The sequence below is a fragment of the Zootoca vivipara genome, chromosome 3, assembly GCF_963506605.1.
Source record: "Zootoca vivipara chromosome 3, rZooViv1.1, whole genome shotgun sequence".
NCBI classification, from domain to species: Eukaryota; Metazoa; Chordata; class Lepidosauria; order Squamata; family Lacertidae; genus Zootoca; species Zootoca vivipara.
In genome coordinates this window covers 12,936,788-13,080,966 of record NC_083278.1, presented here as the reverse complement: position 1 = coordinate 13,080,966, position 144,179 = coordinate 12,936,788, and the positions used below count along the sequence as shown (strand labels likewise).

Below are 144,179 nucleotides of genomic sequence, written 5' to 3'. Positions count from 1 at the left end.
CATATGAAACAGGCATCAGCCAGCCAAGACTGCAAGAGGGTGCCCTGTAGATTTATATATCTAATTCACCCTGCAAGAAAGAGGAGGGTTTTGAATGGTGCAATATTTCATATTTATTGAAAACTTGAAAATATTGCTAGTTTTTAGTTTGAAAACCATGGGGTGTTTAAAAAAAAACCAGAACTTTTTTAGGTTGTGGTGAAAGCATAAATTTAAACTAGAAAAGATACAGCAGGAGGAGAGACCACCAGGGTAGACCATAATTGCAAAGCTACCCATAAAACTGCATTTGAGCTCTGATCTGATACCCGGGAACTCGTTTCAATGATCCAGCAAAATTCTTAACTCACTGGCTCACAAAGAAAGTGTTACCAATTAAGCGAAAGAAACTGTAACAGTCAGTTTTAATTACGCAAGAGATTCGCCAATCTATCCACGGCTCTAGCTGACGATTTGACTGGAGATGTCTGGAACCAATTGACGGGCTTTTAATGTTGCGTCTAGACTTTAATAAGTGGTTAAGCACTAAGCAGTTCTGTGTAAGGATCAAAGTAGCTCTAGTGCATAGGTAGAAATGGACCAGCCACCAGCTTCTATACAAGTGGTTTGCATTGATGCTACAAAGTCTCCTCTCCTCCACTATGCCTTTCGAAAAGTTCTGGCTATATGTTATTCAATGTTCAGGGTTTGTACCCGTGCATATCTTCCAGAGTCTGCTGTAAGGGCCGGCACATTTGCATGAATAGATAGCTATTCCTTTTTGCTCTGAGGTTAGATGGACAGAAATGTATCACAACCACTTATTGGTGATGGAATCTTCTTTTGCCTGTTTTCATAATTTATATTTTGACTGCTGCACTTTTGTACATGTTGTGAACACTTAGTGGGCTTCAGAAAGAACTTAGGGAGCTCTAGGAGCCTGCCAGAGACCAGGGAGCAGAAAAGACTATTTATGTATGTGACCACGGCTGTGCGGGTGTTATTGGTCCAGAGAAGGAAAGAAGATAAAATCGAGACCAGAGAAGAATGGCATATCAAGTTGATGGATTATGCTGAAATGGCAAAAATGACCGGAAGAATCAGATATCAGGAAGACCAAAATTTTAATAAGGAATGGGGGAAATTAATAATTTATCTTAAAAACCATTGTAAACAGTTAAAATTGTTGGTAGGATTGGAATAGCACTAGTAGTTTAATGGTGAATTTTGGACACAATGGAGATGTGAAAGATTTGGATTATCATAAAAGAGGCAGGATGAAATTATTAACAATTGGACCCACAAAGGGGAGGAGGGAAGTCCAGGAGATTCTTTGGAATCTTGTTTTGATGATGTATGTTGGGTATGTGATTGTAAAATTTTAATCTGAAAGAACAAATATATATATATATATATATATATATATATATATATATATATATAACCCTGCCAGAGTCTTGCACCTTCTTCCCAAACCCTGGCTTAAGCCACCACCGTGAAAGCTCAGAGATGGGTGTCAAATGGCCTCACACAGCGCAACATATTACCAAGACTCCAAAAAGAGAATATTGGCACTTAAAAATAAGGAATTCTTTCAGACTTCCAGTTCAATCACCGAGTCACCGAGCCCTTGCAGTGCCGGCTTAAGCCAGGCTTTGGGAAGTAGGCATGGCAGGCTCCTAGAGCTCTATTAACCCTCTTACTTTTGGGTACCTGGAATATACCCTACTGAACAAAGGTACGAGTCAAACCTGTTGCCCCATTCACTTTTGTCTCAGGGCCCACCTGCCACTGACATGCGGCCCCTGGAAGGAGGAAATGTGGCCCCCAGCCTGTAAAAGCTGCCCCACCTCACTTTGCCCCCTCTCTGAAAGCGGAAATGAAATCCACTCATATATTTAAAAAAGAGAAATCTAGAATTTTAGCATAGCCGTGGCCTTGCAGAAGCTTATGCCCCAACTCCATGGTAGCAATCATGACATTTTCACAATGAGTGGAAACCTAGAAGTCACATTCCCCAGACAACAAGGTGTGTTGATCAGGTATATTTTCCTCTTCCTCTTCTTTTTCCTACTCCAGTCTTTCTTTTCCAGCTGACTCTCAACATTCCGTGGTGACAGAGCATGCTGTGTCATCGAAGGGCTTATTTTGCAGGAAAGAGGGAGCCTTCTCACCTTTGATTTTTAAAACATTTTCTTTTTTGTGCTTCTGTTTCTGCAAACCTCCGAGTTCCCTTGAGCACAATGATACCATTGTCTCGTTGCTCATTGGTTTCCCTTTGGCTACAAAGCCATTGGCACTTTGGGAATGAGTTTGGCATTTGAGTGATGATGATGATGATCTATCTGCTCAAAGGTAGTTAGCTGCCTTATCTGAACAGACTTGCAAATGGGCCTCCAATCTTCCATAGATCATTACATAGAAAACGGGCTGCTTTTCGTTGACCAAGATCAAGCAAGTCCTTGGTCAGTTGACCTTGAACACAATGGCTTCAGTTGGAATATTGCAGGTGAAACTGATCTGAACAAATACAAAATGACAAGGCAGAAAGGGAGATCAGCCTTAAAAATAAGATGTCTCTTGTCCACATCAGCAAAACTGGAAGCAATTCCAGACTCACCAAGTGTCCCTATTTCCCAGGGACAGGCCTGGATTTACAGACGCCGTCCTGGGTTCTGATTTGATCCCAGAATGTCCCGCTTACCCTTAGGACGTCCTTATTTTCATCTGAGAAATGTTGGAGGGTATGGAGTTATGCGACCCCCCCCCCAAGCCAAGGCAATAAGTACCTATACAAGACATCTGAAGGCAGTCCTATATAGGAAAGTTTTTAATGTTTGATGTTTTGCTATGCTTTTATATATGTTGGAAGCCACTCAGAGTGGCTGGGGCAACCCAGTCAGATGGATGGGGTAAAAATGTTGTGGTTGTTGTGGTTGTTAAATCGGAAGTCCCTATTTTCATCGGAGAAATGTTGGAGGGTATGCAATTCCCATCTATAAAAGTGTTTTAAATGCACTTTTATTCAGGGCTTTCTGCTTGCCCAATGGAACAATCTCCCCAGGCCTCTCTCTGTGTACAGTTCTGGGGTTTCTCCCCACCCGCAAGAGCAGATTTGAAGATGGTGCGGACATGCCTTTTGAGGCGGACTCTAAACACTGGCCTGGCCTAGGATCCATTTTCAGCTACATCGCTGAAGTTTCCACACATTGCAGCGGCCACTCCTATCTTGCCTCGTTTGCCTTTGTGTGCCCGGAAGACATGGAAAGATGGGTTCTGAAGTGGGATGTGAATGGAAATTACTAAGAATAAACCGGGCTTATTTAGGCACAGCGGAGACAGGGGAAGGCTTTAAAAAGCCACTGGATGACAATGGCTTTCTGTTCCCAAAGACCTCCTTTGACTCCTGTGCTAGGAAGTGTCCCCGGCAGGTTTCCAAATGTTCGGTTTATTCAGCAGAGCACTTTGGATGAGCCTGTTTATTTGCATGTCCCATTGCTCCATATTATATATTTATATCCTAGCACCTCTTTTTCTCGTGCTTCCACTTTTGCTCTTTCTTCATGACTCCTGTTTGCTTTTCCTTGGCATCTTTTGTCAAGCTGCAATTAGCCGCGGCCTCATAAATCACCGCACAATCCTCTTTGCTGGCCCAGACCTGCTGCGTCAGCCGTCGGTGATCTTACCTTATGATTAAACTGAATCGGGCATTAATCTTTGTTTGAAATAAGCTTCTTGATGACTACTCTCTCCAGTAGCCGTTAAGCTGTTTGCAAACAAAAAGTTGAAGGCTCTCAGTGACCCAGGAGGAGATAGTGTGGCAGGTGGATTTAATCTCGCGTTTGCTCAACTTTGAAGAGTAAACATGAAACTCTACCTGATCGCCTTTTAGCTTTCTAAGTGAGCTTTCGGCTGGATTTTGTGTGTGCACAATTGCTTGTTTCATTGCAGGGTTGCAAGCTAGCAATTATGAAGAGCTACCGTAACTGCTCTGCTTCGCCATACTTCAAGTACCAAGTTAATTCTATTTTATTTAAATATTTACAGACTACCATTTTGGCCATAATTCCCTCTGGGCAGTGCGCAAAACAGTTGCCATAACAAATGAAATACTGGATTGAATGAGGCCCATTCGGTTCAGTTTCCATTCATTATGAAACAAATGCCAAGAGTAATGAATGGGTATGGAAGGGGTTTGTTTTCGCTACCCCATTCATGCTCATTCAATGTTCTTTCCGTGATGAGGGGCTTCACCTTCTCTGGCAGCTGTGGAGCTCCTCTTGGCTGTCACATCCTGGCAACTACCATTTTATTTTCCCAGAAGACCCTAGATGTTGTGTCATTCTGGGGGAAACTGCCGGGCATGGCAGCTACTTCTCCTCCCCAAAGGAGACTATTCTCTCTCTATCTATCTATCTATCTATATATATATAGCAATTTTATTTCATCTGCTCAAACAAAACAAAGTTAGCATTTTAAGAAATTTTAAAATGACACAATATGGAAAAAATAGCAGAGAATTAACTGAAAAACTCAAAAGGAGGTAAAACTAAATGCGTGAAAATTCATTCATTCATTAGTGTTTCATCTTCAGTTTTGATTGACACTTGATGCTTGCAAACTTTTTGAACAATGTAAAAAAATTCCTTCAGTAGCACCTTAAAGACCAACTAAGTTTATATTTTGGTTTATATTTTGGTATTTTGGCATTGTTTTTGAACAATGAACGTTGTTTCATGACATCTCTGAAGAGATTTCAGCACCAGCACTTTCTGTCCTATTCATACACAAGTGGCTAACAAGTCAATGACTGTTCTTAACTTTTTCTTACGATAAGAAGAGGATGCACCTATGCTTGGTACTATGAGGACTTTTGACACTGCCAGAGGCAGCAGCAAATCCCCCCCACCCCAAAAAGGAAAGCAAGGAGGGGGCAGACAACATAAATGTAAGTGTTAAAGCAAATGTGGTTCTTATGAATGAATGAAGAAGCAAACTTGACTAACAAAAGGACAATGAAATTGTTCTCATCTTAATAATGAAAATGAATGAAATGCAACAAAACAAAACAAAACCCCTTTTAGATGTGTCAAATTGGCTGTACCCCATAATCTTTTCCTTCGGGGAACCACTATTACCATTAAAAGGGTGTTGCAGTGTAACTGGCTTGCACAATTCCGGCTTCGTGACTTTCCAACAGAAGGAGGCTGCCCACAGTTAGCAGGCCTTAACGCGGATCCGGCCCAAACAGGAAGCTATCTCCATCGAGCTGTGCAAACACGGATGCTTCTGTGAATGTGCCCCATCTGAAACCGGGAAGAACTTTTATTACTCTGGTTGCATAGCAACGGATGCTGATAAAGAGCACCAACATCATAAATCTGCCATCAACGTGCCCCTGCTTCCCAGTGTGGAAAAGAAATATTTTTGTCAACTCAATGAGACTAGACTAGAATGGACGGTTTTTGACTCTGTTATCAGTCTTCAGTGGAGCTCGTGGGTTCATGCACCTAAATTCTTTACTTGGGTATTATCAATAGGCCAGCCAAGTCAGCAATGGATTGGGTCCTTTTGATAATCAAGATGCAACTGGAACAGAGAGAGCTGCTTTTCACTGCTTACTACATACACTGCCTTTTTCAACCCTATCGGGAGAGATCAACGGTTGAACCTGGAACCTTCTGCATGCAAAGCAGCTGTTCCACCACTGAACCAAAGCCTTTCCCCACAAACCCACATGAGGTAGGCAAGCCATCCATGGTAGCTTTGTCCTTGCCACACATTTTGGTCTTGCAATATGTGAAACTATGGTGCAAGAACCCATAGAAACCGAAAGCATGGTGCCTAGAACCATTCTCTCTTGTCCACATTTAACGTGAGTGTGTGAACTCTTCAGTCAACCCGGTTGAATTCTATTCTGCGCTGCCACCATTCTAGGTGGCAAGTGCATTGTTGGGTAGATGCTAGACCATGTCTTGAATCCTTTAGCAGTTTTCAGAAATAAAGGTAAAGGACCCCTGGACGGTTAAGTCCAGTCAAAGGCAACTATGGGGTGTGGTGCTCATCTCGCTTTCAGGCCAGCATTTGTCCACAGACAGCATTCCGGGTCATGTGGCCAGCAGGGCTAAACCACTTCTGGCACAATGTAACACCGTGATGGAAACCAGAGTGCATGGAAACACTGTTTACCTTTCCGCCACAGTGGTACCTATTTATCTACTTGCACTGGCGTGCTTTCGAACTGCTAGGTTGGCAGGAGCTGGGACAGAGCAACGGGAGCTCACCCTGTCATGGGGATTCAAAGCGCCAACCTTCTGATCGGCAAGCCCAAGAGCTCAGTGGTCTAGACCACAGTGGTGCCACCCGCTTATTTTCACAAATAAGACACCTGGCTCTAGTGTGTGCTGTCATATATCTTCATTAATATGCCAATATATCTGATAGCACAAGAAGATTAAAAGAATCCTGCTGGATCATGGCCCATCTAGGCCAGCATCCTGTTCTCACAGTGACCAACCAGATGTTCATGGCAAGCCCACAAGCATGGGATTAGCACGACAGTCAGCAGGATTTGAGCACAACACCACTCTCCCCTGAGGATCATCTAGTCCAACCCCTTGCAATGCAGGAATATGCAGCTGTCCCAAATGCGGATTTAACCTGCAATCTTGACGTTATCGTCACCATGCTCTAGCCAACTTCCATGTGCAAATGATCATAAGTACTGGCTTTCCTACAGAAATCAGTAGCAGGGTCAGTACTATCCTTACAGTGATGTTTGCTCTTAGAAGAGATAGGAGCAGCGCTCATATATTGCAGGATGTCCGCTGGACATCAGAATCTGTTTACTTTTGGATTTCAGATTGTTATTGGGGTTGTTCTACTAGTGAGCTGATACTCCTCGTTCCTAACATCAGATTCCCCTCCAGTGTTAAACATGAGTATATGGTGCACGGCATTGTGTTTCGATGCTGGAAAAAAGGCCCTCTGTGCTCGAGTCCATTGATAAACTAATCTCCCTTTTATTTCTTCCTCTTTTTCTTTTTCGCCTATTTTTTATAATGAGACCCCAAAAGAAGAAAGCGAGCAGCTGGTGCTGGAAGTGAGCAAGAGACCTCACCCCACCCCACCCTCCGGGGCCACTTCCCCCTCCCTCCAGCTCCCCCCTCTCCCTTTTAATAAATCATTGTAGCAACATTGTGACAGGTCCCTGTTATCCAAGGGGCTCTAGCAAACATCTTTTCTCCCAGCCTCTATTCATGCGGCTGCCAGGGCCGCAGGAGCGCAGGCAGGGAACTTGCCTGTAATTCAATTAGAAAAGCAAGCATGAAGTCAATATTCATTGCGGCAAGCCAGGAATCGTGTGGCACAATGAAATGATAATGAGGGTGTCCACAAAGGAGGTAAGCCCGGCGATAAGTTTTTTAAAGAGTTGCTGCGGCATGTGACCAGTGTATAAAACTGGCAGTCGCACGGAGACATATGGGTATTGGGCCCCTGGGGAGTGAATGCCATCCTCTGCCATATGCATCTTAGGCAGACGGTGGGTTTCGGAATCCAAGGGAATCCACCATTCAGCTATCCACCTCGTGAAAGGGGGGCTGGTCCTTGAAACACACGGTGGCACCAAGGGATACTTATGCTCTTCTGGATCAAGGGCCGCAATATGTTCCGTGAACCATCAATTCACTGTGGGTAGGAGAAATTGGGAAAGCCTGAAGTTAACACAGATGTTGCATGTGGGAGCGAGTGCATTGGAGTACGTTCACATGGCACCAAACTGGCCCCCGGACGGGAGATTGCACCGTCTGTGTAGCCCGCAACCCTAGATCAACATGGTGGGGAAGGTGACTGAAGCTATGTGCCCTAACAACAGGCTTGCAGGGACATGAAGGTTGCATGGGCGATCCATAATCAGTTGCATCCCCTAGCTCTGTGGCAAACGACTGAGGTCCAAGTTCGATCCCCAGCATCTCAAGTTAAAAGGATATTGGTGGGATAGGCCTCTGTTCGCTTGAAGGGGGGGCGGGAGGCGCTGTGGTCTAAACCACTGAGCCTCTTGGGCTCGAATCCCTGCAACAGTGGTGGTTCGGATCCCTGCAACAGGTTGAGCTCCCATTGCTCTGTCCCAGCTTCTGCCAACCTAGCAGTTTGAAAGCACACCAGTGCAAGCAGATAAATAGTTATTGCTGCAGCGGGAAACAGTATTTCCGTGCACTCTGGTTCCTGTAATGGTGTTCTGTTGCACCAGAAGCTGGCCACATGACCCAGAAAGCGGTCTGTGGACAAACACTGGCTCCCTTCTCCTGAAAGCACAATGAGTGCTGCAACCCCATAGTCGCCTTTAACTGGACTTAACTGTCCAGAGGTCCTTTACCATTTTTACCTTTCTCTGCTGAAGGCCTTGCAGAGCTGGACAATGTAGAAGGAACTGGGCCCAGTGTGCAAATGATCTGTCCTAAGATAGCTTTGCATGTTCCACAAACACATTCTTCTCTCTTCTCTCTTCCCGCTCCCCACAATAGTCTCTGACCATGCAGAATTTGAAGTGTTTTGTTGTACCTCGTGAATTTCCAAAGCCTGTTTGATTGGAGAACATAACAGGAAGGGTAGCAGAGTAGGCATAGACCTATTGTCTACAATGGTGGCATGTGTGGTAGTTCATTGGTTCATTGCTGAGCCATACTGCATGGGGAAAGGAGGCCCAATGCTCTTACCACAGGGTGCTATAAGTTGGAAGCAGAGATGCTACTACCCAAGTACAGTGCAATCACATAAAGTGTTCTGCCCAGACACTGAGGTTCAGCACCAAGGGCCTTTTGGCAGTTCCCTTGCTGCGAGAAGCCAAGTTACAGGGAACCAGGCAGGGAACCAAGTTGCAGGGAACCAAGTTACAGGGAACCAGGCTTTCTCGGTGGTGGCACCTGTCCTGTGGAACGCCCTCCCACCAGGTGTCAAAGAGGTCAAGGAAATAAACAACTATCACACTTTTAGAAGACATCTGAAGGCAGCCCTGTTTAGGGAAGCTTTTAATGTTTGATGGACTATTGTATTTTAATATTTTGTTAGAAGCCGCCCAGAGTGGCTGGGGAAACCCAGCCAGATGGGCAGGATATTATTATTATTATTATTATTATTATTATTATTATTATTATTATTACATCTCTCCCCACTCCCCACCCACTCTGCCACTCTGGCACCACCCTGGCCTCATGATCCATTAAATACATTGAGCATCTCCCATGCGCAACAGCCCTTAGGGCTTATCTTTCCTCTTCTCTTTCCACACCCTGCCTGCACTTTAAAGTTCTGTGCAGGGGCGTACCCAGGATCAAAACTGGGGTGAGGGGGAAGAGAGGGGAAGAGAGAAGGAAGGAAGGAAGGAAGGAAGGAAGGAAGGAAGGAAGGAAGGAAGGAAGGAAGGAAGGAAGGAAGGAAGGAACGGGGTGCGAGAGAGAGAATGGAGGGAGAGAGAGAGAGAGAAGGGAAGAAAGAAAGAGGGGGGAAGGAAGGATGGAAGGAAGGATGGAAGGAAGGATGGAGCTCCCGTCCGCCACCGCCCCAGCTCAGGCTGCTCCTCCCCCCTCCCACGTTCCTGTCACTGGCTGCAGCCACGGAGGGGGCGAAAACAGCGTGATTTCCATAACCCGCAGCGACTTTTCCCCTTCAGTTTTCAGAGGGAAAAAGTGTGGGTTATGGTCCGTAAAATACAATATTTTTTCCCCTTCCCCTTCCCCCTTACGGTAATTTTTTTTCCTTCCCCTTTCTTCTCCCCCGCCCCTCGCTGGGTACGCCCATGGCTTCTGTGTCCAAGGAATCTTCCCCCCAGCCCCTCCAGAGCTTTTCCCATGAAAAGCCACTCTTTAAAGCTCAATCGGAGCAAACAGCAATCAGCAGAAAACCCAAAGTGACATTTGCTCCAATTAAGCACTAAATAACAGATTGGGAACAGAACTTTTAAGTGAGGACCTGTGCCTGGAAAAAGCAGAGCAATATTTCTGGTGTACTTGGAAAAAGCATTTATTTTTGCAGGTAACATGAGCTAGGTATATGTTCTGTTTGCTGTGTGTGTGTGTGTGTGTGTGTGTGTGTGTGTGTGTGTGTGTGTGTGTCACCAAATAGATATTGTAGGTTCTTTTGACCAAACTTTTAGAGAAGCAAGTTATTTTAAAAAGGGTATTCAATGCAATTGCTTGTTCGGGGACTTTAAAAAATACACTCCAAGCCTAAGATTCTGATTCCTCAGCTGAGTCATGTGTTGATCAGAAAAAAAGGTCAAATGTCCCTAAGTAACTCCTGCCAGTAGCAGCTGGAAATTATGACATTACTTCCCTTTCTTGTCACTTATTTTAGAGGCAGTGCTGCTATGTATCAAAGCTGAAGCCTCTAGCAGTCAGAATGCCCAAAAAGATTTTCTCAGCTCCATCTAGTCTCTCAAAAGGATTTTTGAAAAATGGCATGAATCTTCCTATTCATAGTTTCACACAGACATTATCTCAAACAGATAATTGGGGAGCCATTTGAGAGTCGATTTAAACAATAATCTGTCGGGTCTTATGTTTACCCCTCAGTAACAAAATCAGACATTCTCTAGTTATTACAGAGTGAATGGTTGGGGGAGATTAGCCAAAATCTACTTAATGTTTGTGTGTGTGTGTGTGTGTGTTTGGGTGTGTGTACACACACACACACACACACGGATAATTTCCCAAAGGTTCCATATCTGACATGTTTTTTAAAAAATGAGGTTTTACACATGAGCCAAACAACCAGAAGAGTGACACGAAGGTGACTCAGAATTTCTCCATTCCCATCCCCCTAAAGTTCAGAAAATAGACAATGGATTGATGACCCTTTATAGTGACAATAGTTTGTTTGTTTTTTTCAGTTTGTGAACTGACAAGAAATGTTATAGTAGGAAGAAAATCAAACGATCTTAGGACATTAAATAAATCATGGGCTCAATTAAAAGAAAATCAGATCAGTTTCCAATCTGTTATCTGTTGAAAAGCCGAAAATGCAACAGAATCTTACAGCACTGGATGCTGTTTGGCAGGTACCAAGTTGCACATTCTCACTTTTAACCGCATTCTGGTTTGATAAATGTGACTAACTTCAGAACAGAGGCAAGTGACAGGACCATCTCGGGAGAAGTGATTGTGTAAACAAGTCTCCTGGAAAAAGAACAATTTTCTCTATCTAAGAACTGTCAGCGCCAAGGATGGTCATGAAATACACTGTGTCGTCTTGTTCTTGGCAGTTATCTTTTCTTGAGGTGTACACTATCCAGTGCCTCTCCTTCCTGGGCCTAGGAATATTTTTGAAGTTCTAAGATGGATAATTCTGGAGTTAGTTTTCCTCCTTAGTTTACCTACCTGCAGTTCCTTTTTTGCTCTTTGAAAACACCGAGGCCATTTGTTTGGGAATCTTTGTTACATTTCCCCCCGTTTCCCTTTATAATGTTGCAAACTAATTTCCTCAAAAACCTATACAGTCATACTTTGGAAAGTTGAACTAAATCCCTTCCGGAAATCTGTTCGACTTCCAAAACGTTTGGAAACCAAAGCACAGCTTTTGATTGGCTGCAGGAAGCTCCTGCAGCCAATCGGAAGCTGCAGAAGCCCTGCCGGATATTCAGCTTCCAAAAATAGTTTGCAAACTGGAACAGTCACTCCCAGGTTTGTGGTGTTCGGGAGCCAAAACGTTTGAGAACTAAGCTGTTCGAAAACCATGGTATGACTGTATTGGGTATCTGGCTCAATAGCTGTAAATCACCCACCCTCACTTCAACTGTCTTAATTAAACTTGGAAGCATTATTTAAACTATATTGGCACTAAGTGGTATGTATATAACTTAATTGATTAATCAGTTAATAATAAACCAGAGTTCAGGTTCTCAGCTGGCAAAAGCAGCGTAGAAATGTGGCTGAATCGAAGAGCAATGCATTTGGTTACTGGTGTGTAGCAAATTCTGTTTCAGGTATGTACAAGGAAAATACCTGGCAATCCCTTTGCTGAAATGGTGGCTTTTTAAAATTTACTTTTGGGCCAGCAAGATCCATGCTAAACTTTCACTTATCGGAATCTCGCCGTTAGAATCCTTGAATTACAATCTTACCATAGCAAAAAAAATTATCAATCAAGGATTGGAAGATATAGAGATGCAACGCAATCTTATGCTTAGTGGGGGGTCATGCTCCCCGCGTCATTTGGGCGTTACGCCTCCAAATTATGTGCCATCTTACTTATCATCTCTCCCTATTGCCATTCATCGTTTTGCTTTTATTAATGTGTTCCCTTCAAATTCCCTTTTTCATAGAATTTCTAGGGGCCAAGTTTTGGTTTTATGTTCCTGTGATAATCGTTTGATTGAAACCCTTCAGCACATAGTGTTGATATGTCCTTTATATTGTGCTGTCCGGAAGAATTCATTGCTACCATTAATCCAAAAATTTCCTGGGCACCCGGCAGATTTTTCATATTGCCTTTTTATTGCAAGATATAGATCCGTTTGTAACTATACAAATGGCAAAAAAAAAAAAAAACTTCTGTCTTGTCATACAAGAGACGTAATGGATTGCTGTATGGAAATTGACATTTCCTTATTATATTTATATTTAATTTTGTATACCTATTAAGTCTTTTATTGTTAGTAATTCTTAATCCAATTTGTCTGTGTATTTGTTCTTGTCTTTGTCTGTTTATGAGCTTAAAACTGAAATAAAGTGATTGTATTGTATTGTATTGTATTACTTTTGTCATTCAAAGTATACTGGTGAGACATTCCTATCCTTCCATATACCTAAAAGACCCATGACTCAGTCCGTGTGTTTGCTGGGCAGGAAGCTAGCCCTGACTTTCACACTACAGGTGAGCGCCTGGGGATCAAATTGCAGGTACCAAATAGGCCTAAGGCATTTCCCTTTTGGAGATAGTGGAAATGCTAAGGCTGAAGTCCTTTGCATGCTGCGGTGGGAGAAAGTTCCACCGAGCTAACTTGGATGACTGCAAAGAGTGGCATGCACTGCATTGCAAATGCAACCTGGAAGAGAACGGGCCCCATTCCGTTCTGTTTGTATTTGTGACAAAATGAACATTATGGACATCACATGAATAAATGGGTGCTGCAGTGGGAGCAAGTCGGTATCCATTTGTCAATCATTTGGGGAGGTGAGAGGTTACTTAGCATCGGAAGCATTGCGTGGTGGGGATGGCAGTCACCAGTGGAGGTCACCATTTCTTCCTCAGGTGGTCACCCTCAGTGGCGTAGCATGGTTTGCTGGTGCCCGGGGCTGTGTGGAGGTGTAGATGGGAGGGAGGGTCATGGAGACTACGCATGTGCATTCAACTGCCTAACAGTGTCCACATCACCCAGGAGATCACAGCTGTAGAGATAAGAAGAGTTGTTCCATTGTCTGGAGAGGTCATTTCCTTGGTCGCGGTGAGAAGCCATTTTCTTTCTTTTTTTTAATATGATTTTTATTAAATCTTCTGTTTTACAATTTCAGATAAACATTTTACATCCTTAAGATATCAATAACTTCCCTTCTTCTCTTTCCATGGTTCATTTTACATATCTTATACCCCTGCATATTTTACAAAAACGATAACAATTGGTTTTCCATTATTACAACCATCAAAACTTAGTTACACTGTTGAATTTATCTTAATGCTGCCAGCATTTTCACCTGTACACAATTATTTTCCAGATATTCAATAAACATTTTCCAATCTTCTTTATGTTCTCTTATTCTATATGTTAAGTCTGCAAGTTGTACATATTCTGTCAACTTAGGTTGCCAATCTTCTTTGGTTGGGACCTCGCTCCTTTTCCATTTGGGGGCTAACAAAACATGGGCTGCAGTTGTTGCATACATAAATAACCTTTTCTGACACCTGGGAATTTCAGTCTGAGTTATCCCCAACAGAAAGGACTCTGGTTTTGGGAGGGAAGTAACATTTTTTTCAATTCATTATAAATAATTTCCCAATACTCTTTTACCCTTTTACAAGTCCACCACATATGGAAGAATGTTCCCTCTACCTCTTTACACTTCCAGCACAGGGAGAAGCCATTTTCAACTGGGCCCAGCGACAGAAGTGTGCAGTTGTATTGAGGCAGCACTGGTAATTGAATGTTGTGCTGCTAACAATTTTGTGCCTGGGGCAACCATTCCTGTGACCCCCCTCATGCTACGCCACTGGTCACCCCTCCCCCCACAGAACACTTTTGAACAACAAAGAAAATAAAACAGTGGTCATGAGGAAGTAGCCATTGGAAAAAGCTTTATTGCTGGACAAGCAGCAGCAAAAATATATGTCATAAAACAAAGACAGAAGAACGAGCCAAGAAATCACTTCATCCTCTACATACACTAAGCTTGTTGCAGGCATGCAGAAGTGTCAAGCGCTGATTATAATCTATTGCTAGGAAAGAACCCAAGACCCTTGTGTTTGTGGCAGATGAATTGATCCAGAATAAATCCAATATTTTGAGAAAAAAATCATTTCAAATGCTGAGAGACTGGGCAGGGTTGTAAGGAAAAGCAATTCTAGAAGACAAAACAACTTCAAAACATAAAAATAATTTGGTCTCTTTCTCACAACACATGACATTTGAGATGTGTGGGTTCTTGGGGGTTTTTTTTGTTTGGAATAAGCAGTAACTACGACATAGCCGCAAAGATTATTTCATGAAATTAAAGGCAAAACCTGTGAGTTTTATTAAACACTTGCAGATGTCGGAATAGCAGTCTGCAGTGAAGAAAAGGTTTCAAGTGATATTGCTGGGAAAGTGGCAAGTGGGTTTTTGATTTGCATCATTTCAGCAATATTTCAAAAATCTGGAGCACAGGACTGATGGCATGGCATTGACTAAGCTTCCATTAAATAGTGTGTGTGTACGTGTGTGTGTGTGTGTGTGTGTGTGTGTGTGTGTGTGTACACAGTGTTAAAAAGTTTTCACATACTGGCAAAATGGAGAGATGAGAGGAAAAGAAAGCTCATCCCTCTTCATCCCTATGTGGCAGTCTTTATAAAAATTGATCCCTCGACAATGAAGCTTCATACTATATATTCATACCTTCCAACTCCTGGTAAGAAAAATCCGGGATCAGCAGCGGTGTGGCACCAGAAGTCGCTTCTACGCATGTCTGAACATGCGTAGAAGCAACTTCCGGTGCCGGCGCTGCCCGATTTCCAGTGCCCAGACATGGGCAGAGCGGCACCCGAAATCGGTTCTGTGCATGTCCAGACATGCGCAGAAGGAGCCTCCCTGGAAGGTAGGAGATCCGGGGGATTTACGGGATTTTTCTCTATTCGGGATAACAGCAGGAAACGGGTTTAAATACAGGGGTTTCCCGCGAAAAATGGAAAACTTGGCAGCTATGTATATACTGTATTAGATAAAAGATTAACGTAAAAGACCCCTTGACAGAAGTCCAGTCATAGGCAAATATGGAGTGCAGCGCTCATCTCGCTCCAGGCCAAGGGAGCCAGTGTTTGTCCGCAGACAGCTTTCTGGGTCATGTGGCAACTTACAGCATGTTCATTTAACGTGTGCAAAGTTTTGCATGCTTGGCCAAGAACATTTTTTAAAACTTTAAGGTGAGTGGGCATCTGGCTGTTTTGGCTTTCTGTGCTGTCCCCAGAACACAACCTCAGTGTAAATTGGGAATCAACTGTACTTGAAATCATGCAGTGTGTTCCGTGCCGGATTTATGTATAAGCTAAACAAGGTATAGCTTAGGGCTCCACTCTCTTGGGGGGGCCTAACGATTTCACTATTAATATACTTTTTCTTAATTGTATTTCAGTCCAATGATTACTTTGATAAAATACATACTTTGTTATGTGCAAATGGCTTTAGATACCTATTAGGTCCATAGATTACCATATAGGTAGCATATATTCAACACACAAAAAACAGCGACAATTTGTTGTTGACAAAGGACAGCTGGCCATACGTTTCCAAGCACAATTCAAAGTGTTGGTGTTGACCTTTAAAGCCCTAAACGGCCTCGGTCCAGTATACCTGAAGGAGCGTCTCCACCCCCATCGTTCTGCCCGGACACTGAGGTCCAGCTCCGAGGGCCTTCTGGCAGTTCCCTCACTACGAGAAGCCAAGTTACAGGGAACCAGGCAGAGGGCCTTCTCGGTAGTGGCACCCACCCTGTGGAATGCCCTCCCACTAGAGGTCAAAGAGAACAACAATTACCAGACCTTTAGAAGGCATCTCAAGGCAGCCCTGTTTAGGGAAGCTTTTAATGTCTGATGGATTTCTGTATTTTAGTGTTTTGTTGGAAGCCGCCCAGAGTGGCTGGGGGAACCCGGCCAGATGGGCGGGGTATAAATAATAAATTATTATTATTATTATTATTATTATTATTATTATTATTGCTTCAGTAGCTTAGGGCCTCATCAAACCTGAATCCGGCCCTGAGAGTGCGTCAGCTTTTCAGCTTAGGGTTTGAATTTTGAAACATGAATTGGTGAGGAAACAGAGTGGGTGCCATTGATTCTGTGGCTGCTGCTGTCCCAATAGCCTTTAACCGTCACGGGTCCCATGGGCTCCCCAAACACGGCCTATTTATTCCCTTTCCATTCCTCTCACCTTTCTTTCCTCACCTCTTTTACTCGCACAGGTAAAGCAGTTCAGCGGGAGGAGACCGGCCTACAAACGCACTCGCTTGCAGGCAACTGGAATGCGATTACAGCCGCTGTTTTGGACCCACTGTTTTGTTTGATCCTCTGAGCATTTGTCAAAAGACGCAGGTCAATTTGTGATACCGCTTCAGGTCTACACACTATTAGATTAAGAGTGGAGGGGGGGGATGAGATAAGGCTTCTCTGGAATGCTTTTACGGCGACAGGTGCAGGCTGGCCCTGTGTCCTACTTTATGGAGGACAGTCCTCCTTTTGAAGGAGTCCACTATTTCTAACAATTAAGAAAGGAAAGCTGGGGCCGAGGGACTTTGAAGGTTCCCAACCAGCAGTTACTACCTGGGAATCAAACTGAGCCGGCACATAGGCCAGCTAGTCTCAGTGTGGTCAGGGGCAAAGGAAGGGGGTGCAGCGGGGGTGGTTTGCCCCAGGTGTTACCACTGAGGGTGGTGACAAAATGCTGGGCGGCACTCACCGCGGTGCCTGCAGCGTGCCCGAGCCACGCGTCTCTCCTGGGAGTGACACGGTGGCTCGGGCACCCTCAGGCTCCACACTGCCCCGAACAGTCCGCCCACCGCCTCTCCCTCAGCTGTAGGGCAGCTGAGTGGGAGGAAGCAGGCAGACTCCTCAGAGCCTCCGCGGAGCGTCCTGCCCCGACTGTCAGGAGTATGGGCAGGAGTCAGGCTCTGGGGCCTGTGGTGCTTTGCAGGACTGGGGCCTGCCTCAGCTTGTGCTGGAGGAGCAAGGACTGGTCACTCAGGTGAGGCCTCAGCTTGTGCTGGAGAGGCAAGGAGTGGTCACTCAGGTGAGGCCACTTGATACCTCACTGCACCTGGTGGCAGGAGCTGGGAGGGATAAAAGCTCAGCATTTCCCTTCAGCTCTTTGCCACAGCAACGCTATCCCCGCCTGGTTGCCCCTGGCCTCTTGCTCCTTGGACCCTTGCCTTGCCGACGCCTTGCTCCTTGGACCTTCGCCTTGCCAACGCCTTGATCCTCAACCCTTGCCTTGCCGACACCTTGCTCCTTGACTCCCAGACCTTCGCCTCTGCTTTGCTCCTTGACCCTGCGACTGCCTGCTGCTGGACCCTCAGCCCTGCACCTGTTCCTGCTTCTTGCCTCTGGCCCTGACGTCCTCAGCCAGGACTTCAACTGCCCACCGACCAGACTGTGACACCGACTCGCCCCACCCCATGGGCGGCGGGCCCTGCCCCCCAGGAGCAGGGCATGCGCACTGCCCCAGGTGCCTGATCAGCTTGCTCTGCCGCCAAGTGTGGTCCACTGTGGTGAATTTTAATTACAATAACTGTTTCTAAATATGCATCTGTACGTATTAAATAAGCATATCCACATTTATTCAAATCTCTGCCCCCTTTTGTTGCCTTTCATTTTGGGGTAGGAATGGTGCATTTTCTCTCTCTCTCTCTTTTGTAAAATGTAACTGGCTCTTTTTCTGGAGTGGCTACAGTCGTACCTCTAGTTACGAACTTAATTCGTTCCGGAGGTCCGTTCTTGGCCTGAACCTGTTCTTAGCCAGAGGTGTGCTTTCACTAATGGGGCCTCTTGCTGCCACTGCACTGCCGGCACACAATTTCCGTTCTCATCCTGGGCCAAAGTTCTCAACTCGAGGTAACTCTTCCAGGTTAGCGGAGTTTGTAACCTGAAGCGTTTGTAACCTGAGGCGTTTGTAACTCGAGGTACCACTGTATCGGGAAACTAACAAACACTTCTCATTGGCCCTCAAAGGATGCAGAATTACAACTTGGGGTACCATTTATTGCATGAATTCCTTTACAACACCTAGGCTACAATACAGCACACATGTTCCTGGGATTAAGACCCACCGAACACGGTGAGAATTACTTACATATATGTATGATTGTGCTAGATTTTTGTTTTTAAAAAATCTCTTACCCCTTAGCCATTTTCACCACCAATAGTTTCAGCCCCACATGTTTATCCACATGTAATAACAAGAGCATATATTTATATTATGAATCTCATGAAGGCATTATAGCGGGTGATTTCTGAACTATGCACTTGTAAGGAGACATGGGAGTATACACAACTGGGAATCTGTATCGGATTGTTTGGTCTATATTTCCCATTTAAAAGCAAAGGAATAAACACTGCCTACAGGAAAGCGAATCTTTCAACAAAACTGTCACTCATTGTTAAATAACATGGAGGAGATATCGAGCTAGTTAAGCTACAGTGTGGGGGTGGGGTGGGGAGGGGCCTCAAATATCTTAAATTCTCCCAAAATATTTCTTTAAGACTTTGTAGTGAGCGTCAACACACCACTGAGTTATCCCATCACAATATCTTTCAGAAATGCCCATCAAAACATTATAGAATGTCTGTGCAGCAAAACACGTATTTCCTTTATATTTAACAAACGTTTTAACTAGACCTCTGAAAAAATAAACCCAATGCTAACCAAATCCACTGGTGTTAGTCTACATAAGAGATAAAAGTAATACCATAAGCACCAAACAGGAATCAGCTGGATAAATAGTTTACCAGCCTGAGATAGCAATAGCTAATGAAATAATCTCCCAGGTGATTGCAATTAAAGCAGAACCACAGAGGGGGGAAAGTTGATGAGGATTCAGGTTACAAAAATGGTTAAAAGGCAGAATTCTACCATTAAGAAACAAACAGCACAAACTTCTTTACCGCTAAAGAGGATTTTAAAAAGCATCCATCAGAACCATATATGTAGCCATATGCATCAAACTATTTTTGATCAAGGGCAGAATCATATACCGGTCAAACAAACCCATTAGTCACTTCGACATAAATACATGCATTCATTGGAATATATATGATGAATTTTTTCTGTGCTGGAGGGACTATTGATTTTGATGTTGCAAATACAGTAGCAGGAGAAAGATCTGTGGGTGATTGTTCTTGGGCTACTGTCAAGAGTTATACATGATGGCAGGCCTTGACCTGCAGCATGATATGCACATGAATTTAGCAGGTGATGCGCACTCCGCACCCCATGCCTCTGAATTACTTATCTCCCCTGCCATCAAAAGACGCAACGGCTTGTCAGGCTGCTGTTAAAAGCCACCGGCCTGATGCAGAGCACTATCAATGAATGTTGCATTTTTGTTTGAGGGTTATGCATGGGCGTACCCAGGAAGGGGCAGGGGGGCAGCTGCCCGCCCAGAAACAAAAAAAATTAAATGCTGCGCCTCGCTCTAACTTTCCCCACCAAGCCTCTTCGCAGACGCAAGCAAGCAAGGAGGGAGGGAGAGGGTCTCTAACCATCCCCGCCCGCCCTTCATCTTCGCTCCGAAAAGCACGAAGAAAGGAGGACCCTGCTCCACTCCTACGGCGCACCTTCTTCGCCAAGTGCCACTCGCGGCCACGGCCGGGAAGGAAACAGCACACAAAGGGAAGGCAAGCTGGTGGCCCCCCTCCAGCCAGCACTGTCTTTGCGCACGTTGCGCCCGCCCTGCCCCGCCGAGAGAGATCCAAGGAGGAGCCGTGAATAAGGTGGCAGCGGAGGCTCCCCTAAGGCCGCCCCCCTGAAGGATCGCGGAGCACTGCCATGGCTTCCCCCCCCCCTAGTTTTGATCCTGGGTACGCCCCTGGGGTTATGCAGTGTTCTTCCACGCTGAGAAATGCTTTTTCCTGTCTCGGCACAAGGTCTGTCTTTATATGCGAAAAGAGAGCGGAAATCCAAAGGTGTGTTTCTGTTTGCACACAAGGCGTTGCACAATGTCTCAAGAATGCACAAGGTCTCTCTAGATACGTGCTAGCCCAAGGCCAGGGAAGTTTTTAACGTTTGACGTTTTATTATGTTTTTATATGTGTGGGAAGCCGCCCAGAGTGGCTGGGGCAAATTTTACTATTTACTGTACATCACACCCATCTGACTGGGTTGCCCCAGCCACTCTGGGTGTCTTCCAACATATATAAAAACATAATAAAACATTAGACATTAAAAAAAAAAAACTTCACTATACAGGGCTGCCTTCAGATGGCTTGGGGGGGTCAGATAATTTCATACCCATCAGTCCTAAGCAGTGCCTTTTTTCTCTGGGGGGACGCAGGAGCCTCATTGAGGGGCAGTATTTCAATATGAGTAGGAAAATGAGAGTACACCCTAAACTTTTTTTAAAGAAAAAAAGCACTGGTCCTAAGGAAAAGGGGGTCCATTCTGGGATCAAATCAGAAACCAGGACGGCTTCTGTAAATCTGGGATTGTCCCTAGAAAATAGGAAGACTTGGAGGGTCTGCATGCTGTGACTCAATCTGGTCAACATTTCAGGGAGACACATAACCAAACTTTGCTGCCCCATGGCCAACTTTTCTTTCAAATTAGGGTCAGCCACTCGGTGGTTGAATGGCTGGGATACTTTTCTAGATATCTGAGGTGTGGATAAGCATTCCACAATGCAATATTGTGCTGTTATAAACAGTGAAAGCAAAGAAAGGAGGTTGGTCAAGTACATTTTATGCATAGTGGTCCCATTTAAATGTATGAACGTGACTAAGTCAGGCCCATTCATTTCAATGGGTCTGCTCCGGGTAACATTCAGTTGAATACCACCCAAGCAAAACAAAGAAGCACCAATGTGCTCTTTTTGAAATAAGAGCTGAAGTGACTGAATCACAAGCAGCTTAAACAAACTGGATCTCGGGGACTGCTGTTTACAAGGGCCCATATGTCAGGTGGAAACTCATCACTCGGCGGACTTGCCACCGACCATGTAAACCTCCCTTGTTGACAAGAATGGAGTCTGAGGTGATTTCAGGTGTCATGAAAGGTCTCTCTGTGGTGTTTGGTGAGAGCTTGGTTATATCTGCGTGGATCATTACTTGATATTTCTCTTTCCACCCCAATTATTTTTATTGATATTCCTTAATTTTTAACAAAACGTCGCCAAATTAATACAAATTCAATACAAATTTAAAAGTTGACTTCCCACCCACTCCCTCCCTTGCTGCTCCCAATAAAATAACTTTTCCAACTATTATCTCAAAATACATTCGTCCCTTCTCCCTACACATCATTGCTTGATGTTTCAACGTGCTTTTTTGGGGTGTGTGGCTTAAGACAGGGTGCAAGGGGTTTGTCACCTGAAGAATAAACATGTAGAATAAATAGGAGCTTGGGGAATCTGGGGTACACAATGCTCAACCTGGCTTCCTGAAGATAGGTTCTTCCCCAAAACTAGCACTTCCCCTTCTGTCAGATTAATCCTAATAAATGGGAACAAAGAAGAATGAGAAATGCACACCGTACGTAGGAAACTTCAGAGCAGATAGTTCCAGGCTCCTGAGATATGTGATGGTTAGAGTGTTGGGCTAGGACCTGGGAGGTAAAGGGTAAAGGTAAAGGGGCCCCTGACCATCAGGTCCAGTCGTGTCCGACTCTGGGGTTGTGGTGCTCATCTCGCTCTATAGGCCGAGGGAGCCAGCGTTTGTCCGCAGACAGCTTCCGGGTCATGTGGCCAGCATGACTAAGCTGCTTCTGGCAAACCAGAGCAGCGCACGGAAACGCCGTTTACCTTCCCGCCAGAACGGTCCCTATTCATCTACTTGCACTTTGATGTGCTTTCGAACTGCTAGGTGCGCAGGAGCTGGGACCAAGCAACGGGAGCTCACCCCATTGCAGGGATTTGAACCGCCGACCTTCTGATCAGCAAGCCCTAAGCTCTGTGGTTTAACCCACAGCGCCACCTGGGTTCCAGGACCTGGGAGAGCAGGGTCCAAATCCCCACTCAGTCATGAAGCTCACTGGGTGACCTTGAGCCAGTCACCATCACTAGTCTAACCTGCCTCACAGGGCTGTCGTGAGGATGAAATGGGGATGAGAACTTGAGATCCTCGGAAGATAAAGGCGGTATATTTAAGGCAAACTACATGAAGGCCATATCCCCCACTGGGTTTTGTATCAGGACCTGATTCACCAGCCTTGGGTCTCACTCTGTGTATCTACACCCGTTTCCCTTTCTCTCCCTCTACCCTTGCTCCTCAGACCTCAGCCTTACAGAACGGAACACTTCATTCCTTCGCAGGGACCCTGTTCTGTGTCACTTAAGCCCCCCCAATCTGGAAGGCCACCGAGGTCAAGGAAGTACCGCGAGTTAAGTTTCTTAAGTGCAATGTGTGAGACACTATCTGACACTGTTTATAGAAAGAGGTTTGCCTCTGATTGACCACAGGATAGAAGTTAAAAGCATCAGTCCGGGAGTTCAAACACGTTAACCTCTGAAGTGATGTTTGAATTAGTGCAATAAAAGGCTGAGCCGGCGGTGGGAAGGGGTGTTGATATGATACCCAAAAAAGGAAGGCTGGACGAAAAAGGTTGGAAAATATTTTCGGAGGTGATGAGAGTGTCTAAAGGTGATGGTGCCAAATGCTACATTATCATGGACTCCGGGGTGGAATTTATTTATCAGTTTTGTGAATTATGAGACAAGGCTCCGGCAGTGACGGAATAACACAGCTGACAAAATACAGAGGGCACATTTTCGCAGGCTGTTGTAGGCCCCTAAAGGAGTCGGTAGCAAACATGTTTGGCGATTCCAGAGATCAGTCAGCCCTAAGAAGGGCAGTGTACATTGGATAATCTCCCAAATAATTCACTATTAGTTGCCAACACAAAGCAGAGAGGAAGACGGAGAGGTCTGATTCCAAAGGTTTGTTCACTCCTTGGCAGCCTGCTGCATCCCATAGATTAATGGATTAGCAAGGCAGGCCAATTTAAGAGTGCTGGATCTAGTCGGCAGCATACTTTGAAATGTTTTCAGATGACAGAACCCAAGATGTAGTGCACAGGCCAGCCAAAGGTGCTAGCATGGAGCTTGGAGCTCAAATGTTAACACAGTGAGTCTCTGCTAGGCACCGGGAATCTCCTACCATTGAAAATAATTCACACTTATTTTTCGTTGGTGCTGAGGTCATTTGCTGACCGATTCCATGCGTATTGGGAGGGGGGAGGTCATTTACATATTGCCCGTCATGCACCACAAAAAAGAGGGCACAGATTTGCATTAAAATGTATATATGTGAAAATTATGCAGTGGTGCAAATTTAGAAATAACCACAATAGTTTAAATGGAAATGCAATATAACCCACTTTCATGAGGAGGACTGTGTCCTTGTTCACTTAGCTGTCCAGCTGCTTACTGTTGATGGGCAGGTTCAAGACCCCTGCTTTCCATTCTTGTTTTATCCTTAAAACTAGACAGCCCTTCAAATACAGGATGTCTTCAAACAGAGGACTGTGCTATGTAAAGTTAGGGCACATGGTCACCCTGCTATGGATGCAGAGGCAAAAGCCACAAAGCCTTGAGGCTGATGTCATTTGCTGTCTGATCCCATGCATGTTTACTCAAAAATACTGACATCGACTCCAACGGCACTTGCACCCTAATCTGTGTGCTACTGCTTAGCAAAGCAAGCAGAATCCTATGAATGTTCCCTCCACATCTTTGGCCTCCTTCGCAAGATCTTGGACTAATCCCCACTGAATCATAGAATCATAGAGTTGTAAGAGACCACAAGGGCCATCCAGTCCAACCCCCTGCCAAGCAGGAAACGCCATCAAAGCATTCTTGACATATGCCTGTCAAGCCGTTGATTAAAGAACTCCAAAAAAGGAGACTCCACCACACTCCTTGGCATCAAATTCCACTGCCGAACAGCTCTTACTGTCAGGAAGTTCTTCCTAATGTTTAGGTGGAATCTTCTTTCTTGTAGTTTGAATCCATTGCTCCGTGTCCGCTTCTCTGGAGCAGCAGGAAACAACCTTTCTCCCTCCTCTATATGACATCCTTTTATATATTTGAACATGGCTATCATATCACCCCTTAACCTTCTCTTCTCCAGGCTAAACATACCCAGCTCCCTAAGGCGTTCCTCATAAGGCATCGTTTCCAGGCCTTTGACCATTTTGTTTGCCCTCTTCTGGACACATTCCAGCTTGTCAGTATCCTTCTTGAACTGTGGTGCCCAGAACTGGACACAGTACTCCAGGTGAAGTTTGACTAGAGCAGAATAAAGTGGTACTATTACTTCCCTTGATCTAGATGCTAACAATTGAGAATGCTAACAACACCAGCATCTGTTAACGTAAAAGGAAAAAATTTGCCTCACATGTTACTGATGCCACTATCAGCCTAATGCTGAAATCTCAAGGTGCTACTCCACTTGGGATATAGCTGGAGAGAGGAAACTCCACATTTCCTAGTGTGTCTTTCTTGTGCTGATCTATTGATCTTCCTCCTGATACTCTTAAGGTTCCTGACATAACCCCACTTCCTTCTCCTCCTTCTCCATGCCTCCCTCACGAGAGGAAACGTTTTGATATGCACGGCTTGTTCGTCTTTCGTTTAGCTAAGATAGAACTAGGATCTTTCCTACGAAGCATGCATTTCCTTTAATAAAGATAGTGTTCTTGTTTTGCTAACCCCAATGTGATTATATTAGTGGCAGGCCTTGGGATCTCAAATTTCAGCCTTGTGAGATGCCAAAAATTGGTGTGTGCAAACACCCTTCGCTTTCCATTCTACATCATAGTTGTGACGCCCCCCGAAGTGCCCCCCAGGCTCTGCGCCCAGGGAGACCAAACTGGTTGCTCTTCCCTAAACCCGCCTCTGATGGTCCAGGAGGGGTTCGGTTCATATTCTGCTACGCATTTAACTCCAAATGCCATCACTTAATTCTGTGACATTAGAATAAACAGGAAGAGATTGGTGATGCCATTATCACCAATCAGAATAATCTAGTACTCAAAGTATCAAAGATCTTTCTACCTTGGCCATTTTATACTAAAAGGGTGGCCTGGAAATTATATTTTAAATAAGATCGAATTATATTTTAAATAGGTTTAATGCCCTTTCCATGCCTCTAGAGTGCTTCTCTGTAAAACGGCATCCCATTTACTCCCTTCCTCCTGTTATTTTATTGGCCTTCTCATTATACCTTTCCATCTCGTAACCACTGGATGGAAGGCGAACCGCACCCTTCATCACAACCAAGATGATGCTCTATGACCCCCAAGCAACTGTTACTTGCCAATCCATTTTCTTCCAAAATAGTTTGGAGCTGCGAGTGGCAGCCCTGCACAATCCTGGAAGTGTCCCAAAGAAGGATCCCTCGTAATCTTGTCATGATTCCAGTCAAGCCAGTGTTTTCATTCCCACCTAGCTTACCCAAAGAGCCATGAAGGAAGATTGCACACTCTGTTTTATGAAATCACGGTAATTCCTTATAACAGGAGTGAGCAGGAGGTACAGAGGAATTCACTAGTGGACCTCTGGGTGATTTCCAGTACTTCAAGCAGATATTTCTGACTCACAGTTCTTTAGCAATAACAGCAATGACATGACTCTCCCTCCCTCCCTCCCTACAGACACACACACACACTTGACAGCTGAAAGAAGAACCAAGACTTGAGTTTTTCAGTGGAAGGACTCTGAGCTCTATTTAATTTCTGTTATGCAAAACTAATCCTTAGGTTCTTCATTCTTTAAGTATGTCTTGCACCAAGCTCTGGTGGGTGGATCCTGGAGTCTTATCAACGAAACAAAAGTTGATCCCACAAGCCTGAATTGTGCCTACCTCTGCCTTAGGAAGTAGGATATGGGGACTTTGCATAATGGAACAGCAGCTGCAAGGTCTAGTGTAGGCACATCTGATTTTGGAAGGGCCAAATATCAGCGGTAAAGCATCTGCTCCCAGGTTCATACCCCAGCATCTCCAGGTACGGCCAAGAATTACCTCTGTCTGAAATCCTGGATTGGCATCTGCCAATCAGTGTTCTTTCTTTCTTTGGCAATCACTCGTAGCTGAGTAAGATTGTCTTCCATAAACACGGTTTTAACAATGAGTCCGTAAGTGACTGTGGAGGCCAATTCTGGAACCACAAGTCCAAAGTCCTCCCCCCCCCCGACCGCTAGGTTGTGACCCTACTGGGCGCGGTAATTCAGTCAGGGAAAAAGGGAGAGAGGCTATGTTTAGGGCACCTTCTAACTTTTCGGGGTGAGCAGAGTGGATCCTAAAAAGGGCTGCTCAGTCATGGATACAGCTGCCGAGCTGCTCAACTGCCTCGTTTCTTGAGTCAGAATGACTGAATCTGTACCCACCGCCCATGTGCCGGTTCATGACTAGGGGCTTCCAGATTTCACGATCCTGCCTCCATTACCATTTGCCGATCGCCATGGGACTTTTGGTGTTTGGGTTGGGTTTTTGGAAGACGCCTGTGCGTGATTTTGTTTTATGTGTGTAGATCAGTGCACGCTGACCAATGCACAGTCTTTGCAGTAGGGCTCTGTTCCGATGGCATGAAGTAGTCACGACAAACTGGTAAATTCCTATCTGCTGCAGCCTTCATCCGCCTTCACAGCCGTTGTAACATACCGCTTGTTATCATCCGCCTGTTCTGCCATTGAGGACTTCTTGGACCATTCTTTGTCTAGCTCCTTCCCTTTGACCTTACCGCCTTGGGTGACCCTGCTGGGAGTATGAGATTCCTGATGGCTTTGCTCACAAGGGTCATAGGAACATGCAAGGCCACTCACCACGACAAGGTGATGATCCAGCAAGTGGGCCAATCAGTGTAGAAAATACTGAGTTAGGTGGACCAATGCTCTGATTTGGTTTAGGGCAGCTTCCCACCTTCCTTTGTGTGTCTTGGAGACCAACGTCAATGTGGTTAGGAGCAACATTTGAAAGAGAAAAAGGGAAACTGGTCGATCTGACTGGGTTTTTCAGCAATGTTTTACCTTCCAAGGAAAAATGGCTGAGTAGTTTTATCTCTCCACTCGAGACAATTTATTCCTTACTTGTACTAATACCCTTTTATGGTGATTTTGCTGTTGGACTCTGAGCTCAGTTTTGTTTTGTTTTGGCACTATATTTGCTTATCTCTCTAAGAAGAAACAAACCATTACTCTGTTTTGGATACCAGTGGGATAAGTTCACCGGAGAATCTTTATATCAATTTATATTATAAAAGGGGTACACGAATGTGAGACTTGAATGGGAGCTGGAGGCCTAGTTCCCACTGAGCCGATAGTGTAGCAACAGGGTTTTACCACGTCAGCCTGCAAGAAGGGGTTCACATGACTGAATGCTCCTCCATAAGAAAAAATATATAGACAAACAAAAAAAAATCATTCCTGTGCAAGCATGTCAGGAAGAAAGCTAGCCTAGGACCTTTTTCTCTGAATTACTTGCTTTAAATGTCGAGGGATCGCTGCAGATGGGCTCCATTATCACTGCAGACGCCTGCTTCTTGGGAGAAAAGCAATGACAAACCTAGACAGCATCTTAAAAAGCAGAGACATCACCTTGCCAACAAAGGTCCATATAGTTAAAGCTATGGTTTTCCCAGTAGTGATGTATGGAAGTGAGAGCTGGACCATAAAGAAGGCTGATCGCCGAAGAATTGATGCTTTTGAATTATGGTGCTGGAGGAGACTCTTGAGAGTCCCATGGACTGCAAGAAGATCAAACCTATCCATTCTTAAGGAAATCAGCCCCGAGTGCTCACTGGAAGGACAGATCCTGAAGCTGAGGCTCCAATACTTTGGTCACCTCATGAGAAGAGAAGACTCCCTGGAAAAGACCCTGATGTTGGGAAAGATTGAGGGCACAAGGAGAAGGGGACGACAGAGGATGAGATGGTTGGACAGTGTTCTCGAAGCTACCAACATGAGTTTGACCAAGCTGCGGGAGGCAGTGGAAGACAGGAGTGCCTGGCGTGCTCTGGTCCATGGGGTCATGAAGAGTCGGACACGACTAAACGACTAAACAACAACAACAATGTCGAGGGATGAGGATGCGGATTATTTTGGATAGGGAAGCAGTACATCAGCTGAGCCCCTTGCCACTACCGAGAAGGTCCTCTGCCTGGTTCCCTGTAACCTCACTTCTCGCAGTTCCCATCCAACATTTCTCTGATGGAAATAGGGGTGAGAGCATCCTGGGGCTGTTTAAAAACGACAATAGTAAATACCTCAGAGGGTATGCGAGGCACAGCATTCTTCCAGACATTGGTGAAATACTTTTTTGTAATAGTAGTAATTCCCGGAGCTCAAGGATCTCTAACCATCTTGGCTCAAGGTGCGAGAACTGCAGAAAATTCACAATGTATTGCTTATCCAGGGGTCAGCAAACTTTTTCAGACCTTGTGGGGGGCAGGACTATATTTTATTAAAAATTAAATAAATAAAAATGAACGAATTCCTATGCCCCACAAATAACCCAGAGATGCATTTTAAATAAAAGCACAGATTCTTCTCATGTAAAAACACCAGGCAGCCCCCACAAATAACCCAGATATGCCTTTTAAATAAAAGGGCACATTCTACTCATGTAAAAACACACTGATTCCCAGACCGTCCGCAGGCCGGATTTAGAAGGCTATTGGGCCGGATCCGGCCCCTGGGCCTTAGTTTGCCTACCCATGGCATATACAATGCAGGATCCTTTGGGTTTAAAATGTCATTGCTCTCCCCCCCCCTCTCTCTCTTTCTCCCCCCCCCCTCATATGAAGAAGGATGGGGGAATTAAACATGTTTGATTCTAAATGTGTTTCTCCAAGGCAGAGCCAGGTACCGCCTGTCAAGACCTCAGACAGAGCTTGGCTGCTGGTTCCCATGCAAGCCACTTTAATCCTTCTCCTAACTGCCCGTCTGGGCCTGCGTAATAAAAATATCGAGGCCAAGAGTGGCAAAGGGTAAACTGAGGGGAATGTTGTATGTCAAACAGCATTTTAAAAAACCTGTGTATGAGAATGATAATAAGTTTGTAAGTTATTTTATCAGACGACTTGCATCAAATTCAATGAATTAGGTGGACACCGTCACTACCATAGCTGCCAAGTTTTCCCTTTTCTCATGAGGAAGCCTATTCAGCATGAGGGAATTTCCCTTAAAAAAGGGAGAACTTGGCAGCTATGACCCTACTGAATTTTGGAGATGTGATCCAAACTGTTTTATTTAAGGAGGGCTTTGCACACCTGGATGCTTCTCAGATGATTCGCTTCAAAACAACTATTGGAGGTTTTGAATTTTGTATACCATTTATTTTACTCTTGTCAGCTGCTTTTAGATCTTTTCACATAGTGAAAAGTGGGATCTAAATTTTTCAACAAGTAAATAAAAACATTGCTGCTAGCATTTATTTTTCAGCTGCCTGTGTCTGCAACTCCCCTGTGCGGCATATAACTATTAACCTCATATTAACAGCTGTTGTAAACCATTATCCCTTTCTTTGCAGATGTTAGCAGAAAGATAATGACTTGCTCAAAAGCAAATGCAGCCAAGCACAGAATTAAACCCAGGTGTAATGTTGCTGCTCCTACTTTTACCGTGGCCATTGCTTGCATCAAAGTGATCACCTCTGTTTGGGATCACCCAACACTAAGATTGCTTTAATAATAATAATAATAATAATAATAATAATAATAATAATAATAATAATAATACCCTGCCCATCTGGCTGGGTTTCCCCAGCCACTCTGGACGGCTTCCAACAAAATATTAAAAATACAATAAAACATCAAACATTAAAAACTTCCCTAAACAGGGCTGCCTTCAGATGTCTTCTAAAAGTCGGATAGTTGTTTATTTCCTTGACATCTGAAGGGAGGGCGTTCCACAGGGCAGGTGCCACTACCAAGAAGGCCCTCTACCTGGTTTCCTGTAACTTCGCTTCTCACAGGGAGGGAACCACCAGAAGGCCCTCGGAGCTGGACCTCAGTGTCCGGGCAGAACGATGGGGGTGGAGACGCTCCTTCAGGAATACTGGACCAAGGCCGTTTAGGGCTTTAAAAGTCAGCACCAACACTTTGAATTGTGCTCAGAAACGTACTGGGAGCCAATGTAGGTCTTTCAAGACTGGTGTTATGTGGTCTTAGCGGTCTTCCAAACATTTATCCTGATTCGCTTGCACAACGTTTGTGGGGAGGTTAGACAATGCCGGCCACCCATTGGGTATTCATTCTGATTTGTTTGCGGGTAGGTGAGATGATGTTGCGTCAGTGCCTTTTCCCACCCATTTACTTATCACATAAAAGTGATTAGTAACACAAGAGCTCAAAACCAACTTTAATTGCACAACCTGAATTTGCCAGTGCTGTATGTGATTAAATCCCACCCAAAAACAGAGACAGTCTGGAAGTGCCCTAATGTGCAGTGAGAAGGCTGGTCCTGTTCTAAGGCATTTCCTGAGCTTGTGTTTTCATAATCCTTCTCTTAAGGAACTGGGAATTGGATGGCTGTGCAGAGTTCCCGTGTGAATGCCTCTCTCTCCCACTAGCTTTGTGAAGCCAAAGGAATTCTTCAAAGGCTGGAAATATTCTCAATATAATAAGATAAAAATACAGCTTATTTTTGTTGTTCTATTTTAACTCTGCAGCTGGGTTTTAAATCAAGTGGAATGTTTCTTTCCTTGAACATACTAGCCAAAATACTACCTTAACATTGAATGAGAATGACCAAAGCACTCTCAGTCCCAAAATTGGGACTGAAGAGGGGTTGGAATGAGTCTCTAGATCATCTGTTTCACCCAGGACATCTTGAAGCTGAGCAACCGCTACATCCTCAAGCAACTTGTCCCCAAATGGAAGATTTTAGACAGGTTGGAAATCATCCAGCACAGTGGGGTAGAGAGAGAGAGGTTTATTTTGCCCTCCCCTGCAACAAAGGTCTCACCGTAAGCCATCTTCAGGATGTATAGAAGGAACTATGCCTTCCTTTAAGGAGGCATATACATTGCCCACTTGACCAGACCTTCTCTGACCGCTTTAATGAGCCAGAAATGACAAGAGGAAGTGTGGCTGATCTCCCACTTTCAAGAAACCTATCTACAACTTCAGCCCACACAAAAGGAAAATTATCAATTTCAAAAAGGATCAACAGCTGCCAAAGGTTACTCCCTAGGACCTTTTATAATCATGGTATCCAAGTCAGATCAGTTGTAGGCAACTTTATCCACAAGTGTTTAGCAAAGCTGTCACAGCAGGTCACGGACTCCTTTTCCAGCAACTTTTCCAGGCTCTTGGTGGTGATAGGCCAGGCATCCCCAAACTTCAGCCCTCCAGATGTTTTGGACTACAATTCCCATCATCCCTGACCACTGGTCCTCTTAGCTAGGGATCATGGGAGTTGTAGGCCAAAACATCTGGAGGGCCGCAGTTTGGGGATGCCTGTGATAGGCCTTTAACTTCTCAGAACAGCTCCACTGAATGACTCTGTGTGGATGCAATGATTGTGCAAATATAAGATTTCTTGGCCACTATCATTGTCACAGATTGGACTCACACACCAAAGCTTTCCACCATGGTTGCTCTTGTTTTCATCTTTGCCACTAGTATCACCCCATGTTATGTAGCGAACCTGGGACCTTTGGGAGCAAATGTGATTACATATAATAAAATTTAAGTACATCAGGAGGGCGAACAATAACAGCTTTTGGGCAGCACATGAAATGAAAAGATATTTTGCTGGGGGTGGGCTTACCTTAAAATACAAAGATACTGAAGGTTTTCTTTTCAAACATGAAAAAGCCTTGCCATGGATTCAAGTAGCAACTTGGCAGCCCAGTGGTGCTGCCTTTGAATTTTGAGATGGAATGCCACAAGGGTACAAAGCTACATCATGCTATGCCCAGGAATATTTGGGGGCTGGCAGATGGCTGCCCACCAGGGGAGTAGGAAGATAGGGGTGGTGGGGGCAGGGCGCCCCGGGCGGCGCAATCCCAGGGGCACCATAGTGGCTGCCCACCCCGCCCCAAAACGCGCACTCCACCCCTGGCCCCCCAAATGGCATCCCGCCCCAGCGCACGGCAGCGCACACCACCAGAATGCGTGCCACGTCCTTGGGGGCAGCGTGCCTGCTCTCCGCCCCCGGTGGCGGAGCATGAAGCTCCGCCGCTGCTGCCCGCATTGGCCTTCTTTGTCTAGCAGCCGCCGAGACCATATAACACCAGTCCTGAAAGACCTACATTGGCTCCCAGTATGTTTCTGAGCACAATTCAATGTGTTGGTGCTGATCTTTAAAGCCCTAAACAGCCTTGGCCCAGTAAACCTGAAGGAGCGTCTCCATCCTCATCGTGGACACTGAGGTGGAGGATGGATGGCGGCTAACAGATTGAGATTGAATCCCAACAAGACAGAAGTACTGTTTGTGGGGGACAGGAGGCGGGCGGGTGTGGAGGACTCCCTGGTCCTGAATGGGGTAACTGTGCCCCTGAAGTCATTTTGGACTCACAGCTGTCCATGGAGGCGCAGGTCAATTCTGTGTCCAGGGCAGCTGTTTATCAGCTCCATCTGGTATGCAGGCTGAGACCCTACCTGCCTGCGGACTGTCTCGCCAGAGTGGTGCATGCTCTAGTTATCTCTCGCTTGGACTACTGCAATGCGCTCTATGTGGGGCTACCTTTGAAGGTGACCCAGAAACTACAGCTAACCCAGAATGTGGCAGCTAGACTGGTGACTGGGAGCGGCCGCCGAGACCATATAACACCGGTCCTGAAAGACCTACATTGGCTCCCAGTACGTTTCCAAGCACAATTCAAAGTGTTGGTGCTGACCTTTAAAGCCCTAAACGGCCTCGGTCCAGTATACCTGAAGGAGCGTCTCCTCCCCCATTGTTCTGCCCGGACACTGAGGTCCAGTGCCGAGGGCCTTCTGGCGGTTCCCTCACTACGAGAAGCTATGTTACAGGGAACCAAGCAGAGGTCAAAGAAAACAACAATTACCAGACCTTTAGAAGGCATATTAAGGCAGCCCTGTTTAGGGAAGCTTTTAATGTTTGATGGATTTCTGTATTTTAGTGTTTTGTTGGAAGCCGCCCAGAGTGGCTGGGGGAACCCGGCCAGAATTATTATTATTATTATTATTATTATTATTATTATTATTATTATTATTAGGTCCAGCTCTTAGGGCCTTCTGGTGGTTCCCCCACTGCAAGAAGTAAAGCCACAGGGAACCAGGCAGAGGGTCTTCTCGATAGTGGCACTCACCCTGTGGAATGCCCTCCCATCAGATGTCAAGGAAATAAACAACTCTCTGACTTTTAGAAGACATCTTGTTTAGGAAAGTTTTTAATGCTGTTGTTTGATCGCTTTAGTAGTAGTAGTAATGGTAGTAGTAGTAGTAGTAGTAATAGTAATATTCTTCTGGGAGCTGCCCAGAGTGGCTGGGGGAACCCAGCCAGATGGGCGGAGTATAAATATGTTGTTGTTGTTGTTGTTGTTGTTGTTGTTGTTGTTGTTGTTGTTGTTACTACTACTACTACTACTACTACTACTACTACTACTTTGGAGGTCAGAGAATAGTAACAGGGAGAGTTTCATTGCCAGGATCCCATTGACACAAGAATCCCGAGGAAGAAAATAATTCAGGAAATAATTTGGCTCTTTCATCTGGAATGGAGGAATTTTAGCCAGCTATGACAACTAAGCTACCAACTCCAAAGACTGTCCAAAGGCGTCATGATTGGAGGAGCAACCGGCGATGCCTGAGGCATCGACACGCAGCTGAAACACAGTGAACATTACTGAAGACGTTTGGATGAATATTCATGGCGCACCCTTTGCAGCAACCTACCCTTGCCGAAATATCACGCGCGCGTCGCTTGAACTTTTGCTCGCGGAGAAAGATCTCCAGTTTTGAATGGTTCCTTTGCGGCTCAGTCTGTTTGTTTTAGTATTGCGGACACAAACTTCTAAGCGAGCCGTGAAGAGTGGAAGGCCTCTCGTGTCAATGTATTCGACTTTGGCATTCGTCACTACAGGACAAGAGGCAATTAAAAGACCTGGTGGAAAAGGGAAAGGGGACTTAATGGCCAGCTGTTCTTGTGTTTTGGAGTGTGAGCCTGTAGCAACTAATAATAGATGAAGTTTGACATGTTTTTCTTGTGTTTCGACTGGACCCGCTGTGCCATTTAATTCAGCTTGTGTCAGGATACTTGCAGCAAGTGATCCCTTTGTGGCCAATTCTACATGCGACCACATGTAAATGTGTTTTTTTCTTTTTAATGGCACTGTAATCTAGGGCTTTTAAAATTCTCCATCGCTCGAAGGCATACAGTGAGCCGGAGCCACACAAGCTAGTTAGTTCAGTGTGGAGTGCTTGAATTTTCGAGCGTGGTTCAAATTCTTGCTCCAGGTTTTCGCCTTCTTTTTCAGTGAATGTAATACAGCGATGATAAGATCTTTGCACTCAATTAACCCTGCCGAGCCTGCGAGCAAGCCTCATTAAGAAAACAGTCAAACACATTTATATTTAAGTGCCTTATTTATTTGGAATTTAGATCATATTTCTGAAGAAGAGATTTGTCTTCTTCCCATTTGTTCTTTTACCAATGCAAAACATGGATGTAAATATAAATGTATAGGGTTCTTCCATGTCTCAATCTACTGAATTATTTGGGGTCAACATTCCCCATAGTCCTTCTTTTGCTTAAGAACAGGACACTCTGTAGTTAAATGTAAATATTGTTCTTTCGTTTCAAATCAGCCCTAATAAAATCCACAAGCTCCACCCCTTTGCTCTCCTCAGGCAGGTTCTCTCCTTTCTTATTTATTTTTTTCAAGTGCCTTGAGAATTTTCTGTCAAATATTTTTGACACCTTTAAACATTTATGATGGTAACTAGCAGAGCTGTTTCTCCTGAGCTCAATCTTGCAGGAAGATTCTACATCCCCAGTCAATAAAGCCAGCCTGATACATTCTCACACTTTTATACAGCTTGCCTTCTTTAAAAATAAGAAGTAAACTATAGTAAAATAAAATAAAATGGGCTAACAAATAGGACTATGAGCATACTAAGTGGGAAGATTCTATATCTGACTAAAACAAGGTGAGTTCAGTTTCTCAGTGGCTTGGCCACCATCTCATTGTACACATGTGTACACAAACTCCTAATTCCTCTGGACCTGATAAATCAGAGTTAAGTCTGAAAACAATCTGCCTGCAGCTGATATATATTTTGAGGACTCTGCAGAGTAAATGTGTTTTAATTTTCACCCTCAAAATGTGTTTATCTTCCTTTTAAAATAAGCTTGTTTCTGCATGCAATAACCCACCAGCAGAAACTGCTTTTAAGAAGTGCAATTTTCTTTGGATATCTTTAATTACCTGTTCTGTTACCTCTGAAATCCAGATATTTCCCTTGAATGCCAGGCTGGATCCAACACCTTTTACCTGGCGAACTTTAGGATTGGCTAAAAAGGGACAGATTGCCCCAACCATCGCTGGTGCTAGCCCACCCATTTCCACATATATGCAGATTTTGATCAAATGGTTGCCCTGACCCTTATTTTTCCGCACTTCCAGAGGTATAGAAGTCATTCTATATATTCATAGGGAAGTGACACACATCTAACTTTTTTTTAAAAAAAAGGGACAGACAAACATCTTACTATGAATCTTGAGATCCAAGCCCATAAACAGTGCTTAACTTAGTAAGAGGCAGAACTGTTGCCTTAGCAATGACAGAATCCATTCATAGCTGCCAAGATTTCCCTTTTCTCGCGAGTAAGCCTATTCAGCATAAGGAAATTTCCCTTAAAAAAAAGGGAGAACTTGGCAGCTATGGAATCCATCCCCCCCTTTCTCAGAAATGCAGCAGGGTTATTTGTTTATTCGTTTTTGCTCATCGGCATGAATTGTTTCATGTTTTCCTTCTTCCTCCCCTCCCCTCCCTCCCTGCATTTGCACCCTCCCCATCCAAAGCTATCGCAACGAGGAAATCCGCACAGGACAGAAGCCTCTCTGCGAGATCAAGTCTCAACGTGATACCCAAATATTTCGCTTGCAAGTCTTGGCGGCCGGACAGTATGTAGCAAAGCGGGGCCAATTTCCCTAGCCCAGGATTAGTCAACAGCATGTCTAGCATTTCAGAAAAATATTTTCCCACATTTGTCCGCCTGCAGTTTGAAAGGTGGAGCTGACAACATAAATGTGCCCTAAGGTGCAAATCCTGATCCATTTCTCTCGGGGATTTTTCAGCCCGTCCATTACATATGCAGATGCTTGCAATCAAGAGATCTCTCTGTGGGCCCTGGTAATTATTCCCTATACTTTGCCACTAGCAATAAAAAAATCCCACTTGCCGCAGCTTGTTGGCAGCCCAGCTCTCGTTTCCACTGCGGTGGCATTAATTAGCAGAAACTTGTGAAAATGCTTGCAATTTATGAGCTTGGAACAACAACAACAACACTCCACAGCATAGGAAGGGACTCCCTTGTAGACAGAGTGACACAGTCCCCCAACAATCGAAGCCCCCCCCCCAAACAAAACTCTCCAGGCTCCCAGCAATAAGCAGGAAATAATTGGAGCAGGATGGGAGGCTATCTCAGTTTCCCATTAGGGGAGCTACTTCATTGAAGTTCCTATGCAGATGGATGGGAAGCTTCTCAGATAATAAATCAAATTCTCCTGACAGCCAAGTGGCATCACTTGTTGGGGCCTAGAGAGAGGTCCTGCCTGCCCCCCTATTTGAAGGCAGCAAGCCTCAGCCCCAAAGGATGCTGGCCGAACTAGTCTTCCGTGAAAGACCAGGAGCTATTAGAGCAGCTATAAACTTTCCAGGCACTTCGGATTGCTGTCCTGCTGTGGAGAGAGCACTTTTCATCATCACTGACATCTGCCACCCACATAAAGAATAGAGACAGAGTGGGGGGGAGGGAAGCAACTTCTGTGAGTTTTCTTACATCAGAAGCTAGCTTCGGACTTTGTTTCTAACAGAGCTTTTGGGGGTTCCGTGCTGCAGGCTTCAAAAAAACTCAACACATTTCTATCCTCCTGTTCCTCTGCTGGGGTTTGATGTCTGCTACAGATTTGTTTTTTGGGCATCTAAAGCAAAACAAAACACATGTCCGCTTCCCACTTTGCAACCTTTATTCGTTTTCTTCAGCGACGTTTCCAGCAAGCAGGATCGGCACTTATTTTATTCGAGCAAATATTTATTTTAAGAAGCAAACAGCCCTGCCTTTGCGTACGTGTGTGTGTGTGTGTGTGTGTGTGTGTGTGTGTTGGGTTTTTCTTGCCATGCCCCTGAGAAAGATCCTATTATGAGTGCGGTGAACAGTTTAAAGCTTGCACATTCTGGTGTGTTTTACATCAGTGTGAGCTTGCTTGTTGATCCATTTGTCATTGACCCATGCTTTGTCTTAGTATGGGAAAAGGGTGCGTGGTTAAGGGCACTATGTGAATACTGTATCGCCTCAATCTGAATAGTTTACATAGTACCATATTGGACCGACTATAAGCCGCACCTTTAAAATTCAAGGCTTATTTGCGGGTGCTGCCCACCTCCCAGCACTACCACCCTGAATGGGGGATAGGGGCAGCTGGCGTTCGGTGCCCCCTCTCCCCAAGCCAGCGCCGGTGCTCGGCTCCATTTATAAGCCGCAGTTTAACTTTTCACAGTCGGAATTTGGGGAGGAAAAAAAAGGTGTGGCTTAAACCAGTACTGTTCACAGTCTTTCTTGCTTATTCTTTGGCCAACTCAGCCTCTTAGGCTGCAATCCTGTAACCATTTACCTGGAAGGAATCCCCAGCAGGGGCATAGTGGGAATGGCACAGGGGCCCATAGCCCCGGGCACACAATTTTAATGGGGCATGAACCAGGCATTCCTGCACAGGGATCCCCATCCCACTCTGCCTACCGCCGGGGGTCTCTGCACCCCGGAGCCTGGCCTGGCTTTGCTGCCACATCCCTGGCCCCCCTCACTGAATGGCTGCTTGGACAGTGTCAGGGGGATTTGCCCACCAAGGGCCGGGGCGGCCAGTTGGAAGCAGTCGGCTCCCCCTGCATGGGTGGGCATGTGGCACAGCACAGCAAAGCTGGCGCAACAGGGTCTGTGAACCCACTGTGCCCCGCTCCCACCTAGTGAGCAGGTGTGGCTCAGGTGCTGACAAAGGCCACAACGCAGCTGATCCCCAGTGCAACGCTGGTTCCAGGGTAGGTGGACCCTTGGCATAGTGCCATCAATGGGCAGCGACCCCAACACACACATGCCTTGGGCTTTCAAATTTCAGCAGCCACAGGCCTCTTGCCTTCTGGTCTAAATCATTGTCGATGTGCCCTCTCTGCTTAGTGGCCAGTGTGGGTGAACCAGTTGTGCTCACCTAAATCCACCTCTGCACACACAGACACACAATGTGGCCACACACACACATATATTCTGCCACAATCTATAGCCCAGGGTATATTGAAATGGGCAGCCACCATGGCTCCTGCTCAAAAACAGTATCACCACCCTTCCGCCGTAAAAGTGGCCGGGAGGATGATAATAAGCTTTCTTCAGCACTGGTGATAAGATGGCATCTTCTACCGCACCTGAGGGCAGCAGCCTTGCTAAGAGGGCTTAGACCACAGCGCCACCCTCTTGGGCTTGCCGATCGGAAGGTTGGCGGTTCGAATCCACATGACGGGGTGACCTCTCGTTGCTCTGTCCCAGCTTCTGCCAACCTAGCAGTTCAAAAGCATGCAAGTACAAGTAGTTAAATAGGTACTGCTGTGGCAGGAAGGTAAACGTTGTTTCCATGCGCTCTGGCTTCCGTCACGGTGTCCTGTTGCACCAGAAGCAGTTTAGTCATGCTAGCCACGTGACCCGGAAAGCTGTCTGTGGACAAACGCCGATTCCCTCAGCCTGAAAGCGAGATGAGCGCCGCTGCACCCTGTAGTCGCCTTTGTCTGAACTTAACCATCCAGGGGTCCTTTACCTTTAAGAGGCCACACAGAACTCTGCCCTCCAACATCTTTCCACTGCTCCCTGCCCCCCTGTATTTGCTGCCCGAGGCATCTGCCTTAGGCTTCGTAATGGTAGGGCTGGCCCTGTTCCAGTTAGCATTGGTCTCTGAGACAATGCTAGCACCAAAAGGTTCAGTGGGCTGGGGTCAATATGGCTTGAAGTGAAGTCGGGAAGAATCAGGCCATGTTCACATGTTTCTGCCAATTAAAATTAATGAGAACCACCTTGGAGTTACAGGACAAGGTCTGTGGCTGAAACCTTTGTACACTAATAACCTTGTCAACAGTTCAGGGTGAAATGCAGCTGAACTCAGTTATGCAGAGGCCCTTGTTAGCTGGTTTTTCTATCTTCCTCTAAGCAAATTCTCCTTGGGTGCATTTTAACCTTCTATTACTGGTAGTGTCAAAGCAAGAGTAACCTCTTTAGAAAGAGGGGGCAGGCGGTGTAGATGATCGCAAACATATTGAGCATTGCTTCATATGGAGCCAGGATTGTTTCCTTGGAGCTAAGCGACTACAGTCATACTTCCTCAACGCCTTGTAGTAGTAGCTTCATATATAATTTTTTTAATTAATTTTTCTGTTTTGCAATTTAAAGTACTCATTTTTACATCCTTAAAGTATCAATGACTTCCCTTCTTCTCTTTCCATGGTTCATTTTACATTTAATAAATCCCTGCATATTTTACAGAAACGATACCATTCAGTATTCCATTATCACATCCATCAAAACTTATTTACACTGTTGAATTTATCTTAATGCTGCCAGCATTTTCAGCTGTACACAGTTATTTCACATATATTCAATAAACATTTTCCAATCTTCTCCAAACTTATGTTTTTCTTATTCTATATGTTAAGTTTGCAAGCTGTGCATATTCTGTTAATATGAGTTGCCATTCTTCTATGGTTGGGACCTCACTTGTTTTCCATTTTTAGGCCATGATAGTAGCTTCAAGAGGGACATGGGTGGTGCTGTGGTCTAAACCACAGAGCGTAGGGCTTGCTGATCAGAAGGTCAGCAGTTCGAATCCCCATGACAGAGTGAGCTCCTGTTGCTCGGTCCCTGCTCTACCAACCTAGCAGTTAGAAAGCATGTCAAAGTGCAAGTAGATAAATAGGTACCACTCCAGCGGGAAGATAAACAGTGTTTCTGTGCGCTGCTCTGGTTCGCCAGAAGTGGTTTTGTCATACTGGCCACATGACCCGGAAGCTGTATGCCAGCTCCCTCAGCCAGTAAAGCGAGATGAGCGCCGCAACCCCAGAGTCGTTCATGACTGGACCCAATGGTCAGGGGTCCCTTTACCTTTAGTAGCTTCAAGAGCCCCCGTAGACAAGCATTAGAATGATAGGGCTCTTTATTAGGCAGAGTTCTTCCCAATCCATATTTTCCCCTTACTTTCACTTCTTATGCTACTTCCAGTAATTTCATTATCCATCCATCAATGTCGTTTTATTCTTCTGAAACACATTAGACTGTGATCCTGTAGGAGTTCTAGTTTCTTCACGGGTGAGATGTAGTCTAATTTTCTCCATTTATATCTTTGCAATGTGTCAGTAACTGTTGTGGTCTTGTGGGAATCCCTTGCAGGCAACCACGGAGCCTGGAGAAAAACAGTCCAGTTATGTATCCACAGCAGTGACCAGAGGAGGAATGACTGCCAGCAGAAGCACAGAGAGAAGAAACACCATGGTGCATCTACAGTAGCCCAACCAGACACCTTCATCTGCTGCCAGGCGCATAGGAAGAGGGGGGCGATGGGAGCGCGCCGCCCCAGGCAGCGCGATCCCAGTAGAGTGCCATCGTGGCTGTCCACACCCCAGAATGCACCCCATGCAGGCAGTGTGCTCCGCCCCCGGGATGCGCGCCAGCCCCGCCCCGCCTGCTCTCCGCCCCCGGTGCCGGAGCATGAAGCTCCGCCACTGTCTGCCGCTGCTGCAACAAAACATGTCTTTCCCATGTTGGTGTCTACAGCCACAGGTGCTGCAACCTCCCAACAGTTTGACGTTTGTAGTAAGGTTAAAGCTTATTGTGAAATGATATATAATGAATTGAAAAACATGCTTAAAATAATCAGTGCTTTTTTTTTCTGCGGGTATGCAGGGGTAAGCATAACCCTAAACATTTTGTGAATCTTTATACTTTGGTCCATTTACTGTATTTATTTTCCCTGATATGAACTATAAAATGGTGATTTTCTTGAGTCAAAATGAGAGTACCCCCAAACATTTGTTTAGAAAAAAAGCACTGAAAATAATGTTTGTTTAAAAAGAAAAACACCCAGAAGCTTTCCTTTGGGGAATTATACAGACAGAAATACCTAAACTGTATAGAAATTTATTCATGTATGTTACTATAGTGGCAAGAATGTTACTTGCCCCAAAATAGAAAGAAGCAGAAGTCCCAGAATGGATACAAAAACTTATGGAATACGCAGGCTCGGGAGTCTCTGATTTGACTTGCGACATCTTGTTAATGGTGCCGTTTGACCCCTTCCCCTTCTGTGGCTATAGGTGTCCCAGAAATTTTCATTGTTTGGGGTTGAGGTTCATGAGTTGCCTTATGACTCTGGGTGACTGTCCCAGGGACAAGTACAGGTGAGCATTGCTACTCCTGTCCAATTACCTTCTCTCTTCCTCTCCAAGTGCTGGGTGCTTCCTCCTATCCTTCCTCTCTTCTTCTGGAGTCTCCTCTCAGCTGTTCTACTGCTGCTTTGCCCATCAGTTGCTGCCTAGTCCAATCTCTTCTCTCTACTCTTCACTTGCATCTACCTTCTGCACACACAGCCTGCAGTGCTCTGGTTTTTTCTTACCCTCTCCTGGCCATTGTGACCTCATGAGGATGCTGCCTCCCTGAAGGAAAGAGAGAGACTGGCCTTTGTGACCTCACGTTGATAGTGGCCAATGAAGGAGAGAGACTGGTCATTGTGTCCTCATGCTGAAGTTGTCCGCTTGAAGGAGAGAGATGGGCCATTATGATCTCATTCTGGTGCTGATAATAATGTGAATGATGAATACAGGGCATTATAGGGACATTACAGTGGAACCTCGGTTTATGAACACCTCGGTTTACGAATTTTCGGTTTATGAACGCCGCGGACCCATCTGGAACGGATTAATTCATTTTCCATTACTTTCAATGGGAAAGTTTGCTTCAGTTTATGAACGCTTCAGTTTATGAACAGACTTCCGGAACCAATTACGCCCATGCTTCAGTTTATGAACGCTTCAGTTTAAGTACTCCGCGGACCCGTCTGGAACGGATTAATCCACTTTCCATTACTTTCAATGGGAAAGTTCGCTTCAGTTTATGAACGCTTCAGTTTAAGTACTCCGCGGACTGTCTGGAACGGATTAATCCACTTTCCATTACTTTCAATGGGAAAGTTCGCTTCAGTTTATGAACGCTTCAGTTTATGAACAGACTTCCGGAACCAATTATGTTCATAAACCGAGGTACCACTGTATTTGGGAATTATGGGGACAGAACTACCCAAACTGTATAGAAATTAATTCATGTATGCAGCCACAGTGGCAAGAATGTTGCTTGCCCAAAAATGGCGGAAACATCATTTTGTGAAGAGATATCGTGAACATACAGAGAGAACTCTGGACGTGAATTCCACACAGAATATATTGTTTTGTAACATCTCGCTTGTTTGATAAACTCAGAGGCTGTGAAAAGTAATGAGGATTATCATCGGAGTGATTTATGGGAACTATCGCGAAAATTATGAAAGCAGTAGAAGTATGAGATGATCAGACCCCACAACCTCAGAACATGGGAAGATACCTCCAATTTTTTTTATAGTTTGGCATAATATTTGGACTGTTTGATTATTGAATAATATGTATAATTTGGAATATTTAATATGGTTTGATTGGATTGTTAAAGTGGAAAATTTAATAAATAGTATTTTTAAAAAATGGAAAGAAGAAGGTCCAGCAAAAGAAGAATGGGTACAAAAACTTATGGAATATGCAGAAATGGTGAAATTTACCAGAAAAATAAGAAATCAAGATAACAAACTTTTTAAATAAAATAATGGAAATGGTTTATTGAATATTTACACACTGTAAACAGATAAGAACATTGGCAGGATTATTGTAATAACCTGCAGTTTCATAAGTATATATTTAAAGTAGATGAATAAATGAGCAAATTAAGTTAATGTGTATATGCAGAAAATATTAAAAATAATTTATTTTAAATATTTTTATTGATTTTTCCATGTATACATCTTCTAACAATATACCTTTAAAAAATTCATATTTCCACCCTCCTCCCTTTTCATATTTCCACCCTCCATAAAATTGGAAATCATAAATAAAATTAAAAATTAAAAAAATAACAGCTTGACGTCACCCCAAAGGTGCACTCCTCCATTGTCTCCCAAGACAGAGGGATGCCAATCAGTAGTAGTAAGTGTATAAGTGACCATTGTAAGTAATACTATTTGACCTTATGGATCAGTATTTTATTACTTATAATCTAGTGCAGTGTTTCCCAACCTTGTGCCTCCAGATGTTTTGGGACTACAACTCCCATCATCCCTAGCTAGCAAGACCAGTGGTCAGGAATGATGGGAGTTGTAGTCCCAAAACATCTGGAGGCACAAGGTTGGGAAACATTGATCTAGTGCTGCAAGTTACCAGGGTCATTTTGTATTTTAATCGTGTCCTCTAGAGTAGAGGTAGAAAATCTGAGACCCTCCCAAATGCTTGCTAGACTGAAACCCCCATCAGCCCTGATGATGTTCTATACTGACCGGAGGTTCATAGATCCTTCATCGCTGCTTTATAACCTTCCTAGTTCGTTTTGGCTTTACAGTGGTGCCTCACAAGACGAATTTAATTCGTTCCGCGAGTCAATTTGTTTTGAGAAAAATTCATCTTGCAAATCGCGGTTTCCCATAGGAATGCATTCAAATTTCTTTTTTTGCCCATAGGAATGCATTAATTAAATTTCAATGCATTCCTATGGGAAACCGCGATTCGCAAGATGAATTTTTCGCAAAACGAATACGTCTTGCGAGTCACCATCAGATCGCAAGACGCATTCGTCTTGCGAAAAGTTTGTCTTGCAGGGCATTCGTCTTGCGAGGTACCACTGTATATCATTTCCAAAGTCAGCGAGCATACTTCCTGTATCTTCCCCACATCACCAAGAAGATTATTGGACAGTACATGAACCAGATTATAATAGATCATTATTTCACAATGTTATTCCAGCTTGATCCATTAGTACTGTCTGGATTTGAGGTTCAGCTCACAGTGCGTTGCAACGCATGTTTCTCAACTTACTAATGGAAATGTCATGTGGAACTCATTGAAATCAAAATATATTGCATCTGCTCAATCTTCTTATTTACTAAGACAATCCCATTGTCCAAAAGAAAAAAGCTGTAATCTGCTCATAATTACTTGGGAGGTAAAGTAAACATGTTTTAGTCTGATTCTCTCTCAGCATCCTTAGGGATATAAAAATTCCACTACATCCTTGAGAATGCTTGAACTAGCCCTGAATTTTGTATTTAAACCAACTGGAAGTTCATGCTTAGTTCAGGTTCAGCTGTGTGAGAGAAGAGTCTGCTCACTGGCCGTTCGAAGTGATGATTAACTAAAACATATTTCTGGGTTAAACATTGATTTTTATTCATGTCTCAAATTGCCTTTTAAGTGCCATTGTTGCAACAGAAAAAGAGCACCTATAGCTAGCTTTAGCATTCCCGGAAAAGAATGGCAAGCATGCCAAAGAAATTGGCTCCTATGGTTATTATAAGCTTTTTAAATAAACTGACAATACAAATATATTCATTCTATGGTAGATCTTTGGCTACAAATTTGTGCAACAACAAACAACAGAGCCATTTAAAATGAAAGGAATTATACAGAGGCCTTGACAAAATTCTACTTCTTCTTTACATATCAGAGGTGTTATTTTCCATATATTCTGCCTCCCCTGTCCATAATTATGTTTTGGCTATGAAATCATGAATCATGGCTGCCACTCACATATTTTTTCCTCTCTGGGCCATCCTGTTTTAAAATAATAATTTACCAAATGCTTGGGATTCCTCGTCTCAGGCATGCATGAAGGGATACAGTGTGGGAGAAAGCCCAGGGCCTTTGGTTACCTCACCAAACCATGGTTCATGCCAAACCTACTCTACAACCCAAACTATGGCTTCAGCTACCAAACAATTCATTTATTTAGTTATTTATTTGGTTTTTCAGATTAAAGTTTTACAATCACATATCCAATATACGGTACAACATAAAAACAAGATTCCAAAGAATCTCCTGGACTTCCCTCCTCCCTTTTGTGTGTCCTAAAGTTAATCATTTTCTCCTGTATCTTTTACATAGCTGCCAAGTTTTCCCTTTTCTCATGAGGAAGCCTATTCAGCATAAGGGAATTTCCCTTTTTAAAAAAGGGAGAACTTGGCAGCTATGATCTTTTATGATAATCCAAATCTATTACATCTCCATTATGTCCAAAATTCACCATTAAACTACTAACATTATTCCAATCCTACTAACGATTTAAACCGTTTACAATGGTTTTTAAGATAAATTATAAATTTCCCCCAATCCTTATTAAAAATTTGGTCTTCCTGATTTCTGATTCTTCCGGTCGTTTTTGCCATTTTGGCATAATCCATCAACTTAATCTGCCATTCTTCTCTGGTAGGGACTTTATCTTCTTTCCATCTCTGGGCCAATAACATCCGTGTAGCCATGGTCGCATACATAAATAGTCTTTTCTGCTCCCTTGGGATTTCGGCACCTAGAATTCCTAAAAGAAAGGCTTTGGGGTTTTTTTTAGGGAAAAAACATTTGAAACATTTTTTTTCAACTCATTATATATCATTTCCCAAAATTCTTTTACTACCTTACATTTCCACCACATATGATGAAAGGCGCCTTTCGTCTTACTTTCTCACATTCCATTACTTCGGACACTTTCCCTGCTCTCTTCTTATTGCCAGAATTGAAGCCAGGCTGGGAAAATGCTATATGAGAATGCAATGAGTTGTCAGGTGGAGTCCAGTTTCCCTCACCCACACACCCCTTTTTCTGTTAGACACCCTATCACTTTATACACAAATAAACAATACACATACCAGTATTTCCCCTCAATTTGGAAGTTGTATAGCAATAGCACAGTAGGAATTGCCCTCCCAATGCTGTTAGACCCCATCTCCTATGAGCCCTAGACATTCTGGCCAGTGATCAGGGATTACAGGATTTGGAATCCTGCAATATTCAGTTGCATGAATAGTTGCATTTTTATTTACAGCATTCTCATCAATCATAGAGGTTTTTTTTTTTAATGTTATAAGCCTTTCCCTCCCCAAATTCATTCTGTGTACTAGTATGCGGAAATTGTCTTGCAGGCAATTTATGGCAACTGGTGTTCTGTAACTGCTATTATAGTCAAGCACAACTTTTGACCTATAATACAGCGAGCCGACCATTTTAAATACAAATTGAGATAGCCAGCTTACAGCTATCTCAATTTCTCATTCGAGTCGAGGTTCTCAACAGGCCGCAAATGGATGGTAGATTTGCCAGTAGTTCGTTTCTCTCTCTTTCCCTCTAGAAAACCTATAAAGCAACCGTGCAGATTTCGAGATTGATTGGGCTTTACAATGATGACCCTTGCTTTTTTCCTTATGCAATAGAAAAGTCCTCGCCTACAAAAAAAACCCTTCTCATTAGAGTCCTAATCTGCTCCTTTGCGTTCTTGTGAGATGGAATTATCCCACTTTAAGAGCATACCTCGGCCGCGAGCAGCAATAAGACCGATAAAAACAGCTTAAGTAATTGGATTGCTATATGGTATTGAGTTTCTGACAACAAACGATATCAATCTCTATTCCGCCGCCGCATCTTTGTTCCTGCAATGAATTCATTTAGCAATGCACTTGCAGGGAGACAGTCTCTGTAGGGGGAGAGAGAAAGAGGGAGAGGTTGGGGGACACAAAGACAGAGCCATCTGATGAGTACAGAGAAAGCCACTGTGCCCTTCCAAGAAGTTAATTACAGGGAACAAAAGCAGCAGACTATGACTTGTTGATCATTACCATAATCACATTACTACACTCATTGCTCGTTCCCAGCAGCAGTGCGCCTTTTCTTCCTTTTGTTTGACACTTCTGCATGTCATTAATTCCATCGGAGAAGCATGGGGAGTGGGCGAGATTCCTGGTGGGAGAAACCATTGCAAAATATATGTGGGAATCCACTGGGCATTTTAACTAAATCAGTCTCTCTCTCTCCTCTCCCCCCCCCCACCTGCCTCTGCCCACCACATGCCTCCTTCTGAAAAATCGAGAAGAAAATATAGAGGAGGCCCTTCGCTTTCACAGCTGGCCGTCATAGTTTTCGCTCTTTCTGCCAAGAAAAGGGAGAGATTTATATGGAGAAAGGGAAACACCCATAAAATTGTCAGATCCTTTTATGGCGCAGACTTTCTAGGTTACAATAATAATATATGTAACCTTTGCTTTCACGAGAGCAATGTTCTTCTGAGGCAAGTTCTACCTTCGGCAATGGCAATCTCATGCCAGTAGATCTTTGATAGCTGAGGTGATCTCACGTCAAGAATCCGGCGCTGTCTTCTTTTATTGTTTTTACACTGCTGTACTTCAAAGAAAGGAGCTAAATGCATGCTTTCTGCGCCTTTTCAGCTATGTTGACTTGGAGATGGTTGGTGTGTTCTTAGTCATATACTTTCTACTTTCTTGGAGTGCCCGTGTTTCCTTATTCATACGTTTGTCCCACTTGCGGATTAAGCGGGAAGTGGGATGTAACATTTATATGAAAGGGGAAGTTGAAACTCTTTGCTCATTTTTTATTTATTAAAGAAATTTCTTAGCCGCCCTTCCCCACGAGGTCCCAAGGCAAGTTGCAACCATATGACATTAAAATCCAATGAAACAATTTAAAACAAGCCAAATAATGTACATCAAACAACAGGGGGGGTCCCACAAAAAAATGGAAAACATCATAAATGTCAACAGCCAGGGTAAAGAAGTGTGTTTTGGGGAGGGGGAGGGGAAAGGAAGCCATATAATGAGGATCCTTGGTGCAACTTAATGGGAAAGGAGTTCCACATTCTAGGAGCTGCCTTCTCCATACCACAACATCTGAGACACTTTTTGTCTCCATATATGGGCTACTTATAGAATTTGAGGCAAGCTGGGGGTGGGGAGTGTGTCTTAAACAAGGGAATAATGATTAAAATGCTCAACATATATAGGAATCAAGAGGAAGCCTTTGTCTAACTCAGACATCCCCAAACTGCGGCCCTCCAGATGTTTTGGCCTACAACTCCCATGATCCCTAGCTAAGAGGACCAGTGGTCAGGGATGATGGGAACTGTAGTCCAAAACATCTGGAGGGCCGAAGTTTGGGGATGCCTGGTCTAACTACTCTGTAAGTGGCAAGAAAAATGAAGCTGTTAAATGAACTGGGATAAAAGAGTTGCGTGTTTAGACCTTTAAACCTCCCCCTAGAAATAAATTCAGACAAGACTCAGATTTTGGTTTGGTTTTTGGCAGAATTTAGGCCACATCAGGTGAGTGGTTGCATAGACTCTGCTTCGACTAGCTCTCCGCACCCTTGCAGGTAGCGCTGACCTAGGGCACCAGCCTAGGTCAGCCTAGGGTGAACACCTGGAATGGCGGAAAGCAGGGGACATGCTATGTCCACCACCCAGATGTCCCCCTGGACTCAGGCACTAGCACAACCCCTCTCAGGGTTGACCAAACCATTGAGTCCCTGGATTCCTTTAACAGAATACCCTTCACATAGGGATGGCGAAACAGTTCTCCCATCCCTATCACCTGAACCAGTGCCTATCCACAACCTTACAAGTTGTGATGATCTGCTATGCGGCAGGCGAAACCCAAGTGGCACCAGCCAATCAGCCAAGTGGGGGAAATTCCTGCCATGCCCTTGTCCCAACGACAGACAACACACAACGGTATAGCAAGGTCAAGAGAGGGTTTTCTGATGCACTGACCAAAAGAGGAAGCTCTGAGTCACACGCATGGGCATATATAGGTCCTTTGATCAGTTTTGTTGGCATCCCATTGGCCTGATTAACCCAGCATCAAGGGACCTACCAATCGGGTGTTGTGGCTATGCAATCGTACCCACCCACAACACTGGGTTGGGTTGCCAGGTCGCACTGCAACATGTGCCCTCTTTGAGAGAGGACACGATTTGGATAAAAAATAGTAAGAAACACATGTACATAAAGAGGCAGTAAGAATGGAGGAGAAAGTTGATTCAGTTTCCATTTAAAAGCAAACTCACTTCACACTTAAAGAAACCAAAGGCGAACTGAAACACAACCATCCTTGAAAATTTCCACTTCTCTGAATATTGCAGCGCAGTTCTCCAGTTAAATAGCATGTAGAAAATTGCAGATACTAGGGTAAGGTGTGAATAAAAATGTATAGACACCAAAATATATTCTATTAGGAGAAATTGCTTTGCCCCCCCCCCCAAAAATGTGTACATTTTGCAAAATTGCAACTGCATATAAGCATATTATGTTAGCAGAATTTTTGTACTAAAATGCTGAGAACGTTTTTTAAGATTGCGAACTCGTGGGGAAACATGATGAACTAAATTTAAGGTTGGGGAAAAATAAGAGAAATTGACAGATCCACCCTTCCCGGTCTCTTGTACCGTCTGGGTCCCATTGAAAGTTTTCACCAGCTGCGGCCAGAAATGTGTGGCACTGTCCTGGGGGATGCCCCTGATTCAGAAGATCAATGTGGCATAGGGTCTCTGTGTTACTGCCCCGCTTCCCATCCCACCACTTAAAGCTACAGCCACCAGAATGGCTTCCTGGCAGCATCCATGTGGCTTCTGCAATGTGTAAGCCAGTCCACGGTCAGAAGGTTTTAATCACTTGAGCAAGCTTTTGGGTTTGGGCAAGCCATGCTTAACATCCAGTGTTAGCCTGGGTGTCCACAAATAATTCCAAATGAATGGATACCATATGGGAAGCCAGCACAGAACAATTTATACAGCTCGCTTGGAGAGAAGATGTTGTTCTTGTGTACAGAGCCATTATTCAGTATTTGTGTCCCTTGTCTTTCCCCCACTCCACTTATTTCTATTCTTCTCATTTTCAACTTTTGCTCTCACGTCCCATTCAATTTTACAGCTCTGAGTCTACAAACAAAAAGATGGTTGTTCTGGACATGCTGGAGACATTGCTGTTCTCTTCAGTATATAAAAAAAGGACTCCCTTGAAGCGATTCATTCACTATCCCTGTCAGAGGATGTCTGGCTGCTGGCACAGATTAATAAGGACACAGCAAAATATATGAAGGGCAGAAAAATGGGTTGTGGGATTTAAAAGACCAAAAACCACATACCCTTTCCTTAATGAGACACATTAGAGCTGTTGTCATGCCTTTTTCTACAGATGCGGGTGCCTGGGAGAGACCCACAAAATGCCGTTTGTTATAATTATTATTATTATTATTATTATTATTATTATTATTATTTATTTATTTATACCCCGCCCATCTGGCTGGGTCTCCCCAGCCACTCTGGGCGGCTTCCAACAGAAAAATAAAACACAGTAATCTATTAAACATTAAAAAGCCTCCTTGAACAGTATTGATATTAGTTTTATTGTTGTTGTCGGAATCCTACCAAAGTCAAACGCACTTAAGTTCCTTTGATCTCAGCTGGGGGATGTTAAAATCCCATCTTAACTCTAGTTTCCTCGAGGTGAGATCTAGGCCTCAAATAATTTATTAGCTCCTATGAGGTCACTGGTCACATAATCAAGGTTTTGAGAATGACTAAGTATTTGTCTACCATATTATTATTTCTGTAGATCAATGGAGACAATTTCCTTCATTCAATGACTGCAGCACTATAAACTTGCAATTGAGAAACATCTTAAAATGGCGGAGTGGGCATTTCCAGTTGGAAATCAGTGATCAGGAGAAGGGTTATGTAGAACCTCTTCCTGCTCATCGGTTGGTTAGCCCCTACTCATGTGTAGTCCCACCTGAAGCCTACTATTTGACTTTTAGAAGACATCTGAAGGCAGCCCTGTTTAGGGAAGCTTTTAATGTTTGATGTTTTGTCGTGTTTTTAATATTCTGTTGGGAGCTGCCCACAGTGGCAGGGGAGGCCTGACCAGATGGGCAGGGTATAAGTAATAAGTTGTTGTTGTTGTTGTTGTTGTTGTTGTTGTTGTTGTTACACCAAAGCCCAAAAGCTACCTAAGCATGTAAGCCTGCGTGACGCCCAGCCAAGACACATCTGGTTTTGTTTGTTATTATGGTATGTATTTTTGTGTTTTTAGGTTGTAAACCTGCCTGTGATCTTCAAATGAAAGGCAGTATAAAAATGTTAATCATCATCATCATCCCCAAGAAGAAAATAGGCACAGAGCCATTATTTCAAAGGAATATAATGCATATCTACCTACCTACCTACCTCTCCAGATTCCAGCAAAAGCATTAAACTCTGCTACGGCTTTGCAGAGATCACCTCCTGAATCTTCGGCGAGCTGACCTTCAGTGTAATATGAAGACATGCCCGCTTATAGCATCTCTCCCTTTCCCGCTGGCCTTGTTTGTTGTTTTATGCATTTCTGCATCATTTAGAGTGTCCGCTTTGATGTACATTCCTCCTGGATATTCTGTTTCCTCTTCGACTAATCAAAAGAGAAACCGGTGGGGTTTGGAAAGAAGAAAGAAGGTTTCGAAGGTTCATAGGGCAGAAGCATCTATTTTTAACCAGCGTAAGAATGGCTTGTGACAAGCAATGCTGTCTCTCGTAGAAAAGAGGAAATTGGAGGGGCCTTTTAACATTCTGGTGCATTGCTTGGCGGATTCAGCCAATTTTTCAGCTGTCGTAAATTGTGCATGAATCTTTGGTTTAAAGCGACTATTGTGTTTTCGTTGAAAAGGAAATTGTTGCTTTTAAGGCAACGTTGTTCATACCTTCGGAGCAAGCTTCCCTGATCTGGGGGGCTCCAGATATTTTGAACCACTGTCCATTGCCCATGCTGCCTGGAGCTGATGGCAGTTGTAGTTTTTTGGGCGGGCACCAGTTTGGGGGAGGAAATTAGCTCTAGGGTTACTTACGGGCGGGGTGGAAATTGCACTACATTCCTAGAAAGCATTTAAATTTCATAAGGGACGATTTGCATGCAATTCCAGGGGCAAATTGGCCATTAGAGTGTACATCCAGAATCCCATACATGTGGGAGGCAGGGGGACATCAAGCAAAACAATAAAAATACTTAACTAACTGACCAATTGTGTCTCAGATACTCAGTTCTGCCACCCCGAACAAAAGTCCAACATAAATTCTCTCTATGCCCATGTGACTGCGCAAAGCCTTCAGTTCTATATACAGTGGTGCCTTGCTAGACGAATTTAATTCGTTCCACGGGTCAATTCTTATAACGAAAAATTCGCCTAGCGAATCCCATAGGAATGCATTGAATTTTTATTTTATTTTATTTTATTTTATTGCCCATAGGAATGCATTAATTGAATTTCAATGCATTCCTATGGGAAACTGTTATTCGCTAGACGAATTTTTCGTAAAACGAATTCGTCTAGCAAGGCAACCTCCGCTCGAAAAATCCTTTCGTTAAGCGAAAATTTCGTCTTACAGGGCGTTCGTTAAGCGAGGCACCACTGTATATTATTTTATATTATTTCTAGTTTGTGGTGCCATCCTCTGTGGCAAAAAAACCCTATCCTAACACACACAAAAACCACAGTATCGTGATGGCGTGTGCAAGCTGTACATTTCAAGCACATCTCCTCCCCCCCAAAGAATCCTGTGAACTGTAGTTCACCTCGTACAAAGCTACAATTCCCAGAGCCCTTAAAAAACTGCAGTTCCTAGGATTCTGTGGCAGAAGTCATGTCCTTCAAATGTATGGTGTGTCTCTTTTTTTCTCTAATACAGCCCAGAAATGGAAAGACCCTAATCTATGCTAAGAAGACATTCATCATTTAATCAGGGCCACAGTACAGACACTGACACGTTTTGGGAAAGGGTTTGGTAAGCAAATGGCGTCGTCTTGGCTGTAGTATAAGCACTCTAGCGCAAAGCTGAAACACCTACAGTGGTACCTCGGGTTACAAATGCTTCAGGTTACAAACTCCGCTAACCCAGAAATAGTACCTCAGGTTAAGAACTTTGCTTCAGGATGAGAACAGAAATCGTGCTCTAGCAGCGCGGCGGCAGCAGGAGGCCCCATTAGCTAAAGTGGTGCTTCAGGTTAAGAACAGTTTCAGGTTAAGAATGAACCTCCGGAACGAATCAAGTTCTTAACCAGTGGTACCACTGTACAATGGTTGTCCGGACAATGACTTCAAAACTTTTTCTAGTATTTAATGCCGTTAAGTCCCACAGAACGTAGGACTAGCCCCTGGCTGACTTAGAGAGGGTTTTCTAGAACCAATACCATCACCTTTCACAGCATGAGACGATGAATACAATGCCATACATTCTTGCCCTATGATGCCTTGTGCATGAGCGCCACACTCGAAATAGCCTATAGACACAACTTCACATATTGATAACAAACAATCTTCAAATGGGAAAGGAAGACAGGCTTTCTTTTGCCACATCCTTGAGATGACTCCTTGACTGAGAAACAGGATGCTCTGCATGCGATTCTGGCAGGGAGGGCAATGACTCAGTGATGGCCAAACCTGGCCCCTCCAGCTGTTTTGGGACTACAACTCCCACCATCCCTAGCTAACAGGACCAGTGGTCAGGGATGATGGGAGTTGTAGTCCCAAAACGGCTGGAGGGCCAAATATGGCCATCACTGGGCTATGTTCTCCACTCCCTGCATTTGCCTCCTTCCCAAGTGTCGCTAGGTGAAAAAAGGAAGAAGTAGAGACATCATCTTCATCATTGTTATTAATCTGTGGGATTTCCATGCCTTGAAATAGGCATAGCATGATTCAATTACTTTCAGGAGGTTTACACAAACACTGGAAAAAAAACGTCCTGTACCTCATATAAATATTTCTATCATGGTAAGACACATTCGCATTCTTTTGCTCTCCAAGTGTTGAGAAGCATGAGCAGACAGAGACCATTGTTATGTCAATGAAGGAAGATGGCAGCAGGGTTGTGGTTGTTTTTTAAAAAATTAAACCCAGAATGCCTTTGAATGAATGGTACAGCACTAATTCTAAGAGAGAACTATTCATCTTGAAACTGTGCATTACTATTGGGGGGGGGGACCACCTGAAACTCATGAATAGGCATAATGAAAGCTGAGCCAACTCTTCCTCGTTTCCTCTGTCGAAGAGGATTAAAAAAATGATCATTTTAAACCCAATATTTCAATTTAAGATTTTCATTCAGATTTTAAGAAATGAGATGCAAAGTTTTGTTGCTCCATGCATCTGGGCATCCTCATTCTGTTTTTTCAATCTATCTCACTCTTGCGATTCAGCTCAGTGTGTTTTTCCTTCGTTTCCTCTAATTATCTTTGATTCCTCACGCTTTCTCTGGATCAGTCGCCACCTATTCCATGGCATTAGGTTCGATCTCGCCCTTATATGCACCGCCTAAGATTTTGTTCTGCTTTCAGAATGCCTCATTAGATTATGCCGGTGTGTTACTGAATAGCCATTCCTTCGCTGTGTGAAATTCTTCGCTGAGAAGCTACGGGTGGGATTTTTAACATCCTTGTAATTGCGTGTTCAGACCCAGAGACCTGCCCCCTAAATAAACACACATTGGACTCAAATTTTAGTTTTGGGTTTTGGCAGAATTTAGGCCACAGCTTTATTGATTACAGAAAAGTGAGTGGTTGCATAGGCTCTGGTTCGACTAGCTCCCTGCACTCTTGCAGGTAGCGCTGACCCAGAGCTCCATCTTCGGTCAGCCAAGGGTGAACACCTGAGGTAGGTGAAAAGCCTGGGAACAGACTCTGTTCACTCCCCAGATGCTCCCCTGGATTTAGGCACGGGCACAACCCCCTCTCAGGGGTTGACCAAACCAAGTTGAGTCCCTGGATTCCTTTAACAGAATACCCTTCACATAGGGATGGCGAAACAGTTCTCCCATCCCTATCATCTGAACCAGTGCCTATCCACAACCTTACAAGTTGTGACGATTTGCTACGCATCAGGCAAAACCCAAATGGCAACAGCCAATCAGCCAAGAGGGGAAAATTCCTGCTGTGCCCCTGTCCCAATGACAGACGACACACAACGGCATAGCAAGGTCAATCGCAAAATGCCCTAAAAGTTGGGAGAGGTGGGCAGGTGTTCCGATGCACGAGCTGAAAGAAGAAGCTCTGGGTCATCCCTTGATTCGTTTAGACTGCACCCCATTGGCCATATTACACCCAGCTACGAGGGACCTCCAATCAGGTGTTGTGGCTATCCAATATACCCACCCACAACCAGGTCAGTCTCCAGGTCTCACGGCAACATGTGCCCTCTTTTAGGGAGGACACGATTTAAAAATAGCAGGGGCATAAACAGCTCGAAAGAAAATGAGAACTCATAGGCAAGGCCACCAAAATACGTTTTGGGGAACATTTGAGGGAATGTTCTTTCATATGTGGTGGACTTGTAAAAGGGTAAAAAGGTATTGGGAAATGATCCATTGGAAAAAATGTTTAAAAGTACTTTCCCCAAAAAACCAGAGTCCTTTCTGTTGGGGATAATTCAGACAGAAATTCCCAGGAGTCAAAAAAATATAATTTTTTAATTAAATTATCTATTTTACAATTTAAAGCACTCATTTATACATCCTTAATATATCAGTGACTTCCCTCTGGGACCTCTGGGACCCAGGTGGCGCTGTGGGTTAAACCACAGAGTCTAGGGCTTGCTGATCAGAAGGTCGGCGGTTCGAATCCCTGCAACGGGGTGAGCTCCTGTTGCTCGGTCCCAGCTCCTGCCAACCTAGCAGTTTGAAAGCACATCAAAGTGCAAGTAGATAAATAGGGACTGCTCCAGCGGGAAGGTAAACGGCGTTTCCGTGCACTGCTCTGGTTTGCCAGAAGCAGCTTTGTCATGCTGGCCACATGACCCGGAAGCTGTCTGCGGACGAACCCTGGCTCCCTCGGCCTATAGAGCGAGATGAGCGCCACAACCTCAGAGTCGGACACGACTGGACCTGATGGTCAGGGGGCCCTTTACCATATATATATATATATATATATATATATATATATATATATATATATACATATATATACACACACACACACACACACACACAAATACATTTTGCCACCTGAGGCAAACCACAAAATGTTGCACCTCCCCAGCCAGAAAAGAAGGGATGAGTGAAGATCTGAATATGGGGCGGGGGGGGGGCTGGGAATAAAGATCTACATTGGGAACAAGGAGGGGATGAATCAACCTTCCTCAGTAGTAAACAGTGGGAGTTAGTCCAATGGCGTGATAAACCATGGCTACAAGGACCCTAGAAGCTTTCACTTCTGTTTTTAACTGCTGCTTAGTGTTACATCTGAACCCTAAACTGTGGCTAGTCTCTCTTTCTAAAGCCATACCCCATGGTTTGAAGTCAGGTGGGTTTTGTTTGTTTTTTCCAAACAAGCCACAGTTACAATTAACCACAGTTTGTTGGGTTTGAATGAAACCATTCTGAAGTAAATCTAAAATGGAAGGAGAGGTTTCTGAGTTCCTCTTCATGGCTGCCTCAGGCGACTGGGAGAATAAACAAGCCCAAGACTTGTTGTGGTTCATTCTCATCACAGTAACGTGGTTCATTGTACGTCCAAATTCAACTGATAGGTAAAGCCAAGGGAGGGATGGGAGAAAAAGCCAGAGTTAGAAACGACTGGTGTGGGCAAATACTGTTACAAATACTTTAAACTTGAATGGGATTAAGGCTCAGGCAGGGAACTTTTGCCTTCTATGTGTTGATGTTGGACTAGTATCACCACTGACCATTGGCCATACTGGCTGGGATTGATGGGAGAGAGTCCAACAAGATACACTGGTATCTTGACGTAGTTTGACTGCTCTGGTGCCCACTGAGGACAACATTGTGCTGAGGAGGGAGGTTGGCCTCTCCAGTGCATCGCCACACGTTTTAATACATTGAGATGTTTGTGTGCACCCCATCTAGAAAGGCAGCATGTCAGGAAGAAGGCTAGGCAAGAACCTTTCTCTCTAACATTCTAGTTTTCTGCGTGGAAGGGATTTGTAGTCATCGTCATATGGAGGAACGTTCCGCCGCATAAGCCCCAGCAGAGAATCTGAAGATGGTACTACCCAGAACCGAGTTATCATCACCTCATCCGGTGTCAACGATGCAGGTTACCTTATTGAAAAGCCCGGCAAGCGCTCGGTGTCTTGCCTCTTAATCTGTGTGTGAGAGAGATTCAGAAGCGCTGGTGTTTTCAAAGTGGATTAAGCCCTTCCAAATCTAATAGGTTTCCAATGAGCTGAGCTGGTACTGCAACAGCTGCCCTAATTTGAGAATAAAAGAATGGAGGCTTTTGTGGTGAGGGATCTGCTATTGATCAGCCACAAGGTTAGGAGACGGGGGAGGGCAGTTCTCCCTCTTTTGAAGTGGGGTGTGTGTGTGTGTGTGTGTGTTTTCAGGCTCATTATCTAGCAACAACAACAAAGGCCATTCCCATCGTACAAGCTGCTCTCTGCAGGATTGCACTTGTTGAAGGTTAATAGCTTGCATCCAGCCATCCGAATTCAGAGCCCTCTGTCATTTCTTGCAACGGGCTTCATTGTGGGCTCACAAAACAGAACAGATGGGTCTCCAGAACTTCTGCTGAAGGGATGGACCCCTTGGCCCACCATCTGAGTCCTACCTCGTCCAAAGCCTTGCGCACATTAGCATATCAAATGCACAGATTCCTCAGCACGTGCTTCCAATAAATATCCTGCAAAGAGGTGGGAAGGAAGCGACAGATTTGAATTGCAAACAGAAGGGTCTAAACAAGGTTGATGAACTCTTGCAACCCCCCCAGCTACAATGTAGGCTTAGGCACAATCAAAGAGAGCCAGCTGATCTAGCTACGTATTTACTCCTTCCACCTACCACAGGCCAACTGAATCCTGCAATTTCAAAATATGAAATAAAAAGTTGGTCATAAGAGTTGCTAAACTGGCCAAAAATGGGACAGGGTCAGGGGAGAAGTAATTGGATTAGTTTGTGTGCCGTTATCAGCAATTTGATTTGCAGGAATTAAGCAAGCGTAGCTTTTCCTTCTCACTGATCTCCGTGGCAGGAGCAGCTTCCGATTCGGAATGGATGTGAGGTTCCTGGGGGGAGACAGAGGAATAAGTATATATAAGATAGATGGAATGGAAGGAAGGAAGGAAGGAAGGAAGGAAGGGCAGCGATGAAATTGGCTGCCATTCTAGGATATATGAGGGGGATTCTCCTAATGAACCCTGTCGGCAGAGGTCCTGTGCAAGGAGGGATTGTTCTGTCTGGCAAGTTGATACGCTTGCGCAGAACATTTGTAATGGTGCAGCACTCAATTGCAACCTAAATTTCACACCCAAACTGGTAGAAGATATAAGCTTGGTGTAGCTGCATGTACCACCCCCACAATAAGCTACAAATCTTTGCTTGCCAACATCCTGCAAGCTGAACAAATGTGTAATATTCTGTGTTTTTCTTCTAGGAAAAAAAGGTTCTGGTACTCACCAGGAAGTTGTTATAGTAAGTGCCACACTTTTAACAAGTGCTTTTCTTCTAGAAATTTTTTTAAAAGCTGCCGGTGCTCAGTAGCCCCCAGGAAAAAAAGCACTGGTAAAATTAGAGTTTGGCATCTTATTTGGGGAGGTGAATAAGAAATTGTATGTTTATTTAGTGAAACTCAATACTTTCTAATCTAATGATGTCGCGGTGCTGCTGTGTCTGTTTCAACACCTTCCAGATTTCTTTTCCAGCATTTTATTACATTTAAAGTTTGGTGTATTTTAAATTTCAACGAAAACAAGGGAGGAGAATAAACAAGATAGATCACACAATAGGGATAACAAAATTTAAGCAAAATTTAAGCAACTTTCCTCATCCCACTTCCATCTACGGGACCGCCTCTCCTGGTACGCCCCGCGGAGGACCTTAAGGTCCACAAACAACAATATTCTGGAGATCCCGAGCCATAAGGTGCCTAGATTGGCCTCTACTAGGGCCAGGGCCTTTTTCAGTATTGGCCCCAATTTGGTGGAACGCTCTTTCACAGGAGACCAGGGCCCTGCGGGATTTGTCATCTTTCCGCAGGGCCTGCAAGACAGAGCTGTTCCGCCTGGCCTTTGGGTTGGACTTAGTCTGACCCCTGTGTTTTCCTCCCTCATGGCTTGGATTTATGGCCTACTTAAAATGAGGCTGCATTTTAAATTTTAATATTGTATTTTAATCTGAATTTTAATTAATTGCTTTTTAGGTTTTATTGTAATTTTATGGGTGTTAGCCGCCCTGAGCCCGGTTTTGACTGGGGAGGGCGGGGTACAAATAAAAATTTCTTCACAGGCACTGCCAGGTATTTCATCCATTTATGCACATCTCATAGTATTTCAAGTCAAAGATGGTCTGCATTGGGTCAGAAGCATCATTGAGAGGATCAAGTCGAAGAAATGTCAGCTCAATATAGTGCAGTCATGTGCATGTTTAATCACAAATAATAAGAATATTTTTATTATTATTTATACCCTGCCCATCTTGTTGGGTTTCCCCAGCCACTCTGGGCAGCTTATAAGCAAATCCCATTATTTTCAGTGGAATTATCTTAAATGTAAGTCTGGTTGGAGTTGCATATATTGAATGTTTCGTTCAAATGTAAATATAGCATACAGCATAATGGCAGCAGCTTAAAATATGAAAATACATAAAGTATCTAGCTTTTAATGATACATTATCCTACTTGCAATCTTCTACCTATGTCACAAAATAATTTTATTGCTGTCTTGCAGCAGCCAAGACATGGTTGACCACACACTGAGTAATTTCCATATTAGTCCTAGCGAGCAAATATTCCATTTTTAGTTAACTAGACCCCCTGTTTCTTATCCTCTAATAAGCAGAGGAGAAAAACTATTCCACACATTTTCCAGAAATGGACTAGCAGGACATATAGTGCAGAATATTTTTGGTTACCTCCTCACCACAAATGCAGTGGCTTGAGTTGTAAATCATGTTACCATATCGAAAACAGCAGAAGCCATTTGTCAAAATCTTAACCAAGTTCAAAATTCTCTCCAAGCCGACTCTGGCTGGGGTCACTGGATTGACTTCCACGTCCCACCCACCCACCCCCCACCCCCAAGAAGGCTGTCAGAAATAGCTTCTTAACCACCCATGTTTTCATCAACAGAATCAGGATTCAATATAACCTTAACATATTGGAGAACTGGGCCTAAACTCATGAGAAGTGAGGCGTTGCAAACCATGAGCATAAGAATGGGCATGGAGGGGGTGGGGAATCTGATTCCTCAAAGGAAATCGCCGCATAAAATCTGACCTAGTCCTAGACGAACCCTTTAACATATACTAACATGGCTGTGCCCAGGGCCGGTGCTAGGGTTTTTTGCGCCCTATGCGAGATCACCTTCTGGTGCCCCCCCCATTTCCCTGGGGCCGCCTCCACTGCACCTCTCAGCTGTTGAGCGGCTTCAGGCCGCTCTCCAGAAGCCGCTCAACAGCTGAGAGGCGCAGTGGAGGCAGTCCCAGGCAGCACCGGCGGGTGGCAGGCGGCGGGCAGGCTGGCTAACGCTCCCTCCATTTTGGCGCCCTAGGCAGCTGCCTAGTTCGCCTTAATGGACACGCCGGCCCTGGCTGTGCCTTTGCATTCTGAACCACAAAAAAGTCCCCATAATTGTAAAATACTAGGTGGATATATAGGAAACATTTGTTGCAATAAAGGAGATCTAGGAAATTAAAAACGCAGCATTTGCAATTGCTCGGTGCTTAGGCCAAAAACATAGCTAGCATAGCCACTGGTTGGATGGGACTTGTGGTCCAAAATTTTGGGGGTTCCAAGGCTGGGAACTGCTGTTGTAGGAGAAAAGCGATATATCCTTGAATTTTGGGGTTCCATGGAGAAACCGATGAGGAAGTGCTTTGGGAATAAAATGCTAAATGCTGTTTTGGAGACTCCCAGGGATCACACCTTCAGTTGTATGAAGAACTTGGTCTGAAATGCCTCCAGCAGAAAAGGGAGCCTATTTGTCCTGGTTACTGGCTTAAATTAATGCATATGCCAGAGGTTAGGCTCCCAAGGATATGCTTATATGAGTGATTTCAGTCACACTGCTCCAAACTGATTGCCGGATCCCAGAAATTGGCTTCATTTGAGCCAATTACAGGGTTTCTGCAGAAGTTATTTTATTGGTACTAAGCTGACAGCTGCCAAATTGAAATGAAAATTGTCCGTGAGATATATTTGAAGAGAGGGATTTATCTTTATCGGCAAATACTAAAACAGCAGCCTGGTTCTCAATGATAAAATTTACTCTTAGCTGAAGAATTACTTAGGCTGCAAGGCTTTTCTTTTCTTTGGGACTGTGACTAACAGAAAAAGATGACAACAAACACAGTGTTCCTGTAATTCTCAAATCTGGCCGTTTTTCATATTTGTTACTAGTTATTTTCTGCTTATAGGTGTGGGATTACCATTTTTTGCATTGTTTACCTCTGTATGCTCCTTTGCATTACTTACCTACAATGGATATCAGTGACATACCTGTACACAGCAAATAAAATACATATTTTTTTAAAAAAAGTATTGTACTCTTGATCTGCATAACAGAATAATCCCAAACCCCTGAACTCGGATTGAAGAATTAGCCAGCTGTGAGTCCGAAATGACTCCCAGGCTGCGCACCTGGTCCTTCAGGGGTACAGTTACCCCATTCAGAACCATGGAGTCCTCCACACCTGCCTGCCTCCTGTCCCCCACAAATAGTACTTCTGTCTTGTCAGGATTCAACCTCAATCTGTTAGCCGCCATCCATCCTCCAACCGCCTCCAGGCACTCACACAGGACCTTCACCGCCTTCACTGGTTCTGATTTGAAAGAGAGGTAGAGCTGGGTATTATCCACACCCAGCCCAAACCCCCTGGTGATCTCTCCCATTTGGCACATAACCCTTTCCTTCCTGCGAAAGCTTCAACAACTCATTTGGCTTTCTAATTATGGATCCTGATTCCCCACTTTGTTCAATATGTAGTTAAGGAGAATGGGGACCACCAGTTAAATCCCTTCCAATTAGTTCCTTCCCCGCAAGTGCAAGGTGGCGGCGGCAGTGATGGAGGCAAAATTCCCATCCCGCGCAGGCGATGAAAACTTTTGCCGGAGTTCAATCACACTTGGTAATTACAGAAATTAGCTTTCAAGTTTAGATCACTCGGCTGTGCAAATGGGCTCCTCGGGTGGAATGTGCGGCTCTGAAATGCACGTCAGTCAACCATGAAGCTGGATAAGGCACTATCATTATATTTGACACCGTCACATTCATTCGGTGAAGGGGATCGGTTTCAGCAGAGGAGCAAGATAAAAGTGGCCCCGGGGCACTTAGGGAGGCCTCTTGAACTAAAAAGGAAGCCTTGCTCATCATGTTCCTCATGAAAGCACACCTTGACATACAGTAGCTTTAACTCCTTGTAAAGGGATTAGATGCAAGGCTGGCATTTACTTCTCCGCTAGGATCTGCCCCACAGGCAGAAAATCCTAACTGTTTGCCTCTCATAATAAATGTTTCCCTCTCATAATAAAGGCCCACTGGGCCCTGCCATGGGGAAAAAAACCATGGCAGCCTCACCCAATTCAGAAGATAAGAGTTTTGGTCCAGCATCCTGTTCTCACAGCAGCCAACCAAACTGCTCAAAGTGCCCCTATTTTCCAGGACAGTCCCAGATTGGAATGACCTTTGCCTCTTTCATCTTTAGTTTTTTTTGATAAGCCAGCACGCTCTCACAAGTCAGGAAAAAGAAAAGCCTTCTATCCGACTTGCAGTTGCTAATTAAGATTCCACTTTCCCACTCCCAGGTCATAGGAACTTTTAGCATCTTCAGACAATGAAGAGTTGATGGTGGGGGGGGGGGGAGAGAAGCCATACCATCCCATATTGTCAGTGCTGCATTTACGTATAAGCTAAACAAGCTATAGCTTAGGGCCCCACTCTCTTCCCCCCCCCAAAAAAAAATTAAAGGAAAAAAACCTGGATGTACATTTCCAAAATATAAGATTAAAAAAACAATTAAAATAAAACCTACATACAGCAACAGTGTTTTGTGTTGTGTAGGCTCCTATGATGTATAAGTCATGGGCCCCGCCTGCTAGCCTGCCCCCTAAAATATCACAGGTTTGCTCATTTCTATATATAGGGTGCCTACATTCTGCATGGACTGGTTGCATGGCAACATGTGCAAATGGCTTTAGATACCTATTAGGTCCATAAATTACCATATAGCATATATTCAACACAAAAAACAGCGACAATTTGTTGTTGACAAAGGACAGCTGGGCATATTTTTATATTGTTTTTTGTGGGATGGCATTCAATTTCGTTGTGCTATGTACAATGACAATGAAGTTTCTATTCTATTCTATTCTATTCTATTCTATTCTATTCTATTCTATTCTATTCTATATAAAGGGCCCCATTACCTTCAGTAGCTTAGGACCTCATCAAACCTAAATCTGATCCTGTATATTGTTAGCAATCACATACAGGGCTCAAACTATAGAGTTCAGTAGGGGAAGGATTTAATGAAATCTACAAGCCTCACTTCCTGATTTTTGCCTCCCCCAATTTAGTCAAATTGTGTCTCCTTTGCCCCACAGGGCTAGCCCAAGATACTTTGCTTCCTGAAAAAGTGTCCCTTCACCACAAAGCAAAGAGTATGGTATCCCAACTGCCCCAATTTTCCAGGGACATTCCTGGATTTACAGAAGCCATCCCGGTTTCTGATTTGATCCCAGAATGTCCTGCTTTTCCATGGGATGTCCCTACTTGTAGATTTTTGATTTTAAAATTGAATTTTAACATTGTATTAATCTGCATTTTAACTGAATTGTTTCTTTTATGCTTGCGCTGATATTTTTGTTGTTAGCCACCCTGAGCCCGGTCTTGACTGGGAAGGGTGGGGTATAATTATTATTATTATTATTATTATTATTATTATTATTATTATTACTTTCATCGGAGAAATGTTGGAAGGTGTGGCGTTATGTGACCCCCCGAGCCAAGGAGATAAGTAACTATACAATCTTTAGAAGACATCTGAAGGCAGATCTGTATAGGGAAGCTTTTTAATGTTTAACATTTTACAGTATTATGTTTTTATATATGCTGAAGCTGCCCAGAGTGGCTGGGGCAACCGGTCAAATGGGTGGAGGATTATTATTATTATCATCATCATCATCATCATCATCATCATCATTATTACTGTTATTGAATAGAACATCCCTATTTTCATTGGAGAAATGAAACAGGATCTCAGCAAAAGAGTGCTCTCCCTCCTGAACTGCTATGCATTACTGCCTCCAACCTTGGAGACAGAGCATTGATAGCCTTGTTCCCCATAAATCTGTCTATTGCTGGTTACCTCTGTTCTCTGGAACAGCCCCATACCTGCAGGAAAGCCCCTTCCGCCGTAGAAGGAGGGGGGTGTGGGCACCCCGAGGCATTCACGTGCTGGGGGAATGGTTGCCATTCCTCCCAGCCCAATTGGCCGGCTTCCGGACGTGGCGCTCCCTTGGCGCGTCCAATCCGGACGTTCAAAGGGGGCGTGGCTCACTGATTTAAGCGAGTGTGGCCGGGAGTCTGCCTCTCTTTCCTTGACCCCCCAGCCGCTTCGTTTTCCTGCCCACCCTCCCTTTAGGCAGGGCTCTCCTTTGACATTGCTATGGACCTCGGTTGGTCGCCGTTGAGGGGCCTGGTAGGAATTTTTCCCACTTGGCAAATTGGCCGTGGCCTTGTGGTTTTCACCTACCTCGTAGCAACTCGTCACAACTTTGGTTTTTGGCGGTAGGCACTGGATTATCTCTGAAAGGTTACAGGTGAAGGGGGGAGGTTGCTGTCATCACCTCCCCCAAAATGCTGAAGGGTACTCCCTTAAGGAGTCCGGGGGCGTGGCCATGTCTGAAGCCGTAGTAGGTGAGGGCCTAAGGCACGCCCCCTAGTGGTGGCCCCAGGGTGAATTCCTAGTTGATCTGCATCGCAGGGCTCACCCAATGCTGGTTAACCCTTCACAGGCTGCCAGCAGAGCGGGCTGGAGTCGGATATAGACGGTTAGATCCAATGCCTAAGCCAATACCTCTCTACATCCATAATCAATAAAGTTGTGGCCTTTTTACGCCCATTAACCTTATGCAATGTGTCCTGCGTCTTTATTTATTCCGGGAAGGATCGGGGTATCACCACACAACCTGAGTCAACTTGATACCATATGTAGAAAAAGAAGAACAACAGTCTAATGTGTATATGTGTCTGAAGTTATCATGATATTCACAAAGCCAGGTTACAGCTATAACCCAGATGACTCACAGAACCTGCAAAGGAAATTACACATTTCCTTAGCACACACAAGAATGCCCTGGCTTTTTTTATGGCACCTGATCTTCAGAGTGCAGACTTTCTCTCTCTCTCTCTCTCTCTCTCTCTCTCTCTCTCTCTCTCTCTCTCTCTCTCTCTCTCTCTCTCATAAGTCCAAGCTTTATTCCTTCCACGTCCTGAACCTATACGACATCTGTGATTTGGGAACAAGAAAACCTCGGTTGAACTTTTGCGTTCAAAATACTGCACGATGCCATATTGGCCGATGACCCATGCAACCTGTTTTAAAATCTAAATCATCTTAATATGAGCGTTATCTACCCAAAGAAAATGAAGACATGCAAGACGTGAAGGGGAGAGAGACTGGAAGTTGAGCCCTATTTTGAACATTTAAATTGGATGTACATCATAGCCTGGAATACTGGCTTTGAGGGGTTCAGGCCAACTTCCTGATTGCCAAAGCTCATATTGACCTGGTTTGTAACATTAATTTACAGCTGCGTCATAGGAATAGAGCATCATTTCCATGAGTACGTGACTACAGCAGCAAGAATGTTACTTCCCCAAAAATGGAAAGAAGAAGAAGTCCCAGCAAAAGAAGAATGGATACAAAAACTTACGGAATATGCAGAAATGGCGAAACTTACTGGAAAAATGTGAAATCAAGATAACAAACTTTTTATAAAAGAATGGAAATGGTTTATTGAATATTTACAAATAAACTTCAAACAGATCAGAACACTGGCAGGGTTATTGTAAGAACCTGCAGTTTTAGATATTTAATGTAGATGAATAAATGAGTAAATTAAGTTAATTAGGATATGCAGAAAATATTAAAAATAAATTTAAGGAACCGCAGAAAAAGGGGGAAGGAAGTCAAGTTCCAAAATGTTAAAATGATTGTAAAATTGTTGAAATGTATAAAACGGAAAATCATAAATAAAATATAATAATAATAATAATAGCATCTCTTTAGCCAGTATTATGAAATACGATCCACCGAGGCTCTCAAGTTCACATAAGGATAAATGAAATGTGAGGCACTTCAAATACAGGAAAGGGCTACAGGCATGATGAAATTAAAATGCCCATTACTTACCTGGTCAAGGGTACAATTAAAATCTATGCATTAGCCACCTGCCCTCCAGGTGAAACTGGATGGCAACTCCCATTCTACCAGCCACCCTGTGGCTGATGAAGAGCTAAGTCCAGCAATATCTCCAGGGGACCTTGCTGGCTATCCCATCCTAAACTGGTTTCAGACTGCAGCCCCAAATTTCCTTTCATAACCATACCCGATTTCACTTCTGGACTTGTCTTAGGAATGTGGCCTCATATCTGTGCCCAAAGGGCAACCTATTGTTATTGTTTACTAGTCGAAAACTGGTCAAGTTTGGTGGCAGAGGAGCCAACTCCTAGGGGCTGAGGTCTCTTTGGACCCCCAATGAAGTATTTGAGGGGGATGCCCCCCAATTTGATGGGCATTGCCATTCAAATGGTGTGTGCGCACCATGTCTTGTGACCGATTATATGGGGTAGGACTTACCTGGGATCCCCCAATATTTTACTCAAGTTGGCACCCCTGTTTGGCAAGCAGAGGAGAGAGAAAGGAAGAAACTCCATTTTTCTCTCTCTATTCAACCCATTGTCTTCCTTTGCCACCCCCAATATCGCCATCTGCCATTGCCTCAAGAGGAGCAAGGGACCACTGTTTTGCCCTATATCTCCTTCCTCCCAACCAAGACAGCATCCCTATTCCTCCCAGTCCAAAGGTTGAGCTGAGGAGGCAGGGAATTGAAGCTCACCCATTGGTGATTCCTGTTACTAAAGGAAGAAGCAGGTTTTTGCCCTTGACTGTACCCTACGAGCAACCTTAGCCTTATAAAGCGTGGTGGGCGCCATGCCCAATCTAGACAGCTCCGTATTGAGTTTGATATCTTGGTCACGCCAGAGTGTGACGAGATGTTGGCAAAATGGGGCCAAATGAAGCCGTAACCAAGATTAATACTAATGGCAATTAGAAGCAACACAATTGATATCAGAGCTACTGTAGTGTCATGTTAGTGTGTTCGAATAGGTACCCATTGCCTTACTTCTGTCATTATCTCTCACTCGCATGGATGAGTCAGAAAGTAGAATTCCTGCAATCCCAGCGAGGTTTACTCAGAGGTTTTACTACAGGTAAGTGTGCTTAGAAGAGCTAGTTGTGCATTGACAACCACTGTTTGTTTGCTTATTTATTCACATTCATGTTAAACTCCCCATTTCAATTTTAAGTTGGCAGTTTAAATGGCGCCTGTAGCTGTCATAATTTAACAACCCTGCACTCAATTTTTCATGTCCCTGGAAATGTCAGGTATATGGCAGTATCTCACTTGGCATCTACTCTGTACGGCTTCACTGATTTCACATTAAACCCTGGTTTTAGTGGTTGCAGGGCGAATTGTACCTCTTTTGCTTTTACATCGAATCATAGAATTGTGGAGTTGGAAGGGAGCCAGAGGATTATGCAGCTGTCCCATACAGGGATCGAACCTGCAACCTTGGCATTATCAGCACCACGCTGTAACCAACCGAGCTACCAGTGACTCTCTGCATTTTGGGGGGAAGATAACCAAGCTGTCTGTGGCAGATTTGGCTTGCTATGGGCAGCATCTTCAGGCTGCATCGGAAGTTATACCGTAATTACAATGTTGAGGGAATGTTCTTTCATATGTGCTGGACCTGTAAAAGGGTAAAAGGGTATTGGGAAATAATCCATAATGAATCGGAAAGTACTTTTCCCAAAACAAAACAAAACACCAGAGTCCTTTTCGTTGGAGATAATTCAGACAGAAATTCCCAGGTGTCAAAAAAAGGTTATTTATGTGTGCCACTACTGCGGCCCGTGTTTTGTTAGCCCAAAAAATGGAAAACGAGCGAGGAATGGCAACTTAAACTGATGGACTACGCGCAGCTTGCAGACTTAACATATAGAGTAAGAGAACAAGAAGAGCATACATTTAGAGAAGATTGGGAAATGTTTATTGAGTATATGGGGGAAATTGTGTACACTTGAAAATGTTGGCAGCATTCAGATAAATTCAACAGTGTAAATAAGTTTTGGTGGATGTAATAATGGAATACTGAATGGTTTAGTTTTTGTAAAATATGCAGGGATTTATGATATGCAAAATCAACCACGGAAAGAGAAGAAGGGAAGTCCTTGATATTTCAAGGATGTTTAAATGAGTATTCAAAATTGTAAAACAGAAACGATTTCATAGAAGGCAGAATTTCAAAAGCTGCCACTTCTATTACCATGGTTGCACTACAATCATGGGATGTTAATCCGATGTCGGGTCGGCCAGAGAAGACCTTTAAAAGCCATCTCTTGCAGGCCCTTTTTAGAGACAATCTGGAATTTGAAGCTTCTCCGTTCAGCAGGATGATGAACGAGCCTTTCCTGGACCTTCTTGCCATCAAGCAATTTAAGGTGCAAAAACTGGCAACCACAACAGAATCCACTCGTTTAAAAGGTAATAAGAACAGGAAAGAATTCATAGAAAGTCTAGCAGGTCAAATACCCTTTTCCCTGGAAGTTCAACCCACTTAACCCTGCACAGTATAAACCCGCATGAAATCCGAAGCTGCTGGCAAAATGAGTGATGTTTACAATCTCCCAGGCTCATGCCGTCCACCGGTGCTGAAACGAACCTATTTCCTGGGCGAACTACGGAGCATGCTTACTAATGCCAGCAATGTCCCAGCAGTGCTTAGAACCAGAACAAGAAAGATGAGCAGATAAGTAGAACATTAGTGGTGATCCGAAAGCTGCCGGTTGTAATAAACCTTGGGCCATGGTGGGTTACCTCTGCCCTTTGGCACACAGGCATAATCGCTGGGTGATCTTTATGGAACGGGATCTGATGGGCCAGAGGTCTTATAGACCATGAAAACCTTGCTGAGCAGCAATGAGATCCTCATTTAGTTCACCCGAGCTAAAATCAACTGAAGCCAGGAGGAACATGGTAGAAGTTCACCTGCGACAAAATGCGTGTGGACACAGAGGGTTACTTTTTCGGCTAGGTTATGCCGTTCTGTTTCCACTCCTTGCTGATTTCCCAGCACCACTGCTTCCTGGCTCCCAGTGGTCGGTTGGCATTCTGTGCTTACACAGGGACTGTCACCTGGTGACTGACTTTGCTATGGTTTATACGCCTGGTTTAGGAAACGTGTAGCCGTCTCCATGTCTTGGACTACAACTCCCATCAGCCCCAACCCGCGTTCCTGTAGTAATCTAACATAGAGGTTACCAGAGCATAGACAACCGAAGTTAGGCTATCCCTGTCCAGATAGGAGTTCAGCTGGGCCATAAGTCATAGCGGATGGAAGGCGATCTGCACCACTGAGGCCACCTGAACCTTCAAGAGACAGCAATTGATCTAGAACAGGTATCCCCAGACTTCAGCCCTCCAGATGTTTTGGACTACAGTTCCCATCATCCCTGACCACTGGTCCTGTTAGCTAGGGATCATGGGAGTTGTAGTCCAACAAAAGCCGGAGACCCAAGTTTGAGAAACACTGCACTAAATTGAGATTACAAGACCTATTATCATGCATCACTTTGCTTGGGATGGTGCGGGACTCTCGGTTAAATAGCTGACCCGTTTGCCCTTAGCTTGCCTGAAATTAAAGGGAATGGAAATAATCTTTGGTGCTCCCTGACTTCTAGAGCCACACAATACCCTGGGAACGTAACACGGGCATCACAAACCTTTGTCACAGGCCAGACCTGTCCAGCCTTCCAAGCACGTTTTGTTGCCGTTCTGATCGCAGGTGTACTGCCCAAAAAAGTGGAGGGCCACAGTTTGGGGATGCCTGATCTAGAAGGACCCCCAAGCTAAGTACCCACTCTTTAGAGGAAGCATAGCTACTACATCAAGAGCAAGCAACCTCCCATTCACCTGATCTAGGGAACCACTCACTTACTGTGCGTCCAGGATGTCTTGAGGACTACCTGAACCTGATTTCTGAGGGAATGTCTGTTGCTCAGATGCACAGCTTTCAGAAGCCCCACATTCCAAGCCTGTGGCACTGTCTCCCAATGGAGATTAGACGAGCACTCTCCTTGTGCTGAACTTCAACACCAGGACTATGACTTTCTTCTTTCGGTAGGCATGTTAAGGTGACGTTTGGTTTTATGATGAATTTGTACTGTTTCATTGTTCTGTTTTCTGTTAATTGTTTTTACGTGCACCGCTTGTGAACAATTAAGTGTCATATAAAGGTCTTAAATGAATACATGATTATAATTATTATAACACAAAGAGCGTATTACTTTATAATAATGTCACACATTACAAGAACGTCACACTTTACAGGGTTTAAAAAAATTATAATACTGTACTGCCACTTTTAAATACCATGGCTTCCTCCTCCCCTGAGAATCCTGGGAAGTGTAGTTTGTTAAAGGTGCTGAGGGCTGTTAGGAGACCCCTATCCCCCCCTGCAGAGCTACAATTCTCAGAATGTTTTCACAATCAATCCCTCTTTGAATGGAATTAAACTACACTTCCCAGGATTCTTTTGGAGGATGCATTGACTTGTTAGAGTGGTATAATAGAGGTTTAAAGGTATGGTATGAATCTGGTATGGTATGGTATGAGACCTGGGTCTCAGGTCACCTAGCACAGTCGTCCTCAACCCCCGGGCCACAGACCGGGACCGGTCCATGGATCAATTGGTACCGGGCCACCCAAGGAACATTAAATACAATTAAATTAAATTATTAAATCAAAACAATCTAAATAAAATATAAACAATCAACGCCCCCCCGCAGCGGGCCGCAGTAAAATTATCAAACGTTGACTGGTCCGCAGCGATAAAAAGGTTGGGGAACACTGACCTAGCAGATAGCAAGCTTCACGGGGAATTTGAACCCATGCCTCTCTGGTCTAGTTCTCATAGACCCATCGAACTGCAGAGTTGGAAGGGCCCCAAATCATCATCTAGTCCAACCCCCTGGAATGCAGGAATCTTTGGATTTGAACCAACAACCCTGGGATTAAGAGTCTCATGCCCTACTGACCGGGCTACCCCAGCTGTGTATCCAGGCTGTGTCATTTCAGATTGCAGGTGGGCACTTAAATGACTGCATACCCCGCCCCCCGTCCTTCTTTTAACCCAGCAATGTCTGAGCTACACTTTCATTGACAGCTTTTTTTAAAATGGCTACCGAACCCCTCCCCGCACCAGTATACCACTGGTACAGCCCAGACTACATCTGCACGAACCAGGTCTGCCTTTCCACCACAGCTCCATCTGGAGAATGGGGATGATTCTATTAGCCTGCTTTACAGGGTCATAGTAAGGATTAACTAAGACATGACACAGTTTGAGCACTTAAAAGGAAGCTTAACTGCTATTACTAATGGCTTCAACTCATAGGCCAAAAAAATAAAGCATGGCTGACAGGTGCGAACAGGCTTGGATTTGTTCCGATTTAAAGTGTTCTCCTTGCCCGGAATCCTTGTTCTTAAATCATCCTTTGGATGCAGCAGATGTTCTCTCGGAAGTCCCACGGAAGCCCATCCGACTCACTTCCTAATAAGTGTTATTTAGGGCTACAGATCGAAAGCTGATTGCCACCTACTTAACCAGCCACCACGCTTGGAGCCGCCGCAGAGCAGCGCTCCCCTAGAGGTGCACTTGCGCAGCAGCTGAACTTTTGGAAACAGGAAAGCCAGGCTGCGGAGCAAGCGCAGGGAATACAGCTACTCAGAAGTAAGCCTGCCTCCAGGCGCTTGATTGTTTGCTTCGGTTTCTTTTTTTTTTATGGGTGTGTGTGAGAGAGAGAGAGAGAGCGCGCACCGCGTTGGTTCAGGTGATCAGTTTCTCGGTTTCCTGGAGAAGCCTCTCCCGTTGCCAAAAAGGATTTCCTCTCCATGCTACTGCCTACCCATCAAATCTTGCCAGATCTCAGGAAGCGAAGCTCTCTGCTGCTGCGCGATCGGCTTGATGGCAGAACGTAACCCTTAACGCACGCCCCTTTCTCCCCAGGGTGACGATTTGTCTCGAGACACTGATTTCAAAGCACACGCCTCCTTGGCTTTTCCCAGTGTGATTATCTTCCTCTCTCGCATTCACACACACACACACACACTAACACACGCACAACCTGCCCCGAAGCGATTGCCATCCACTGCGGACTAGGGGTCTTACGCACCCAACCTCCGCCAAGTAAAATAAGGCGCGCAGGAGGTTAACCTTTGAATCATTGCTTTTCAGGTGTGCCACCCCTCCCCCCCGTGTTACCATAGAATCATAGAATCTTAGAGTTAGAAGGGACCCAAGAGTCATCTAGTCTAACCCCCTGCGATGCAGGAATCTTTCCAAACATAGGCTGCATACACGCCACCAAGCACATTCGAAGCGCCCCCCCCCAAATAAAAATAAATTATGGGCACTGTCGTTTGGTAAAGGGAACTGTCACTCTGATATTGCCAAACTACAGTTCCCAGAACACCTATGAAGAGGAAAAGATGCTTTCAAGTGTACAGGATCCTGGCCCAAGGGAGTTTCCGATGGGACTCTAAAGGCCATCCTCTCCTCGGCTCTTGGGGTGGCTGATGCAGGTGGGAAAGGCACTCCTGATGTGCTCAGAGGCTGTTCTTTCAGTAACAGGTTCGGGAGCAGAGCTTCATGACTTCGGTGTTTTGTGTGTGCCTGTTTTTACTTCATACCGTCCCAAACACTCAAGACGAACCTCTTTCCCCTTCCCAAATCCATACAGTTGCAGAAAATGGTATTTGCGCGCATTATTCACTGCGGCAGGCTTTTATCTAAAATGCTGCGCTCGCAGGGACAGGGACAGGGAGGGAGCAAACATGCCCAAAGCCACGTCGCCCCCGCACCATTTTTAAAGTAGTGCCATCCCCTGTAGAACCCACATAGGTATGTGCGACAGCTATTTAGTGGCAAATTAGGAAGGAAGACCTGTGCCTGGTCTGCTTCCCCAAAGAGTTGGGGTGAGGGTGGGGTAGAGCTATTCCACGTGATTTCATAGCTTTCCATATGAAAACCCCCACACTAAAAAAAAAAAACCTAGCACGTCAGGGGAAAGGACTCCAGCCTAGCCGTTTCCCTGACATACTAGCTTTCTGTGTGCAGGGACTCTTACTTTAGTTCGATGTTCAATCAGGCGAGTCCTCACCTGGACCGCCCAGAGGCAGATTGATCGAGAACTATGGAGTAAGTAGCTCCATCCACCAACCTGAGACTTAACAGTGCGAGTCTGCGCGTTTGCTCTGAAGTCACAGAGTCTCCCGTCGAATTCCACAGCCTGCACCGAGGCATTCAGGCTGCGTTTGCCCCTGTGGTTTGGGAGGGAAGCTCCCGAGACGGCTCGATCATGCGACGTTCACGCGTCGTCCAGGTTTTCTCGATACTAAAAGCTGCTGAACTTTGCAATCCTGCGCCAAAGTTCCTTGCGAGCGCGTACTGTAGTTAAAGTTTCTCTTTGCAGCTCTCCCACGTGTGATCTGAGAGCGTGGGGCATTTCTGAAGCCTCCCCCCCTCCAACGTAATCCATATTCCCTTCCCATGCCCTGAGAAAGGGGCTCGTCTTGTGTGGCCCCCCAAGGGGGAGGGAGAGAATGAGAAGAGCGCGCGCTCGCTCGCTTCCTTACGAAGGAAGAACAACAAAGCGCCTTAAAGACTAGCAGATTTATTACAACACGAGCGATCGTACACTGGATCCCACGTTTGGCACAGGCATATGGAATGCTATCCGGGGCTGGCGGATCACCCAGGCACACGATTCCAGCGGCGGGTGGGCCCCGAGTGGGGAGGGAAGAGAAGGAGCGGACGGGCAACGAACTGAAACCCTCCAAAGCCTTGAAACGCTAGTAGGTCCGGGGCGTTTCTGCGCAAAGCCAACCCCCCCCTCCGTGCACGCGTTTGGGTGGCAGCCAGCTTCTTCCGCGAAGGCTTTCCAAAACACGTCCATTTTAGGAGGGGTGTACACCTGACGGTCACCTCCGCCCCCCCTCCCGTTTTAATTTTATTTTTTAAAAAAACTCAATTCTTGTCTTCAGCTCAGCAAACACGATCAGCAATACCAAACGCGATCTCCCATATTTGCAACAGCAATGATCGAAGGCTTGCTATTAGCCGTCATGGAACTAGAATGCAAAGGGACACCCGAGGGCCATCTAGCGCAACCCCCTGCCATGCAGGAATCCCCACCAAACCCTCCTATTGGCATCACCATCACAGAACCTAGACTGGGAGGGGAAGGGGACCCCCCCCCGAAGGCCGTGCAGTCCAACCTCCTCCACCCGCGCGGTTACCCCACTCCGTCTGAAACTACCCCGGCCCCTGCTTAGCTTTGCAAACAGACGCGCGGTTTTCTTGCCGCGCATCAACCATTATTAATTCTCCCGCCTCTCAAGGCTCCTTGCCCACCTGCTGCGCTTTGCTCCTCACCTCCTGCAACCCTCCCCCCCCCCGCGGCCCAGCCCTGCCTTCCCAGGGTTGCTCCACCTCTTGTCACCCTTCCAAGGAAAAAAGGCAAGCCTCTCCAGGGACCCGAGGCGGGGCTGCGGCTTGGCCTTCCACCCTCCCCCTTAATGCATATTAATAGCAACGCATGCGCTGCCTGACGTTTGCACCCCCCCCCGCCTCCTGCTGTAGCCATGGGCTAGCAAGCAGCAGCAGCAGCAAGCAGTCAGTTCAGTGGGGCTTGCAGCACAGGCGATCGGCTCCCTCCTCCTCTGGCTTCCTTTTTTTCTTTTGGAGGGGGCTCGTTGCGCGCGTGCAAATAGCCGTGGGCCCCCTCCTTTCTCTCCGGAGGGGTGTCGTCTATGTGCGTGTGGCGGGGGGTTGGGGAGGGGGGCTCAGCCCGGGTTATTGTGCTGGCCGGGCTGGAGAGAGAGAGAGGGGTTGGCCGGCGAGCTCTGCAAAAGAGAGAAAAGCGAGCGAGCGGGCGAGGGGGGTGGGTGGGGGCGCGCGGAATAACCATCGCTAATAAGAAAGGAAGAAAGGGTGGGGGGTTTAAGAGACAGAGGCCAAGGAGAATAAAAGGAGGCTGGGCTGCTTTGCATTGAAGATCGGGGCGCTATTGAAAAGCTTTTGAGAAGTGGCGTCTTCCACCCGCGCGCGCTTCCACTGGGAGAGCATATATATATCTGGGAGCCGGGCAGCGCCTGCAAAGAGCGGCAGCGAGCCGGGGAGCGTCTCTGCGCGAAGGGCACTCTGCAAGCAAGAGGCATGCTTGGCTCAAAGGGACCGCAGCTCACGGACTTCTCCTTACGGCTTCTCCTTGCCCTGTTATGCTTGCGAGTCAAGGTACGTTTTTTGGCAAGGCGTTGCTTCCCACAGCGCAGCTCCGCGTAGAAGCTCGCTTTTCGCAGGTTTTTGTTTTTTGTTTTGAAAGCTTTCGATTGCAGAGCTCCTGCCCGCCTACCCAACCCCCTGCCCCAAGACATTAGCTTTGACCGATTTCCCCACCGCCCCCCTCCAGCTGCATTTTTTAAGAAAATGTTTCTGCTATACGTATTTGAATTCGGGGTGATGATTTCTAGGGGAAAGCCATGTTTCCCTGAGAACTTTCCCTTTTTTTCCTCCCCTCCATTTCTTTTTTCCAGAGGGTTTTGCTTTCTGAAAGGCTTGTAGCAAGCGGACTTTTCCATGATTGTTTTCAGGAGTGCGTCTGACTTGATTAGAGTTATTCGTTTGGGCTGTGCAATGCTTTTGCTGCGCGGTGTTCCCTTGCTTGAAGCTACGACCCTTTTTAACTCGTTTTGAGCTTTGGGAGGCAAATAGCGACATTTCCCTCTGGGAATTCTTCCTAACATCAGAATTTGGGGGTGGGGGTGGGTGGGTAGCAGATGAGGGTTCCTGTTCACTTTTTACCTGTTGAATCAAGGAGCAATAGAAGCCTCCCCTCTCATTTTTGCTAAACTTGTTAGTGATTTATTTTTATTTTTTTAAAAAATATTTATTTACAAGCAACGTGCTAACGCTTCCTTCTCCTCTCTGCTTTCTTTGGGGGAACTTAAAAAAAACAAAAATTGAAAAAAACAAAACAGGTGACCCTAACATCAGGCCAGTTCGAGTTTGAGATCATATCCATGCAAAATATCAATGGCGAATTGCAGAACGGGAATTGCTGTGACGGGACCCGGAATCCAGCTGATAAGAAATGCACCAGAGATGAATGCGATACTTATTTCAAAGTTTGCCTGAAGGAGTATCAGTCGAGGGTTTCCGCTGGGGGCCCTTGCAGCTTTGGGTCCGGATCTACCCCGGTCGTCGGTGGGAATACCTTCAGTTTGAAATACAATCGGAATAACGAAAGGAACCGGATTGTTCTCCCTTTCAGCTTCGCCTGGCCGGTGAGTGACTTTGACTTTGCTGAGCATCTTCTTCCTTGCCTTCTGTGGTCAGTCGGTTGCAGGCTTAGAACCGCATACTTCTCGCTGTGGCTAAGCTGCAACACAGCTAGATGGAAAAACCTAAGTGGATTTGAGGGTGGGGGGGAGGAACCTGTGTGTTATTTGTGCCCGGCTTTTAAAGTATATGCAAGTCGTCCCTGTGCCCCCCCCCCCCGGAGAATTTAAAAGGTCAGAAGTTCATGCAATTTATTTATTTTATTGCTCCCCCCCATTAGTTCTCATGCCTAGGCGGAGGCACGAGGGTTGGGCCCTTGGTGGAATGCTATGGGGACCCCTCTCGCCCTACCCAATGGCATCTCTGGTGTCCGTGGGAGCTGCTAGCTCTTCCCGGTTGCCAGCTTCCCTGAGAATCCTGTTGGCGTACGGTACTTCCCCAGCCCAGACCCTGGAGAATCTCTGAGAGCTCAATCAAGAGACATAACTCCCTCTGCCTTATGCCCATGCCGCTGCTGCCACCCTTTGCTTGCTCCCCCTTCTCCTGTGAGAGCTTTATGGTTTTGCCTGGCGAGGCAAGAGAGCTCCAGAGAGCTGGAAGCATCTTTCCTTGGCTTGGGTAGCAGTTCCGGACCCTCCACCTGGAAACAAGGGTGTGCACTTAGGAAAGGCGTTGGTCCTTAATCCAGTTGGCTGGCAAATGACCCAGTCTTTGAATGGGTTGCACTTTCACCAAATGCATGCATTAAAAAGCCATTGCTTAAGTCACTATTGAGCTCTTTATCATGCTGAAGGGGCCCTGCTGTTTGTCTATGTCTGCCTGCCTGCCTGCCTGCCTGCCAACACTGTAAAGCAGGAATCTGCTGTCTCCAGGGGCGTAGCTGGACAGCATCCTTTAAAACTCCGGGCCAGACATGTGGAATCCATCTAAGATCCCTCTTTGTGGGTGCTGAGCAGGTCCTAGTTGTGTTAATGGGCAGGGAGAGCTTTTGAAAGAGCAGCGCTGGGAGCCCTGCCTTCCTCCCTCTTCTTGAAATAGAGGTCTCCTCCTTTATTGGTCTTCTGGAAGAGGTGCAACTGTTGTCTCCCAAATGAATATTCACGCACTGGATTGCATTGTTCTGATTGGCTTGCGAAGGGAGATCTCGGGAGGATTTAGTGGGAGGGACAGCCAAGTCCCTCCTCCCTTTTCTCTCTTGTGATCCCAGCAACTCGGAGCACAACACAAAATGCTAAGCATGTGCTCTTGTGCTGCCTCCTATCTGTCTCTGCTGCAATTATCCGCACACACACACACACATCCTTCTGAGTCTTTCTTTCTCTTTTTTCTTCTTTTTAAAAAAGATCATTATGATTTAGGGTGAAACTAAGTGCACATATTTAAGAAGATTGCATTACAAAGTACAATAGCAGAGCTCACAAAAGTATTCTCTGTTCGATACTCTGAGCCTTGCTAGTTCGGTTTTGCCTTGCAGGGAGATAAAACTGTTATCAAATATGCCATCAAAGGGATAAAAAAAGCTTAGTGAAAATGTGTGGTATCTGAAGTGCTGCCAATGGCTGTCAACCTTCTCTTAAGAATTCGGCCTCCTTTCTCTCTTTCTCTTCTCTCTCTATCTCTGTGTGTCTTTGTTGAGGAGCAGGTTCATCTAGGACCCTTTTGGATAGACAAATCTTTCTTGTGTGTGTGTCATGAAACTGATCTCTTCCCCCTCCTCCACCACCACCGCATAATCTTGAAAGTGATCGGTGCTTCTGTGAAAGCAAGCAGCGGATTTGATCCGCAAACACTGAGACGGACTTGAGTACAGATGCAGTCCCTGTGCACAGAGCGATCCTAGGTGTGTTTACTTAGGAGTAAGTCACACTGAGCAATGGCGCTCCTGCCCCATTTGAAGTCCCAGCTCTCTTCTTCCCAAAACATTCCCCCCACCCCGCAGCACCCGTCTGCTTTTTTATGGCATGTCTGCATATCCGGTGAGTCAGGCATGAGTAAATCCTATGGTGATCTTGTCTTGCCAGGTAATTCCACCAGGTGTGCTTCTCAGGCTGCTACCTATTGATTCACACATAATCTCCTGCCATCTACAGCACTGGGATCCTAACGTGTGTGTGTGTGTGTGTGTATGAATGGAATAATACTTTAAGCAGCTGTAAGTTAGCAGAAGACTCCTTCGAGAAATCTGATTCCAATAGAAAGCTGTGTTTTGAGTATGGACAAGCCCTGCACTTTCTGTAGGTGTATATCATGCCTTGAGGGGGTATGGGTTTCTTTCTCACCTTTGTGCACACACAAAAAAAATCCACCTGGCTGGATCCAAGGTGCTTTTATGATGAAATTCCTACTTTCCATTAGCTCAGTTGCCTCCTGCCTTCTCCCTCAAGGTTCTCATGGCATCTTTTGTTTGTTGTTTTGTGGTAGGAATGACACACACACCAGGTCCGATGCAAGGCAAACCTGAGCTCCCTGGCTAAGCAGTCGCTACTGAGACTTGGGTTAATTCTCCATTCTGGTCTCCTTTCAACTGAGGATGAGTTTGGTGCAAACTGAGCAGTCGCATTGAAAGCTGTCAGGAGAAGCTGGTGTTAATTTCAGATTTGCCTCCTACCTTACAGTTGACAATTGGCAATAAAAAATAAAAAATCTGGCTAGCTGTTAACTTTTTAACCTTTGTGATTTTGGAGAAGGCTCTCCTTTTAAAAATAAAAAATGCAGGCCCACATTTAAAAAGGGCCCTGCATCTTCTCTTTGCCAGGAAGTGTTATCGTTATCCGCATGCTTTCTGTCAAGAAATAGTTCTGAAACATTTTTGCTTCGCGAGTGAAAAGCCCTTTGGGTCTCTTTCCTTCTACATACCCTGTAATCCATGCATATACTTCCTCAAGTAAATCAAAATCTGTATATCATCTATCTATCTCAAGTGTAGATTCTAACCTGCATGGTTTCTGTTCCATTTAACATGCACACAGTTAACTTGCGTGCATGTGTAGTTAAATGAAGTAGAGACTAGGATTTAGAGTTGTGTTATTAAAACTTTCCCCTTGCCCAGCCTAGGTTTTTATGTAACCCTTGTGAGTAATGGCTGTGGCAATGGAGGGCTGTAAATTTTCTTCTTTTTTTAAAAAGAGGTTGGAGGTTTGAATAGGTTGCTAGGAAACGGGGCAGCGAACCAGTATGAAGGAAATAAAGGAGGCATCATCCACAAGGCTGCTAAAATGATACAGAAAAATGCAATGGCATATTTTTGAAAGAAGCGTGACCTGCACTTTAGCCAATGAATATTTGAGGAGTAAGCCTTTGTGTGTGTGTTCCCCATAAGGAGGCCTGCTCCACACACCTCAGGAAACCCCTTGTTTTATTGCTGGTTCAAGCATTGGCACGCCTTTGTTTAAAGCCCTCTCCCACACAATGCCAATGGCTTAATCTATTATCTGTTTTGATACCCTGAAATGCTTTCCAGTGCCTGACTTTCTTTGTTTCACTTAAGTCAGCCTCCATTATTCATTACAGGACGGTGAGAATTTCATGTTTTCTCTCTTCCTAAGACATGTGTTTAGGCAAGCCGGGAACATTGTATAGGTCAAAGGTGGCAATTTTCCCCCAATGCATATTCAAAATTCAAACCTCCCCCCCAACCCCCCCCCCCCACATTTACATGGTGACCTTGCAGTTTGCAAATATAAGGCACCTTATTTGTTTATTTACGAGTCACGTTTATTGGCTGTCTACTGAGGTGCTAAAATATCTCAAGTGCTTTGTTGCAAATGGTGGCTTTTGTTTTTTAATACAAGTTTTGAATCTCCTGGTTGTGTGCTTTACACCCTTGGGCTGGAAAAGTGCTAACAGCAGCAGCAGCCAGCTCTTTAACTAAACCATACTCCCCTTCCTAAGATGTTTGCTGGCTCGCTGCTAAGCCCGACTTTTGTTCTAGGATCTGCTGTTGAGGAAAAGCAAAAAAAAATCTTGCTGAGTTATGCCAGGCCTTTCTTTGTAGAGGCAGCCCTTCCCCGAAAGGCCTTTTGTCTGGATCTATCAAAGGGTCTCTGACCCGAGGAGGCGAAAAACTGCTATCAGATTATCCTTGAGCCTGCGAGAGGACTTTAACTTTCCGAAAAGTGAAATCTGGGACAACAAAGAATTAGAGGAAAGTTGCATTCGGTAGAAGGACTGAGTGCATCATGGGAAAAGAACGTGAAATGTGTGGTATTTTTAATGAGAGTGAGAGAGACTACAGTGGAGCAGATAATTGTTTGCATTAAGTGTTTGAAAAGTAACCAATTCTCCCAGCGTTGGGTTGCAGCCCACTGGGTGAGGCCGGTATCCCAAAGTGGAGTGCATATACTTCAAGCGATCGGACTGTGACAATATTTTTACTTCCATTGCCATGAGCTTGCATTGGAATATATGAGTCTTTAAGTTGGCTCCTTTCTCAGATCTGCAGCAAAAGCAGAGGGCCAAATTGTGCCAATCCTAAACGTGCTTATTGGGAGCAAAATCCCACTTTGTTCAATGGGGTTTGCTCCCTTGCAAGTGTGTGTTTAGGATTGCGGCCTAAGTGTACCTAACTCTGCGTAGGATCCGCCTGTTAGCTTGGGAGCAGCTTCCAAGTTAACTTTCTTGAATTGCTGTGTTTTATTCTTGGAGAAACGGGGCAAGGCTCTGATTCTGTTAACTTTGAAAGAGTCGATTCCAGGGGACGATTCTGTTTGATCGGGCAGAAGCCCCATAAATCTTCTCCTTCTTGATTGCTCCAGCGGTGACTCACCGTCTTAGTAAAATAAAGCCATGCATTTTTAGACTTGCTGCTTTGTTCCATGACCAGGATAACACTCGCCAGGCCAGAGGCTTTTCTTTCCCCAAAGAAAGCTTCCTTGCGACTGGATGGATCGAGGAGCTGGGACATGTGTTTGGGGGTAGATCTAGGCGAAGCTGCAGTGCAGGAATCTTAATAGTGTGTGCCCCAGAAGGGCACAACATTCCTGGAAAATGGTTAAAGGGGCTCAAGTGAACTGGGACATTGTCCCTTTCCAGCTCAGCTCTCTTCTCCAGGTAAATGAGTCTGGAGAAGAAGGGGGGGGGGGTTGGAAGTCTTGTTCAGTCTTGCTGGTTGCAAACCTGACTCTCTGCTTGACTGACTGCTAGGTATTCTGTCTATTAACCTTGTCACCTTGTTGTAACTGGTGCATTTAATTATCAAAAGCGATGCTTTAAACAGGTAGAGAGGCTAAATGCTGAGAATAGCGGGTAATCTCCTTGCTGTTGAGGGGTTTAAACTGCCCACTGACATCCCGGCCTGCTTGCAGCATTTTCTCTGAGGGGGATGGGAGCGAAGCTTCGCGTCTGGGAATGGGATAAGGGGAGATGGTATTTCGTGCGTTTTTTTAACAGTGATCAGCTATTGAGCTCCTTTGCAGCTGGGGGGCTTCTTTGCAAGAACTGATTAAAAACTGATTGAAAATGAGGCGCCCCAATTCCTTCTTAAAATTAAAGACCCCCCCCACAGGGGGAAAGACCCCCACCCTCTTCCTTTTTGTTTGAAACATACCAGTTTGGTCATTGGAGTAATTGTAGTCCGACCACCCAGACGGGAGGTAGCGGTGGCTAATATTAACCAATGACAATAATGTGGCCATCCTGACGGCAGGCAGGATTACGGAGCATAATGGGGCCCGTCCAAAAATAATGCTGGTACAGGGCAAGCAACAGGAAGCAGCAGTAGACTCGGCGTAGCTTGGCTCCCGGACAAACCATGGACTTGCTTTGCACAATGGCTGCTTCAGCACATCATAAGCGTTTGCAGGATAGTCATTATTCCAGCAGGCTTGCCAGGACACTCTTCGGCTCGGTTTATGAGAGGCAGTGAGCATGCGCAGTCAAAAATAATTCTTAGGAAAAGTGATGTGCTCTTTCCCCGGTTTCAGCGAGTGCTTGCTCCTAAGGGCAAGGGGTTGGCGAAGGGGAAGCCTCTCTTCTGAAGCGGGGAAGGGAAAGGCACACTTAGGTTGCCTTCTTCCTTGGGTGACACCATAAGGATCCATTCAGTGGTACCTTGGTTCTCAAACGTAATCCGTTCCGGAAGTCCGTTCCAAAACCAAAGCGTTCCAAAACCAAGGCGTGCTTTCCCATAGAAAGTAATGCAAGACAGATTAATCTGTTCCCTAAAACAGCAATTTAACATGGATTTCACTATCTAACAAGACCGTTAATCCATAAAATGAAAGCAATAATCAAAGTACTGTGCTATAAAATAAGACAGTATTGTAGATAATCAAAGTAAAAATACCTTTCCCCCCCCCTTACCTGCATTGATGATAGTCATTGTTTGGATGGGGGCTTTTATCCATTTCCGCAGTCACACGATCAGTCAATCAGTAGCTGAACTGGGTTCCACACAGTCACAAAAACAAATTAACCGGAAGTAGCCTCAAAAACAAAAACACAAAATAAATATCCAATGGCCTTTGTGGGTCTTGCCTGTGTTCCTGCCTTATCCCCAGTTGCTGCCTTGCTGGTGCAATTCCTCAAGTTCTGTGTACTTGCCCCTCTTTGCGGGTGTCATGTGAGCTGGGAATGAACATGCATTGCAGGGGGTTCGGCTCGATGACCCTTGGGGGTCCCTTCCGACTCATAGTTTTGTAATGCCATGGGGCAAAGTGTTCAGCAGTGTGTGTGCTTTCTCTCCCTGTTCTCAAGGCCCGAGGGACCTGGAGGATTGCCATCCGCACTTGTGTTTTCACCTCCCCGCTCCAAAATGTCATCACCTTGGCACTATGGGAAGATGAGCGACAACCGGTCCGAACACAGGCTGCTCTGGGTTGAGGGCAATGGGTTGAGAATCTGAAGCTGTCCTGCAGCCAGATTTCCACTGGGATCTTCTGATCCTTGTAGGGGGTTGTGGGTGCAGGAGAGAAAACCTTCAGCGGCTTCTTTTCCCTCTGCCTTTTCCAGGTTATTATGTTCAAGTGTAGTCCACATGGGGCAGTAGCACAACAGGTTTCAACTCACTGGCTCGCTTTTCTGTCCCCGAACGAGGAAACGGAATACCCTTGTGATTTGGCACACGGCTGCTTATGACACTCTTGGATCGGCTAGGACCGCAGTTAACCCTTGTGGCTTGTCCTTTGCCGGAGATGCTTTCAAGGTCAAAAGAGGCGCTCCGTATTGTCCTTGTCAAGGAATGGGCTTCTTCACACGACTCTATTATTTCCTCCCGCCCTGTGAGAGGAGGTGTGCAAGATGCGCTTGAACGAAAACCTTGTAACGGCAGCCAACCTATGGGGAGCTTGCCTCCACCCAAGGGTTTTGGGCAAATCCATTTTAGGGCCCCTTGGCGCTGTGGGTTAAACCACTGAGCCTAGGGCTTGCTGATCAGAAGGTCGGCAGTTCGAATCCCTGTGACGGGGTGAGCTCCTGTTGCTCGGTCCCAGCTCCTGCCAACCTAGCAGTTTGAAAGCACGTCAAAGTGCAAGTAGATAAATAGGGACCGCTACAGCGGGAAGGTAAACGGCGTTTCCATGTGCTGCTCTGGTTTGCCAGAAGCGGCTTTGTCATGCTGGCCACATGACCTGGAAGCTATACGCTGGCTCCCTCGGCCAATAATGCGAGATGAGCGCGCAACCCCAGAGTCGGTCACGACTGGACCTACTGGTCAGGGGTCCCTTTACCTTTACCTAAGATTCCTTCTGGGTTTTGGGTCTCCCACAATGTTCTCTCTCAGAATAGAGGCCCAAACTGGATATCAATAGCATGGTTTCTAACCACATAGGGTTTTTTTATAATAATAACAAAAAAATTTGGAGCACAGCCCCACCACCACCCCATTTTAATCGGGGCTACACTGAACCAGGAGGTCTTCAGCCCTGATCCCAACATACACACAGAGAGAGCACTTCTATGAAGCTTGGGATGGGGTCGAAGTTCTCATTGCCCCATGGGAGACTCTTTTCTTAGGGGTCGGAAATCTGTGCCCCCCCCCCGACTCTCTCCAGGTTGTTGGACTCCATCTTCCATGGCCAGGGGTCTGTTGTGATGGGAGTTCTTGTACTCCAGCAACACCCAGAAGATTCCCCATCCGTGATCTCAGTCTTATAGGGGAGGATCCTCTTCGAGGTTGGGACTGGGGGAAGCAAGGGTTAAAACTCCCCATGTGGTGTGACCCTCTGGAAATGCCCCCTCCCCATGAACTCCTGGTATGTAATTAAAAAAGAGAGAAATGGGTGTGGCTAGCAGCCAAGCTGTTAAAGTGATACCTGGCTTGGTCCAGAGGTGGGACCAAGAGGGGAAGAAGTGGTCGCATGCCTGACCCTTTCTCCTTTCTCCCAAGGATGGGGGAGAGGGGGCCAGGTGCACAGAGCGGATGTGTGTTTGCATATAACACACACGTGCTCTAAAACAGCAACAACAACAACACCCTCCTGTACTCTTTTTTCGGTTAAGAAGCCCAATTTAAAGAGCGCAAAATGTTGTCTCCTCTGGAAAGGGGCTTTGGGGAGTGCGCTCCTGATTGCGGATTGCTTTAGCGGGTTATTCAGGGTCCCATCTGAACGATGCCTTCGAAACAGGATCGCGCCGTAAACGGTCACGACTTGCCCCAAAGCATCCTGGGAACTGTTGTTTCCTGAGGGGGCTGAGGTCTGTCGGGAGCCCCCTATTTTCCTTGCAGAGCTGCCGGTTCCCAGCACTCCCTGCATAAGAGGGGTCGATCCTTAAATCCCGATGGGAATTCTCACTCCGTGAAGGGAATGGGGGTCTCCTTACAACTCTCGGCATCCGTAGCAAACCACTTCCTAGGAGTCTTTGGGGGAGTCATGACTTTTTTTGGAGGGGGGAGTCAGGACCATGCTACTAGTTGGTGGCTGATGGGAGTTGGAATTTGGAAAAGTGGAGAGGTGATTGAAGAGAGCAGCCTGCAAGGTGGGATACGAAACCTTTTAAATACAGGGGAACCTCAGAAGCTGAACGCCTTTGAACTCAAACGTTTTGGCTCCCAAACGATGGAAACCCGGAAGTGATTGTTCCGGTTTTCGGAAGCCGAACGTCCTGCATGGCTTCTGCGGCTTCTGATTGGCTGCAGGATGCTCCTGCAGCCAATCAGAAGCCCCGCCTTTGGTTTCAAACTGTTCTGGGAGTCGAACGGACTCCCGGAATGGATTAAATTTGAAAACCAAGGTACGACTGTATAGGGATTTCCTGCTGCATTGTGTGTTGCAGCAGAATGCATTTGCCAGCCTTGTTCTGAGGCGCTTTTAAATGCTTGGTCCCAAAGTCGTGGGAGAGCCGATCTGGCTGAGAGCTCGTAAATCCAGACTTGCCGCATGTTGATGCTGCGTCACCCAGCGTGAGCCAGACTTGAACTCGGGACCTTCAGATAAAATCTGAGTCACAAAGTACAGTAAGGCATTCTGGCTCTTTGCTGAGGGGAAACAAAGCAAGGGTGAGGTGCGTGGGAATGCGAACCACAGTCGGCGAGAGTTGGAGTCGAGTCCTTTCTTTTCCCAGGCTTGTGGAATGCAGTTCGGGCCACAGAGATCTCTTTACCAGTTTCGGAAAGGGGGAATGCTGCAAAATGGCTTGAGAAGGGAGGTTTTGGATTTGAGCAGGTGCGCTGAGCTTGTTTCCTGCGGGGAGTCCTAAAACCTTTCAATTGGATGGGAATTCTGGTGCAACCGGATATATGTATGGATCAATATAGACTTTTGTTTTCAAATGGGATCCAGCTTAATTTTGTTTCTAACACTTTGGGCAGGAAGCAGGGGGCACCCTTTTCTGAAACGCCTCCACAATCACTTGGCCAGAATTTTCAACTCCTCTTAAATTTCTGCCTCTTTCGGTTTGGCATGGCCAGTGATCAGGAATTATGGGAGCTGTAGTCCAAGCACACCTGTAGATTCACAGATTTCCCCCACTACCTGGCCTGGGGCCTGAAAGTTCTCACCTGTAATCTGATCATACGCTTAACATAATCCTTCCCTTTCCCCCACACCTGGGAGTGTGTGGTTAGCTACCAACAATGCCCGTGAAAACCTAATGAGCATATCCGTGTGTGGGAGAGACTAGGATTGTGTCGTTAAAAGCAACAACCGGTTACCACTTTAGCAGCCATACTTTGCTCTTTTAAAGGAGATCTTACCAGTAGTGTGTTGGTTTTTGTTTCAGTTTTGTGCTGGACTCCATTAGTCCTGCTCTACCGTGTCCAGCTTTTACATCTGAGATTGGGAACCTGTGTCCCTCCAGATTCTTCTGAACTACAAGTTCCATCATGTCAGCTCATTTGCCATGCTGGCTGGCGCTGCTGGGCATTGGAGTCCAACGACATATGGAGGGCCGCAGTCTAGCCGTCTCATTCCAGTGCTGCCCCTGTATTTCTGTGTCCAGCATGAATCAATAATAATATAATAATAAATATATTTCTACCCTGCCCATCTGGCTGTGTTGCCACTCTGGGCGGCTTCCAACACAAATAATAATAATAATAATAATAATAATAATAATAATAATAATTCAAACATTAATAGTAACAATCAGATCCTATATGACAGGGGTGGCCAACTCCCAAGAGACTGCGATCTACTCACAGAGTTAAAAACTGGCAGTGATCTATCCCCTTTTGGGGGGTTCAGGTCGTTGTTGAGTTGTTTCAGGGAGGAGGTAAAATATTGAGCTTTTTTTTTAGGGGAGCCACAGTTGTTCAGCTTCTTTGGGGGGGAGCCAATGATCTACCAGTGATCTACCGCAGATGTCCAGTGATCTACTGGTACATCACAATCTACCTGTTGGGCATGCCTGCTGTATGACAAGTCACAACAACTTTAAAATAAACAACTTATATAAAATAAAGAAATAGTCAAAATCCATTAGAATCCAATAGTAAACAGCAACAGAAGTGTAGCTTCTTCTGTGATTTTCACCAATGCCTTTTCCTGCACATCTTGTCCTAGCAGACACATTTTGCATTAGCAACATGGGGCCTGGTCTGCTGGTGATGTGATCTGGTGCTGGTGGGGGTTTGGCAGAAGCAAGCAGTGTTGCAAGAGGAGCTCGATCCATTATCATAGCAAAGAAGGGCGGCTTTGTCGCTGTGCAGTTTATCTGCGGACTGTTGCTTCTTGATCCAGGTAAACCTGCCCTGCCTGAAAAGGATGCAGAGAGGATTGGAGAAACATTTTGCTCCAGGCTCTTGCGACCAAGTGAAGATGCTGGGCTGCCGGGGATCCTGGGATCTGGCCTGTTTTCACGCACAAGCTACACTTCCTGTAAAATTCTATCCGTTGTATTTTATCTGCGCAGTCGGGATGAATTTCGGGAAGCAGAGAAAGTTGTATTCGAAAACTGCGACCTTTGAGCCATCTGGCCCCAAATGGCAACCAGGCTTTCTGTTTTGGCGACTGTAACTCTGGTTTAAGGAGCCATTTGGCACCCAGATTGCATATCTGGAATCTGCTGCCCCTGCGGATCCTGCAACCTGAGGTGGTCGCCTCACCTTGCCACTGGCTCTGACAATCCATGCTTGTGTGTGTGAGCTCTCATGTCATGCACAGATTCTCCACATGGAAAGCAACAAGTTGGAGAGAGGGATTCTCCCTGAGATCTAGTCTGCTGTGTGGAAGCTATTTTTGTTGGTGATTCTTTCGACCATTCGCAGCCTGAAATGGGCAGCTTAGACAGAGGTTGTCATGCCTTTTGCGAAGGCCATATTGAGAGATACATGTGAAGTCTGTGCATGCACAGACAGTGAAAGGATGGGGGCACTTGTGGCACTCCGGGGGCTGTTGGTCTCCGGTCGGCCCCAGGCAGCATGACCAATGATCAGAGATGATGGGAGATGTTCCCCAGAAACACCAGGAGGGCCACATGATGGCGAGCTGCTTTGAACTCAAAGTACGTTGTCGGAAAGACGGGATACATAATTAAATTTAATCAAATAGAAAATAAAGTTCCCCGCCCATGGTTTTACAGCATGCGACAACAAACCAGTGCAGATGTAACCATCCATTGCATGAACTCCCTGATGCCACATGGGTTGTTGCTAGTGTTAGAAACTCGGATATAAGAGCTAGGCACCAAATGGCTTCTTAGCCCAAGGGTACAGTCCCCAAAATGGAATATCTAGTTGTCATTTTTTGGGTAAGACGCCTCCAAAGTCTTATTTTTCAAAGCATGGCCTGACTGTGATTGACTGCTAGTTCAGATAACTAACAACCTTGAGCTTGGCTAAGAGCTTTGAGAACTTAAAGAAGAAAAGCCATTTGATCCTGGAACATATATATATGGGTCTATTCCGACCTCTTTTTCCGAATGGTGACTGCTACTCAAGTTGCACGGAAAAAGCAATTTGGTTCCGGAAATTCATTCCGATTGTGCAGATAAAATATAACAGAATTCTACAGGATGGGATACTAGTGTGTGAAAACGGTCCAGATCCAATTATCCCTAGACATGCACCTGTCAGGTGGTGGAGATGTCAGGTGGGCACCCAGGCACCTGGGTTGACAGCTGGATGCCAAATGCGCCTGGCTAATTTCGAACAGTGGTCAGGGGTAATGAGGGTTGTGGTCCATCAGATTCTAGAGTGTCACCCGCTCCCCATCCCTGGTCTTCATTGTGCATCAAGTTCGATGACATAACACATGTGCATTTTTGCTGCTGGGCAAAGCACAGAGGTCTGGTCTCCTGCACTAAAATGTTCCCATAACCTAAACTTCAAGGTAGACTGTTTACTTTTCTTTTGTTGAGCAGAGCCCCTCTTAGATTCTTTCATTAGCCTCCTGCCTTCTGGTCCCCCGTTTTACTAGCTAATTGGGTGTCCCTCTTGTCTCCTAGCTCAGTGCCGACTCGTTGCTTAGTACCTTGGTTTGATGGGATAAGATTCAGGATGTGGAATTCTTGTGCCTGACTGGTGTATTTATTCAAAGATGTGCAAGGGTGAGACATGGCATGGGAAAAATTAAGCCTCTGTGCCGCATGCATACATTCCTCTGCTATCTTAATTGCTCATCTCTAGAGTGGGGATTGATGTACACCTCTTAACCCTCTATCATCTCTGAGGTGCATGGCTTTGAAAGCAAGGGGGTTGTATTTGGGTGCTAGCAGAATTCCCCCCCCCCTGCCACCGCCGCCGCCGGTTCCTAACAGGAACACAACCCAGAACGCAAATTGGGTATCTGTTTGAATTGTGAAAGGGACTGGTCTACAAGAACAGGAGAACTTGCTGTGCGAAAAATTATTTTTTCACTCTTCAAAGTGTGGACAAGTTTCTGAGTCGACACAGAGCTCTTAATTTGAGCTGCAATTAATGACTATCGGACCTTTTCCGATATCGTTGAGGGTGGACGCTCACTGCTAGAGAAGGAATGATGAGTATTGTTGTCTGGTGAAGTAGACCGTGGTTCACAAATGCCACAAATTTGGCTGGCCTTTGAGGTGTCTCGAGAGACTGTTTCAGTGCAGAAAGTGACTTTCTTGAGTGTGTATTTGTCGGGTGGTTGTTTTATTTCAAAACTAAAAGAAAAACCCACCCCACCCCCCAAAACAAATTTGCAAAGAGCAGCTCTGCGCCGTATTGGGAATGTGGCAATGCCAGGTATGAAGTAACAGTAGCACTTTCGGCAAAAATATTCTGCTTTTCCTCCCTCCCCATCTGCTCCCCGGGGTGGGGCAGGCTTGTAAACAATACTAAGAATGAGCAGGGACTGTTGCTATGCCTTAAAACAGAACATCTTCTCAAACGATTATGCAAGGCTGCAGTGAAAACATCCTCTTAACTGAAGGTAGCAGGAGTGACCATAATTGGCTCTTTGTCTTTTTGGTGTGGTATGCTGTAAACTTGCTCTAACATGTTTTGGCTCTGTGCATTGACTCAGGAGGAGTGTTGCTGCAATTAATCCGAGGCGGAAGGCTGCCTTGACAGATAGAACTGCCTCCAAGTTAAGCTCAATGTATATTTATGTACTGGCTCTGGCATCTTGTGCTGTGTGTGTGTGTGTGTACACACACACTTGATGGAGGGAGGGTCCTCAAGTGTGTGCTTTAAAAAACGTCTGCATGTTGTGTTGCGACTCGGGGAGAAAGGCTTGTACGGTGTGCAGCGCTAATGAAATATGAATGCAATAATAAATAACGATAATAATAAAAAAGTTTGGCCGCTCATTGCGAGATGGGGCACATGTCTCTACTTGCCCAACTTTTGCTTACTTTTCCAAGCATTTTCCCACAGTTATCAGTGAACGAAATGGAATCCTTGTCTGCTTTCAATATGAAACATATTTAGGCTGCAATCCAACACTGTCTATTTAAAAAGCGAGCTAGACTCCCCCCCCCTCCCCTCCAGTACAGAGGCTGCACGCTGAGCTAAGTCGTGAGAAATGAATTTGCTTTTGAATTCTTCTCTCTCTCTCTCTCTCTCTCTCTCTCTCTCTCTCTCTCTCTCTCAAGTCAGCCTTATGCCTTACACCTTGCACTTGTTTACTTTTCTTTCAGGGAAGCTGTTTGTTTCTGCAAAAAAACCTAATTCCCTTCCGCCACCCTTGCAAATGGATTGATAGCCAGTGCTAACATTGTCATTAGTCAGAAGGCAAACTTTAAGCTTATGAGTCACAACTTTCTTTTCTGTTGCCTGAGTTAGAGTCTTAAGTGTAATTTCCCTCCGCCCACGTCCCACGAAGCTAAGGTGACTGAACACTGGCACCTGGTCACCGGGATATTTTGGCACACTCCCAATGTGTAGGCTTGTGGAATTGTCCAGCTGAGAAACCAAGCTTGTTTGTTGTGTGTGTGTGTGTGTGTGTGTGTGTGTGTGTGTGTCTAAATTTCTATCCCTTGTGGTCATTGTAAAAACTTCAGATTTTCCAACCACAACAACTTCAATCTTTGCATGACTACGGGACTCTTGGTATTTCTCTCTCTCTCTCTCCCCTTCAACTTTTCTTTCTTTTTTCTTTTCTTTTTTTTAAAAGACCATTTAAAACACAGACTACCACTCCAGATGTGTCAGAGGAAGGATAGTTACTGAAAGCACCACACACCGGTTACATTTTAATGTGCGGAAAGATGAACCAGGGGGCTGCCTTGGCATCGTACACCTGCGTGTCCCCCAATTCTCACCAACATTTTACAGCATGTTGTAGCTTGCTGCCTTGTACAATACATCACTTAAGACTTGTAGCATTTGATGGTGGGCTTAGTAGAAACCAGGCACCCCCCAAACTCTGGCCCTCCAGATGTTTTGGACTACAATTCCCATCTTCCCCGACCACTGGTCCTGTTAGCTAGGGATCATGGGAGTTGTAGTCCCAAAACATCTGGAGGGCCAGAGTTTGGGGGGTGCCTGGTAGAAACCATCCCTGTCCCTGAATTATTGTGGGTTGGTGTCTGTGTGTCCTTCCTCTTTGCCTGCTCCTCCCCATGCCACACTTTTAAATGCAGTTTTCTGAACTTCTTGGGATGGAAGGAGGAAAGGGACACATGAAGAAAGTGATTAACTCTTGAAGATTCGCTTTACTTTCTCTGCTCAAGGCTAGGGGTAAAAGGTGCTTTGGTTTAGTTAGCATCCTTCCTGCCTGAATATGTCTGGCTTGTGTACATCCCAAGTCCCCCACCCCCTTCCTTTTTCTTTTTTAAGACTGCTTTATGCAATTCTCTCCCTCCTCCTCCTCCTCCTCCTCCTCCTCCTCCTCCTCCTCCTCCTCCTCCTCCTCCTCCTCCTCCTCGATTCATCCTTCCTTTCCTTTAGTTACCTGATACTTGTGGGAGCAGCCGTGCCTTTGCCACAGACAAAGCGTTCAAAGAGGTGCTGAAAAGCAGAGTCTCTAGAGATTATGGTTCTGAACCTTGACAGTACAATCCTTAGCAACCTGGCTTTGGGCATGCAGAATGGGGAAATGTTGGGATCTTGCAAAAAACAACAACAACCCAGTTTTTAAAAAATAAAAATAAATCCTCCTCCTTTTGGGGCCACTTTCCTTCCTTTACACAGCGTGCTTAAGAAGCAACAACAACAACAACATCTCAGCTGTGCAAGGCCTCAAACAGTGGATGCAGAACTTCCTGGTTAAGAATGTGAGATGCATTAGCGATGGCAAAGATAAAGAGACCTTTCACCTTAAATTGCTCGAGTCAGTCTGGATAAGGTAGCTTAGTCAGACTGGATAAGGTAGTTTAAGCAGCTGCAAGAGGATCACATTTGTCTCGGCTGTAATCTATTGCCTATTTATGTTTAGAGGAGCACATGATTGTCGGGAAGAAGCATGCAGGGTTGTTCCCCCAAAGCACGCTCTAATAAAAAGACGGCAGCGCCCCCATTATTTCTATATTTTAAAATATATTTTTAAATACTCACACGGTGTCTTTTGCTCTCTTTACAGAGATCCTACACGTTGCTCGTTGAAGCCTGGGATTACAGTAACGACAGTGTTAGTAAGTATTCACCTGGCTTTTTGTGTGTCTCCTCCCTTCGCCATGGAGCTGTCTAAAAGCAAGCAGCTTAAATAGAGGAAGGGGCTGAATCTTTGCAGAGATTCTGTGCCGGAAGAAGTATGCACTTGATCCTTTATGGGAAGGGGCAAACGGAAGGGTATGAACCAGCCCCCTCGAACGTGGGACCCTCCTGGTGTTTTGTAGTTCAGAACATTTAGGGGGTTCCAGGTTGGAGTGGAGCTTGTCTATTTTGGCCTGAATTTCGTGCAGAAGACAAGCTTAAATTCCCCTAATTCCAGGGTGAGCTTCACTTGAGATGATCTGCACACAGAGTGGGTTGCCCAGTAAAATGGCAGCTGCCTGGGTCTCTGAGCTGGAAAGACCCATCTGTTTGGAGAAGCAATCTCCAAGCTATGTTAGGATCCACCAGTAGACCAGGGGTCGGTTGGTGCATTGCCAGTAGTGGGTATTAGGATGATGGTGGAGAACGTCCCCCAGGAAATCGCAAGTATGCTGTGCTGCTGTGTTGAGCTGAAATCCACAGATCTCCGTGCAAGTGGAAGTTCTTTGGTGTGTTCTGGTAAACAATGCTATTCAGCCTCCAGAGGGGCCAGGGTAGTCTTCCAACAGCGTCTCGGTTTGACGTCGGCAACAATGGTGCTGCTACTTCAGCCATTTCTGTGCATGAGATTACGAACATTCCCCCTTTCCATTTCTCGAAGGCTGAAAGATTGTGTGGAAATAAACAGGTTTTGCAGTGGACTCGTAGGTGCAGTCGATTCAGAATTTCTCAGAAACAAGTGTGCTTTATAAAAATGCCAATTCCAAGAAACTATTCTGCAGAATCCTTTTCATCTTTAAGTAAAGCTTTATAAGTTGGTTCATGCGGTTGTCTCTGCTGTCCACTTTCCACGACTCGAGGGGCACCCAAACTAGTGCCTCCCAGATCTTTCTGGATTCGCACTTGCATCCACCCCATCTGAACACCCTACGTTTGCAAACCCTGTGCTCCACAAACATCCTACAGCCCCTTCATGCAGTTTTGTTGTGTGAGCACCAATTTACAGATGGCCTTTTGGCGGCTCCCAAAGCATACCGCAATCACGAACGTTGTGTGATTCCCACGTAGCGGAAGAAACGGACAGTGGGAATTGCACCGTGTTGAGATGGGTTTGGCTAAACTGCCATCGAAACTTGCGGCTTAATGGGTGTTTGATTAGATCCCCTTTTCCCATAGAGATACTTTGGATCCTAAATGCCTTGTGAGTTGAATGTTTTGGCTCCCAAAACGTTCTGGTTTGCGAACGTTCTTTGGAAACTAAACGTCCAGCGTGACTTCCTTTGTTTCCGATTGGCTGCCGGAGCTTCCTGCAGCCAATTGGAAGCTGCGCCTTGGTTTCCAAATGTTTCAGAAGTTGGACGGACTTCCGGAACGCGTTCTGTTCGACTTCTGAGGTACCACTGTATTGGTTGCATCTGTAGCTGCCCTTGCTTTTCAGAGGTAAATGAGAGCTTCTGGTACTTCTTCCAGGTATGCCCCAACCTCATCTCTTGCTGCTGACACTGCAACTGCCTGGTGTCTTAAAAGTCTGCTTGCTATTGGCATCCTGGCTTGTGCGCAGAAGTCAACTGTTTTCTCAATCTTGCTGCTGCCCTTCTTAAACCTTAAATATTCGACGGTATTGTCTGTCGCGACTGTTTGCACCGAGTTGGGCGGAAGGTTCTACTTGGGTTTCCCCTGTCGAGGCTAAAAGTATTCCAACTTTTTCAGGCTTTGCATACAAAAATGGCTCCACGGCTAGGATACAGGAAGGCAAAGTGACATGGCCAACATGCGTACTTCCATTGCACAGAACAGTTTTCCTAATATATATGAAGTGCTTGGGGACCCAGGTGGCGCTGTGGGTTAAACCACTGAGCCTAGGGCTTGCTGATCAGAAGGTCGGCAGTTCGAATCCCTGTGACGGGGTGAGCTCCCGTTGCTCGGTCCCAGCTCCTGCCAACCTAGCAGTTTGAAAGCACGTCAAAGTGCAAGTAGATAAATAGGAACCGCTACAGCGGGAAGGTAAACGACGTTTCCGTGTGCTGCTCTGGTTCACCAGAAGTGGCTTTGTCATGCTGGCCACATGACCTGGAAGCTATACGCCGGCTCCCTCGGCCAATAATGCGAGATGAGCACGCAACCCCAGAGTCGGTAACGACTGGACCTGATGGTCAGGGGTGACCTTTACCTTTACCTTTTTATGAAGTGCTTAGAGTAATTGTGCTTGATCTTAAGAGAGTCTTGTAAGTCTGGTGTTGCTACTATTCACATATCATAGATGTGAATCATTTTATAGGGGAAAAACCTCAAACAGTGGGCTCATTGTAAAGCTCTCCTCTCCTATCCATGCAATCTTGGTCATTCTCTTCCCCGAATCATTGTTCAAAATGATCTTCCAGGGAAAGCTGTCTTAGCAGCGACCTGTCCAAATGGGTCTTGTTAGAGGCAGCTTATTAAGGTACCGCCATAAAGATAAAAATAAAACAAAAGACGTTGTTGCGGTACTGCAAAAAGAGACGCCCAAACACTTTGGTTCCAGAATACAATGGACACTGGTGACGTTAGATGATTGATTGCACACAGATATACATGCTTATGTTAACCTCAAATGGAAAACAGGAGAAATCTTTTACAGGTGCTTCTTCATTGACCCCTGTGAGGAAATGCCTGCGTTTGAAAGACACTGTTGTTTGCCGGAGGATCCCAGTTCTTTTCATTCAGAGCCTTTACTATCTCTCCTTTGAATAGATCTCATCTTTATTTCATGAAACCGAAATTTCCAAAGCTTCACAATGAGCCCTCTATTTGAGCCTTAACATTCTGGAGGCAAAAGATGTCCTCCAACCAAAAATGTCAAGATGCATTTTCTGAACCAGAAATGTTTTGACCCGGTTCAGATGTGGCCCTGCATATGTTTGCAGTTTAAACTTGCAATAGATTGAGCATTGTATATTTTAAAGGGATCACACTAGAGATCCCTTACAATGAAGAACGCCTCCTCTCTCTCTCTCTTTGTTTTGTCTCTTATTTACTACTGGCAAACATTTACCATGTCTTGTCATAGAACTTGGTGGTGAATAGAGTACCGTTTCCCTGCTTTTTGCTCTTGATTTTTTTTTTTTTAAAAAATAAGCCAGCTCAATTTCTAGAGCATTTTACAGAAATAGATGTTTGCGGTGTGCTCTGATGTGCTTTGCCCCATTCTGAAAGGGATTAAGCTTGGATAACCTTTTTTGAATTGCAAACCTCAAATTTTGCTAGTTGAAGAATCGCAGAAGTGTAGGGTTGTAGGAAGGGACCCCAGGGGTCATTTAGTCCAACCCCCTGCAATGCAGGAATATTTTGCCCCAACGTGAGGCTCGAACCCATGACCCTGCGATTAAGAGCCTCAAGCTCTACTGACTGAGCTATCCCAGGTGAGATAGTGAACGCCAGTCTCCTAAACCAAATCCATAGGAACAGCTGGAAAAAGTTAAGGGCGTGTCTTGAGGATGGGGGTCCTGTGGCCCTCCCAGATGTTTTGGGACAACAATGCCTATTTTCCCTGACCATTGGCCATGTTTCCTGGGGCTGTTCAGAACTGGAGTCCAGTAATATCCGAAGAGCTGCTGATTCTCCATCTAGCTTGTCGGTCTAGTCTTGCATCCTGTTTACTTCAGCATCCAGCCAGTTACTTCTGGGAAGCCCTCATGCAGGCATGGAGCCAACAGCTGCCCCCAAGCAAAGATGCCCTCTTATTCAAGGCCTGGTGAATCTCAGAAATGCCAGAAAGATCTGTTATTGCAGGGATAGCCAACAAGAGTGCATCTGTGTGTGCCATTGCTGTGGTGTTCAGCTGTGATCCTTGTCCTTTGAGAATGTAACTGGACCACCGCTGCTCAGATGTCAGTGGCCCAGAGTCCCTATCAGAGATTATGGCAGATTAAGTTGATGGACTATGCCGAATTGGGCAAAACGACCGGAAGAATCAGAAACCGGGATGACCAAAATTTTAGTAAGGAATGGGGGGAAATGCATAATTTACCTTAAAAAGCATTGTAAACAATTAAAATCATTAGTAGGATTGGAATAACACTTGTAGTTCAATGTTGAATTTTGGGTATAATGGAGATTTAAAAAATATGGATTAATAGAAAAGATGCAGGAGGAAAAGGTTAATATAAAGACCCACAGGGAAGTCCAGGAGATTCTTTGGAATTCTCTTTTTATGTTGGTTGTAAATTTCTAAAATCTGCAAAGCTAAATTAGAAAGAAAAAAAGAGAACGTAACCGGAAATAGGGTGGACCACCCTATTAATAGCGGTACACAAATATGTGTGTGTATCAATTTGGGGGCTGAAGTGAGGCAATAATAGGTAAAGGGAAAAGGGGGCCCTGACCATCAGGTTCAGTCGTGTCCGACTCTGGGGTTGCGGCGCTCATCTCGCTCTATAGGCTGAGGGAGCCGGCGTTTGTCCGCAGGCAGCTTCTGGGTCATGTGGCCAGCATGACAAAGCTGCTTCTGGCGAACCAGAGCAGCGCACGGAAACGCCATTTACTTTCCTGCCAGAGCGGTCCCTATTTATCTACTTGCACTTTGATGTGCTTTCAAACTGCTAGGTGGGCAGGAGCTGGGACCGAGGCGGGAGCTCACCCCGTTGCAGGGATTTGAACCGCCGACCTTCTGATCAGCAAGCCCTAGACTCTGTGGTTTAACCCATAGTTGTTGTTTAGTCGTTTAATCGTGTCCGACTCTTCGTGACCCCATGGACCATAGCACGCCAGGCACTCCTGTCTTCCACTGCCTCCCGCAGTTTGGTCAAACTCATGTTGGTAGCTTCGAGAACACTGTCCAAACATCTCGTCCTCTGTCGTCCCCTTCTCCTAGTGCCCTGAATCTTTCCCAACATCAGGGTCTTTTCCAAGGATTCTTCTCTTCTCATGAGGTGGCCAAAGTATTGGAGCCTCAGCTTCACAATCTGTCCTTCCAGTGAGCACTCAGGGCTGATTTCCTTAAGAATGGATAGGTTTGATCTTCTTGCAGTCCATGGGACTCTCAAGAGTCTCCTCCAGCACCATAATTCAGAAGCATCAATTCTTCGGCGATCAGCCTTCTTTATGGTAAACCCACAGTAAATAGCCATTAATGGATGAGAGCTCGGGAGTGCTTTCTTCAGATACTTTACGGCCTCGTCTTCGAGCAGAAACTGCCAGATGTGCTCACAAAGTTTGGTTGAAGTCTTTCCTTTCCTGACGGGCTCTTTTGGCATCATCATCACCGCCACCTCCTCTGGCCCTTGGCAGCTGTTCTTTAGCTGACCAGGGCAGTGGTCATCGGTCTGCTGCTAGAAAGCGGCATGTCCAGAGAGCTTCCTCCGGTGTTTCACTTGTTGCTGCTATGTCTGAGAAGCCATTCTGAAGATGGGACTTGTCTGAAGGATTAACTCCAAGCTCTCTTGTTCTGCCTTCTGATTCTGTAGCGTAGGAAAAAATGTGTTGTCAGGATTTCTCTGTAAATTGAAGTCGAGGCGCTATATCCTGAAGATTTGTAGGTTTTTAGTGCAATGCATTGGTTTGTAAGAGCAAAACTTTTTGGGAGTCGGTACGTTTGTTCTCCATCTTGAGGTGTGTGCTTGGAGGAACAGGAATGTGGTGATGCGGTCGAGTGCCTTTCTTAGCCGCCGTTTTCCTTAGGAAGGGGGTTTGGAGATAAACGGGCTGGTTGGTTGCCGCCATATTGAACCTTGGCATTATGTTAGACGCAGGTGCGTGCAAACCCGCATATCTGAAACGTGTTGTGAGGGTAATAGAAGGGAAATGGCAGACAGATTTCTGACAGCCAGCTCCTGATGAGACCCAACTAAAGTGCCCATTATGCTCAGGGCTAGGTTTCAGCATTGAAGATGTGAAGTCGCAGCGCTGCTGTAGGAATGATGATTTAAATGCACGGGTCTTTAGAGCAGTTTAAAAAGTACCCGTTTCACAACTGAGAGTCTATTCTTAAAACTTATACATGCATGCTAGGAAGGGAAGCCACCAGAGTCCCAAGATGGGTGGTCAATTTATTTATTTTTTTAAAAAACCTAAGAGTTTTGAGCACTGGAAGGGGGCTGTGGTGGAGCATTTGCTTAGCTTGCCGAAGGATCCAGGTTTGATCTGTAGCATCCACAGGGATATTTTGAAGGACCTTGAATAGCCAGGCTGGAGAAGGCTGCTCTCTGGGGCCTGAAAGAGCTGCTTCCTGCCAGGGGAGGCGATATCGGGATACGTTGGACCAATGATTGTGACCCTGTGTATTATCTAAATTGGCTTCCTGTGTTTCACCTCCTCCACGGTTGCGGCTGGTCACATTAACTGCATTATCTTACTCGGGCTCTTTCCCCGCCCCATCAGTTCTCCAGTAGCTCCTCCTAAAAGCCTGCCAAGACTCACCTAGTTTGTTCATTCAGATCTTGGATTTATTTATAGCCCACCTTCCCGCCAAGGAGATCAAAGTGGCGCACGTCCTTTTTCTCACCCATTTACCTTCCCTGCAACCCCGTGAAGTAGGTTTTAGGCCGATGGACTGTGCCCCTGGTCCAAGGCCACCTAGTGAGTTTCCTGTCTGAATAGGGATTTTGAACCCTGGTCTCTCAGCTCTAACCAGTGTACCACACTGCACCGAGTTGGATGAGCTTGCTCCCTGTTAACATCCAGTCTTCTAGCGCACTGGAGCTGAAACCGCATCACATGGACAATAGCCTTCCTGTGGTTTCTGTGGTTCAGGCTATGCAGGGTTTGAAAAGCGAAGCCAAAAGCGTATTCCTGGGAATGTGAATCCTTTCCCCGCCCCCTTCATTCAGTTCTTAAATTCTGCAGTTCCTCCTTTTTTTTTACCCCTTTGATTCAAATCATATGATTCCTGTGTGCGGAACAATGAGAACTGTAAGGATCGCTTTCTCTCCAGGCTGGCTGAGTTGACTTTTTGCTCTGTCTGCCGCCATGGGATTGCTGGTCCTTAACCTTCCATCCTTGCGGCCCGGTAATGGCAGGTTTGTACAACTCTGAACTAATTTCCTTTTGGTTTCGTGCACGCTGCCAAGTGGGGAGAGGGAAGGAGGAATATGTGGAAAATCCTACCAAAGCTGCTTACGAGAGTGTCCTTGGTGGTGGTGGTTGTCCCGTCCCCCCGGGTGTGGTTGCTAATAATTGGCCAGTAATGCCACATCCCTGGAACCACTTTTCCTTGTGTCGCCGCGTGATCCCACTTAGCTTTCCCTGGGCAGAGAATTGTGCGAAGAAGCATCGGTGTGAATTGGTCTGTATGGACGCGGGTGGTGCCGTGGTCTAAACCACTGAGCCTCTTGGGCTTGCCGATCGGAAGGTCGGCAGTTCGAATCCCCGTGAGGGAGTGAGCTCCCATTACTCTGTCCCAGCCTAGCAGTTTGAAAGCATGCCAGTGCAAGTAGATAAATAGTTACCGCTGCGGCGGGAAGGTAAACGGCATTTCCGTGCGCTCTGGTTTCCGTCACGGTGTCCCGTTGTGCCAGAAGCAGTTTAGTCATGCTGGCCACATGACCCGGAAAGCTGTCTGTGGACAAACGCCGGCCCCCTCGGCCTGAAAGCGAGATGAGCGCCGCAACCCCATAGTCGCCTTTGACTGGGCTTAACTGTCCCGGGGTCCTTTGCCTTTTTACCTTTGCTTATGAGTATGCTGAGTCAGTCCCTTGGTTCTGCCTAGCTCAGTATTGTCAGCACTGGCTGGCAGCCGCTCTCCGGTCCAGACAGGGGATTCTCCCAGTGCTACCGGGAGATGGCAGGGATTGAATGCAGGAACATTGGGGGGGGGCTCTCTGGCCCTACCTCAATAGAGTCAGCAGTGGCCTTTGGTTAACAGCAGGAGCTGGAACACAAGGCCTGGTGCTGGCTGAAAATGCATAGTACTTATTTCATGCTGGGTTTGCAAATAGCCTGTGACTGGCGCTAATTTGGGAGTGGGGGGGGGACACACCATTTATGTCTTGCATGGTGATTTGAACCAGCATACAGATCCTTTCCCTGGAACCTGGAGGGCAAGCAAGACAAATGATTTCATGTGTTGTTGTTGTTGTTGTACGTCTTGGATGAAATTTATTTTGAAGGCTGGCATAGAAGTACCTTAAGTTAAAGAGTGTCCTGTCCCGAACGATCCTTCTTTGAAAAGTGGGTGTATAGCATCTATTCACCTTTTTCTCTCCTGTACCCTTCAACATTTCTCCAATGAAAATAGGGACGCCCTAAGGAAAAGCGGGACATAACGGAAACCGGGACGGCTTCTGTAAGTCTGGGGCTGTCCCTGGAAAATAGAGACACTTGAAGGCTCTGCTCTCCCCCACTGCCCTGCTTCTCAAAACAGAGGTTGTCTCGGTGGTGGGTTACATTTAAAAGGCCCCGGGTTCAGGTCCAGCTGCTGACACCTCATCCTATTGAAAGGTTCTCAGCTAGCCAAGCTGGGAAAGATCCTGGCTTTGGGATGCTGGAAAGCCACCACCGTCTTATTATGGAGTAAAAAGCACAGTAAACAATAACAACATCCCTAGTCCTTCTGCGTCATAGGGGAAACTTGACTTCATGGGCATCCCTCATTTTGTTTTAATATTTTGGATACTGCCCTCCTGCTACCTTACTTATACCCAAGCAATGTTGCCAGCTAGCATGGATGCTTTCCCCCTCTTATTTTTCCCTCCTCCTCCTTCCCTTAGTCTACAGAGACAGCTCTTGGCTGTTTTACGATAGATTTTCGGTCTGCAGTCAAGCAGGTTGTAAGGTGCTGTCAGATCATTGAAGTCTCGAGGCCGGGCTAGCAAGCGAAATACCACAGATACGTACCAGGTCCCAGGGACGTGTGAAATATTAGGGTTTTTGCTGATCTGTTGCGTAGCTGTTTCGGGTTTTCTTGAAAAGTCTGGGAGTCTGTCCTCCTAGAACCAGAGAGTCTTTGAAGGAGATGCCAAGGGGAATCTTCGCTTCCTTGTCCAGAGCGATGAAAAGAATTTTGAGCCCTGGCCACTACGGCTAAAAAGGAGGGGGTAATTTAACACGGCGGCTTGCTTTTGCAGAGGGTGGGGGCAGAGAAAACCTGAAAACCAGGTGAACGTTTCTGAAAGTGGAGTGTCAGTGTCACCGCTTGGCTCAGAAGGGAAAGTGTTTCCAGCTTATACCTGCCTGGCAGGAAATCTCTAGCATGAATCTGCCCAGAGCAAATAGGGTTTTGCAACACTTCTACTGTACTTGGCCTGAGGGCGTTTATAAGTCAGATGTGAAAACGATATCTTGCAGATGGGTGAATAATCGGAACAAAGTTCAGGGCATTAGCAAGCAGAGAGTTTTGCATTCTTGTTGTTGCAGAGTACAGCCTCTCCTGCCTTTTGTCTTCCTCTGGTTGTGAAGAAGCCATTTTTCTCTTGGGCTTTGCATCGGCGCTCTGGCTCGGAGGTTTTGCAGCGAGCATTTCCAACTTGGGCCATATTCTTTTCGCTCTGTTCATTTGGATTTGGGGGAAGGGCGTAGCCCCATGGAAGGGCATCTGCTTGGCATCTTAGAGTAGGGCTGGGCAATATCTGGTTTTTGACATTGCGATATATCACCAGCCAAACATCACGATGCAACAATGTATCGTGATGTCTGAAATAAGGATGGAGTTCTGTAGAGGCATTGATTGACTGACTTCACGGTTTTTCCCACATTGCCATTTTTGTATGGTGCACGCAATATATTGCCAGGTCAAAAATTATGAAACCGATATCACGATATGGACTTCAAACTGGTTTTGGTCATTATATTGCCCAGCCCTATATGAGAGAGCCACAAGCAACCTCTGTGGAATACAGTTCAGGGCTAAATAGACTTGTGAAACATGGACCACTTATAAATGCCATCTCCAACTCCTTGAAAGATTCCTTCAACTGTGTCTCCGAAAATGTTTGCACATCATTGGAAGACAGGCGAACTAATGCCAGTGTACTGGAACAAGCAAAGATCACCAGTGTTGAAGCAATGATTCTTCAACATCAACTTCGTTGGACTGGTCATGTTGTGTGGATGCCTGATTATCGTCTTCCAAAACAACTACCCTATTCCCAACTCAAGAATGGAAAGTGTAATGCTGGTGGTCAACAAAAGAGGGTCTCTCTCTAGGCAAATCTTAAAAAAAATGTAGTATTAACACTAACAACTGGGAAACACTGGCCTGTGAGTGCTCCAATTGGAGAACAGCCTTTACCAAAGGTGTCATGGGCTTTGAAGACTCTCGAACTCAGTACGAAAGGGCGAAACGTGCTAAGAGGAAGGTATGCTTTGCAAACCCTCACCGTGATCAACTTCTGCCTGGAAACCAATGTCCCCACTGTGGAAGGACGTGTGGATCCAGAATTGGCCTCCAGAGTCACTTACGGACTCACTGTTAAGACCATGTTCATGGAAGACAATCTTAACTCAGCCAAGAGTGATTGCCAAAGAAGAAGAAGATAAGGGCAGCTTATTATGTGCTTATGGCTTCAGTCTGCGTGCGCATAATGGAAATCGGCATAGCTAGTAAAAGAAAAAGAAAAAAAGGAAGTATGTTTAAAAAGATGAAACGTTTAATATCCTCCACTCATTAGATTGTTATGCCTTCAGGCAGGGCCTGCATCTTACTTTGATAGCGGTGCCTAAATCTTCAAGACAGTTGATAATGTGGAGTTTAAATATTAATAAGTGCTATCCCACAGTCAGATTAATCCTGTGTAAATAGTCCTCGTAGTGGTTTTGGCTGTGTTGGGTAAATGAGGCAACACTTAGTGCTTGCCCATCTGCATAAACACTCACCAGCCGGCAACAGGTCCAGTTGCTGCCATGTGCAGAAACCATGCAAGGTGTGTGCATGTGTGTGCTTGTTGCACAGGGTTCTGTATACCTATTTTGTGTAGAAGAAAACTATGCACAGTCATAGCTTGGAAGTTGAATGGAATCCGTTCCGGAAGTCCATTCGACTTCCAAAACATTTGGAAACCAAAGCATGGCTTCTGATCGGGTTCCAAAGAACGTTCTCAAACTGAAACACTCACTTCCGGGTTTGCAGCGTTCGGGAGCCAAAACATCCGAGTACCAAGGCATTTGGGATCCAAGGTACCACTGTACAAGCATCCATGGGGGGGGCATGTGGGTGAAGCAGCCTTGAGCTTTGAAGGCAAGGCATCTCTCCAGGCTTCTCTGCTCAGCTGTGCTGCACTTTGGTGGGGATATTTCTGTGTCTCCTGGCTTAACTTTACTGATTCTTCCTCCTTTTGGGTCAGTCCATTCGTATGAAAAGGAGCGGCGCAACAGAGACTTGCAAGCTGCTCTTTCCCTTCTGATTTCTGTTTTATTTCTCCCTTAAGACGCTGATAGCATCATCGAAAAGGCATCTCACTCTGGGATGATCAACCCGAGCCGCCAGTGGCAGATACTGAAGCAGAATGCAGGTGTGGCTCACTTCGAATACCAGATCCGGGTCACTTGCGACGAGCACTACTACGGCTTTGGCTGCAACAAGTTTTGCCGGCCGAGAGATGACTTTTTTGGGCACTACACCTGCGATCAGAACGGCAACAAAACGTGCTTGGAAGGCTGGATGGGTCTGGACTGTGACAAAGGTTTGTGATGCCCTTGTTACGTTCCCAGGGTATTGTGTGGCTCTAGAAGTCAGGGAGCACCAAAGATCATTTCCATTCCCTATAATTTCAGGCAAGCTAAGGGCAAACAGGCCAGCTATTTAACCGAGAGTCTCACACCATCCCAAGCAAATTTGGAGGTTTCTTATGCCTCATTTAATGATGCATGATGATGGGTCTTGTAACTTCAATTTAGTGCAGTGTTTCTCAAACTTGGGTCTACAGCTTTTGTTGGACTACAGCTCCCATCATTCCTAGCTAGCAGGACCAGTGGTCAGGGATGATGGGAATTGTAGTCCAAAAACAGCTGGAGACCCCAGGTTCAAGAAAAACTGATTTTGTGGCTCAATATAACAGAGGTTTTTGAATGGTGGAGACTGAGCTGGAAGTATTCAGAGTTGTACTTGAACTCAGGAATCCCGTCTTCTACTGAGTCAGGCAATTGGTCCATGTAGCCAAGTAGCCAGTAGTCATCTACCTTCTGCCAGTCAAAATTGAAAGCAAGACTAGAGGCAGGTTGGCCAATTGCCTCAAGTAAGAATGGAGGTCCAGCAACTTCTGGAAGAACTCCCATCATCCCTAGCCATAGAGCAGGGGCTGATGGGATCTGTAGTCCCAACAGTATCCCTGGGGCCACAAATTTCCCATCCTTGGTATAAGGCAACTTCATAAGTCCACGCACATGACAGTAAATCAGATACGTTTCATAGTATGAAGAAGCAAGGTTTCTTCTTTTCTGAGCGTGATGCTTCCAGAGAAAGGTGCTTGCTCAAGAGAAAGGTTCTTCTTCGGTTATGAGTCTGCATCCTAAATAATACTCAGTTGTAGGGCTGTGCCTTTTCACTTTCAAATGCAAATCGGTTTGCAATGATGAGAAGTAGGGGTGGAACTGCGTAGAAAATTTTGCCTGTTTTGAAAGGGAATGGACTCTCTTCCTGGAGAAAATATGGAGACTTACCGTGTTTCCCCTTTTTTTAATACGTAGTCATAAAGTAAGGCATGGCAGGGTTTTTAATCATTTGAGAAATGTAAGACATACCCCGAAAATAAGCCATACTTCCGCGACGTGCGGAGCAAGACCACCGAGCACCCCAGCCAGCTAGCGGGACCCAGCACGCCGGCCGCAACAGGAGGAGGAAGCCTGCCGGGTTGGGTCAGTGCCCAGAAGCGGGTTGGGTCGGTGTCCGTCAGTTGGGGTTGCGCGCGCCAGAGGCGCAGGCCCAAGCCTCGTCCCCCTCGCGCTTCCCTCACGAGCGTCTCGGAGCAGGACAGGTCCCAGCCTCCCTCCTCATTTCCTGGCCAGTGTGAGAGAGCCCGGGGAGCAGCCTCTAAATTTCTTAAATTTCTGCTCCAGGGATGGTGGGGTGAGGTTTTCTTTGTTGCTGGCTGGAGTTGCTGTCATGAGACATTACCTTCCTCAGTTTCTCTTCCAGTAGACTTGATCCAAGGGACCTGTTTAAACCTTGGCTTTGGTAGGATTACAGTAGTAGCAGGAGATTAAAACGTTCCCACGAGGGGCGAGAGTCCAGGGAAACGGTCTCTTGTGCTGTTTGGTGGGGGTGGGGGAACCCGAACCCACCCTTCTAATCCCCCCCCCTTCTTCTCTCCACAGCCATCTGTCGTCAGGGTTGCAGCCCCAAACACGGTTCTTGCAAAATTCCCGGAGGGTGCAGGTAAACCAAACAAATCTTCCTTTGGCTAAGCAATTGTAACTTTTCAAATTAAACATGGGGCTGTCTAGCCGGGGGGGGGGAGGGAGGAGGAAGACCCGCTACCCCTTCTCCCCGCTGCATTATGAAATGTTTAAGTGCGTGTTCTCCATTCTCGGCGTCGGTGAGGTAAAACGTTTCCCTCGCTCGAAACGCCATCGGAGGCCTTTCTTTGGAAAGCTTGCTTGCTTTGAAACGCCCAGCATCTATCCGTGTTGGGCATGGAGGCGAGAGGAAGAATGCATTTGTGGATTTTTCGCAATGAGTTGCGGCCGAAATTCTTCGCAACCTCCCCCCCCCCCCCCCGTGTACAAAATCTGCTGATCGAGGCATTTTCCTCAAAAGTGTGTTTAATTACATTACTTGCTTTCATCCCTCCCTCCCCCCTCCTCCCCATTCCCTCAACTTTGTCCCCCATCAATAGGCAAAAGTTGAGCATTCTTTAGAATAGGATTAATGCAGCCTCTTGGTTCCTCTGGTCTTGGGAGCCAGACTTGGGAGTGATGAGAGGTTAATAGCTTGGAAGGAATCTTGTCCGTAGATACCGATGAAGGCAGAGTCTTTTGCCGTAGTCTTTTGAAGTCTGTTCTGTTTTGGCCAGCAGACAAGGAGAAAGGGAGGGAGAGAGTGACGCTGCTGCTCCCCGTGGCTGGATGTGATGGTTCGAACGTTTCGAGCAACAGCTCAGACGAGATGCAATATCCACATTCAGTGGTACCTCGGTTTAGAAACACAATTGGTTCCGGAAGTCTGTACTTAACCTGAAGCGTACTTAACCTGAAGCGAACTTTCCCATTGAAAGTAATGGAAAGTGGATTAATCCGTTCCAGACAGGTCCGCGGTGTACTTAAACTGAAAATACTCAAACCGAGGCGTACTTAAACCGAGGTATGACTGTGTATAGCAAAGGGGGTCAGGGAGAGACATCGTTGCCGCAGCACCTGTGTCCCCATCCATGGGGTTGTGGTTGTGCCAGGGTCACAGCTTGGTGGCACAGCATCTCCATGGGTCTCCTTCCCCAGCTTTGGGTATTCCCTGTCTAAAGTTCTGGAGAGCTGCTGTAAGTCAGAGTAGACGGTGACCCAAGCCCACCCAGAATTGGCTGCATCACAGGGGGTTGGACTTACATGGCCCTCCCCACCCCCTACAATTCTACGAGCTAACTGGGAAAATGCTCTGGCTTGTGTATATGTTCAAATACGGAGTTTGGTGTTGGTTGGTTGTCTTCAGTCCTAAGGGAAGTGCCTGCTTGGCTCCAAGGCAGGGAACTGTTACCAATGTTCTTAAGTGTGTATGTGTGTGTGTTTCATGCAAAAAGCCTTTTCCCCATAGTCCCCAGCCCGTCCCGGTAGCATTCAGTCTTGTGAGTGTGCCTCACCCGAAGCCAGATTTCTGTAGCCCCATGCCATGCCCTATCACCAAAATTACAGTCTTCGCATGGGTTCCTACACTGGTGGCAATGCATACAGATTTTTGATTTCCCTCTCCCAGCTGGGGAGATCAGGCAAGTTTCGTACGCCGGTTCTGGGGCTGGCAGAAAGCTGGTTTGTCGAAAGTTTCCCATAGCGTAGGAGACTTCCGGAGGCGGCCTCCCCATTTTGTGCCACACTTGGGCAGCTCTGCCCCGTTCCAGCCACTCCCCTGGCACATCTCTGCTGCGTTGGTGGCACTCTGCCCAAATCCAAATGGCACCTCGGGCGACAGCTCAAGTTACGAGCTTTGAAATGGAGCATGTTTGGGACACTCGTGTTACATGCGCAACTCGAGCACGCCAAAGGAGATGAGATCCGCTTGAACCCTTATGGCGTGCTGCTCCAAAATCGGGAATTCGCTGGTCCTCTCCGCCCTGCAAACTTGGTAAGGAACCCGGGTCCGCTTCCTTTCAACCCTTGAGAACATACATGAATCACTCCTAGATAAGGGCGATGTAAAAACCTGACCAGCCCTGATAACAGAAGAGAGGCTTGTGCGTTTGTATGTGTGTGTGTGTGTGTGTGTTGTGTGTTTCGGTTGGGCTGCAGTGTTTTGTTCGCCCCCATTTTTGTCTGGGCCAGAGACCAGCTTGCTGCGTGAGCCGGAGCCAGCGCTCCCAGAGATTTGTGCTTCTGTCATCCATCCGAAAGTGCCTTATGGGGTTTGCCCACATTCCTCGCTAGCCAGAACAACAGGCTTTGTTTCCAGAGTTCAAGCCTTCCTCTGTCTCTCACCTCCCACTTGCTGCCCAGACATGCTCTAGTGCCCTTATTTACTTAAGGTGCAATTTTCCCACACTTCCTTTGCAAAGTTCTCCAGCGATGTTGCTGTCCTTCCTGATACCCCAGCCTCAATTATATTCTCGGACTCGGAGAGAAACAAGATTATAACTCTTTTTTCCATTAAGTTTGGGGTGGGGGGGGTGGGGGTGGGGGTCAGGGAATGAGTCACAGTCTCTTTAATGTTGCGAATGCGATCGTTTAAAAATGAGAATTTTCGAAACTGGCTAGAGCTGCTCGTAAGATCTGAAACAAGAACGCATAGAAGAGTCTGACTCCCTCCCCACCCCTGCCCCAAATTTCGTTTTGGAAGCCACTCGCAGCAGAAGACAGACAGTCTGATTAAAATAAAAATAAAAATTGAAGCCCTGTATGTGAGCCAGGCTTCTATGCATGAGAATGCGATTGTGTTATGTTGTTAACGCAGAAAGACTTAATAAATGCTTCGGGCTAAAATTAGCACCGCTTTGTTTTTTTGCTTGCTTTCTTAAATTGGCTGGCGTTTGCTTCTTTGGAACAGATCTATCAAGATGGGCTGTGCCTAGCATTTAAAAGTAGAATTTCGGGTGGGGTGGGGTGGGGTTTGGAGACCCTGTAAAGCAGTGGTGTCCAAACGTTTTTCAAAGAGGGCCAGATTTGATGAAGTGAGGGCTTTTCTTTTCTTTTCTTTTTTAAAGGATTTTACCCCATAGTTGTTGAGCTTTTTCTTAGGATTTTATCCCAAAGTTGTTGAGCTGTTTTTAGGGTTTTGCCCCAAAGTTGTAGAGCTTTTTAGGATTGAAGTCGTTAGCGGACTTATTCCTTTTGGGGGGTGGCGGGAGAGTGAGCCGCACACCGGGTGCACAGCGGCGCAAGCTTGCTGGGTTGCTGCAGCTCTCCGCCGATGCATTGGCTCCTGGGCAAAACAAGCCGAACAGCAGGCGCTCGGGGGCCGCAACAGATTCATTTCTCAGAATTGCTTGGGGGCCCGGATTAAATCGACCTTGGGGCCGGATTTGGCCCCCGGACCGGACTCTGGACATGCCTGCTGTAAATAAATGGTTGCTCCTCCATCTCTGAGCAGGGTGTACTGCAAAGGCTACTGACTCTCTGCTTGTCCACACTTCTGTTTAACGCTTGCGGAGTTCGGTGGAAGTTTGCCAGGCTGAGAAAAGAATCTGTATTTTTTTGTATTCTTCGTGGCTTCCATATCAAAAAGGTGGGGGCGGGGGGGTGTCATTCCCCTTGGCTCTGTACAGTGGTACCTCGGTTTATGAACACAATTGGTTCCGGAAGTCTGTTCATAAACTGAAGCGTTCATAAACTGAAGCGAACTTTCCCATTGAAAGTAATGGAAAGTGAATTAATCCGTTCCAGACGGTCCGCGGAGTAAGCGTTCATAAACTGAAGCAAACTTTCCCATTGAAAGTAATGGAAAGTGGATTAATCCGTTCCAGACGAGTCCGCGGAGTACTTAAACTGAAGCGTTCATAAACTGAAGCATGGGTGTAATTGGTTCCGGAAGTCTGTTCATAAACTGAAGCGTTCATAAACTGAAGCAAACTTTCCCATTGAAAGTAATGGAAAATGAATTAATCCGTTCCAGATGGGTCCGCAGCGTTCATAAACCGAAAATTCATAAACCGAGGTGTTCATAAACTGAGGTTCCACTGTATTGCTCACAGAGAAGACTCTGTCAATTGGGCTTCCAATAGATATATTTTAATATTTCTCTTTTGTTGAATATATCCAGAGCCTTTGAACTGCTTGCGCTCTCTTTCTCTCTCCCCCCTCCCCTGTTCTGTAAAATTAATTAGGGGAGTGGCTTTCTGTCTGAGGTTTTTAGATGGGGAGTTAAAAGTTGCTGCAAGCAATTAGCCCTTGGAAAGATCCCTATCGCTTTTCCCATGACAAGGATTTGCTGGGCAGAGTTTTTGAAAACCGAAAGCCCAACTGGCTTGGATGGAAAGGTTTATTTTAATAAGTTAGGGCCAGCTTAGCGAGTAATTGCCGGTGATCACTTCTTCCCAGGTCCCAGTAATGCAGTGAACTTTGTAGTTAACCCACAATTTCATGCTTTTTCAACCTTTCTTGTCTATCCCCCCCACCCCACCCTCCCCTTAATATTCTTAGCTTCAAATAAAAATGGCAGTGTCTCAGTGTGGAATGTATTTAAACTGGAGATTTTCCTTAATGCCCTGTGTTTGCATTTGAGGAGGGGAGCTTTTCGGAGAACAGATTACTTCTCTTGCTTTGTTACACCGGCCTGGCTTCTTGAGCTTAAAGTAATACGTTCAGAACATAAACGCAGGCGTTTGAGCCAAACTTTGGATAAAAATGGCTTTGGGTCTGGGTTCGCTAGGTTGAAATTATCTGGCGGAGAAAAAATGTCAGGTGAATAAATAACTGATTTATTATGTATGCAGCTATATGTTATCAAAGTGGAAACATCAGTTGGACTTTTAACTGTCTTCTGACTGCTGCCGGATTAAAATCTCTCTTGAAAGTAGCTGCTTCCTGTCCTCCTAATTCGAACATGTGATACCCCCCCACCCACCCCCAAAACTCCAGGCAAACTGAGTTGTGGTCCAAGAGGAAATTCTCTAGTAACTTTGCTGTTCTGTATTGCTCGGTTTGTTTTTCTTTCTGCTCAAATATCCTTAAACCCTTGTATTCATGAGGATCCTTTGGGAGAATCCTCATTCTTCCTGACTCTCTCTCCTCTTCCCCCGCCCCTGTTTTATTAATTCATTTGTCAAACCCCAGGGATTGATCTATAGTGTGCCTGCACCCATTCTCCCTTCCCTCCCATTTGTGTGACTTTCAGAACAGCATTGTCTTCCATGGCACCACACTGGGGCTCCCAGAACAGTTATTCTTTTCTGAGAATAGGCTGCATCTTGAGAGACCTTGGAGGGGAAACAAAAAACTTGGTTTGTTTACAAGAAACCACCAAATACTTTTTTTTTGAGCAGGGAGTAGGGGAGGCTTCTCTTTAAATCTTAAAATGAAAATAAGGATTTGTACATGGATGCTACTAGCCCAGAGATGGAAAGAAGATAATGTCCCTACCAGAGAAGGATGGCAAATTAAACTGTTGGCCCATGCCAAAATGACAAAACTGACCGGAAAGCTCAGGAACCAAGAAGACCAAAACTTTTAACAATGAATGGGGAAAAAAATTATAATTATATATAACATTGGCAAGGTTGCAATAACGCTTGCAATGTAGCAAGCGCTATGAAGACAATGGAGTTATATAAAATAGAGATTGTTGGAAAAGATGCAGTAGAAATGGTTTAAAAATAGGAGCCATGGAAGGGAGGCGGGTAGTAGAGATTCGGAGGAATCTGTAAATGTGGGTATGTATGGTCGCATTGTTAAAATTTTATACTTGTAAAATCAAGTAACCCCCCCCCCCCGCAAATAAATAAATCAATAAGGATTTGTAGGCCCTGTTTCTTTCTTTCTGAGCGACTAATTCCACTCTCCCTTTCTCTCTTTGAAGGTGTCAGTACGGTTGGCAAGGTCAGTACTGTGACAAGTGCATTCCTCACCCGGGCTGTGTCCATGGAACTTGCAACGAACCGTGGCAATGCCTCTGCGAAACCAACTGGGGCGGCCAGTTCTGCAATAAAGGTAACACTCGAGGCGGCTTTGAAATGCTAGTTAAACACGATGGAGGTTGGGGTGGGGGAGCTGCGGGTCAAGGATGCACTGCCGAGGAAGAAAACATCCTCTCCTTTTGTAACACCAGCCTCTGGCTCGGTTATGGGGCGGCGATCGAAGCGCTCCACAAAGGGCCCCAGCCCTCCCCAGAAGGCAGCTCCTTTCTCATTTTTTTCCCGGATGGTCCCTTGCAGATCTCAACTATTGCGGGACTCACCCGCCTTGCTTGAACGGGGGAACGTGCAGCAACACCGGGCCGGACAAGTACCAGTGCTCCTGCCCAGAGGGTTACTCGGGACAGAACTGTGAAATCGGTAAGGATCTCTGCAATCGGGTTGGTTTGACCGCTTTCGGGGGCTGCGCGCCCTGGGCTGTGCTGGAGAGTTGGTCAAGAGAGAGAGCGAAAATCAGGAAGGAAGCAGTAACGAGGACATCCTTGGGACTGAATTGTTGCGTCTGACCAGTGTGTTTGGGAGAGAGGGAGAATAGGTTGGCGTTACAGCTGGCACACAGAGTTGTGCCACTGAGCTGTGGTCCTCCCCGAGTTCAGGTCCTCGGATGTGTCTTTGGATCTGCCAACGATAATCTGGCATGTACGAGTTTACTTTGCTAGAGAAAGGTTTGCATTGTGACTTGTGGGCATCCCCAAACTGCCCTGCCCCGGATGTGTTTTATTTCTGCTTGGTAGGGGATAATACAGTCGCCATGAGATGCTGCAGCTCTGCCTTAAGTAGGTATGAGCTGCTGGCTTGGAAAGGGAGACGGCAGCCTGCAGATGGCTTAGTCCTCAAACAGATGCTTTTCCAATCTAAATCTAGCCGCTCTCGGGAGTTTTAGGCACCGTGTTCCCCGCCACCTCATAGCCCAAGAGATGGAGGAGACAGTGAAAGTAGGACAGGTAATTTTTTTTAAAAAAATGAGGTTCCCCGTGTCACCGGCATTGGCCAAGCTGAAGAGGATTCTGTTCTTGCTGCAGCGGAACATGCCTGCCTTTCGGATCCTTGCCACAACGGAGGAAGCTGCCTCGAAACCTCGACGGGATTTGAGTGTGTCTGTGCTCCAGGCTGGGGAGCACCAACCTGCACACTCAGTAAGTGGACGAGAATTTCCCAGCTTCGCAAAAGCTTTGAACCTTTGCCGGACCCAAACCGCCATGCTGGCTTTTCTCAGTGGTTTCTAATGGTCCGCTAAAATTCTGCCCGGGCTAGCAATACGCTGCAGCTTTCTGCTCTCTCCTTGAAATTCGCACGCTGGGTCTCCAGATCTTTGACAATCCCAGTTCGCTACCCCATATGTCTTGCCCCTCGAATCTGGAAGTCTGCAAATGGATATTTTATGTGGATAGCCTTGTCGGGCTAGTTGTCGAGGGCAAGGGCAAAAATGGCTTGGCTAGCATCTTTTCTCAAAAGCAGCGTTTCCCAGACTTGGGTCTCCAGTTCTTTTTGCACTTCAGCTCCCATCATCCCTAGCTAGCGGGACCGGCGGTCAGGGATGATGGGAATTGTAGTCCCAAAACAACAGAAGACCCAAGTTTGGGAAATACTGCTTTGAAGGCTGCTCAGTTGTGAAAGTGCTGTCTATCTGCGCATGAACGTATTTCAGATGATCGAAATGTGTCTGCAAGGGGTAAGCATTGCCGGAGCTACAACTGCAGTGGGGTGGGGAGGAGAATGAAAACCGGGAGCCATGGTTTCATATTGGATAGGGCCAGGGAAACTTTTCCCCCTGTCCAAGTACTGCAGGCCCTTGTGGGTAACCTCCTGGGAGTTGGAACATCGGAGGTGGCTCGCTCTTCTGCATTCTCTACAGCGTTTGTCTCACTTTTCTGAATATAGCAATGGCTTTGGCGTGCGCCTAGTGTGGCTGCCAGCCACGCATACTAAAGCGAAATCTCTCTCGGTAGATATTGACGACTGCTCTCCAAACCCCTGCGGCCATGGAGGGACCTGCCAGGATCTGGTCGATGGGTTTAAATGTATTTGCCCACCTCAGTGGACTGGCAAAACGTGTCAGATTGGTAAGTATTGGACCGTAGATTTATGGAAGGGGGAAATAAGGAATTGGAGAACTTGCTCCAGATTTAGGGACACCTGTCGCTGCATGCTTCGTGCTGAGGAACGTTTTGTGTCAGAATTGAATGGGGTAACGTGGGGCTTGTGAGTGTTGGGGTCGTCTTTCCCTTTGAAGAAGTTGGCCTAGCGGAAGTTCCTAGGAATCTTAGAGATGGAAGGGACCCTCTGGATCAACTAGTTCTAGTACAGCCCCTTGCAAGGCAGGAATATGCAGTTGGCTCTGATAGGGATCGAACCTGCAGCCTTGACATTATTCAGGCTCAGCCAGTGCTTTTGAAGCCACTGGAGACGCTTCCACCGGGAGTGGAATAACTGAGATCTTTTAAAGAATGACGGTGATGTCCTTTCCCTCTCTCTCCCTTTCAGCGCATGGGATTCTGACATTATTAACATTTGCCGCAAATGGTATAAAGGGGGTTATAGCTGCCTGTTCCAGTGTGTTTCAAATGTTTTGGTCTCGAGCCTATGAGGCATGAGAATCTGTGGGCTTTCTTGCCTTTCTAAATCACAGCAATCTTCTCTATTGCTCTTAATAATAACCATGATATTATTATTTCTTCCCCGCCCATCTGACTGGGTTGTCCTAGCCACATTGGGCGGCTCTTGTATGTCGACAATGGGCAAAAGTTTCTGTAGACCCTCCCACATTTTCTTTCCCTCATCCCGATTGTCCCCAAAGGAGCATTCGTGCAGAGAATCCAGTGTACGAACCTGGTCTTTCCATGACTGCAGTTTCAGCCTCCCGTAAGCTGTTTTGGTGACTATGCTGGCCTGGCCCCATGGCCTTGCTTCTCCATGCCCCCCAAAAGTTGCTATAACAGGAGGCACTGGCTGTATGTCAGTGGAGGGGATGCATAGCATAACACAACAAGATTGTGTTTGTCGAAAGCTGGATGCATCTGCAAAGAAACTTCTGAAGAACCTTAGCTGAATCTTCTACAGACCTTCTGATTGAGGACCATGTCCACTGCTACCTCCCATCAACTTTTAGACTGCAGAGTAATTTCTGCAGTGAGCCTTTGCCGCTCACGCAAGCCCCATTTAAGTTGGAAATGTCACATGTCTGGTGAAAGGGACCACAATCCACGAAGGCTTATGCCACAAAGTTAGGTCACAGCTCACATTTAAGTCGCTCTCAAACCACAGTCGTGCCTTGGAAGTCAAACCCGTTCCGGAAGTCCGTTAGACTTCCAGAACCTTTGGAAACCAAAGTGCGGCTTCTGATGGGCTGCAGGAAGTTCCCGCAGCCGATCAAAAGTCGCGGAAGCCCCATCAGATGTTCAGGTTCCAAAGAACGTTTGCAAACCGTAATGCTCACTTCCGGGTTGGTGGTGTTCAGGAACCAAAAGGTTCGACCCGCAAGGCGTTTGGGATCCAAGGTACAACTGTACTTCCACGTCTTCCCCACCCGGAAGTATCCTGGGAGCTGTAGTTTAAGGGTGCTGGGAATTGTAGCTCTCCTAACAACTCTCGGCACCCTTAACAAACTGCTGTTCTCGGGTTTCTTTGGGGAGCAGGGGGAAGCCCTGACTCTTGAAGTAAGAGTGCTTTGAACGTGTAGGGTGTGGATCTGAAATAAGTAGTTTTAAGATTCCACAAGGCTCTTTGCCACAGCGGAGCTTATCCGCCTGAGACTTATCATTGCAGGATCTGCTGTGATGAGTGTTCCTATGACTCCTGCTGACATTTCTTCTTCTTAAGACAGGGTGTCCTTTTGCTGCCTCTCACCCCTCCCCCCCTCCACCTCCCTGTCAGCCTGGTGGGAAAGCGGTTCTCGTCCCTCTGTCCACATCAACTCCTTCAGACTAGAGGAGGAGAGGGAGAATTTGCAGCTGCATTCCGAGCTGTGGATGATCTCATGAAGAATGAGCTGTCTGCATTCTTCATCCAACAGTATTAATCCCAATGACTGGGGATGATACTCTGTCATTTTGAAACTCTCCAACTCCCTTGCCTCCCTTTTTTCCCTCCCCCCATCCTCCCCCCCTTTTTTTTAGTTAAAAAAAGTTGCTCTTAATTAAGGCCAAGGACTCCGTGATTGCCAACGCACCATAATTGGGGAAATAAAATCTGAAAATCCCCGAGTACGATTGCCTCCCCTCCGTCTTTTTTTTTTAAAAAAAGTCTTGCTAATCCACTCCTGGGAGCTTAAAAACGAGAAGGAACTGTTTTGTCTTCTAACGAACTGCGTTTGCTGTGAAAGCGCGAGAGCGTGGTCTGTGTCCCTCCCTTTGACAGCACCCCCTCCTCTTTTCAGATGCCAACGAATGCGAGGGCAAACCTTGCCTGAACGCCAATTCCTGCAGGAACTTGATTGGCAACTACTATTGCAACTGTGTCGCTGGCTGGACTGGCCAGAATTGTGATATAAGTAAGCATCTTCTCCTCCATAGGCCGTTACGTAATGCCCGCTGCTTTTTTTGCTTGGGTTTCTGTGGGCGAGAGGGGACCTGTGTTCTGAGTTTTGAGGCTCAGCATTAGCCAGCATCGGCCGCCGATGTTTTTAGAAAGGGAGTAGTCCGTCTGGCATGAAAAGAGAGGCCCTTTTCTCAAACCCATTAGTCCATGACACCGGCTCTATGCCGATAAGGTGGCTTGAAACAATGGTGTGAAGTTTTCCGCTCAACTCCACTGTAAGAATGGCTCGGGGTTCCCACCCATTATCCTGGCCTTATCCGGAGGAAAGCATGCAGGAAGCTTGACAAAGGGATTTATCTAGCATAGAGTTTCGGAGCCCGCTTGAATTCTTCCTCGTGCCTTTCCTATGCGCGCTGCCTTTCTAAAGGCTCGCCTCCTCCCATATGTGATTGTTGCTATTTTCTGACTGCAGATATTGACGACTGCATTGGACAATGTCAGAATGGAGGAACTTGCAGGGTAAGTTGCAGATTAGTTGTGGAGAGCGATGGCTGCGAATCGCAGCGACGAGAACGCTGTGGGACTTGCATCTTGCTTGCAGGCTTCCCACGGGTGGCCACTGCAAAAACGGGGGGGTGGGGGCTGGGTGGGCCGGTAGCCTGAATAATCAAGGCTCGTCTTAACGTAGTTAAAGCGGGAGGGGGATCAAGTTTTAAGCCTTCCATTCACTTATGCAGGAGCGAGTCCCTATTGAACTCAACAGGACTTGCCTCGCGGTAGAAATGTATATGATTTGATCCAAGAAATGTATTGGGTTGCATTGTATGTTTTCAACAGAAATTAGTACTGCAGAATAGGGATCAGCTGCATCTTATCAGTCTTGCATCCGATCCATGTTGCTTTTGAATGCGTTTGCCCAGAAACACACCCTATTCCGTTTTCTGTGTTTAATCTGCGCGCTTGAAAATCCTGGTTGAAAGTTCACCTTTAAGTTGCGCATTTCCTCTGTCGGAATGCACATTTTAAAAACGGTTTCTGAGATGAGAACTACAGCAAAGAACTGCGACATGTAAAAATTGGCAGATAATTTACTATATGTTGAGATTGGGAGTTGCGGATTGGGTCGGTCTGAATCATGGACGTAGCCAGGAATTTCTTTTGGGGGGGGGGGGAGAACCTCGGTTAGCTGTGTATTTTTATAAAAAACAAACCTTTTTTTTAAAAAAACCAAACAATCCATTTTTACCATAGTTCTTCGTATATTTACAAGCATTACTCAAATCCTGCCAAAGTTTTTAGTTGTTTACAGTGCTCTCTTAACTACATTGTAAATTTTCCCCATTCCTCCTTAAAGTTCTTCTCTTCCTGGTTTCTGGTTTTCCCGGTCAGTTTCGCCATCTCGGCGTAGTCCATCATCTTCATCAGCCATTCCTCGCTGGTCACAACTTTATTGTCTTCCCATCTCTGGGCCAGTGGTATTTGTGCTGCTGCCGTCGCGTGCAAGTCGTTTCTGCTTGCGAACTGTTTTTCTTTATTTTCCTCCTCCCTGTTGCCCTTTTCAGGACTTGGTTAATGGTTATCAATGCACCTGCCCACTTGGCTACGCAGGGGATCACTGTGAGAGAGACATCGATGAATGTGCAAGCAACCCTTGTTTGAATGGGGGCCACTGCCAAGATGAAATCAATGGATTCCAATGTCTCTGCCCTGCTGGATTCTCCGGAAATGTCTGTCAGGTGAGGGCTGCTGAAACGCAAGCTCCAGATAAGAGCCCCAAGCCTGGACCGCTGTCTTGAATACCTGTATTCACCAAGCAGCGCTATGGACCCCTCTCCCTCTTTTTTCCCTTTAATAGCTGTGGGGCAGAGAAACCCACGGCTCCATTAAGTGCACTGAAAAATTGCAGAAACTCTCCCTCTCTCTCTTGGTTTTCCAAGTTATTACAAATCAGTCCAAATTATTTAAATTTAATACAATTTCCTAAAATAATCAGGTTTCCCGTTCCCATTGCAAACATGTGTCCATTATTAAAAAAATCCATTCCAGTAGCACTTTAGAGACCAACTAAGTTTGTAATTGGTATGAGCTTTCGGGTGCATGCACACTTCTTCAGATACGCTGAAACAGAAGTCACCAGACCCTTAAATATAGTGAGAGGGTGGGGAGGGGTATTACTCAGAAGGGTGGTGGGAATGGGTGATTGGCTGATAGGTGTGGTAAACATTACTTCCTTTACTTCCTCATGTAGCCGCTTCATTCCTCTTTAATCTCCATTCTCACAGTTGACATTTATAGTTTCCTTACATACAGCACCTCTGTTCTTTTTCATGAATATAAAATCCTTTTCACATGTGTACTCCTTCATAAATGTTGTTCTCAGACCTGGTATGTTGAGAAAGTTAATTGCCTTGAAAAATTGCAGTAACTCTTGCGTGCTAGACCTTTGCCCCCTCCTTGATAAACTTTTCGTTTTAGTGCAGTTGGCAAGTGTTGTTTTGTATGCTGTACACAAGTGATCGGGGGGCGACGGAATCATCATCATCATAAAAAAGGTCGGATTCCGTAGCCGCTTCCTGCTTGTGGCAGTGTGAAGGGTAATGATAATGAGCCCTTTGTCTCAAGGTGACCTCTTTTCTTCTGCCTCCCCTTTCCCTCCTAGTTGGACATAGATTATTGCGAGCCCAACCCTTGCCAGAACGGGGCGCAGTGCTTCAATTACGAAAATGACTACTTCTGCAGCAACTGCCCCGAAGATTACGAGGGAAAGAACTGCTCGCACCTCAAGGATCACTGCCGCTCGACTCCTTGTGAAGGTAGGCATTGGATCTGGCCAGTCCGCATGCTATTTTTCCGGGGAGGTTGGTGGAAAAAGTCTCCGGTTCGATTCCTGGCGCTTTCCGTCAGGACTGGAAAAACACCTCTCTTTTTTTTTACATCCTGCAGAGAACGCCAACTGGCACCTATTGGGCAAATGGTCCGATATGGCAGAGATGAGGAACCTTTGCCCGTTGGGTGTTTCCGCACTACAAATCCCATCAGCCAGTTTTTAAGGATGATGGGAGTTGCTGTTTAGCAATACCTGGAAGGCCAAGGGTCCCCAACCCCCGCTATAAGGCAAGGGTGTGGGGAACCTCAGGCAGACAGCCCTCTTGTAAGGGTTTCACCTGGCTTGATTCTGTCCTTGATCTGTGATCGTACCCTGCATTTTGGGTGCCCACCTGCAGCCACCAAGACATTTGGGTGGCACTGTGGCCTAAACCACTGAGCCTCTTGGGCTTTTGCATATCAGGAGGTTGGCGGTTCAAATCCCCGCAACGGAGTGAGCTCCCATTGCTCTGTCCCAGTTCCTTCCAACCTAGCATTTCGAAAGCACGCCAGTGCAAGTAGATAAATAGGTACCACTGCGACAGGAAGGTAAACAGCATTTCCGTGCACTCTGGTTTCCGTCATGGTGTTCCATTGCTCCAGAAGCGTGGACAAACACTGGCTCCCTCGCCCTGAAAGCGAGATGAGCGCCGCCCATAGTCACCTTTGACTGGACTTAACTACCTTTTTTATTACTCTTACCTTCAAGCCACCTTTTGGTATGTGGCCCCTGAAATGCTGTCCACAAGGGATGGTGGCTTCAAAGACCATTTTCCAAGTCTGTTTTAGGGCATCTTTTTTTTAATCTACCGTATCGATCTGTCGCACAGAAGGCAAAAACAGTGTTGGCTTTTGGAGTGGTGGTGGCAGGGAGTAATTCTGCAGCACTATGTGTCGCCCTTGTTAGTCCAAGGCATGTATGCGTGGTTTGGAATGGGACTTTCACATGTGCCTCAGTATCGTGGTTCCTTGGTACAAGTCGCTCTGGCCCTGCGGCTTTTGGGTACTTGGAAAAGGCATGTTTTAGACCTCAGCCCCGCCGTCCCATCAATTTTTACTAGACCTTTCAAGACCCCCACAAATTTTGACAGTTCAGATAGGAAAAAATAAACACAGCTTGGGGGTAGGTGGGGAAGTTTAATCCCCCCCCCTGCCTAGCCGACAGGACAAGACAACTTCGCCCCCACCCCAATCATATTGATTTGAGTTGGGAGGAGGCAGAAGCTGATCTTCGTGGCTTAGCTGAGAGGGGTGGTTTATTATTATTTATTTATTTATTATTTATACCCCGCCCATCTGGCTGGGTTTCCCCCGCCACTCTGGGCAGCTTCCAACAAATACCAAAATACATTAAAATATCACAGATTAAAAATTTCCCTAAACAGGGCTGCCTTTAGGTGTTTTCTAAATGTCTGGTAGTTGTTTATCTCCTTGACCTCCGATGGAAAGGCATTCCACAGGGCAGGCGCCACCACCGAGAAGGCCCTCTGCCTGGTTCCCTGTAGCTTTGCTTCTCGCAGTGAGGGAACCGCCAGAAGGCCCTCGGCGCTGGATCTCAGTGTCCGGGCAGAGCGATGGGGGTGGAGACGCTCCTTCAGGCATACTGGACCGAGGCCGTTTAGGGCTTTAAAGGTCGGCACCAACACTTTGAATTGTGCTCGGAAACGTACTGGGAGCCAATGTAGGTCTCTTAGGACCGGTGTTATGTGGTCTCGGCGGCCGCTCCCAGTCACCAGTCTAGCTGCCGCATTCTGGATTAATTGCAGTTTCCGGGTCACGTAGAGCTCATTGCAGTAGTCCAAGCGGGAGATAACTAGAGCATGCACCACTCTGGTTAGACAGCCTGTAGGCAGGTAGGGTCTCAGCCTGCGTACCAGATGGAGCTGAAAGACAGCCGCCCTGGACATATCAGTGGTTGCATATCAGTGTGTCCTATACTTGCGTGTGGCTCCCATTGGCGAAGAAATCTGGCCCGCTGTTTCATAGGGCCTGCTTGTTTTAAGAGAAAGCACGAAGCCCTCGACCCGCAGGAGGCCGGGGACGGCGTGGGTCTTTCGAGAGCTCATGTTGGGTCCGTGTCTCCTCCCCCCCCCGCAGTCATTGACAGCTGCACGGTTGCCGTGGCGTCCAACAGCACCCCGGAAGGTGTTCGCTACATCTCTTCCAATGTCTGCGGTCCCCACGGGAAGTGCAAGAGCCAGGCGGGAGGCAAGTTCACGTGCGAATGCAGCAAAGGCTTCACCGGCACCTACTGCCATGAAAGTAAGTTTCTCCTCGCCCTGCTTTGGGGGCGACCCCGACTCTCCCTTTCTCCGCAGCCACCTGTGTAAATGCCTTGTACGCCGCAGCTTGTTTGGCCTTGGGAGCCAGGGGTTGGCGGCAGTCACCAAGGGCACTTTTGGACTTTTGCTCCAAGTTCTTTCCTTCCTCCTTGGTGGGCCGGTTGATGCTGGTCAGTGGTACCTCTACTTACGAATTTAATGCGTTCCGAACACACATTTGTAAGTCGAAAAAAATTGTAAGTTGAATCTCTTAGGAATGCATTGGGAGAAAAAATTCGTAAGTCGAAGCAACCCTATCTAAAAATTTGTAAGTAGAAAAAATCCTATCTAAACTGCATCCAAGATGGCGGACGGAGCTTCGTTCGTAAGTAGAAAAATTCATAAGTAGAGTTATTTGTAAGTAGAGGTACCACTGTATTACCTTGGCCTCAAGGAAGCTCATTTTAAGAGGCTCCTAGCCTCAAACATGCACCTTGGGTTGTTTTTGTGTGTGTAAATAATAATAATTTATTTATACCCCGCCCATCTGGCTGGGTTTCCCCAGCCACCCTGGGCGGCTTCCAACCAGATATTAAAAACAGTACAGCATCAAACATTCAAAACTTCCCTAAACAGGGGCGCCTTCAGTTATCTTCTAAATGTAAAATAGTTGTTTATTGCCTTGACATCTGCTGGGAGGGCGTTCCACTACCGAGAAGGCCCTCTGTCTGGTTCCCTGTAACCTCACTTCTCTCAATGAGGGAACCGCCAGAAGGCCCTCGGTGCTGGATCTCAGTGTCCGGGCTGAATGGTGGGGGTGGAGACGCTCCTTCAGGTATAAAGGACCGAGGCCGTTTAGGGCTTTAAAGGTCAGCACCAACACTTTGAATTGTGCTCGGAAACGTACTGGGAGCCAGTCTCAGGACCGGTGTTATGTGGTCCCGGCGGCCACTCCCAGTCACTAGTCTAGCTGCCGCATTCTGGATTAGTTGTAGTTTCCGGGTCACCTTCAAAGGTAGCCCCACATAGAGTGCATTGAAGTAGTCCAAGCAAGAGATAACCAGAGCATGCCAACTTTATAAACATACAAAAGGCCTCTGGCGGTAGATGGCAAATTTTATGCTGGGGTTTTTATGACCCGTCTTAAAGGAATGTTTTCAAACCTTTTAAGAGCTGGAGAGCTGGCTTGCTTTTTGGGGAGCCTAGCCCTCTCCTTGGTCTTCTTAAATTTAGGTTCAGTGCAGTGTGGCTTCAACTCCAACCTGTAGTGAATTGTGCATGAAGAATAAGCAAGGTTGTATTCCTGGCCTCCTCTGTTGTTTAAAGGATCTTGAGTAGCAGGACTTGGGAAGACCTCTGGGCTGACTCGGCAAAAGGCAGATTGGGGTGTTTGCTTGCATGCAACACCGTTCAGTGACCTGGTGCCCACCAGAGGTTGTCGGACTACAACTCCCAGCAACTCCAACCAGTGGTTGGACAGGGTGGGAGTTGTAGTTCAGCAGTATCTGGAGGAGGCAGCAGGTTGGCAAAGGCTGGCCTACAGCTTTAGGTAGAAATAACTTTGTCCTGGGAAGCTGTGCTTCATAGCTTCAGGTGGGTTGGGCAGGAATTGGATTGGGAACTGCGTAATAAACTTCTGGGTGAGTGTGCATTTGACTCCCAGTTCCTTAACCACGGCAATGACTTTTCCCACCCAAATGAGGCGGTTGAAATGGCGAAAGCCTAACTTTGAGTTCAGTTTGGTGCCAAAAACAAACCCCTAGGCTCCCAGTGTCCTCGGAGGTGCCCTGTTCCTTTAATCTCGATGTGTGTCTTCTCCTTTTGCTTGTCTTTTTTTTTTTTTGCACTGGGTTTCAGTTTGGGTCCAGACGGAGTAAGCTCTGACAGGCCTGCTCCCTCCCGGGTTCAATGGTTACCCCACCTCCTCCATCCAGCCCCGGTTAGGTTTGCTAAACTTCCTTTTTTTGTGTGCTTCATCTCTTTTAATTTTGTTGCAGACATCAACGATTGCGAGAGCAACCCGTGTAAGAACGGCGGCACGTGCATTGATGGCATCAATTCCTACAAATGCATTTGTAGCGATGGATGGGAAGGCACCTTTTGCGAAGCCAGTAAGCAAATCTTTGTTTCTCTACTGGAAAGGGAGGTGGTTGACGGGTGGAGACTCTGTCATTCTCCGTGTTGACACTTTTCACATCCTCTGTCTGGACTTCAGTCCTCAAAAGATTCAGTCCTCAAAAGATCCTCTTAAGGAGCAATGGGCGTTTTTTTGTTCTTAAAAGAAAGTTGCTACCCTATTATTTATTTATTTACCGTATAAGATGAGACCCCCGACTTTTGAGAAGATTTTCCTGGGTTAAAAAGTAGTCTTATACGCAGGAATGATCTGGCTGGCTCCTTTGACTCAGGAGTTAAGTGACTCTGGAGTTGCTTAAACTATATTTTTGCCTTGTTATAAACTGGAGAAGTTTTGAAAAGATAAAAAAGTACGTTTAGGGGTGTCAGATGTGATGAAACCTTGGCTGCCAGTAATTTAAGTTCAGAAGGGAATGGGTCACTTTAACTGGAATGGTCTTTTTGCCAACCCAAGTACTGCTGAATAAAGGGCTTGAAGGTTTTATATCCATGTATTTCCCTCTATACGGGACGCGGGTGGTGCTGTGGTCTAAACCAGTGTTTCCCAACCTTGGGCCTCCAGTTGTTTTCGGACTACAATTCCCATCATTCCTGACCTCTGGTCTTGCTAACTAGGGATGATGGGAGTTGTAGTCCAAAAACAGCTGGCGGCCCAAGGTTGGGAAACGCTGGTCTAAACCACTGAGCCTAGGGCTTGCCGATCAGAAGGTCGGCGGTTCGAATCCCTGTGATGGGGTGAACCCCCGTTGCTCGGTCCCAGCTCCTAGTTCGAAAGCACGTCAAAGTGCAAGTAGATAAAAGGTAAACACCATTTCCGTGTGCTGCTCTGGTTCGCCAGAAGCGGCTTTGTCATGCTGGCCACATGACCCGGAAGCTGTACGCCGGCTCCCTCGGCCAATAATGCGAGATGAGCGCGTAACCCCAGAGTCGGTCACGACTGGACCTAATCTAATGGTCAGGGGTCCCTTTACCTTTACCCATTTTCCTCTATAAAGACAGAACATCTCACTGCTCCTATCTTGGCATCGTAGAACAGCCTCCCCCAACTTTGTGCCTTCGAGATGTTGGGACTCCAATTCCCATCAGCCCCAGCCAGCATGGGCAGTGGTTGAGGACGATGGGTGTTGTAGTCCAACAATTTATTGAGTCCAAACATTCCCCAGCCCTGGTTTATAAAGATTCTGGCAGTAGAAACCTTTACTGTAAGGGTTTCTCTTGCTGTCGCTTAGTTTTGAGATGATGTCTAGCTTCTAATCCAAACACAGAGTTTCCCATCTCTGAAATATCTCCCTTTTCCTCTGTGTTGCTTCGAGAAGGCAGAGGAGGGGCTGAACTGCTGGCCTTTGGCCTTGACACAGAATCATTATGTAATAAGGCCTCATTTGCCTTCAGCTTAACTGTTATATTTGTTTCGAGGGAGCCAGAGTGGTGTGTGTTGGCAAGGAAAGTTGAAAGTGAGCGGTGGGGTATGGTGCAGAATAAACACGATAACGTCAGCACTGGCATTACGGGGCTTAATCCAGACTTTGGGATGGGAGGCCAAAAGGAGGGCTGCAACATGCCTGCGGATAAAAGCAAGCTCCTTTGCACAACGCTTCTTTTTCCTCCCTTTAACTCGCTCTTCTTCCTTCCAGATATCAACGACTGCAGCAAAAACCCCTGCCACAATGGAGGAACGTGCAGAGACTTGGTGAACGATTTCTTCTGCGAGTGCAAAAATGGATGGAAAGGGAAAACCTGCCACTCACGTGAGTGCCTTTGGGGAGCTACCCCAGATCGGTGCCACCACTAAAGTCCGGTGTGCCTAGTTTGGTGTATGAATGGGGCTTATTATAATACAGTAGCCTCATTGGCCGATTGTCGCCATGCGCTGTAAACTGTGGCTCACGGTGAAAAGGGTGCCTTTCCACCCGCTCCTGTGTCTCACTCCTCCCCTAATGGGAACGGCAAACCACAACGCTTGGCCTACCTTGATGTCGGAACCTGAGATTGTGATTTTGTCCCCCCCCCCTCCCCATAAACAAGTTGCGATCAGCAAGCCAAGATTTGTACTTGGCTTGGCGATCTGGCTTCGTTGGGGAGAAACAAACCACAATCTTGGCTTAGGGACATTGCGACGAGCCAAGCTTTGTGGCTTGTTTCCTTGCGCCGGGCAGGGGAGTGAAGCCAGCGTCATTGTTTACAGCAAGTCGTGGTTCGTGGCTGACTGCGTTGTGCAATGAAGTGTCATTTTCACTGTCCCCCAAAGTACATTGAGTTTTTTTTTTTTTAAATCAGATCAGGAGCTCGAAACTAGATGTGTTATAGGCACACATGCCAAAGTTCTTCCTTAAGATTAATCTCTTTTCCCCCCGGATGCCAAACATGGACAGGTAAACTGGGGGAATGTCAAAGCTGCCCCCCAAGGGCTCTGTACCTCCTGTCGATCAAACGACTGTCCACCTAAACATTAGGAATAACTTCCTGACAGTAAGAGCTGCTCAGCAGTGGAATTTGCTGCCAAGGAGTGTAGTGGAGTCTCCTTCTTTGGAGGTCTTTAAGCGGAGGCTTGACAGCCATCTGTCAGGAATGTTTTGATGGTGTTTCCTGCTTGGCAGGGGATTCTATGATTTCTATGACTGCTCCCAGGAACCAGTTCTCGAACGCACGTACATGTAGTGTGATTTGGCGTTCACATTCTAAGACCGTGAGCTGAAATGGGTAAAAGAATATTGGGAAATGGTACATAATGAATTGAAAAAAATAATAGTTCAAAAGTACTTTTCCAAAAAAAAAAAACACCCCAGAGTCCTTTCTGTTGGGGATAATTCAGATTGAAATTCCCAGGTGTCAAAAAAGGCTGTTTATGTATGAAACAACTGTGGCCTGTGTTTTGTTAGCCCCCAAACGGAAAGTGAGCTAGGTCCCAATCAATGAAGAATGGCAACTTAAGTTGACAGAATATGCGCAACTTGCAGATTTCACATAGAGAAGAATGCAGATTTCACATATAGAAGAAGACAACAAGAAGAACTTATGTTTAGAGAAAACGTTTATTTAATATAGGGAAAATAACTCTACAGTTGAAAATGTTGGCAGCATTAAGATAACAGTGTAAATAAGTTTTGATGGATGTAATAATGGAATACTGAATGGTATAGTTTCTGTAAAATATGCAGGGATTTATGATGTAGTATGTATAAAATGAACCATGGAAAGAGAAGAAGGGAAGTCCTTGATATCTTAAGGATGCAAAAATGAGTACTTTAAATGGTAAAACAGAAAAATTAATAAAAGCGGCTGGGGGGGGGGAGCGTGTTCGCTTCTAACTAATCCTGCTTTTCCATTTGACAGGCGACAGTCAGTGTGACGAAGCCACATGCAACAATGGAGGGACTTGCTATGACGAGGGAGATGCCTTCAAATGCATGTGTCCCGCAGGGTGGGAAGGAGCCACCTGCAACATCGGTTAGTAAATGGTCGTGGGCTCGGCTCATCACAATATATTTCAACAGGGGTGGGATGTGACTGGGCTCCCAGTGGCCAGCCCCCAGTGGCCATACTAGCTGGGGGCTGGCGGGAGTCGGGGGTTCAGCAGCATTATTTATTTCTTTGTAACATTTGTACACGGCCTCGGCCCAGTATACCTGAAGGAGCGTCTCCACACCCATTGTTCAGCCCAGACACTGAGGTCCAGCTCCGAGGGCCTTCTGGCGGTTCCCTCCCTGCGAGAAGCAGAGTTGCCAAGAACCAGGCAGAGGGCCTTCTTGGTAGTGGCGCCCTCCCTGTGGAGCACCCTCCCTTCAGATGTCCAGGAAATAAACAATGATCTGACTTTTAGAAGACATCTGAAGGCAGCCCTATTTAGGGAAGTTTTTAATGTCTGATGTTTTACTGCGTTTTTGATACTTTGTTGGAAGCCGCCAAGAGTGGCTGGGGAAACCCAGCCAGATGGGCAGGGTATAAATCAGGCACCCCCAAACTGCGGCCCTCCAGATGTTTTGGCCTACAACTCCCATGATCCCTAGCTAAGAGGACCAGTGGTCAGGGATGATGGGAACTGTAGTCCAAAACATCTGGAGGGCCAAAGTTTGGGGATGCCTGGTATACATAATAAGTTGTTGTTGTTAATATTATTTATTACACCGGCCTTCCTCCGTACATCTCAGGGCGGTTCACATCCAGAGGGCCAGAGGTTCCGCATCCCTGATTTATAAACCTGTGCCGTTTTGGGGAACTTTGCAAGAAACTCTGTTTTGCTTCTTCCTTTTTCCAGCGAGGAACAGCAGCTGCCTCCCGAACCCTTGTCATAACGGCGGGACTTGTGTTGTCAGTGGAGATTCCTTCACGTGTGTGTGCAAAGAGGGCTGGGAAGGACCGACTTGTACTCAGAGTAAGCGCTTTCTCCCTTTTCCCCTTCTCTCTCTCATATACCCAAACTCTTTCTGAAGTGGTGGTGGCTGAGGATGAGAAAACTGGCTCATCTCATTGCCCTCAGGGATTTGAGATTAAAGCCAGAAGGGGGAAGCCGTTTGATGTGGGGCTTTCGCATCACCTGAATCATTGGGCTTTAATGACATTGTGGGACTGGATTTGACCTGGGCCTGAGAAAGTTGCAAATGAGATAAGTGGAGACAGATGTTTTCGTCTTCACACCGCTGTTTCCCTTCAACCCACCCACCACCCTGGGAAAAAAAACATTAACCCCCACTCTGGTTTGTTCTGGCCATTTTTGAATCTGTTTTTTTTTCCTGACAATACTTTGCAAAGAATCCTGTGTGCATTTGTTTAGTGTGTGTGTGTGTGTGTGTGTGTGTGTGTGTTTTAGCAATGTAGTTCAAACCTGTTTTGGAAGGGGACACCTGTAGACAGTGCTTTTTTCTTGGGGGAGGGGACGACAACGACGCAGGGGTACACATACCCCTAAACATTTTGTGACTGTTTGGCCTCATTGAGGGGCAGTATTTCAATTAGAATAGGAAAATGTGAGTACAGTGGTACCTCGGTTTGCAACCGCAATCCGTTTCGCGGAGGCGGTCGCTCGCCGAAATGGTCGCTTGCCGAAGGCACACTTCTGCACGTACGCAAAGCGCAGATAGAGCGCTTCTGTGCATGTGTGAGTTGCGCAGATCGCTTCTGCGCATCCGACGCCATGGAACCCGGATGTAAACACTTCCGGGTCCACGGCGGTCGCTCGCCGAAGCGGTCGCTCGCCGAGGTAGGTGTAAACCGAGGTTTGACTGTACCCCTAAACTTTTTTTCTTTCTCTTCTTCTTCTTCTTTTCAAAAAAGCACTGCCTGTAGAAATCCAGAGGGCTAATTGTGCGTCTTTGTCTCTTTTATCTCTTTACAGATACCAATGATTGCAGTCCGCATCCTTGGTAAGCAGACGGGCCTGGGAATGAATTGCACTTTTATTTGCATATGCCTGCCCTGATCATCTTTCCTTTTGATTTCGCCTTGGGGAACCTCTGGGTGGAAATTGGGGTGGAGATTGGAAGGGCAGAAAAAAGTGAACTGCCTCACGTTCTCTGCCCGAATCTCTTTTTGAAAATAATTTTTATTAGTTTTCAGTTACAGAAATCCAACAAAAGCCTCATTATAACAATGCCAAATTATAATACCATTAAGAATGCCAATAATTCAAAACCCAAATTATATAATTTAGTTGCCACCCTACCCCCACCCCCACCCCCGGCATGCTAGAATGGATGGTTTGATTATTTACTTTATTCCTGTGTTCCAAAATCCAGAGTGTAATGGGAATTTTTAAGATTATGGAACCAGGCATGTCCATAGTTTGTTTCAGTGGCCTAATCGGGCCTGCCGGTTGGGTCAAACAGTCCCTTGTGGCAGTTTATTTCCCGGGATAAAATCCTAACAAAAACCTCAACTTCAACCCTAAAAAAGCTGAACAATTTTGGGGGTAAAATCATACAAAAAGCTCAACAACTTCAATCCTTTGGTTGGCCCTTTGGTTGGCCTTCATGGCCCCCTTTCACTTCATCAAATCTGGCCCTCTTTGAAAAAAGTTTGGACACCACTGCCGAATCTCTTTTTAACTGCACCCGGCTGCCTTCTGTCAAGCTCCCTCAAACTTGAGTGCGTTCTGTTTACCTTCTTCCCTGCCCCCTTTGCCTAGGTGGCCAGCCTGACTAAGCAACATCTCCCAAGTAGTTATTTTGTGTAATAAAATGGATTGTCGCATATGCTAATTCCAGTCGGGGTGGGGGTGGTGTGGGGTGGTGGTGTGATGCCAGAATGCCAACACCCATGGAGAAGAGAGAGGGATTAGCAGACTTATGTGTGGTGTTGTTGTTGGGGACGGACCCTGAGCATTGCAGAATTACAAAATCTATATATATTAAGGGGGCGGATCTCTCTGGGGGTAGGGGTGGAATCAGTACCGAGTGTACTCAGTGTCCACGGAATGGTGACTGGTAGAGAAGGGGACGAAATGCAGGTGACCAGGTGGGAAGGGGAATAATAGAATTGTGGAGGTGGAAGGGGGACCCCATGTGCCATCTAGTCCAACCCCCTTACAATGCTGGAATCCTGCCCCCCAGCCGTCTCTGGGTGGGCTCAAGCCACCAACCTTCTGGTTAACAGCCAAATGCCACTGGCTCACTGCACCACTTGAAGGGAATGGAATGGAGTATCTAGAAAAAGGGCGGCGGAGGAAGAGAGGCATATAAATATAAAAAGGGAAGAGAAGCAATTTGTCATCCAGGTAGGGCATTTCCTGGTCCGCTTTTAAAAGCTGCTTTTAAATGATCTAAAGCAGGCACCCCCAAACTTCGGCCCTCCAGATGTTTTGGACTACAAATCCCATCTTCCCTGACCACTGGTCCTGTTAACTTTGGAGTTGTAGGCCAAAACATCTGGAGGGCCGCAGTTTGGGGATGCCTGATCTAAAGGATGGAAGTTGAAGACTGCCCATATAAATAAATGGGGGAATCAATGATTTTAAAGGAGCTGGGATTTGGCCTCAGTGTGTCTACCCCCCCACCCCCAGAAACATGCCCAGTGGACACTGATCATTTTCATTGGACTCAGAATAGGGGACCTCTTGGATAGGCGAACCAGGTGGCAGGAAAGGACTGGAGGGGCCAGAAGCTTAAATACAGAAGCAGTCTGTGCTGCAACATTTTGTTGCAGGTCCCATTTGTGCAACAGTATTCTCTCCTACTTTAAAATCAAAACGGGCTGGTGTTGCTTAAGTTACAATTGTCTAAGTTGCCTTTTGCTAAAGGGCTTAAAGAACATGCATTTGTGAAACCGAGAGAGCGTCAGCTAAGCAAAGTTCTTTCTCGTTCTCCCCAAACAGCTATAATAGTGGGACATGTGTGGATGGAGAAAATTGGTACCGTTGCGAATGTGCTCCAGGCTTTGCAGGTCCCGACTGCAGGATAAGTATGTATTTGCAATCCTTCAGCTCTAACTTTGGCCTAAAGTTACATTAGAACAGGAGGTGCAATATATGTTGGGTTTTGTTTTGTTTTTGCTAAATTACGGTTTGCACATTTGGCCCTTTCTGTGTTGCTTGGCAAGAGACTCCAGTGGCTGTTCCTTTAATCAAATATAATGTCCCTGGGAGGTCTGTGCCCCTGTTTGCAGGAGAAAATGAGTCACTCTAAAAGTCTCCTGGAAAACAGTAGGGTAAGTTGGTTCTAACTTGTCCGGAGTCCCGTGGGTTCCACTGACTGCTAGCAATCTGTGTATTGGAAACCTCTGGTGTCGAGTGTGTCAATGCATTTCATGGGGCTTCAAAGCCCTCCTTAGACTGTGCCCTTTCAGAGCTCCTGTGATGAGGAATTCTTCCCAATAAAAATGTTTCCTAAATTCGTAGCAGAGGGGGTTTCTTTGCCTGCAGAACCAGAGGTTGCGTACGTGTTAAAAGCAAGAGGCCAGCTCAGGATTTAGAAAAAGAAGTGCAAAAGTCAAAACAAGAAATAGTTTATGTCAGTGATGCAAATTGGAGATGGATGCCACATTGGAAGGGCATTTATGTTGTTGAGCGGAGAAAATGCCTAGCAGGTCCCAGGTGCTGGAATCAACCCTCTTAGCTTCTCTAGCAGTGTTAGAAACTCATATATATAAGCTAGGCTCCAATTTGCTCCTTAAACCAGTCGCCAAAGTGAAATGTCTGGTTGCCCTTTTGGGGACTATGGTGGCTCTAAAGTCTTATTTTTCATATGATGGACTGGCTGTGATTGATTGATCAGTTACACAGCTAGATTAAGAACTTAAAGAAGAAAAGTCACTTGATCCAAGGACAGTCCACATATATATTGACCTATTCCTGCCTCTTTTTTTCTGAATGGTGAGCATTTATGACGTAGGAATATTCTTTGCAACTGTGAGCAGGTCAGTGGGAGGAGGGTAGGCGAAGACAAGTGACAACAAGTGACTATAACACTGTTCGCTGCTCCTGCTCAGGCTGCACAGAAAAAGCCTTTTGGTTCCTGAAATTGATTCTGACCGTGCAGATAAAATATAACTGGTAGAATTCTACAGGATGTGTTGCTAGCGTGTGGAAAAAAGTTGAGATCCGAGGATCCCCTGGGGTGCACCTCCAGATGGTGGAGATGTCAGGTGCCATCCTGGTGCCCGGGCATCTTCACTTGGTTGCAAATGTGCAAAATGCGCACTTGACTCCAGCCAAGACAGAAGATGCTTGGCGAGAAACCCCAAAGAGCTAGCCTGGTGCTGTAAAAAGCAGCTTTGTAGGTTAGCATACGAGCTTTGCTGAAAATTATTAAGTAGCTACTTGTGTCCTGATTTTCCTCTGAAATCTTTTTTAAAATTTTGGGCAAGGTTTACAGCTTTACAACTCTTCATTCGGGTGGGTGGGGGGTTGATCTATGCAGCCCATATTAATTAATTACACCATCATTATTCCTACTAATCTTCTTCCCCTCCTCCGCCTTACCAGATATCAATGAATGCCAGTCCTCGCCCTGTGCTTTTGGAGCAACATGTGTCGATGAAATCAACGGGTACCGTTGTATCTGCCCAGCCGGCCGCATTGGCCCCAGATGCCAAGAAGGTATTGGATATATATATAGTAGTTTGTAGCTTGTAAAGTAAAACAAACCCTCCTTCCCTTCCCGATAGTTGATATGGATCAACTTCGTCCCACCTTTATTGTGTGTTCTTTCCAGAATGTCTGTGTGTTCGCTATCAAACAGGGAGGAGAAAGAATGGGAAAGAGGGAGGAGGGAAGCAAGTGCTGGAGCAAAAGCTGGGGTGGGGAGCCTGCGGCCCTCCAGATGTTTGGTGGACCACAGCTCCCATCATCCCTGACCATTGCCCATCCTGAACGTTGGTGCTGATTTTGGGATTTTGGAGTCCCAATATCATTTGGAGGACCACCCCTAAGACGGAGAATTAGGTGTTATTTTGGAGGGGATGCCAGGAAACCGGGACTTACATTCACATGTGGTGGGGGTGTAAATATGTACAATTTTTTTCTGGCAAAAGGTGTTTAAGGAGATAACAGAAATCACCAGGTTAAAGCTGACCGAAAGTCCAGAGGTGGCATTGTTATCAATTTACGATGGGGCGGAAGGTACACAGGGCTTGAAGGACTTGCTCACAAATTTATTGACAGCTGCACAAGTTGTTATAGCTAGGAAGTGGAAGGGGCAAGCAGAATATAAAATGGTATATAAAGGTGTGTGCGATATAGCTATTAATGGTAAATTAATGTGCTATTAAGGTAAGACGGGGAATATGCAGGAGAAATGATTTTGAGGAGGTTTGTAGAATTTGTACTCTTAAAACGGAAAGGGGTCAGACAGTCGCAAGAGGCATTGAAATTTTTGGAGGTTGGATAGTTACGATGGAATGGTCTCGGTGGTGGGGTGCATATTTTTATTATCTATTTATGATTATTACTTTGTCAAAATAAAATAATAATAATAATATAAAAAAAAACAGCTCGTTGAAAAAAATTATACGTATGTACACACCTATTAAAAAAACAAACCCAATACTCAGGTTCCTTTACTTAAAGTACGTATATTCCGGCATATAAGTGGGCCTATAAAACGACCCCCAACTTTTCCAGTTAAAATACAGAGTTTGGGATATACTTGTCGTATAAGAAATACGACCCGGCGCATAAGACGACCCCCCGACTTTTCAGAAGATTTTCCTTGTTAAAAAGTAATCTTAGATGCAGGAATATACAGTATCTCACAATTCATGAAATGTTGAGTCAAAGGCATCTCTGTGAGTCAATCCCTGAACCGCTTTGCCTCTCAGTTTCAGGAAGGCCTTGCGTTGGCAGTGGGCACATCATTCCAGATGGAACTAAATGGGACGACGAGTGTAATAGCTGTCAGTGTGTGAACGGGAAAGTCACATGCTCTAAGGTACTGTCCTGGGGCTCCTGGCTGCCTCTTTCTGCCTCCTTTTCCATGCATGCCAAGCGCCCGGCTGCCAACTAAATGGTCTTTTCCCTTCTAGGTCTGGTGCGGTCCAAAGCCTTGCTTGATAAGCGCCAAAGGTCACAGCGAGTGTCCCGCCGGCCATACCTGCCACCCTGTCAAAGAGGACCACTGCTTCGTAGGTCCCTGCGACAACATAGGCGAATGCTGGCCTTCCAATCAGCAGCCCGTGAAAAGCACGTGCAACTCCGAATCTTACTATCAGGACAACTGTGCCAACATCACTTTCACCTTCAATAAAAAGATGATGACTCCAGTAAGTCGGTCTCGAAACGAGCAGCTACACAAATGCCTTTGCAAGCAACTCCAAAGTATAAGCCAGGCACCCCCAAACTTCGGCCCTCCAGATGTTTTGGACTACAATTCCCATCATCCCTGACCACTGGTCCTGTTAGCTAGGGATCATGGGAGTTGTAGGCCAAAACATCTGGAGGGCCGCAGTTTGGGGATGCCTGGTATAAGCTGACAGGGCAGCTGTCTAGCAGCTCCACCTGGTACGCAGGCTGAGACCCTACCTGCCCGCAGACTGTCTCGCCAGAGTGGTCCATGCTCTGGTTATCTCTCACTTGGACTACTGCAATGTGTTCTACATGGGGGTACCTTTGAAGGTGACCCGGAAACTACAACTAATCCAGAATGCGGCAGCTAGATTGGTGACTGGGAGTGGTCACCAGGACCATATAACACTGGTCCTGAAAGACCTACATTGGCTCCCATTAGGTTTCCGAGCACAATTCAAAGTGTTGGTGCTCACCTTTAAAGCCCTAAACGGCCGCGGCCCAGTATATTTGAAGGAGCATCTCCATCCCCATTGTTCTGCCTGGACACTGAGGTCCAGCTCTGAGGGCCTTCTGGCGGTTCCCTCACGGTGAGAAGTGAGGTTACAGGGAGCCAGGCAGAGGGCCTTCTCGGTAGTGGCGCCCACCCTGTGAAATGCCCTCCCATCAGATGTCAAGGAAATACAACCTATATACAAGCTTCTAGGGTGCTCCATGGGGAGGACCAGAGGTAGAAAAGTGGGAGCAGTAGGAGATGTGACTCTTAGTTTTGGACAGCAGGTTTACATCCGAACCACAGGAAAGTTGGAAGGCCCCCCCCCCCACTCTTGCTCTAAACCCAGGCGAGCAAGGGGCACCGCCATAGATCAGTGATATATTTCAGCCAGGCAAAAGCACTTGAGGAGAGTGTGGAACGAGGCCAGTATGGGATTTGCAGCCCTGGGAAAAGTCTCAAGGCCTTGATGGGCCTCATTCAACCCTGAGCCCTAAAGTTTCCTCGCCCCCGAGGTTAAAAAAAATGCCATCTACCACACAAACTACTGTAGCACACCCTTCCCTCCCGTTTCTCTAGGCTGCCTGTACATTTTGCTGTGTTCTGGCATCCACCCTTTGCCCAAGGAGTTTGACTTGCTCACGGCAACTCTGTTGAGCAAGGGATTGAACTTTTTAAATTTTATATTGAAAAATAAAAAGTACCAGTGTACAGAGTGGGACCTGAAGAAACGAGAAATAGTACCCGTGTAGAAAACAAAACAGAAACAAGATATTGTGTACATTACAAAAAAAAAGGGGGGGGGACTTATTGTAGTTAAGCAGACCTTGATCTAATGGGGTATTTATAAAGCTAGGGATTGAATTTGGCTTTCCCAAAGCAAAGCCTAACTAGCTACCTGGGGGCCACGTCACATTTGACATGTTATAAAAGTGTGCATTTAGAAAAGTATGAATGCTAAAAACATGTCCTATCCAGGTGTACTCATCAGGGAGTTGAGATCAGTCTGAAGTTCCCTAAGGAGTCCACACTTGGCGTTGCACGACGCCATATGCAGTCACCTGCAGCAGATCTCCAGGATTTCAAATGGGGTGTGTGTCTCTACCTGGAAATGCTAGGAACTGAACCAGGGACCTTCTAAATGGAAAACATGTGTTCTACCACCGAGCAATGGCCCTTCCCTGGACAATGACCTTTGTTCCTTGCCAGTGACCCAATTGGCAATTGTGGATATTATGGCTTCCGCTATAATGTAGATCAGGAATGGGGAACTTGGTAGTTGAACAACCTTTGGAGGGACCCAACTCTCATCATCGCTGACCGTTGGCTGGGATGGATGGGACTTTGAGTTGACCACAGGTTCCCCACTCTTGACCTAAGAGGCAATGTTCTCTGTGGAGTTGTAGCCAGGCGCAAATGGCAACGAGAGACGTGCCATTGATTTATGTTCTTGCCATGTGTCCTCTTCTGTCAAAAGTTCTCATGTTCCGTGTTTGCTCTTTTCCCACAGGGCCTTACGACTGAGCATATCTGTAACGAGCTGAGGAATCTAAGTATCCTGAAGAACGTGTCCGTCGAATACTCCATCCATATCACATGTGAACCGTCGCACTTGGCACACGATGAAATCCACGTTGCGATTGTAAGTCTGATAGTTGGCATGATGCCTGACTTAATCTCTCTAAACGTTGAGACTCATTGCTCTGTCTCAGTAGGAAAGAGTGGCTTCTCTGTTTAATAACTGAAGGATGTTGATGCTACATCAGATGATTGCTCAACAAAATCACACGCAGAATGGATCCAAGAAAATCAGTGGACCCGAGTGTGTTATTCAGATGGGTCCGTTCTGTGTACGATTTAATTGGGTATCGCCCATAGACATAAATACATGTGATATAAACAATAAATGCAACAATTCAGGTTCTGAAAGCAATGACAAAATACAACCGACACGTACAAAGCAAGCTAGTGGCAGCAATAAATAAAGGTGTTGTGCATTAAAATGAGCAACAATGAATCTTGGATGTTAACACATTTGGAAGATTGTGGAAGTGAATTGTTGTTATTAATTAAATTTGTATACCGCCCTATACCTGCAGGTCTAAGGTGGTTCACAACATAAAATCACAGTATAAACACACACACACACACACAAACCAAGGACAACCCAATAATTGCCCCCCTCCAAAACATTTTAAAAGGGTATCTGCCGAAAGTCTGGATAAAGAGGAATGTTTTTGCCTGGTGCCTAAATGTGTATAATGAAGGCACCAGGCAAACCTCCCTGGAGAAAGCATTCCACAAATGGGGAGCCACTGTAGAGAAGGCCCTGTTCTCTTGCTGCCACCCTCCGGACCTCCCGTGGAGGAGGCGCACGAAGAAGGGCCTCAGAAGATGATCTCAGGGTCAGGGTCGGTTCATATGGAAAAAAACAGTATTGTGGTCCTCAGCCATCAAAATGAATGTGCCACCAGAACCTGAAGAAATGGGGGGGGGGGCGGATGTTCCACAAAGAAGATCCTGTTTTGTGCTCACTCATCAAATCTTCCAAGATAGCACCAAGAACAAGACAGCCAAGGCTGAGTCTAGCTTCCCTCCCAAAGGATGTTTTGAAAGGGTTGGCGTTCTACACAATTGACTGGATTGACATTGGCACTTGCTAATAACTTGATGCATGTCCTGTACTTATAGAAGCCAATGTTCCCCATATTTTGATGTTAGACCAGAGTCTCCATGTTTGTTGGTCCTCTTGTAGATGCTGTTTCGTCCTGTTGTGAGCATTGGAGTAGAGAGACTTCTTCCTTCACGTTGTTTCTAATACACAATCTTATTCTTTCACATAGTCCGCCGAAGATATCCAGGAGGAAGAGAACCCGATAAAAGAAATAACAGATAAAATTATTGATCTGGTGAGCAAGCGTGATGGGAATAGCACACTCATTGCAGCGGTTGCAGAAGTCCGGGTACAGAGGCGACCAATTAAAAGCAAAACAGGTACTTTTTTAAAAAGAAGGGACTGCATTTTCTCATGTGTTGGTTGAGGGATGGCAGTAGGAATGGAAATTCCAGACTTCCTGGCAGGGCTTATTCTTATGCCAGTTTGCTTTTCGGCACAACTTCTAACATATCTCAAGTTTGCCCTAAAATAACTTTTATTCATTGCTAGACAGAACCCCCAAATACTGGATAGTGCTCATTAGAGCTTTAACGAATGGCTTGAACTGACTTTTGATGCTTTATTGTGTTTTTAAAACAAGAACAGTATACGTTAAAAAGCTTCCCTATACGGGGCTGCCTTCAGGTGTCTTCTAAAGGTTATATAGTTACTCATCTCCTTGACATCTGATGGGAGGGCATTCCACAGGGCGGGTGCCACTACCGAGAAGGCCCTCTGCTTGCTTCCCTGTATCTTTGCTTCTCGCAATGGGGGAACCTCAGCGTCCCGGCTGAATGATGGGGGTGGAGATTCTCCTTCAGGTATACGGGGCAGTGGACATTTAGGGCTTTAAAGCTCAGCACCAACACTTTGAATTATGCTCAGAAACTTACTGGGAGCCAGTGTAGGTCTTCCAGGACCGGTGCTATAAGGTTGTGTTGGGAACCGCCCAGAGTGGCTGGAGCAATGCAGTCAGATGGGCGGCTCATAAATATTATTAGATAAAATATTATTATTGTAGGGATGCGGGTGGCGCTGTGGTCTAAACCACCAAGCCTCTTGGGCTTGCCGATCGGAAGGTCAGCGGTTCGAATCCCCGTGACGGGAGTGAGCTCCCGTTGCTCTGTCCCGGCTCCTGCCAATCTAGCCGTTCGAAAGCACACGAGTGCAAGTAGATAAACAGATACTGCTGACGGGAAGGTAAACGGCGTTTCCGTGCGCTCTGATTTCCGTCATGGTGTTCAGTTGCGCCAGAAGCGGTTTAGTCCTGCTGGCCACATGACCTGGAAAGCTGTCTGTGGACAAACGCCGGCTCCCTCAGCCTGAAAGCGAGATGAGCGCCACAACCCCGTAGTTGCCTTTGACTGGACGTAACCACCTGGGGTCCTTTACCCCTTTTTACTATTATTAAGGGACCCAGGTGGCGCTGTGGTCAAACCACTGAGCCTAGGGCTTGCTGATCAGAAGGTCGGCGGTTCGAATCCCTGTGTGGGGTGAGCTCCCGTTGCTTGGTCCCAGCTCCTGCCAACCTAGCAGTTCGAAAGCACGTCAAAATGCAAGTAGATAAATAGGAACCGCTACAGCGGGAAGGTAAACGGCGTTTCCATGTGCTGCTCTGGTTTGCCAGAAGCGGCTTCGGCATGCTGGCCACATGACCTGGAAGCTATACGCCGGCTCCCTCGGCCAATAATGCAAGATGAGCGCGCAACCCCAGAGTCGGTCACGACTGGATCTAATGGTCAGGGGTCCCTTTACCTTTACCTTAACCCTACTATTATTATTATCATTATATGGGACCTTCTGCACGCAAAGCAGGTGCCCTACCACTGAGCTACCTGCGCCGAGTAGTGTCGGTGGGTTTGCTGACGAGAGTCACCCTTGCCTTCCAGATTTCTTGGTCCCGCTGCTGAGCTCCGTTCTGACGGTGGCCTGGATCTGCTGCCTGGCCACAGCCTTTTACTGGTGCATCCGCAAGCGCCGGAAGCAGAGCGCGCACACGCACACGCCGTCGGACGACAACACCACCAACAACGTCCGGGAGCAGCTGAACCAGATCAAGAACCCGATCGAGAAGCACGGCGCCAACGCCATCCCCATCAAGGACTACGAGAACAAGAACTCCAAGATTGCCAAAATAAGGACACACAACTCCGAGGTGGAGGAAGACGACATGGACAAGCACCAGCAGAAGAGCCGCTTTGCGAAGCAGGCGACGTACACGCTGGTCAACAGAGACGAAAAGCCCCCCAACGGCACGCCCGCAAAGCACCCGAACTGGACAAACAAGCAGGACAACCGGGACTTGGAAAGCGCACAGAGCTTGAACCGCATGGAGTACATTGTATAGCAGGCAGCCGGGCGCTGCCTCCTCCTCCTCCACCTTACCAGTTTGAGTCAACTCGGAGCTTGTAGTTCTCAAAGCGGTTGTGTAATATTTTGAGTCTAAGGCTATTATTTGCTTAGAATCCCTGTGTTAATTTAAGTTTTGACAAGCTGGCTTACACTGGCAGTGATAGTTGCTGTGGTTGGCTGGGATACCAAGTGCTGCATTCCACATCTATGCAAAACTAGTCGAAAGTGCCACCCCCATCAATTCAGTAGCAGCTGATGGATCTCCTGGCAAGGTTTCATCAAGGTATCATGTAGCCTTTTATTATTTAGCCTTCCCTCCCCTAGCAAAGAATTCCTTCCTTCCTTCCTTCCTTCCTTCCTTCCTTCCTTCCTTCCTTCCTTCCTTCCTTCCTTCCTTCCTTCCTTCCTTCCTTCCTTCCTTCCTCTTCTTCTCTCGATGTCACGATTTATACAGTCCCTGTGGGGAGGGAAGGAGATAAATTTTATTTATTTATTGAAATTAGAGTTCTTTTGTATATTGGTTTTATGATGACGTACAACTAGTTCTGTATTTGAAAGTGCCTTTGCAGCTCGGAACCACAGCAACTATCGAGGAAAAAAAAAGTTTAAAAGTTTATTATTTATTTTTTTTAATTGTATTTTTTTGTGGGGAGGGATTGGGAGGGGACTTCTTGTCAGCAGTTGCTGGTAAAAAAAATGAAGAATTGAGAGGAAATGTGTCAAAAGTAGAAGTTTGTATAGTTATGTAAATAATTCCTTTTTTATTAATCACTGTGTATATTTGATTTATTAACTTAATAATCAAGAGCCTTAAATATCATTCCTTTTTTTTTATTTATATGTACGTGTTTAGAGTTGAAGGTGTTTTTTCCCCCCCATAGCATTTGTAAGCTTATGGCTTCTTTATCTTTTTAAAAATCTTTTTATTCTACCCCCCACCCCTTTGTTACATGTTTGCCTACATGCCAAAATTTAAGGTGTTCTGAAAATCAGTTTGTTTTTTAAAGGATAGGGAAGGCTTTTGGGCCTCGAAACTGGCTTTCTGTACGATGTCGAGTGCGTGTTTTGTCTTTATTCTTTGAGAACACCTTTGATAGTATCACTTTAAAAATATTTGTTAAGTACCAGCTGAGGCAGTTTAGAATTAGATTAGAATTTTATTTTATTTCCCCCCCCCCTCTTCCTGGCTGCTTTAGAAGTTGGGGCATGGGGGAAAGAGGATGGGCAGGCAGATCATTTGCCGAGAAGCAGTTCAAGGGAACACAACTGAGCGATAACCTTCTGTAGATGAATGTGTGACCGGTTGCATGTAATTAAAGAAAAAAAATTGAATTAGTGTGTGGAGTTGAAAGCACCGAAATCTTATTTTGTAAACTCTTGATTTCCCCCACCCCCACCCACCAGCACAAATAGGTGGTGCTGAACCACTTGTAGGTTGTTTTTTTTATTTTACTTCTTTTCTTTGTAATCTACTGCATGTAGAAAGTATTCCGATAAGCTAGTTGTTGAATACTTGAACAGTAGAGTGTCCAGTTAAGATCACTGTGTAGATTTGCCATAGATTACACTGCCCGCCTTAAGGAGTGAGGAAATCAAAGTGCTATTACAAAAAGTTGGAAGATCAAAAATCAAAAATTGCAAAAAAACGACGAGGCTTAAAACTTAAAGTCATCTCGCTGGGTAAACCACGAGGATATCTTGTATGGTAATATTAGTGTTACACGGACATGAAAATACATCTCTGATGTGTTTATTCCTGGCAATAAATCTTGAAAAATATTTATTAAATTTTTTTGTATAAAAACAGCGTGAAGATTGAGCTTCATTGAGATGCTTCCAACATGAATGTCTTCCAGATGCTTCCCCTCCCCCCCCCCAACAATAGCTACGCTATATAGGAGTAAGCAATATAAAGCTGTTCGCCTCCAGCTCCTACCATGGAGGAACTACCAGGCGGAACCGCTCCTGAGCGTACCTGGGCAAGGTGACTCCGTCAAGTTTGAAGATGGGCTGGGTTTCATTGGGGTAAACTCGGTGGACCACATAATGTGGATGTTGGGATTCCCACCACCTACCCCGGGTCCAGAAGTCAGGGCTTTGAACTTGGTCTGTTTTTGGATTGTTCTCGCTGAGATGGAAAGGATGATTCAATGAAAGTGTATTAAAGATCAGTTTTTGAAAGCACTGGTGGCTAAGGCCCCTTTCCATACCTGGTTTTGTGGGCTCTTCGAGTCCTGCCTTCAACAAGCTTGAGCAGGTGATGGATGCAGGCGGAACGGCCATATTTTTCCTCTTAACGGTCTTTGGCCCGGTTTCTTTTATACTTCAACAGCTCTGTCTCGCCTTTCTTGTATCGTGGAGCTCAAGATGGCGGTCAGAAGGTGGCCCAGGCACTGAGCAGACGCGCTCAGTTTCAGTGGCGTTGGGGGTATTCCAGGACAGCTTGCTCGGGATTCTGTGGCAGCAAGCCAGTTTATAAGGGTCAAGGGACCCCTGACAATTAAGTCCAGTCGCGAATGACTTGGGTTGTGGCGCTCACCTCGCTTTACAGGCCGAGGGAGCCGGCGTTTGTCCACTTCCGCAGACAGTATTCCCAGGTCATGTGGCCAGCATGACTAAGCCACTTCTGGCGAAACCAGAGCAGCACACGGAAAAGCCATTGACCTTCCCACCGGAGCAGTCCCTATTTATCTACTTGCACTTTGACGTGCTTTTGAACTGCTAGGTTGGCAGGAGCTGGCATCGAACAACGGGAGCTCACCCCATCGCGGGGATTCAAACCGCCGACCTTTCGATCGTCAAGCCCAAGCGGCACAGTGGTTTAACCCACAGTGCCACCCGCGTCACTCTAAACCAGTTTATAAAGGTAGTGAATTCTCTGCCAAAATGTCTAAACATACTACTCGCTGGAGAAGCCAGTTTTAAGATAGCTGTGGGGAATGGACACTTCTCTTATCTAAGACCAGCCTTTCCCAACTTGCTGCCCTCTAGGTGTTTTGAACTACAGATCCCATTCACCCTAGCCAGCACACCATGATGGCAGTTGCAGTCCAGAACAGGATTTGCGAACAGTATTCTGGCCCGCTGCTGTTAGGAAATGGCCTTAAGAGAGTTTAAATTCCTGCATCACGTAATATTTCAGCTGCCTCCTGCAAGCCTTCCTTACAGTAGCTCTGCTGCCTTCCTAAGGAAATGGCTCTCAAGATTAAAAGCCCCACTCCTGGCTTCGGAGAGCAAAGAGCCCCAACTTCATTCATTCCCATCAGATTGTATCTGCCATAGTCACAA

At 46.0% G+C, this 144,179-nt stretch overlaps 1 protein-coding gene across 2 annotated transcripts; it reads left to right on the top strand.

The window, feature by feature from the left end:
- The first annotated feature begins 75,603 nt into the window (after positions 1-75,603).
- JAG1 (jagged canonical Notch ligand 1) lies at positions 75,604-142,695 on the top strand. Of its 2 annotated transcripts, XM_035110075.2 has the most exons (26): positions 75,886-76,254; positions 76,998-77,303; positions 93,657-93,708; positions 105,106-105,360; positions 106,991-107,051; positions 112,827-112,957; positions 113,182-113,301; positions 113,964-114,077; positions 114,891-115,004; positions 117,317-117,430; positions 117,890-117,936; positions 118,980-119,153; positions 120,077-120,230; positions 122,380-122,544; positions 124,541-124,654; positions 126,314-126,427; positions 128,013-128,126; positions 128,935-129,051; positions 130,012-130,039; positions 131,986-132,071; positions 133,594-133,707; positions 134,928-135,037; positions 135,132-135,368; positions 137,394-137,525; positions 138,727-138,877; positions 140,429-142,695. In XM_035110075.2, the coding sequence occupies exons 1-26, from the start codon at positions 76,177-76,179 to the stop codon at positions 140,884-140,886; spliced, it is 3,660 nt and encodes a 1,219-aa protein (XP_034965966.2). In that variant the 5' UTR covers positions 75,886-76,176; the 3' UTR covers positions 140,887-142,695. The 2 variants fall into 2 exon arrangements, with proteins under 2 accessions (XP_034965967.2, XP_034965966.2); XM_035110076.2 differs by lacking the exon at positions 113,964-114,077 and having other exon boundaries at positions 75,604-76,254.
- The last annotated feature ends 1,484 nt before the right edge of the window (positions 142,696-144,179 follow it).

What these genes read in the sequence shown, in the direction of transcription:
- JAG1 (XM_035110075.2), top strand. Translation starts at nt 76,177, where the DNA reads ATGCTTGGCTCAAAGGGACCGCAGCTCACGGACTTCTCCTTACGGCTT. An exon ending in AAAATTCCCGGAGGGTGCAG is followed by an intron (nt 107,052 to 112,826) that starts GTAAACCAAACA and finishes CTCTCTTTGAAG; the next exon opens with GTGTCAGTACGGTTGGCAAG. An exon ending in TCTCCGGAAATGTCTGTCAG is followed by an intron (nt 119,154 to 120,076) that starts GTGAGGGCTGCT and finishes TTTCCCTCCTAG; the next exon opens with TTGGACATAGATTATTGCGA.